Consider the following 133,198-nt stretch of genomic DNA (forward strand, 5'->3'; position numbering starts at 1 on the left):
GGAAGGAAGGGAGGAAGGAAGGAAGGAAGGAAGGAAGGAAGGAAGGAAGGAAGGAACAAGACTTTGTTTTTTTACATAATAAAAATTTAGATGCCACCTGTGTGAAAGTTCTGAGCTGCTGCCCCTCTGTGTCCCACCATTTTGGCCATAGCGGTTCCTGCATTTGTCCTAATGGACTTCCCTAGTTAGTCTCCCCCTAAATATACAACCTCCTCCTCCAGAAGTTGCCTTCCTTGTGTTTTCCCAACCCACCCACACTTCCTTGTACTTCCTACAGACACTGGAATATGCTGTAGACACTGTAAATTATTATGAAAGTGCATGTCCACTTACTTGTAGCTGCATATCCATCTACCTAGGCCAGAGATGGTAAAGTTTTTGTTGTAGAAATACATAATATACTTGAAAATTATTAAAAACTCCAAAAACGTTGTGTTTGTGTGGGCTATTCTTATCGACAGTTACAGTTTTGAAGTTTAAGTAGGTATTATATGGGAAGGGCATGCAGTTCGGAAATAAGACATTTAATGCTGACCATGCCTAAGGTCTTGGGTTTGCTTTTGGGGACCACAATAAGGTACAATATAAAATAAAATGCACACATTTTAATAACATGCACTAATTTAAAATAGCAACGATAACATTTTAACATCAATAACATTGTGCGATAATTAACTACGCCCTAAAAACACTAGTACAAAGATTAGCAAATGTCTTTAATATTTAGCTTAATAAGCACAGTTGAATTTAATAGTGCTGTTATGATGTTTTGAGTTTTGATTGAATTACATGAAGAAAAGTTTGTCTCATTAAAAATATGTGAACCCCTGCACAGATGTAGCCCATGGCAGTTTAGTGTCCAAGTGGGTTACATAGTAATGGGAAGAGAGAGGGACTGCCTCTGACATAATCTGATTGGCCTGATCTTTGATCACCTCCCCCTGAGCGGGGAGCAGCCTTACCAGGCCACAGAAGATGACAATGCAGCCACTCCTGATGAAATCTGATAGACTAAGTTCAGAAGGAAGGAGAGGAGGACCTACCCTATCAGTGGACTTGGGGAAGGGCATTCGTGAAGAAGGGGGAGGGAAGGTGGAATCGGGAAGGGAGAAGGGAGGGGCTTATGGGGGGATACAAAGTGAATAAAGTGTAATTAATAAAATAAAAATGAATAAATAAATAAATAAATATAAATATGTAGCACAGAAAAGATAATTTTTAAAACCTCATCAGATAATTGTATGTATCTTCCTACAGCTTCGGGGTAGACTGCTTTTACACAGTAGTTTAAGGCTCTGAGAATGTGTGTCCTAGAAAATAAGCTACTCTTGCTATGAAGGATCATTGCATCAACAGACAAGACTGTTAAATTTGTGGGATTAATAATTGTTTCTATTGTAAAAGTTAAACTGTGTATAGTTTTAGCTTGAACAGAAAGGGAAACATTGTAGAGGAATGTTAATTCAGAGCATGGCTGCCCTGACAAGAGATAACATCCAAAGACCTTCTAGATCCATGTGATCCTGATGGAATGCAGACAGGCTTGGGTAGTTGTTGGCATAATGTTCTTGTGGAATGTACACAATTTACCCTTGTTCATTCACCGGCTGATCTCTCCACCCCACTATCTGGGTTCGATCCAGACACTGCTATGTGATGCGTATTCTAAGCATCACCTTTCTCAAGTTTCTATAAATATGTTTCTATAAATATTTGTTCTCAGCAGTGGAGAGAATAGGGGGAGAATCCTGGTCTGGATGGGAGGAGAAAGAAGTGAGTGGGAGGAGGGTCAAAGAAGAGAGATCTGAGAGGAGAGGACCTGGAAACACCAGGAGAGATGAACTGGACTTAAGATATGACTAAAAGCAAGTATAATGTGGGAAATATGAATGGGAGGTAGCTATGTAGGCTTGGAGGTTTAGGATGGAGTAATTATTGCCCAGCATTATGCTCTAGGTTAAATAAATAAACCCTAGTCTCTGTGTGGTGATTTGAGTATACAGCTGGTTTAGGAATAACTGATGTTTAATTAAAAGATAAATCAATAATAAATATTAATAATCAGGAACAGGTAGGGGTGGCACAAACCTTTAATCCCAGGAGACAGAGGCATGCAGATCTCTGAGTTCAAGGCCAGTCTGGTATAGAGCAAGATCAAGGTAAAGAAAAGTTTAGGTCAAGGTGTGCTGGTACATGCCTTTAATCCCAAACGATGAAGGTTAAGTTAGTTTGTAGAAAGAAGTGCCCATGTTTGAAAGTGATGTCTAATTGAGTGGCAGAAAAAGTGTTTTATCAGAGAAAGATTTAACAGAATAGGATATGCCCAACTCTCAAGAGAAGAGAGAAGAAAAGGAAACTACTTAAGAGAGCAGTACAGAGAATGAGAAAAGAGGCTGTTTTACTGGGAGAGTAAAGAGACAGATTAAAGAGAAACCAAGTTAGACACAGTGAAGACAGAATGAGCCAGGGAATGAGAATCAGCCAGAAGACTAGAACAGATTGCTAGAGTTAGTTTGAGGCCAAGCAGAGCAATTCAGTCAGAGAGGCCAGACTGAGTCAGTCAGCTTGGAGAGGATTTTGAACAGGAATATGTGAGCTGAACCAGCCAGCAAGAGAAAGGGTGAGAGTCAACACGAAGTCTCAGAGGCTGAACACATTCTAGGCCTAGATTAAACTGTATGGAGGAGAGAAGCTTCCAGGACTAGGGTTTGGTTTGCATATGAAGGCAGCAAGCTCAGAGATGACAACTATTCAAGCAAATAAAACTTATTTTTACAAGCTATAGATAGCAGTGCTTTTCATGTCTCCAAATCACAAGCCATACAGTGTCACTCTTTTTTTTTTTTTTTTTAAACATAATCAAAGTTCACATGTGATGTGTTTTTGTAGTGTTGAGTCTGGACATAGATGAGTGATATCTGTAAGAACTGTATATATGATACCTATGTAAACATGTGCTTAAGTTAACATATCATTTAATCAGCTGTATGCCCCATCAACTGAGGACTGAATTTATCATTGGCTTTCCACTCTGAAGAGATTTGAATTCCAGCCTTCTTCTTTTCTTGTAAGCCAATTAACTTATTCATGACACAGTCTCTGGGCTAGATTTGTTTGTCTCTCTAGTGTAGGCAACTTGTCATTGAATTTTTGCTGTTGTTTTTGTTAAGTTATTTACCAATTTAAAAATAAATTCCCAGATCAGAAAACTACAAAGTTTCTGATTACTTATATCTATCAATCAAGACTTCACCCTATAAACCCTGCCTACTCTCTTCCAACAATCACCATTCCCAGTGCAGCTTCAACAGTGAAAAAAACAAAAACAAACAAACACAGAAAAACAAACAAACAAACAAAAATGCCTCTTTGACTAACACTATTAATCCTTTCCCGAAACTACTGGGATGGCCTTAGGTTGGTTTTCTTTTGAAAGAAATGCCTAACCACCGTTAACAGGCTTCTACTTCCCCACCCAGCAGCTTTGTCTATCAGAAACTGATTGTTCTGAAAGAAGGAGATAAAAGCTAATGAGTATCTCCCTCAGTTCCTGTCCCTACCCCAAAGAGAACTGACCCTACCCCAAAGACATTTACTGGATTCTTAACTTCAAGCTCCTACAGCAAGGCAGTGTGGGAGAAGAAAGTAATACAAAAGAATTCTTAGTAGATTTGAGTCCTAGTTGAGTCCTGGAACAAAACTCCAGCCAGAAACCATTTCTAGCTGAAAGACTGACAAGAATTTAAGAGCAGAGAATGAGACTAAGGACAGAATGCTGTTCACTTTTCAACAGAGTCATTTTTCTTATGGTCAATGAATATTTCTGGGTAGCCAGCCAAGCACTGATCTGTCTAGAATTCTAATGATGCCATCTTGTCCATCCACTTTGAACGTCTTTTGATAGTCTCTTCATAGAAACCCTCATACCATTTTGACAGTGGGGACATTTATCCAGGATAAATGATTTTTGTTTAGTCATTGCTTCCTGCAAGTCACACTGTATGAACAGAGAAGCTACAGTATAAACATTGCAGGCAAACTTTTCAGAGCTTGGGGTGTTTCTTTAAAAAAAATATTGACTCTATATTTATGTGATTGTGTGCCTGAGCGTATACATACATACATATATACAGATGTACATACATGCATACATACAGATGAGTCTGTGAAGGTGCCCTCAGAGGCCAGAAGAGGACACTGGAAACTCTGGAACTGGAGTTATAGGTAGTTATGAACTTCCTGATGTGGGTTCTGGGAATCGAAACTGGTCCTCAGCAAGAACAAGTGCTTTTCACCCCTGAGCCCTCTCTCTATCCCCTTCAGAACTTGTTACAAACAAGTAAGTAAGTTATATTTCTGATGATGTTGTGTTCTGAGAACAAGAAAAAAAATGACTTTGGAGATATTTTTTAACTAATATTTTAATTTGGGAGTTATAAAGTGTTAAGTTTATACTTATACAATATGTGATGGTCAGGTCAGGATAATTAGCATTTCCTCTTCCATAGACACTTTAGAATTTTGGTTAACAAATAATCATAATTATTTATGAAGTAGAGTGTGATATTCCAACAAACACTCGAGATGTGCACTGGTGAGATCAGGGTAATCAATATCTCCGCCTCCTTATCATTACGCTGTATTTGGAGACACTGAACCCTTCTCCTCATTAAACACCCCCAGTTCCGCAGCTGCGCTGTAGAATACTATACCTCCTTCAACTGTCTTGCAGCACCAGGTAAGCAACCTCTCACTGTTTTTCCTCCACGGCTGGGTCACCACTTTTAGCATATCCCTGCCCCATTTTCACTTACGGGTGTACGTTGAAAGAAAATAGTACTACCATTCAAAGAAACATTTTTACGTCTGAGCTTATTGCTACATAATTCACCGTGACCAAGATATGAAGTTAAGGTAACTACTTTTCAACGGATGTATGGAGGAAGAAAATGTGGTTTTCACACATATCAGAGTATTATCTTGCCACAAACATGCTGACATTTTAAGCAAAATGATATAGTTAGGAACATGGTGTAAGTGCAATTAGCCTCAGAAAGACACACTACAGTTCTTTCTCCTGTGGAGAGAAATGTTTTCAATGGAGCGGGGAGACACGCTTTTGGGGGTGGATTACCTTGGAAGAAAAGAAGAAAGCTGCCTTGAGATAAGAAAAGTATAATGTAGGCTTGTTTTATCTCTCACACAGGTTAAGTGGAAAGCCAGAGAATTTTCAGAAGATTTAACTCAGTTTGCTAAGTCCCTGACGGTGGGCTTGCCATAAATGCATAGATAGGGTAAAAGATTCGAGGCAGTCAGAGATCTTGGATCAAGCCGGGTTTTGTAGTTTGAGGAGTGGTGATTCATTTCTAAAAGATGGTTTCCCAGCTAACACAGAAACAAAAAAAAAAAAGAGAGAGAGAGAGAGAGAGAATTTAGAACAATCCTCTAGCCAGTCTTATTATAAGTAATTCCTTACCAAGAATAAATATTTAGCTTAAAATAGATACATACGCATATGCAGATGGTTACATTTGTAAAAACTCTAGTACCTAGACAGATAATACGGCTCTTCGTATTTTTTCCCCAATGGCTGAGTGTGTGGTGGTTTGTTTAGTTTATGAAGACTGTAAAAATATTTTTGAGTTTGGAATGATCATATATCACTTAGGAGGACCCTGCGCTCTGAAAGCAAAAACAGACGCTAATGCGAAAGGAGAGCTTTGAAGGAGCTTGGCCGAGACTTCAGGGAACACAGCTCCCAACACAGTCTTTCCAATTTCCCTTACTTCGCCTCTCAGACTTGAAGGGTTTTCCCGTAAGTTTGTCTGTGACTCAGCAGTAGGTTCCAATGACTTCATGCTTCCATTTACACAGGTTGGTTAACAGGACTGTTTACTCAGTCCATGAGCCACATTTGGGATGACAACAGTGTCAGAGCAGCTAAGCATGTGGCTTGGAGTTCATCATCCCCCGCCCCACTTCAGAAAATCACTACTTAGAGTGACCCTGTTTACCAGATTAATATGGTATTTCTGGTATAATCTGGTATAATCTATTTACGAGATTAATCAGATATTTCTGAGTCAGTGTGTTTTGAGACTGTACAAAAGCCTGGCTAACCTACCTGGCATACAGCAAAGCAACCTTGTATCTACGTTTTTACATCACTGCTACATCAAGGTCTAAAAATTCCAGTCTCATCCATCATCAAATTCTCACAATTACGCTGTCATCAAATCAAGGCAACCAGGTCACGGTGGAGTTAATTCTCTCGATGGAGCAATGGAGAGTACAGAACTTCCTGCCTTGTGTGAAGGTAGGTTAGCCAGGGTGGCTGCAGGTTGCCGGCCACACAAAGTCTAATGAACACCTGCAGTGGCTCCAGGTGACTCCAGAAAACCCCCAGAACAGGAGAGGCATATGTATTACACTCACAGTTGAATATCATTCAGCTGCAGTATAAGCATTTGTTTTTATTTTTAATCATTTACCAGTTTGTATGTTTGCTGATTGATTAATGGAATGTTCTGGAAAGCAGAGTTTGTACATTGGCAGTGATAACAGCCTTTCTTTCAGAAGTAGATTGGAAAAAGGATATTGAAATCAACATCCAGGACACATATTTACCTGAACCACCTGTGCCCTAAAGTTCATTTCCACATGAATAATAAGTAGCCATACAGTAATAATAAGGACTTGAGTTTTCTACAAATACACACACAACTAGCCCACCTGTACCATCTTAATTTAGAACCATTTGCATGTTTAGAAAAAAACAAGATTAGCAAAACCTAAAGTAAGTTTAATTGGTTAAGAGGAGAAAGGGTTCAGGCTGGAGAGATAGCTCAGAGGTTAAGAGCACTGACTGCAGTCCTGAAGATACCTGACAAGCTAGGGTCAGATGGAAGGGGAGATGGTTCCTCCCCCATCAGTGGACTTGGAAAGGGGCAGGAGAAGATGAGGGAGGGAGGGTAGGACTAGGAGGGAAAGAGGGAGAGGGCTACGGCTGGGACACAAAGTAAATAACCTGTGATTAATATAAAAAATAAAAATTATAAATAAAATTAAAAAAAAAGAGCACTAGCTGCTCTTCCGGAAGTCCTGAGTTTAATTCCCAGCACCCACATGGTGGCTCCCAAACATCTATAGTGAGATCTGGCGCCCTCTTCTGGCATGCAGGAGCACATGCAGGCAGAACACTATATAATAATAAATAAATCTTAAAAAATAAGAGGACGGCTTGAAGTTGGAGTGGAAGGGATATGAGTGGGGTTTGAGAGTCATTTGCCTATTACTTGAGTTCAGTGAAAGAATCAGAAAAATACAATCTTGTTTTAATGTTCAGGGTTGCAGAGAAGGAAACAGAATGTAGATTTCTTTCAGTGGACATTAGCTAAGAGATTCTTCTCTGTTTTCTCCTCAAACTCCATTCCTTTTCTCTTTCTTTGCAGATACCATTGTCCTTCAGTGGTTTTTATACTAATGTTGAGTTTGTAGCGTTGCAAGATTTCTCAGATAAAATGTTAAGGAAATAACAACTGGATTCTCTCCAAATTAGACTGGATTTTCATCAGGGATATTCAGAAAAGCAATGACTATTTTATTGTGAGTGTAACTAAGTCTCACACATCTTCTGGAACATGACTGCATTAAAAATTCATGTCTGGGGCATGGAAAGATGGCTGAGTTTAAAGCATGAGTTACTCGTTCAAAGGACCCTGTTTGCTTCCCAGGTCTTGTTTAGGAAGCTCCTAACTGTAACGCTCACTCTGGGGTCCTGTGCATTCTGACTCCGAAGACACTTCTTCCCCTGTTCATATACCTTCCCCCACATACGCATAAATGAAAATAATAGGAACTTTAAAATATTGATGTCTGAACTCTGCAGTGTCTCATTAAGTAGCTCAGGTTGGCCTTGAAATCAGGTTCTTCCTGCCTTACCTTTCACAGGGCTGGGATTACAGGCATGGGCTACCATCCTTGGTTTCAAATTTGCATTTAACTAGACATCTTGGAGTCTACATAGCAAACTCCCTAAAATGCATGAAAGCAAGACAGTATATTTTATTGGCTTATATGTAAATTGGGTGAAGTTTCTTGGAGGTTTGGTGGCAGAGCAGATATTCTCAAATTTGGCAACAGGACAGATTTTCCTGGGGGACCCTGGTGCCCCTTTGGTTGCTATGGCATTTGGTCAGGATATAGGATTTCCCACAGCTTCTAGGTGACTTCTAGGTATAATCACGGGGAACCAGAAATGGATGCTCAATGGCTCTTAATCCGCCCAATACAAGGCCAGGGCACTGTTTAAAATACTGTCTGAAGTCTAGCTTCAGAAGTCAATATTGAAGGACAGGATTCTTATTCATGTTCCATGGAAGTTTCTAGTAGACTTTGTTGACCCACTCGGATTATGACTGTCTGTCCTTCTGGCTTCAGGGAACCCCACATGCTCTCCTGACCTGTACAGCAGCGGTTCTCAACCTTCCTTATGCTTTAACCTTTTAATACAGTTCCTCATGCTGTGGTGGCCCCAACCATGGAATTATTTTCATTGCTGCCGCACAACTGTAATCTTGCTACTGCTATGAATCATAATGTAAATATCTGACCTGCAGGGTATCTGATATGTGACCCCTGTGAAAAGGTCTTTTGGCCTCTCCCAAAGGAGTCACGACCCACAGGTTGAGGACCCCTGCTTCAGCAGCGGTAGACGCAAGCACACACACATCATAAGATACCCAAACTTGTTTTTAGAAAAACGTTTGTATTAAGGGGTCAATCTTTTGTTGCTGTGCTTAAATGGGGGAGTCGTCTATTTCAAACAAAATCATATACTTCAATTTTTATTTGCAAGTTTGCCACAGGATTGTTTGACAGCTTCGGGGTAGTATTACTTTATCTAAGAAGCTTTGGGTACAAGTCCACATTTCTGTTATCTTTTTTTACAATATTCTGTTATTGCAGGATTCAGTTTCATCTCCTGAATTCTGTTCACAGTGTAAGAAGCTCTCTGGGACAACCATACACGGGTACCGGAGTCTACAGGAGAGAAGACAGAATAGATGGTTGATCTTATATTTACCTGTCCGATACTCACCTTTAAACAGCTAAAGAACATGGCTAAGGATGTAGGAATAATATTTATGTATTTGCATGAAATACATTCATAGATTTTTTTTTTTTTTTTTTTTTTTTGCTTTGAAATTGCCTTTAAAAACACACAAACCTTGTGGAGCTCCTGTCCTCTCCAGGTCCTACTATCTCCCCCTTCTTTCATAAGATTCCCTGCACTCTGCCCAAAGTTTGGTTATGAGTCTCAGTATTTGCTCTGATACCCTGCTGAGTAGAGTCTTTCAGAGGCCCTCTGTGGTAGGCTCCTGTCCTGTTTCCAGTTTTCTCCTTCTTCGAATGTCCATCCCATTTGTCTTTCTGAGTGAGGATTGATCATTCTACCCCGGGTCCTCTTTCTTGTTTATCTTCTTTAGTGTACAGATTTTAGCACACCTATATATGTTTATCTTATATTATAGGTCTAGTATCCACTTTTAAGTGAGTATATACCATGTGTGTCTTTCTGCTTCTGAGAAACCTCACTCAGGATGATATTTTCCAGATCCCACCATTTACATGTTTTTAATTGCTGAGTAGTATTCCATTGTGTAAATGTACCACAATTTCAGTATCCATTCCTCCGATGAGGGACATCTGAGTTGTTTCCAGTTTCTGGATATTATGAATAAAGCTGCTTCGAACATGGTTGAACAACAGAACCAAAATACCTGGGCACAGGGATCTTTTTTGAGACTAATATTCCAACCAAGGACCATTCATGGATATAACCTAGACCCCTGCTCAGATTTAGCCCGTGGCAGCTCAGTATCCAAGTGGCTTCCCTAGTAAGGGGAACAGGGAATGTCTCTGACATGAACTCAGTGGCTGGCTCTTTAACCACCCCCCCCCCCAGGGGAGAGCAGCCTTGCCAGGGCACAGAGGAGGACAATACAGCCAGTCCTGAAGAGACCTGATAAGCTAGGGTCAGATGGAAGGGAAGGAGGACATCCTCTATTAGTGGACTTGGAGAGGGGAATGGAAGGAGACAAGGGAGGAAGGGTGGGGTCAGGAGGGAATGAGGTAGGGGGCTACAGCTGGGATACAAAATGAATAAACTGTAATTAATATAAAAAATAAAAATTTAATTAAAAAAAGAAAAACTAAGTTAATAAATAAATAGCAAAAAAGCACACACACATACACACACAAATGAAACATACCCTTTCTGTAATTTTGTAATATCTCTTTATTTATTAATTTGTTTTGCTTTTATGAGACAGGGTTTCTCCATGTAACAAACCCTGGCTCTCCTGGACTACCTCTGAAAACCAGGCTGGCCTCAAACTCACGAAGATCTGCCTGCCTCTGCCTTTCACGTGCTAGAATTAAAGGTGTATGTTACCACACCCAGTTCCCTTTAAATATTTTTTTAATTTTGTATTTTTATGAAGAAAAGTTACCATTTGCCCAATAGTCAACTTCATTGTTAAAAATCATTACAGGGGTTGGAGAGAGAGCTCAACACCCACGTTGGCCCACAGCCAGCTATAATCCCAGTTCCAACGGATCTGATGCCCTCTTTTGACCTCTATGCATAGATGAGGGCACTCCTATGTAGACACAAAATGAGTAAAATCGTTTAAAAAAATCATCACAAAGTATAAACATGTTTGCTTCCTTCTACAAAACCATGATTAGCTTCTCTTCATACAGCCCATCTGTCTGCATAGCCTTGCGTAGTCAGTGTTACCCACAGATCAACCAATATTACAGGGGCTCGTTACAGCGAGGGCGGTGCGAGCCCGAAGGAAAGCCAAAACCAATGGTGGCTTCCTTCTCGGAAGGAACAAAGTGTTCTTTGGAACGTCTTAGGATCCACATTTCAGGATCAGTCTATTGCACTGGAAAAACAAAACAAAAACAAAAACAAAAACAAAAACCATAACGTGTGATTTTCTACCAAATGACTGAGATGGACAACTTTGATGTCTGGCTTTTTTTCTCTGCCCTGTGATAAACCGACCTCCAAAGTGACACGAAGGAAGAACATAACGGTTGCTGAGGTCTGCGCTCTGTGTCCGACACAGGTTGGACCCCCACAGCAGAAAGAGTACATTTCTACAGGGGCTACGCCATTTTTGTAGACTTGGGAGCATGAGTACTGAAAAAAAGAAATGAAAATTAAGAATAATTTAAAATACCAGTGCTGTAAAACATGCTGCATTAAATGTTGCAAAACTCTGTAGAAGTCTTGGTTTTACGGCAAGGAAATAAAAAAAAAAAAAAAAAAAAAAAAAAGACAAAACCCAGAGATCTGTGCTTTCACTCTAGGCTCTACTTTGAGTTTCCGGGGTACTTTCAATGTCTGGCGTGGATCTCTTTCAATTCCTGCATTTGTAGATTAGAATGCAGAGCAAGGGGTCCTGTTAGGTTCAAGTCTTTAGATCTCATAGATTAAAACGGATGGATTCTTGGCTGAGAAAGTAATTGCGGGTTACTCATGAAATCCACAAGCCTGTACTGCCCCCTGTAGGCCGTGTGGGCCACCATCATATTCAGTTTTCCGACAGCAATGATGGGGAAGGCTGCAAAACCAGATACTACTGGGTTTCTGCATGGCTTTTCCCTTATGCCCTCCGTTTGTGTGTTTCTACAAAACCAACCATATGAAAGACAGTAAGATTTTAACTCTGTTGTTCTATGTTATAATGCAAGAATGCAAGAATCGAAACAACTCTAATTGTTCCTAATGATTGTTCGTGAAGAGAATTTTGACAAACTTGTTTGAAAGTTGTTCAGTGAAAAACATCTTTTTTTTTATAAGTTTAATTTACTTACTAGGTCAACAAACACATTAAATATTAATTAAAATTAACTTTTTAATATATCATTTTTTAAATCATCTTTTTTGGTTTTTCTTTTTTTTTTTCAATTACACTTTATTCATTCTGCATCCCCCCATAAGCCCCTCCCTCCTCCCCTCCCAATCCCACCCTCCCTCCTCCCTATGCTTGCATGCCACTCCCCAAGTCCACTGATAGGGGAGGTTCTCCTCTCCTTTCTGATCTTAGTCTGTCAGTTCACATCAAAAGTGGCTGCATTGTCCTCTACTATGGCCTGGTAAGGCTGCTCCCCCCCAGAGGGAGGTGATCAAAGAGCAGGCCAATCAGATATGCTGAGCCTGATGGGCAACTGTTGGGCAGAGTGAATGGAATTTTAGGTAAGAACTGGGAAAAACATCTTATAATGTGACAACTGAACTTTGCTTGAGCCTGGGTTATTTAGGAGCTGGAAAATTAATGAAATTTAAACTGCTAGATGGGAAACAAGAGTTCCTAGACATTGTACCCTCAAATCGAACCTTCTGCAAGGCTACCGTTGTGGAGAAGGAAGAATGCAGGTCTAGAGCTCAATCACAATTTACCCTGGGGTAGCTTTATCCACATAAACAGCTATATCTTGCTCCCTTCTGTGTCAGTCCTAATGTTTTGTGATCAATAAAAGCCTTTGAAACATATTAATGTAGAACACGAGCTTTCACCAATTCCCAAAGTACGAGTGTCAACAGAGAGCACCTGAGGGCACCTGAGGGCCCTGGCTGAGGTTCTCTGCTTTGCTGTAGCCTTCCTCTCTGATGTCCCCACCACTGTACCTGAAAGGGTCATGATTCATGACTTCATTTCTTCTGTTACTAGGAAAGCTTCATGAAACTGCTTCAGCTCTGAACGTGAAATTCAGGGTTACTAACTTTGCATGGATGGTCAAACATATTTGGCTCCAGAACAAACTCTTTCTCACCTTTGAGGTGAGAATTGTGTTTCAGTATCAACTTTCCCCTAACAACAAAATTAGAAATATTGAGCATTAAAAGACAATCTGAACTGTAATAATGTGATACTTGAGAATATGATGTCATGTCAAATAGAAAACAGGACTAACATACTGTAATAATCCACAAACCTAATGTAACTGCTTTATGCTTATGGTAGAGAACTCTCCCTACATTTTTCCCCCGAACCTCATGCTGGTTATTAAGTACTTTCCTTCTATTGCTTCTACATTTGAAAATTAAATAATCTTTCTGCAGGAAGCCTAGAAAGTCTGGCTAAAGTATAAACCAAACATATTGATGGCAAAGCACAGCTTGCTTCTGGAAGAGTAAGAATTTAATAGGGGTTAAAAATAAAAAGCAATCTGAATGGCTGGCTATGAAGAGAGCTGCATGGGTGTCCATGGTCTCATTAACAAATGGCTTTGTCTGAGAAAAAGGTATCGGACGGGTCTGATGCTCTTTGGGTGGATGACACCTAAACGAACATCGGTACAAAGTCCCAATTTATTTCTAATATCAGAGATCAGACCTCTACTCTTGCCTGATGTGTCTAAAACAAAAAGGGGGAACTGTAGAGAGCTGCGGAATGCTATGCCTTAAAGATGGAGCTGGTTTCCGCCTTCCACCTTCCCGATGGTGAGTGCGCTCTGTCACGAACAATTCCCATTTGGCTAAGGCTGAGGATCTGGCTTGCTTCCATGTATATGGACCTATCTGCATTGCCCACGTGGCATGCCTGGGTTGGCTACCCAGAGGCTATTTAAGCTGTGGGCTGGCTTTCCCCAGGGTCCGAGGATTGTTCAAGGTTTCTGAATAAACTGCATTGAAAAAAAAAAAAAAGAAAAGAAAATAGATATTTTGGTAAAGAATAAAAAAAAAAATGGCTTTGATTCAGCATCCAGGATGAGGCTGGTGATGATCCCTGAGATTAGCAACATGTGGTTTTAGAACAGAGAATCCCTACCAGAATGAAAAGCTCTAGAAGTATGCACTGGTGTGAAGGGAAACTAGAAAAATTCACCCACTGCTAAGTGGCCACGGAGAGAATTATGTATGCTATATATATTATGTTACATTATATTATACCATAGTATGTTGTTATGGTTTAAATTATGTTGTATTTGACTATAATACAATGTTTTGTTTTAATTAGGTATAATTAATAATATATTATTATTACTTGTGCTAGAGAAAAGTAAAATTAAATGATTTCTGGAGAATTTTAAAAACTGAATATTGTCCTCATTGTTTAGAATTTCATAGTTAAAGATACACGCTATCTCAGGAAGTATGTTTGCGTGGTATCACTGGGGCATGAGCAGAAATGGAATTGAAATCCGAAGAGAGCACACCTCACATAAGGCCTCCCTCATGCCTTAAGCACTTTCCAGCTGTATTTCAGCATTTCAAACCACAAGGAAACATGTTGCCACTCTGTCCTGTTTCCTATATGCCACTAACATGCAAACTAACCAAACACGACCTGGAAGAGGAACACAGCTTAGTGGTTAAGGCGTAACCTCTGGGCCTTGTGTGGACAGTAACGTGTGAACATTTGCAGAATTCCCGCTCGGTATGAAAGTCTCATAGTGCCTATCAGACAGGCCTGCTGTAAGAAAGACAGGAGTCACAGCTGTAGAGCAGTAGCCTCCTAACAAACCATGTTAGGCTGGACCATGTCTGGGCTTCCTGCATTATTAAAGCAAACAGCCAGTCTTTAATTTCCTTTATGAAAATTTCCAGATTGACTTTTTAAGTTATATTCCCAATGGAATCTGCTTGCAAACATAGCTGAAGAATTTACCATATCTCTAGACTTGGAGGTACTTTCTCTCACATGACGCGATCAGTCTTGACAGTGTGATCGTGTCCGCAGAATATAACATGGCAGGAGCTGCTTGTGAGTACCAGTACCCCAGTCAAGGTTTGCTGCAGTCATCAGAGATATGTATTCTAAAGATCTGCCTTGGTCAGAGGCCCTTCCATGCAGTAGTTATGTACTTCTTTTTGATTTTGTGGAAAGACTGACCCAAGCTTACTGGTTACTATAAGAAGATTTTCAAACTTACCATATGGTTTATCTTTCTGCAAACACTGGGGGAATGTCTACCATAAGCTTCTCTTCCTCAAGTTTTGTGTAGCCAGGTAGCATATTACTCATTCTGACTCTGACTGCATGAACGCATCATTCTGCTGCTGTCTTTTATGAGATTAACATTGAAGACATGCCTGGAGGCACATGGGAAATGCATTGAGAGTCATGGGAAAAGATTCAAGACAGAATAAGTGTCAGTGGAGTGCTCAGTCACAAATGGGGCATCCCTTTCCCATGGCTTAGGGACCATCACAAAAGAGGGTGCAGAAAGAGTATAAGAGTAGGAGATTTGGGACTACAGAGTCAAACAATGTCTTACGGATAAGACAGGACTACTGCACTGATGAACTCACAACATGAGTGATTGACTGTCCAAGACCCCCACAAAATCAATCCAGTTAACCGTCTAGCCTGGAGAATAAAGAGGTTCATGAGTCCTCAACCCCCAAAAGAACATCTGGGAAGAGTTAAGGTGCAAATGATTAAAAAAACACATTGTATGAAATTATCAAATAATTGACGAAAGCATTAAAACAGAATGTTAGTTATTACTATACAATACATCAGTAATTAATTTATTAGTAAATATATTCAAGAATGCAAAGAGCTTGTCTAGTAATTAATAAAAAATTACTTAAAAATCTCTCTGAAAAGCATTCAGACTCAGTCACAACTCAGAAAATACCACCTTACTCTTAGTTCTCTTACGTATTTATTTAAAAATCTAAGAAACATGAATGGACAAGAAACCTGAGGGGACAAGAAAACACTCAACTTTAAAAATAAAAAGGGTCTGTTAATTTGGTCGAATTGAAGCGATGAAATTCCACTATGACATACAGAAACTGCATGAATTATATTAAAATGACACCTGATAATGCGTAAAGATTTTGCTATTAGAGAAGTATTGGTATTGCCAGCACTAAAATATGAAACACGAAATGTAAAGTGTCCCGACCTTTACCATTACAGTAATGCAAGGATTGGTATGGGGTGTGGACAGGGAAAAACAATAGGTTCATACAGAAGCTGTCTGAATGCTCTCTATTTGGTCTATATGCAAAATTGAAGATACCATACTGAAAACTCGTATGTCTAGCTAAAATTAGAGTTGCATTTTAAAATATAATGTCATTAGTTTTTTGAAGAGAAATGAAGCACCTGGTTTTGTTTTGTTTTGTTTTTGTTTTTTTTTTTATATTTCAAAAAGAACTGCAGGCTAAGTCTCTTCTCTCAGGATACCTCAACCCAAGAGAACTTATTTCAAAAACTCTAAAAGAATGTCTCCATGAAAGAACACAGTCTATATGGAGGTAAGAAGCCAATGAGAGAGACTCATTAATCAGCTTAGTCATACATATGCCATCCTTAGTACAAGTAAGCACTCTGTTGGTCTCCCATAGGCCTCACTGACAATCTGGAGAAAATGAGGAAGCAACATACATTCTGTGTTTTCCTACGGTTTGTGTAGAACATGTAAAACAGTCAAGTGGTGTTAAATAATGGTAGGATTTATACATACAGGTTTTATAAAGTGTTTGTCATTAGGACATCCTGATCATTAGACTAGTTGTGAAAAATATGTCAAATGAAATACAAAGATACAATAGGTAATCCCAGACATCAGGATAAACATTCTGATACAAGGCATGTGTGGACAAGAGGGGTCTTGCTAAATGGGGTGAGTAAGTAAATATACGTAAGTTTTTGCTTACGTACCAAAGCCTTAAGATGCGAAGATCTTACTTGGCTGTGGCCTTGGTCAACTTTCTCTGGTAGCCTCATCCTGCCTTCAGAAATAGGTAGTTTCAATTTGTCCAGCTGAGGGCATGAAAAACTATGCATGGGAAATATAAGAGAATACATCTTATTTTGTAATAAAATAAATTTCCCCTTGAGAGCTTTCTGAGCTTTCCTGCACATTGCAGAATGATAATCTCATACTTGCACACAGGAGAACATTCTCCTGGCACATTATTTCTGTGTGCCTTTTCAGTCCGAAAGAGGAAGAGAAGCAGACATCTCACCTGGGAAGAAGTTTGCCCTCTAGACAGAGAAGGAAGGAGCAGATGTAGAAGATGTGTTATGGCCTGTTGAGAACTAAGGACTTCATGTTCATGTACCTGTAGTTTTAATGGTTGTATTGTTTACATGGCTAATGGAGGCAGATATTTCAGAATAAACGAGTGTCCCAGGAAACGAAATACTCAACTGAGACACGTGTCAGGCCAAGATATATGCTTGCAAATAACTGAAGGTTGGATGTGAGGCCAATGAAAATTTCTGTAATTTTGTCTTCAATCGATGCTTCTCTTGATCCCTCTATAGTGATGAACGTCGAGGAGGAGTGCTTTCAAAGTACATGAAGTCCTGAAATGGGAGGAAAAAAAACCTATGTCTTAGATTGAGAGATAGATGGCAGATAGATAGAACTAATTACATTAATGTATGCAATAGCCTTTGTAATTTATCACGGGAACATTCTATTCCAGTAGAAGTAAACAAATCTAATGAAATATTTATGAAAACAGCTAATGTATGAAAACTCAGACAGATAATAAGCTTTTCATATTCATCACCAATTGAAATTTTTATCATTAACTGAAGGGAAAACTCAGTAAAGCTAAGGATGATGTAACACTGGTAATCTTGACTGCAGTTGACATGCAAGAGGAAGAGGGCTCTGTACTTATTTAATTATATTAATTTTCACAGAACAGCTGTTCTGAACTAGCAAGAAAGATAACTAATAGGATCATGACTGCACCCACTGTCTGACGCCTTCCAGGTGTGTCCCGCAGACTTTGGTCAGCTAAGATCCATCACCCTGGAGATGTCAGTATTTTTCTCCCTCCTACAAATGAGTACAGCCAGCCAGCCAGTGCCAAACATGTGGCTAGAGGTGGTAAAGACAGAAGCTGGCCAAGTTGCAAAGCAAATTTTCTGCTATAGAATAATTTTCTGCTTCCCATCATAAGGAATAATTCTCTCAATGCCACAGCAAAAGGCTTACAATGAGGAAGCAAGAGCCAAAAATCATTGCTTTCATCTTCACATCCAGGTCCATGGGGAAATGGATCTCAAAGTGGTCAGCATTTCCCATTGTTGATAGAAAGCCATTCCACTTCCTGATAATACTGCCAATGTCAGATCCTCCATCCAGAGAGTTGACCTGCAACAGCAAGAAGAGGAGTTTATAACGATTGAAAGCATCAAGGGATGCATGCGTCTCTCTCCTTTTCCTAGAAGTGCTTTGTGCACTGATAATATATAATGCAGAAACAAGCCCCAGTGATATAATTTCAAAGGAGAAATTTTAGATTGTCTTGAAATAGTTTAATAACTGAGCTGAGACGTATCTTAATATCTTCAACGTAGTGACTTTTCCTCACCCTTAAATACAGCTTTTGGACATTTTTAACGGAAGGTATAGCTTGAGTTGATAATTAAACTGTTTTCTGTAGCAGAAGACGAGAATTTCAGGATGGGAAGTCACTTTGAACCAACAGAACCTCTAAGCAAAACTAAAAGGTCTTTACTATAAACTGCACACCACTCAGTTCTCTGTGGACCAAACCTCACTCTGTCTTAGCAGGCCATGGTATACGAATAGGCTTCAGCTTCTACAAGAGGAACCACGGTGCTTAACATAGTAGAAACACCTCAAACATAGTTGCTAACATCACTCAGCAATGGAATGATCACACACAACCTATGCCGGAAATCTGGTTTGTTGATAGTTTCTACAACACCCTTAACAAGTGAGCAATGTTTCGTTACATAGAGATATAAAATAAAAACTAAAGAACGCCTTCAGTGTCAAAGAAAGTGGGAGAAATAGGAGACTGAATAGGTTTAGTGTATGTCGAGTCTCATCCTGTTAAAAGGGTTTGAGAAATCCCCCCAAACCTCGGGGCTTGTTTTCTAACAATGTCTTTGGTAGCCCTCGGGATAAATGCAAAACAAGAAAGCTTCATTAAGAAAATGTTATAACGTAACCCTGTCGTTTGCTATACCCATGCCCTGATAAATGCTCTGAGTGCTGCATTTGCTAGACTTTTGCATTTAAAATCTGTATTTGCACCCTAGAAATAACTAAAAAGAAAAAAGCTAGTAGATACCAAGAAAAGAAAATTGATATAATCAGGCTGTTTACTCCCAATTTTCATCTTAAATGGGAAGAATGTTTTTTGAAAGGCAATGCCACTCACATTTTGAAAAATGTCAAGTGTCAAGAAACCTCACAAGAAACCGTGTGAAAAGGGTTTGATACCAGCTCATAATAAACTCTTTCTTCATCTGACTTTTCTCATTCACATAAAAAAGAAATGGTTAGGAACAACTTGGGGTCTGAATGTAAAATTTAGAAGCAATATGTTTTTACATATGTTTACCTCAAAAACAGAATCTGAACCACAGCCGTAGGTTGTGCATGGACCACGCACTCTCATCACGTTCTCTTTCTTCTGATTCTGGATGCTGTAAGTGGCTCTGCATAGGTTCCAGTGCTCTGCAACAAAGCCAATGGTGACACCAGGAGGACATTGCACTTCCAGCTGCATACGAAACCGTGACAGAGGTTAGGGTGCTGTATGTGCACAATGCACACCCGTGTCACACACACACACACACGCACGCACGCACGCACACCTGCATATGTTCTTAGTCATGCAAGGGCAAGGGGAATTAATGTTGGGAGGGAAGGACTCATGTTTCCCCAGGACCATCTGCAGGGTTGTATTTCAGAAGGCACTCCAAAGAGGTGAGGTCATGTTTGACTGTGGGACAAAGAACAAGCTTAATTACTGCTGAACTGTTTGATATAAGATTTCAGTTATCTAAGCTCAGTGTTCCTAACAGGACACACAGCATTGTCTGGGCAGATACACAGCCGCTCCCAGTCAACCCTGAAGGACCTGGCACAAGAATGACCTTATATGAATGGACAGTGCTCATGTTCCCGTGGCATAATAATGGCCTTCGTTTCTGCTATGAAGCTCATGCTTTCTGACTACATCTATTAAATGTGTCCAGTTAACTTAATAAATCTTAACCAGTAATACTAAATGCCCTACATGACAACTACAACAAGAAACAAAAGAGAAAGAAACGCTGTGAAAGTTTTATGAACGTGTCCCTCCCTTTGATGAGAATGTGCTCCAAGACATTAGTGGATGCCTCAGGTACCAACAGTTCTTGAACCTAATACACACCACACTTTACAATAAACACATGCTATACCGAAGTTTAATTCATCAGTTATTCACGGTATAGTACTAATAACAGAGTGGTTAAAATATTCTGTCCTATAATGGAAATTACATGAATGTAGTCTTTCAGCTGCCACTGTGTGTGTGACACTCTGAGCAAAAGAGTAATTCCTGTTATAGAACTCAGCATACTACTCAGCTGATGAATTGTTTATTTCTGGAAATTGCTGTTAGTATTTCAGACTACATTTGTCTATAGTAACTAAAACCATAGAAAGTAAAATTGTTGGGATGTGTGTGTGTGTGTGTATGTGTGTGTGTGTTGTAACAGTTAAAAGCCTACATGTAGAGGAAGACAACAACATTTTATTAAAGATTTAAAAAATGTGGTCCAGTATCCTGTTTTATCTAATTAGATTTATCTTTAAAATGTATAAAAGACGTCATTCTTTTTTAATAACAAGAGTTACAAAGATTAAACTGTTTCTTAGAAGCCCAAAGTGAACATGTCGTTGCTTTCCTGATTTCTTAAGCACTTTCAGAAGAATGTTGGGAGTAGAATTTACACATTATAAGACAAGACCACAAAGCTTTGCATAGCTTCGCATTGTACCTATTCAAAACATTAAACTCGACAGTTCCCTAGAACCAAAAATGTCACAAAAGTTTAAGCCTGAGATCATAAAACTCAGAACTGTGTAAAAATAAATTACTCTTTAAAAGTAACTTAGTTTTACTTTAAACAATGCTTAAAAGCATGGAAGGTTGCACATAGGTAAATATTATGTTATGCCTGCCTCAGTGACTAATGTATGCTTCACTTTTCATAACGTCCTTGAGTAAAAGATTGCAGAGATGCAGAACAAATTAGTGGTTGCCAAATACTAATACTGAAAACGAAGGAGAAAAGACAGTAAGTTAATGAAGACTGTTTTTGCAGTTAAGAAATTGTTAGGACTTTGTTCTGTGGTGATAGATAAAGTAGTTTGTATACGTGATAAGGCTGAGTAAGAAAAACACCCAAAATGAATATTAAAAAGGGAAAATATTTTAATTATATTGTTGGACAAAGACTTAAGTAATTTATAATTGTGCAGTTCTGCTTTGCTTTAGTCTGTTTCTGACCTTTACAGGAATTTAAAAGCTGTGATCTGAAATCAAAATGCAGTATTTGAATGAAAATGGGTGTTCTATTGGAAAAACAGAGATTAGAGAGATTCACCTCAAAGATAAAGCTCCAATTACAAATATAATATCCACAAAGGAATATGGAGAAAAACAGAATATTCTGATGCATTGGCACAATGTTAGCAGGAATTGAGTTTAGAGACTGGTGTGTTCTAACAACCTTCAGTGCGATCATTCTACCAGGTAAGAACTATTAACAATAAACTCAATTTTACGGGTAAATTGGTAAATAGAGAGTATGGCAAACAGATTAATACTTAGCAAAGAATGACACATGACACACAATTTTAAAATCCTAGATATTCTAATTCAGGGTCCAAACATGTAAGTTATCAAAGTGGTGAAATGGAGGACAAATTATAAAACCTAGAGGAGAAAAAAAAATTCAGCAAAGAATATGACAGTCTCAAAAACAATGAAAGAAAAATAATGGAAGTGAAAAAAGTAATCAATCATGCAAATAAAATATACAATAGAGAGCATCATGACTGACAAGAGAAAGCAAAAACATGAGCTTAAAAGACTCAGGACAAGGCCAAGGCAAGGCCACAGTACATTCATATAAATACATACACATATACATACATACATACATGTATGTGTATATACATATATAAACACATATTATATATGCAAATTAGCACATATGACCAAAGCTTCCAAGGTTTCTGGGATATATTCAAAAAAATGTATCTAAAAAGCCATGGAGTGGAAGAAAGGAGTATGATGAAGTCTAAATTCTAGAAATTATGACAAATCTAGAGAAAGTCATAGCAACCAAACATAGAGGCATTTAGCACCACAAACAGAAATGAGAAGAAAAGAACCTCTCCATGACATGTTCCGATGAAGATGTAAAACATTTCACAAAGCGAAGAAACAGTACTGAAGCTGTAAGGGGGAACTGCCAAGTTACATACAAAGGAAAAGATACATAATAGCATCAGATTTCTTGTCATCAATGCCAAAAACAGTTAATCACGGAATGAAAATAAACAACTGCAAACAAGACTGTAACACCCAGCCGAGTTATGGTTTAAAGCTGATGGAGAAATAAGACATTTGATATGTTTTAAATTTGATGGAGAAATAAAACGTTTGAAGAAGAGCACAGACTAAGGCATTGCATGGCAACCAAGAAAGCACTCCAAAAATTACTTAAAAGAAAATGCTAACGGTTATGAGTTGCCCAGCATGGGTGCTGGGAGCCAAACTTGGGTTTTCTGGAATAATTTAAGTACAATTTCCTCAACTGAGATTCACTTTTCTCAAATTACTCTAGCTTGTGTGAAGTTAACAAAAATCTAACCAGCACAAACACAAGATAACTGTAAGTATTTTGGCAGTTATTGAGTCTCCCAATTTCATAAAGCAAACACTTACAGGCAGTGAAAGGTCAGCTACCTCCTGATACAATAATAATGGGAAACCTCAATACCCTATTATCATCTTCAAGATTTCTTCCAAACTAAAACCTACAACAAAAACTATGGAACTTCACAGGTAAATTATGCCATATATCATTCTTGCAGTAGCTCATAGAACCTGTTTTATAAAAATTGGTGACCCTGTAGCCCACAAAGGAAACCTTAATAAATACAACAAAATTTGAAATAATCCCTTATAGTCTGTCAGATTACAACAGAATAAAACTAGAAACAACATCAAGGAAAACTATAGACATCACTCAAATACTTGCACACTTTCAATAAACAGTAGATCACTGAAAAAAGGGGGAGGTACTGAAATAATAACAGATTCAAACTGAACTAATAACAAACCAACCGCCAGAACACAGGCAGAGCAATCCTAAGGGAAGGATTACAGATAGGAGAGTGCGCATTAAATGTTGGGTCTCAGAAAATCTAATGATCTACTCAAAGGTTCTGGGAAATTAACACAAGCCAAATCCAAATTACGTAGATGTTAATTATGAAGATTAGGGCAGAATTTGATGAAATAGAGACTAAAGGGATTCACAAAATTAACAAAATACGTTATTTTTTGAAAGATAACAAGATTTAAAAGTCCCTAAGCACATGAACGATAACTTTATTATGCCTCTTTTTAAGAGGGCACAAATGAGATCAGAGACAAGGAAGATGAAGTTAAACAAAGTAAGATGTAATTCCAAAGTACCTTCAGGCAATGCTATGAAAACTTTCCAAACAGCCTAACACATCAAGTCTGCCAAAATTACATCAAGAAGATATAAATAACTTAATCAGACCATCAACAAGCAACAAAATTAAAACAGTTATTACTGTATCTCCTAACTGAAAAACAACCTTGGACTACATGGTTCCAGAGCTAAATTCTATGAAACTTTTCATAGAATTTAGACTGAGTTAGTGACAATATTGGAAACTGAATTCAAGAACACAGTAAAAGAAAACATACTTCAAGGCCAATGATCAGTGCTTCATGATCCATTCCAGGAATCCAGTGGCCAAGAACCTGAGACTAGATAGGTCACGGGTATATAAAAAAATCTACTATTATTGATCTTTTCTAGTTCTCAACATTTGTCTGCAAATTTCATGATTTCTTTGTTTCTAATAACTGAGTAGCATTCCATTGTGTAAATGTACCACAATTTCTGTATCCATTCCTCCACTGAGGGACATCTAGGTTGTTTCCAGATTCTGGCTATTACAAACAGAGGTGCTACCAACATGGTTGAGCAAATGTCCTATTGTATACTTGAGCATATTTTGGCTATATGCCTAGGAGTGATATAGCTGGATCTTGAGGTAGCATTGTTCCTAATTTTCTGAGAAAGTGCCATATTGATTTCCAAAGTGTTTGTACAAGAGTGAGGTATCCCAGAAGCAGAAAGACACACATTATATATACTCACTCATAAGTGGTTATTAGATATATAATATAGGATAAGCATACTAAAATCTATAGTCCTAAAGAAGATAAACAACAAGGAAGATCCTAGGAAAGATGCTCAATCCTCATTCAGACAGGCAAACGTGATAGACATCGAAAGCAGAAGAAGACAGGGAACAATACAGGAGCTTACCACAGGCCGCCTCTGAAAGAGTCTATTGATCAAGGTATATCAAGTCTTAGCAAAGGCTAAGACTCATAGCCAAACTTTGGGCAGAATGCATGGAATTTTATGAAAGAAGGTGGAGATAGAAAGACCTGGAGGGGACAGGAGCTCCAAAAGGAAAACAACAGAGCAAAACAAAAACAAAAAAAAATGGGCCCTGAGTTGCCTGCAGAAACTGATACTCCAACAAAGGACCATGTAGGGAGAGGACCTAAAATACCTGCTCAGATGTAGCCCATAGACTCAGTTTCCAAGTGGGGTCCTAGTAAAGGGAGCAGGAGCTGTCTCTGGCACAAAGTCAGTATCAGGCTCTCTGATCACCTCCCCCTGGATGGTGCCAGCTTACCAGGTCAGAGAAGAAGACAATGCAGCCAGTCATGATGAGACTTGATAGGCTAGGGTCAGATAGAAGGGGAGGAGGTCCTCCCCTATCAGTGGACTATTGGAGGGGCATAGTAGAAGAGGAAGGGAGAGTAGGATGGGACTGGGAGGAGATGGTGGAGCCACATCTGGGATACAAAGTGAATAAATTATAATTAATAACAATAATAATAATAAAGAAAAGCTTTGTGAAGCAGATGGGAAATAATACAGAGAACCACAACTGGCCAATGTGCAGAGAGTAAGAGCGTAGGAACACTCAGCCCTAAATGGAATGTCTCTGTCAGCATCCCCAACCTCAAGCCTTAGGATCTATTCAGAAGAGGAGGTGGAAAAATTCTAAGAACCTGAAGTGATGGATGACTCTAAGAAAACAGCATCTTTCAGGCACAGCAGGATGAATTCACATGAACTCACAGACTGGGACACAGTAGAGGAAGGTCCAAACCGCAACACAGAGCATTTTTCTACTGCAGGTCCAACGCTGCCATATGCAGGGCTTCTATCTGGCATTTCATGTAGGCTGTGATGGGTACTGCAACCAAAAGCCCTTCCCAGTTTGTCATCCAGTGATTATGTTGGTACCATTACAGCACTTGTGATTACTGTCCATCCCTAGAAGTTCTTATACCCTAGAAAGTGACTCCTGCCAAAACAGCCTCAAGTCGTACTTGTATATCATGTGAGGAGATAAAGGAGAGCTCCGAGTTTTTGACCCATGATATAACTCAGTTTCCTCCCTCCCCAGTATTCAGTGTCACTGAACGGTAGGCTAGCCATCTCCCTCCCTTCTAGTTTATGAAGAAGACCGACCACAGGGTAAAGGGCAGACCAGGAAGTGAGGGTCAGGTCACTGCTGTTCTCTGACCTCTTGCCTTGCGCAGGGGCAGCAGAAGCAGCAGCAGGTGCACCGGAAGGGCCTCTGCATGGTCATGATCTCTCGCCCCAGGCAGTCAGTGACCCGGAGCACGAAGGGCCGTAGGTTCCGATAGGCATTCCTGGTAAAGTCATCTGTGTCTTCAGTTACAATGTAGACCATCTGGTCTGCGTTGTTCTTGATGTCATATCTATTATTAGTTTCATAACCTGTCATCCCTAAAAGTTAGAATGAGGAAACAATCTTAAGTTAAAACCAGTCAAGATAAGGTTGAGGCAGCTTTTGTTGAAGTAGAAGGAGGAGGAGATGGAGGAGGAGAAGGAAGAGAAGGAGGAGGAGGACTGGGGCTGAAAGCCAGATAGTTTTTAAACTTTTTCAGGTAAAAATACAGCCATGCGACCATGAAGGTTAGGTATTTTAAAATTTTTAAATGTTTTCTAAGTTTAATATGAAATTCTCTTAACAGTTTTCCCACATAAAAGTAATGGTTAATACAGTGTTCCTGGAATATCAGAGCTCAGAAGATGTTAATGATAAGACCATTTTAATGGAATCACAATCAGACCATGAATTAATCAACTCACGAAACTGATAAAATTACACAAGACATGCTACTTGTAAAAATGAAAATAAATTCAGAAAAAAGAATCAAAGCTTCTGTGTGCTGCTCAGAGGGGCATGTCCAACTCTATGCTGAGCATCAGAAAGACGGCAGGGAACTGAGAACAGAGCCACCTGACTGGCTTCATTTCCTCCAGACTTCCACAGCAATAGCCACAGACTAGAATTCAGCTGTCTCAGAGTCTGTCTCCTCTTTGCCATCCCCTGTAGTGGACGGTGGGGCTCTGGCTAGCTCAGCCTAGCCCTCCCTTCTTATGCTCATCGAAAGGTGAATGCAGAAGAAAAATCGGCAAGTTACACAGGAGAGCTAACCAGAATAGATGTAAGTCCTTTCTGAATCTAAGAAACCATCAGTGTGTGGAGTATTGATCCATAGAACTTATATAGAATAATTCACTTCATTGCTTTTGTGAAGATAAGGTAACAGAATAGCCTTCTCTCTTTGAATCAATAAAAGCCCTTCAGCGTAAAATAAGGAACTAGGTAGGAAGTGATACAAATTTCCATCTGATTACAATATGCTAATCAAAACACAATTTGAACCAAAACAAAATTATACATACATTCCAGAGGCTCAAAGTGCTGAAGAACGTGTATGTTGTCCAACTGCGGGGACAGAACAAAAGCAATTAGAAGACAGGAAAGCAGACTTGATTTTTATGAGCAAGAGAAAAGAATTTGATGACAAAGTAATAAACTGTATCAATCAGGGGCTGGAGAGTTGGCTCAGCCTGAAGAGTACTGGCTGTCTTTCAGAGGAAGCAAATTTTGTTCCCAGAATGCACATGGCTGCTCACAACCATCTGTAACTCCAGTTCCAGGAGATCAGACACCCTCTTTTTCTCCTCTCTGGGTACCAGGCATGCAAGTGGCGCACAGATACACATGCCGGCAAAATACTCATATGCACGAAATAAAATAAAAAAATATTTAAAATGTTTCCGTTGATGCCAAATATCTCTTTGGAAATCGAATGGAATCTAAAAATTTAATCAGTTGAGGTCTTCTCATCTGCATCCAATTGGGTGGATATTAGCAGTGGCTTCTAAATAAGAAAAACACAGAGCTGACTAACATCAGGAAAACATCTGCTTGCTACAGTGACAGCACATTGAGGAAGCCACATACATGCATAGAAGCCTAGGTTGTTTCTCCATCAGCTTCTCTGAGATGTTCGTATAACAGCAAGTCAGGATGACTTAACTACGCACACAGAGTGTGATTCTCTTGTGGTTTGGGGAAGGTGAACAAGCCAAGGTAAGCCTTGAATAGGAATTTCCATTTCACATTGTTTCCTGAGTACCTCTGCAAGAGGTTAAGCACATAGATTCTAATGCCAGGTTCTCGTCCAAGTTAACACTGTAGTATTGATGCGGTGAGGGGAGCACCATGTGAATACAATTTGAGAAAGGGGAGGAGGCATTCTAGCAGTCCATGAAAAAGGTTAGGAACACGGCAAGAGAAACTTCTCCTTGAACCTGTTCAAGGAAGTACTTTGAGGTTTGATGATTCTATTATCAGTTACACCTCAGAACATCCCAGCAGAAGAAAAAGAGTCTGCTGTAGGACAAAGGGATCATTATCAACGTAACCGTAAATCACTTCGATCATTAGAGCATTCATAATTGCTAAGCTCAGAACGCTGCCTCGAGAGTTGCATAACATTGCTTAAAATGTTGCACTTCATCAAAATTCATTAAATAGTGGAGGCTACATGAGTGCAAAGACAACACGAAAAACAACTGGTCATGGGTGACCTTTGGTGTGATCAGTTCCAAGAGGATATAGGAGGATGTGATGCATGTATAATGCAAAACTTTCATACGTTAATAATAAAACATTGAGGTGTCATTTTAAGATATCAAAATGGTCACTACAATTTGTTTGCAGTTCCTCTTGTCAAATATTAAGAAACTAAAATATAGAAAAATAAAAATATTTGCTATGTAGCAAAAGTGTATACTGCAGGCCAAAAAGTTCTGATTACTGCTGACGCAAATGTTTCCCAATGAGGTGCTGTGCCTCATGAGCAAGGAATGGACAAACAGGTGGAGGTCACTGGCAAAGACCAGTTTCTGGAAATATTCTAAAGCTTCAATGGATGAATAAGGGATCTTTTAGTCAGTATCATGTGATCTGTAGGTGAGATTTCAAACCTTCTCACAGAAAAATGACAGAAGAGTGTGTAACTAATAGTTTCTGCAGCCAGCATTGGTAGGACACACCCCTGTGTGCCAAAAACAGGACCGCCGTTACCAGTTTATCCACTAAAACTTCTCACAATACTATAGGCTGCCATTCACAGATACTAAACCATTACACAGATACTAAAGGTGGAAGACTACAAGGTTAGAACTAATAGAAGGTAGAGAGAATAAACACCGGCATTGTCTGGCTCCAAACCCCTTTTGTTTTCATTTATTTTAAGTTCAATAATTCCTGAAAGGGAATGCAGAATTCATAAAAATATGCTGATTTGCTCCCAGAGTAAAAGCAGAAATTGAGATACCCTTCTCAAAAGATTTCAGATTTCAAAATCCTTTGAAACTTCATTGGGTACAGAAATGGGGCTTTCTAAATGTGAGCCCACGACAGTCACTTCTGAAAACAGTTTGGAGTAATGAATGCATCTACTACATTTGCTCAAGCACCTTTAGTAAGACATGTCATTCACATAAAATCCAAAAGTTTCCAACCTAACCCTGTTGACTTCCATATCTGCAATGCAACAGTGTACAATTTGCTTTATCCTATTTTCACCAAGTTTTCTCTTCCTGGTTTTAAATATCATGTACAAAAACTGCTTATCACACTAGCTTTTGTTCTAGCTTCACAATTTACATGTGCACAGAAATTGGGGGGGGGTTTACTGTGCTGAATGAAAGGGACATGGATTTTTTAGTCTGCAGCAACATCTTATACTTACTTAAATGTATGTGTTTGGGAGTCCAGGGGTGCTAAAGAGAGGCTGAGATGTTGGAGAGAAGCCATGTGGTGAACATTCTGTGATGCCTCCCCATCTCCCCTTGTCTAGTGTTAAATGGCATAGCATTAGGTTAATGACTCTCATTCTTATTTTTCTAATTTCCTTGAGAAAGCCATATTGAATAATTTGAAAGCTTATTTTGTTGTTTCTGGAAGAACTTATGTGTCCTATGAATGTATCTTTGTACTCACTATCTACCTGCCAATCCACCATCACAGCTTTCAGCCAGCCAGCCTTGATCATCAATGACTTAACTCCTAATTTGTTCTAGCCAGCATCTTATTCCCTCTCCTTATACCCCATGGCCATACTACATAGAAAAGTGCTTTGGATTTATTGGAGTACCTGAGCTAAGTATTCCAGACCAGGAGGGCAGTTGGGTATAGGAGCTGGCCCTGGCATCCACATCACAGGAGCATGCTGAGTCACAGGGTATTTGCCAGGCTGGTACTGGATAGCATGGGTGCCCCCGGTGGGTTGGTACAAAGGGGTGGTACCAGGCTGCTGGGGAACGTAGTATCCAACTGACAAGCCAGCAGAGGGAGTGACAGCTGGTCCAGCAGAGCCTGTGTTCTCAAATAGATGAAAATATTATGCGTTATCACTTTATTGGGAGTTATGTGATTTTTACATGAGAAAGTAACCATGCAACATGTTCTTAAAGAAAACAAGTCCTCCTGTTCTCTGAGTGTGTACCCATAGTTCTGCTGATCTTAAAACTTGTGCTATATTATGCTTATTTTGCAGGTAGAGAAATGAAGTTTGGCACTCTGAGAAAAAGGTAGACTCTCACTGCTTCTCCTTTAGGGACCAAAAGCTCACTTCATTGGCTTTAATCGAATTATCACATGTAATTATCATTGTCATTTTTTACAACTTCCCACAAAGGGGTCCTTACCATCTATGCTGGGTTGCCTTTATCCAATCATTTCTTTTTATCCTTTTGTCTAGACCTCAGGCTGCTTATCAACACTGACATATCTCAGAGTCAATTTCCCAAGCTTGTTTCTTCATCAGACTACTGCAGCTGGAGCCATTTCAACAACACACATTCCCTTTCCTGCCTGTAAGCTGGGAACCCCAAGATCAACTGCAAACCTACCCTGTGTTCACCCTCTTCCTGTCCTGCAGTAGGCAGCCTTCAGGAAGACCCAAGCCATCAACCTCATGTCACTTCTCAGAAGAGCACAAAGTTCACCCTTTTGGCTTCACTCTCACGACCTCTGCAAATCTCAGAGAGAAGCCACCTCCCCAACCCTTCTTATAGGGCCCCAGCAGGTAAACTTGGGGTAGGGGGTGTATACAGTGTTCAGTCCAAAGTACTTATACATATTCATGGCCAATTCTCCATACCTCATCACAGTCCAAAACCTGAAGAACTCTGTCTCTGTTATTTTAAATCATTCAGGCCCCAGGAACAGCATTTCCCAATGGTTTCAGAGGGGTATTCAAAATAGTAAAATGTCACACAGTGACTAATACATTAAGACCTCATCTTCTGCCTGCATAGGTCGTGTTTGCTACAGAGAAAGGGAGTATGGAAAGAAACAAAACCAACAGATCTAAATCCCCAAAGCTGGTTGTTTAAATTTACTTACTTACAAATACATAGGAAAATAATTTCAGGACTGTTTCTTTCATTGTGGCACAATGCACCAAGTGCTTCAAAAGTCGCCTGGAGTTCTCAGTGAGAGATTCATGGCCCAGTGCCATGTATCAAACACAATTTCCAAGTCAAAATAACGAAGAAAGTCAGCTCGATTTCTTTTGTCCTCAAAATGGATAATTCAGTGGGCTTTGCTCTTGCTGTTTTTGTTTTGTTTTGTTTTGTTTTGTTTTCTTTCTTTCTTTCTTTTCTTTTTTCTTTTTTTTTTTTTTTTTTTTTTTTTTTGGGCTGGCAAATTTGAGCAAGCATACCCACCGCCTAAGTCCAGACGACATATCATACAATATCAGCCACTCCGATTTTTTCCTCTCTCGTCTCTGGAAACCATTCTCTGTGGTTTGCCTAGGGTTGGCATGCCATGTAGATGAAAGTGTACAGTATGTAACCTGCATGGCAGGTTACTCTCAATCTGTATGTTTTCAAGATTTATCCATGTTATAGCACATCCACTGCTCTTTTCAGTACTTCATTCCTTTTTTTCCCCCTATGGTTGAGAAGCATTCTACGATGAGGAATAAATTGCATTATTTTTGTTCTTTAATTCAAGGCCACTCGGGTCGCCTTCACTTTGGTGATTATAACAACACTGATGTCATCATGTACACATTTGGTATAAACATAATTTTTTTTTAATGACAGCCTCACTTTGTAATCCTGGTTGGCCTGGAACTCTCTCTGTAGACAAGGCTGGCTTCACACTTTTGGAGATCAACCTGTCTCTGCCTCCCAAGTGTGGGGATTAAATGCACAGGTACTGGTAGCTCTTCTTGGGCTGAGGACCGAATAACTCGCTGAAGGACACAAGCTAGTCTGTGGACAAGGGGGAACTCAAACACTCTGGCTACTAAGGTAGTCCTTTCAAACCGTTTTTAAATTTAGGGTACAAATTGCTTTCGTTGGGACATTTTCACACATATGCCATTTTATTTTGTTCCTAGCCATCTTTTCTCTTTTCTGTGCTCCCCACCCCCAATCCCTTTTTCTTTCCTTGACGGTCCTCCTCCTCTACAAATCATCTTGCTTTCTGTTTCCGTGCCTTATGTACTGTATTATACTACATTATTTCTCCTCGTCATTCATCTGTTGATGGGTATCTAGGCTGGATCCAATGTTGGCATCTAGGCAAATATTTCTATGGCATTCTGACGTAGAGTTCTCAGGTACATGGCCAGGAATGCTGGCTCATATGGACGTTCTGTCTACCTTCCTGACAAAGCTCCACAATGATTTCTCTTGTGGCAGCCTGAATTTACATGTGCAGACCATTAGCATCAGATAAAGACTCCTCTTTCTCTACAAATTCCCTTCAGCATTTGCTATCTTTTTGTTTTTTGTTTTGTTTTTAATAATGGCCATTCTGACTGGGGTAAGACAGAATACTGATAAAGTTTTATTCTCATATCCCTGCTCCTAAAGGTATTGGTCAATTTTCAAATATATTTTTTTAGGGGCTAGCAAAAGCCTAAGTGGGTAAAACCATTCACAGTACAAGTCTGATGACCTGAGTTCAGTCCTCAGAACCCACAGTGAAACGAGAGAACCAGCTTCCACAGTTGCCTCTGACTTCCGCATGTTCACTGTGACCGTCTGTGTGTGTGCGTTTCCCCAACCTTTAATAAAATTTTAACAGTATTTTTGGATGCTTGTGTTTTCTCTTCTGAACTGCCCACTCAGTTCCTTAGCCCATTTATAGATAGAGTTCTGGGTCATTTTTTTATAGTTTTTAATTATTGTAGATATTAATGTTCTATCTGATGTGCAGCTGGCAATGTTGTTTGCACTCTAGAGGCTCTTATACTCTGCTGCTTTTGGTCTTTGCTGTGCAGAAGCCTTTTAGTTTTACGCAGCCCCATCTGTCCATTCTTGGGAGTGTTTCCTGTGTTATTAACGTTTTTCTCTGAATGTCTTACCCATGCCTTTATGTTGAAGTGTTTTTCTCCAGCAGTTTCAGAATTTTAGGTCTTATATTGAAGCCTATGGTCCATTTCTGTGTGTGTGAGAGAGAAGGGTGAGAGATACAGATCTAATTTCTTTCTTTTATGTATGACTGTCCATCTTTTTTAGCACCATTTGCTGAAAAGAGCTGTCTCCACCCCAGCGTATGACTCTGCCAACTTTGTTGAAGATTTGTTAACTATCTCTCTGTGGATTTATTTGTCTCTGACTCTTATGTTCTACAGGCTTATGTAATGGCCAATCTTGGTTATCAAGTTGACACCCGTAGGAAGAGAAATCCACCATTGAAGAATTGTTTCCATCAGGACTGGCCTGTGGGCATCTCTTTAGGCCGTTTTCTTGGTCGGTAATTGATGTTGATGTAGAATGGCTCAGCCCACTGTGAGCAGTGACATCCTTGGGACTGTGGACCTGGGTCCTCCGAGGCTTTGTACAAGGAAGGTAGCTTTGCAAGCCAGATGAAACCTGCAGTATTCCTCCAATGTCTCTGCTTCAGCTCCTGCCTTGAGCTCCTGCCCTAGCTTCCTCCAATGATGGGATGGACTGTGACCTGTAAACTGACGTAAACCCTTTCCCTGTCTAAGTTAGTTTTGTTCAGTGTTTGATGGTAGCAACAAAGAGCAAATTAGAACAGTCTACATGTCTGTTTTTGTGCCAGTATCATTCAATTTTTTTATGACTACAACTCTTTAATACATTTTGGTATTTTCAGCACTGTTTTGTTGTTGTTTTCCTGCTTAGGATACTTTATACTATACTAACATTTTTTGCTTCTGTGTGCATTCTAGTTTCATGAAGAACACAGCTGAGGTTTCTTGGGGATTGTGTTCAATTTGAAGATCGTTTTCAATAATACAACCATCTTTACAACAGCAGCTGCCAATTGGTCAAGAGAAGTCCTGTGTCTTCTTGCACTTCTTTCCTTAGTATTGCAACTCTTTAAAAAACTTTTCATGTTGGAAGTTTTTCATGTTGAAGCTACTGTGAATGGAGATTTTCTTCACAAGCTCTAATTGGTCTATAGCAAGGCAACTGTTCTTTTATGCTGTTTTTGCATCCTGCCACTTTGCTGGAAGTGTTTATTAGGTATGAGTGCTTCCTGATGGAGTTCTTAGAGTCTTTTAAGTATAGACCCATGCTACCTGCAAATAAGAGTACTTAGATTTTGTCCCTTCTTTACAGCCTGCACTTCTTTTTCTTGTTTTACTGCTCTATCTAAGAGTTCAAGCACTGCTGACTAAGAATGGAGAGACTAGGTACTTTCTCATTGTTTCAGATGAGAAAATGCTCTCATTTTCCTTATTTAGTATAATGTGCTTTATAGATGGGACCTATATAGCCATTATTATATTGGGATATGTTTCTTCTATTTTTAGTTTCTTCAGGGTTTTTTTTTTCATGAAGGGATGAATTTTCTGCATCTATATTTCTGCATTATGTAACACTTACTGAATTCTTAGCGACATTGCATCAATATCCTTGCTGCATTGTAAGCAAGGAATAGGAACACTCACTAGGGGATTCTGTGGAGGGCTGTAGATCTAGCAACTTTGGTGCTAATAGCTATTTCAATCCTTATGCTACACAGACACATTCCCAGTCATAGAAATAAAATGGCCTAGGGTTAGCCAACACTGAAAAAAAAATCAATCAGTGCAAAAAAGACACAATCTCAAAAGCTGAAAAAGTTTCTTTGAATAAAAACTAGAGAAAAGAAGCATTTTATGCAGGGTGTCAAAATCCTGTGATGCAGATATTAAAGAAGAATACTTTTTGAAGCTGATAATATATAACATTCCAATCTATAATAAAAAGCATATTAATAAAGTCATGAATTACAAAATCAATTCTCTAATACTATCTCAAAACGAAGCTAGAAATAAACCTTACTTTATCTAGGAAACAATCTAATCAGCTTCAGGGTCCAGCTGCTATGACTGAGGCAAGAAACAGAATTACACACTCATTACTGTCTTCAGTATTTTGGAGCATATGATACTCTTGTAAGAGAAGTAAATGGTTATTATAAAGCAAGTAACTGCTGCAAGCCCAAAGAGATGTACAGGGTACGAGGGATGTCAGGAGTGGTTCTTAACAATACGGACTCTGTTATAAATGCTAACTCATTCAACCTGGCCCTCCATGAGGAAGAACGGTTTTATAAGAGCACAGGCCAGAGCAAGAACGGTACAAAGCAGGCCCAGCTCTGTAGAAGCAAGGGCTGTTTGTGGAGTGTTTGCAGGCCAAACTAGAAAGAAAGTTTGTGTTTACAGCTTGCACTTTGTGCCACCAGGATGAAGAGGAGATGTTTCACATCTGCAATCCTTACCATGCAGTGTTACATTAAGCAGAAGGTGCTTTCTCGCATCCAGATGTAAGGCAAGGAAGTTTAATTGTGACAAAGAATAAAAAGAAGAAATCATTATAACTGGCAATTTAAAAGAACTGCTTTGACTTGTTGGTGGGCTTGTGCTCCTCCATGCTTCCAACCTGTAGAAAACAGAGTATAAGTTTGGGAATAAGATGTCAAAGTTGGTTCAATGATTATGTTTGAGAACCTGTAGCTAAGCAGGGAATGTGGTCTACAGAGAGTTGCAACTGTAAATCTAAAGTGTAGTGTGCTGAAATGGGTCAGAATAGGATTTATAAGTACCTAAAAGTACACAAAGCTAGCTGGATTGTCAAGATCACCTTATGAGAGAAAATAAAAGGAAAAGTGGATAGAAGAGATGGGGAGCCAGGCAGGACGCAAGAGAATGCCAAAGAACTCTGAGAAAAAAACAGCTTTTGAGGATAGGGATATCCTTGAAAAAGACAGATAGTAAGTGTAATTAAATGATAGATAATGCTAATTAAAATGCTGTTAACCCAGAACTAAACGAGAATAAAGGTGAGTATCTATAGAAGAATGAGGGGCATTTCGAGTTTAAGTTTATCACGAAGAATGTATGTTAATTCCTGAAGGAATTATTGTAGGAGTACTTGCCTGAACTAGAAGTCAGTGATCCTCTTTCCCCAGGTTCTCAAACCCTCATTTACAGAATACTAATCATCATATTATGTAAATGAGCTAATTACCACATCTTGTACTTTTAACGTAAAATCACTTGAAATAATAACAGTTGATGATCAATAGCCAGAAGAAAAGTAGAATTTATGTTAAGGACTTATTCAATATGATAATTAGATTCTGATACTTATATGCCAATTTATATAAATCAGTGATTTTTTATTATAAAGATGTATTATAAAAATGAAGAATAAAAAAGTGGGCAAATTATGTGTAAGAAACTGGCATATTACGCTTCCCTCTGAGTTGGAAACTGCCCTTAGGTGTTATGATTGTTTCTGTAAAAAAAAAAAACTGAAACAAAACAATACAGGTTTAACTTTTTGTATCCGTAGTAACTCACATTAATTTATAGAGAACTCCAGTAGGAAGCTGCCTGCCAAAGCCAGTGTAAGAAACTGCCTATGGGATTTTCATTCCTAATTACTTTTAGTATTATTATTGTTTTTTTATTTCAAAAAATCATGACATTTTTTCTTCTCAAATAGTTTCCACATAACAATAGTTTATTTGTTAACTATTCTTTTAATAAACAATAGTGGATATGATTCTTGGTTGGAAAATGCATTTAGAACTGTGATGGAAATTACAATCATATTTGAATTTAAATAATTTCATTAAACAAAATTTTTGCAATTATATTATTCTGGTTTTTATTAACTAGAAGAACACAATGCATGTCATAAGAACTGACACTTCCTGAGTTATGGAGGTACCGGAGGCTCCCAAAACAAGATAGGTTATTGCCATTACTCTTGGTCCCAAAACTGAACTTAGCTCTACAATCTTATTGCTCAAGACACAAAGCATAGGCTTTGGATAGAGACGGAGACAGAGGAATCAAGCTGGAGCTATAGTAGAATCTTCTTCCTTGATGGCTGGTTTTCACAGCGCCTGAAGGTGTAACGGAAGCTTTGGTTTCTTTGTATGTTATGCAAATATGCTTTTGTTTTAATCCCAAGTGTGGGATTTTAGTTGGGCTATAGTTTGTCCACACCTGTTAATTGTCATGTGTGGAGTATGGATTTTGTCAACTGGTAACAGCCTTCCCCATGCCACAGGGAGAGGAGTGTGGTCTAGGACTCTGAGAATATAAATATGAGGCAGAGAAAGAAACAGTGTGGTGTTCTATGTGGCTTTCGGTTTGGGTATGTGGCATCTGGCATGTGGCACGTGGCTTGTAGCAGTTTGTAGAGACCAAAGAGCAGAGAGAGTGTGGCAGTTTGGAGCAGACAGACAGAGAGAAACGCTTCAGGGCACAGAGGTGTGGAGAAGCCTGCTAGCTGCATCTGCAGTTGACAGAGATTGGTATAGAGCCCTAAATAGCACGGAATAATAAAGGGATCTGGACCCCTATACCCAATAACCATTGTTTCTCTCTTACATAAGGATGAGGGGTTGGTGGAGGGGAGGTAGAGGCTTAAACACCCCAAGCAAAGGAGAAGTTTAAAGAAGACCCCTACAGGTTCACTTTCCACTACATGAAGGTACTATACAGGCTGATGCGATGGGAGAACCATCAATCAGTGCACCCCATGAGCTACAGTATTGGCTTTTCAGGCAAAACATGCCCACTGGTACAACAGAGGCATGATTATGATGAGTGATTACTAGACATGGTGCAAAAAGACATCCTTGGACCCAGCACAGCTGATTCACTCCTGAACCCTCTGCTGCTGTTGCTCCATGCTCATGAGAATTCACATCTTCTTGAAGAACTATGATTAGAAGATAATGGCTGCTGGGAAAGAGGGTAGCTTGTTCTTGTTGCCTGTGTTCCTATAAGTAACCTTCCTCCTACCTTCCTGCAAGCAATGCTAATCAAATTCTGTAGGACATATGCACACACTCACACATACACACACCAAGAGAGAGAGATAGAGAGAGGGGGGAAAGACAGAGCTAGACACAGATAGACAGAGAGACAATCAGAGGCAGAAGACAGAGAGAGACAGAAAGACACATAGAGATAGAGACAGAGAGACAGAAAAAGACAGAGACAGGGAGAGCGAGAGAGGGAGACAGAGACAGACACACACACACACACACAGAGAGAGAGAGAGAGAGAGAGAGAGAGAGAGAGAGAGAGAGAGAAAAGGGAGAGAGACAGAGACAAGGAAATAGAGAAAGAGAGACATACAGACAGACAGAGAGAGAAAGAGGGAGAGAGAGAAATTGAAGTGGAGGGGGCTTCCTGGGACGAACTGTCAACCATTTTTAAAGGATATGGTCTAGCCACTATGCAGTGATCACAGTGGCTTTTCACTGTTAGTGACAATTCATTAGCAGTGTGTTTGCATTGAACACATTTTCAGTTTAACATGTCTAATCTGAAGGATGTCTCTGGGACTGAACACAGGGCCTTCATTTGCTGGAAAAAGTCTCTACGACTGAGCTAAATCCCCAACTCTCCTAATTTTTGATAAGGAGTAAAAAAAAAAAAAAAAAAAACTTTGGATAGTGGACAGAACCTGATTTTAACAGTGCTTACTTCTTCGAAATAGTGTTAGTTATTTCCTAAAATAACTGTAATCTCCCAAATTTACTCTAGAACTACATGAGAACACCTCCTCCCGAGTCTCCACCAAGTCTCTTTGTTTGGCACTCACAGCTATACCCTTCCACTCCTCTGTCTCTCATGCCATTTACCCCCGCATGCCTCGTGCCAGAACTTCATAAACACTGTGTAAGACATAGCATATTTTTCCTTTCTCTATATTTCGTGTCTAAGAATAAGATTCTTTTACATCAATGCCTGCTTTATTTTTAAAATTTATTTATTTAGCTATTGATGTTTCGTCCCCATCATGGCCCCCTCCTTGTTCTCTTCCTTGTAACACCCTCTCTCCCTCTTCCCCCTATCCCTGCTCCTCTGCCAGGCCACCAAGGAATAGCCTGCTTTATTCAACACAGCCCTCCTCTAATCCCTGGAAGGCAAGAGAGCACCATGCCCACAATGTTCCCTTCATCTGTCCACTGAGAGCATAGAGAATGTTATCCCAGCTTTTATAACATCCTTGCTCAGTGCTTTCCACATCACAGCCTGAGATTACAGGAATGTTAAGATGGGCGTTCTATCAACGTTCAGTATTTATTTGTTGAATCAATTGAAAAATTAACCTTAATCATTGCTATAATGTTCTGGAGGAGGATTATTCTTGAAAACTTACCTTACCTGGTACAAAATGAGAGTTGTAGTCAGGAGGGGCGGCAGGCGCTGCAGTTGGCGATTTTATCTGATTCTCCATTGCTTCTGCAGGCTGCTCAGGGACTGTGGGAACCACACCTTGAGAGAGAGAGGATCGTGACCCACAAAGTAAGTGATAGCATGATTGTAAAATGTACTCTTTTTTTTTCCACTTGTAAGCACCAGAAAATACACCCACGTCTCTTATGAAAACGCCTATTAAAGAATTTTAGACTGAAGACAGTGTGAAGAGGAAACTAACCCATCACACTGTGCTTATGGCTGCAGCTTAACCTTTCATGGTCATGGTTCAGCCAACTGCCAGCTGACGCCCAACTTCATAGTTAATCCCTTGCAGACAACTGAGATTCTTTCTCCTATTATCCGAGAAACACTGGATATATAAAGCTGATTCTTCATAGTCTTTTGGAAATGTGGTACCTGAATTGAAAACATTAAATAAACTCTCAATAAAGACCTAATATAGGCACAAACACAGCAGTCAGAGTCGGTTCACCCCACATCTAGAGTATTATATATTATATTATATAATATATATTATAATAATATATATTATATTCTTCCTAAAAGCCACTTGGTCAAAGTGTTACAGTGGTTGCTTCGAGTGTAGTACAGAAGCTGCTTTGTGGTGTTAGAGCTTGTGCTCTTGTGGAGGTTAATTGAAAGCCTTACCTGACTCACTCTAAGAAAGGGTCTCAGTTTTGTTGGTGTGCTGTTTTTGTGCACTGTGTAAAGGTTGCCTTTGTATATTCAAATGCTGATTTCTGCACTAGCAGAGAGCTGAGTACAGACTAGACTTTGCTATTGCTAAGCACCAGCTGCCTCAGTGTTTTGTAAATGTTGCTCTCCATCACCTTATGATTGGTTGAATAAAAAGCTTAATGGCCTATAGCAAAAGCAGGAGAGGATAGACAGGACTTCTGGAGAGATGGAAACTCTGGGAAGGAAAGAGGCACTAAAAGATTCCCTATGAGACAGGGAGGAAGTAGGACATACAAAACTGAGGAGAGGCAAAAAAAAAAAAAACACGTGGCAGACATAGACTAAACAAGAGTTAGTTGGGAACAATGGTAAGCTAAGGCCTAAAGCTATTACAAATAAACATAAGTCTCGTGTCATGATTCAGAACTTGGGCGGACATACAAAGTCTATACAGTTTTACAAAGTCATGAATAAATGATTGAATTTTATATTGGAAGAAACAAAAGACCATAACTGTGATGTTTCTCTTCTTATATCATTTACTGAAAAAGAAAAAAGATCAACGCTTGACTCTTCTGCATCTAGGCTGAAGGCCACCGCAGCCCCTACATTGCCCTTTCTGCCTGGATTTGCTTCACCATCTTTCTTCCGCTTCCGCTTCACTCGAGCCCTTCTAAAAACTTAGGGACATTTAAGGCCTCCATGCAAATAAAAGCTGTTCTTACTCTTTTCTTACAGAGAGTTAAGATGTAGAATTGAACTTCTACACACATATATCTAAATGCGAACTGACCAAATAATTGAGAATAAAATATACTCCTTCATAGAAAACAATCATATAATTTGCATATGAAAGCAAAACATTTTTCAACGAATGGTAAAAAGAATGGGGGGGGCTGTCATGAGGGCCCAGCAGTTAGGAGTGCTTATTGCTTTTGCAGAGGACCCAGGTTCAGATCCCAACACTCACACTAGGCAGCTCTCAACTGCCTGTAGCTCCAGCTTGATAAGGATCAGTCACGTATGGCTTCCATGAGCACCAGAACTCACATGTGCAAATAAACACACACACACACACACACACACACACACACACACTTAAATTAAAATAGCAAAATAAAGTTCAGGAAATTAATAAAATTGTACCTGACATTTTGATGAATTCTAATTATACCTGTAAAAGAAAATATGTTAATAACTTTATGTGTACATGTGTGTATACAACAACAGAAATACTACAAAGTTCATAAATTACAGAAATTGAAGAACTCACGACTGAATGAAAAGTGGATCAAGATAGGAATCAAGAAGGGAATTACAAACTTTTTAGAAGTCAATGAAAATACAAAATCCCCAAAAGTATGGAACACCATGAAGGCAGGTATAAAAAGTAAGTTTATAGTGCTTACATTAAAAAAAAACCTTGATAGATATAATAATAACCAAGTTACATAGGAATAGCTCTAGAGAAAAACAAGAAGAAACAATACCCCGGAAGATGCCTTTAATCCCAGCACTCAGGAGGCAGAGGCAGGTGGATCTCTGTGAATGTGAGGCCAGACTGGTCTATAGAGCTAGTTCTAGGATGGCTGGGACCACACAGAGAAACACTGTCTAGAAAAAAAAAGATTATAAAGGAAGAAAAAATCAGATCTAGTGCTGAAATTGATGAAATAGAAATACAGAAATAAACAAAGAAAAAATACAAGGAATCAATGAAATGAAGATTTGGGTTTTTGGGAAAATCAACAAGATTCACAAATCCTTAGGCAAATTAATTAAAAGATGGAGAGAGAAGATTTAAATTAATAAAATTAGAAATAAAAAGCGGACTACATCATACATTGAGGAAATTCTTTTTAATTTATTTTAATTTATTTTTTATGTGCATTGGTGTTTTCCTGCATGTATATTTCTGTGAGGGTGTCAAGTTCCCTTGGACAGGAGTTACAGACAGTTGTGAGCTGCTATGTGGGTGCTTGAAATTGAACCCAGGTCCTCTGGAAAAGCAGCCTGTGCTCTTATCACTGAGCCATAGCATCATAAAGGCACATTTTAAAGCTCTGTATTCCACCAAAGTAGGAAACCCAAGTGAAATGAGTAAATTTCTTGATATATACAACCTACCAAAGTTAAGTCAAGATGAAATAAACAACTTAAACAGATCCATAACCTCTAGGGAAATAGAAGCAGTAATTAAAATTCTCCCAGCCAAACCCAAAACCAACAAACAAAAACTCAGAGCCAGCTTGAGTCAGTGCAGAATTGTGCCCGGCCCTCAAAGAAGAACACATTACTCCAAAATATATAAGCTGAAGGAACACTTCCTAATTATTTTAATGAAGCTTTTACTATCTTGATGCTAAAACTCCCAAAGACCTGAACAAAAGAAAGAAAATTATAGACTGATATTGTATATAAACACAGATATGAAAATTCTCAATAAAATATTTGCAAACAGAATCCAAGAAGACACCAGAAAGATTATCTACAATCAAGCTGGCTTTATCCCAGAGATTAAGGTTCAACATAGGTAAATCAATAAATGTAATTCACCTTATAAACAGATTAAACTTTAAAAATACACATGATCATCTCATTAGATGCAGAAATGGCCATTGATAAAATTCAATGTCCCTTCATGACAAAAGTTCTGAAGATACAAGGGATTCAGGGGACTTTCTTCAACATAAAAACAGTGATTTACAACAACCCCACTGCAGCAGTATCCCAAAGAGAGAAAAACAAAGCATTTCCACCAAAATCAGGAACAAGAGAAGGATGTCCACTCTATTTGTGCCTATTCAATAGAGTGCCTGACGTCTTAGCTAGAGCAATACAACACAATACTCCCCAAGCTTGAACACACAATCTTCAACTTCATATGGAAAACACAGAACAACCAGGATAGCTAAAGACAATGCTGAATGAAAGCAGAACTGCCAAAGTTCTTACCATCCCAATTTCAGCTTCTATTACAGAGCCATAGTCACAAAAACAGCATGGCATTGGCATAAAAACAGACACAGTGATCAATGGAATCTAATTCAAGACCCAGACATAATTCCATACACCAAGATTTGTCAGTCCTTTATACATGCTGAACAGGTGCTGCGAACGAAGATGTAGTGAATCCTACATTCGTCAAGTCCTTGCAGTTGGAACTAATTACTGCAACTACTTCAGGAATGCAGCATTGCTTTTGCTTTAGTATTTCCCCAGCCTAGGTGCTAACTTCAGTCTGACCTTTTGCAGCTGTTTGTTTTAGCCTTCCTTCCTTCCTTCCTTCCTTCCTTCCTTCCTTCCTTCCTTCCTTCCTTCCTTCCTTCCTTCCTTCCTTTCCTTCCTCCTTCTTTCCTTCTTTCTTTCTTCTTTCCTCCTTTCTTCTGCCTCCCTCTTCTCTCTGTCTCTGTGTGTCTCTGTCTCCTCCCTCCCTCCCTTTCTCTTTCTCCTTCCATCTCTGTCTCTCTCTGTGTGTCTCTGTCTCTGTCTCTTGCTTTCTCTCTCTCTCAAGTTAGAGAATGTTTATTGTCCTTATACTGGCAATGTAGTCTAGACTGTCTTCAAGCTCACAGCCATCCACCTGCTACAGACTACAAGCGTGAGATTTAAGGCATGCACTATTATACCTGCTAGCCTTTAATCACTTCCCTCACAGATCAAGGAGTCTATATCTTTTTTCTGCTAGTTACTAAACATGTCTATTCCTGCATTGTGGAACTAGGGGAATCCCAGGGAGTAGGTTTGTGTACTCACAAATTCACCAAAAGAAATTATACATGCTGAACAGGTGCTGCGAACGATTCAATTATAACCCATCAGTGTTTGGTTGCCATAAAACCCTATTCTGATTGGTTGGATTCCATAAGCCCACACTCTCTGATTGGTTGGTTTCCATACACCCCCTACTCTTGCATAGTTGGCCATTAGTAATGTTGATGGCCACCTAGAATAGCATCAATTCAGAGCCAGTATACAGAAGTTTTGGAATAGTATGGTTTTTTTCCTTTCCTTTAGTGCATAGCTATCCTGAAATAAAAGTCACTTTAAAAAGGTCCTTTAAAGAAAGGGGGAAGAAAAATTATCAATAATAATTTCAGTATTATTCTAATAGGCTCCTTCTTCAAGAAGAATTGACTTTGTCTTTCATCAAGGAATTCTGTGTCTATAAGCTGACTGTAAATGGGTAGTTTTATATAAAATCGATCCAAGCTAGAATCATGTGAGAAGAAGGAAACTCAACTGAGAAAACAGCCTCCCCCAGATTGGCTTATGGTGCATCCTGATTGATGACTGATGTGGGAGGGCTCAGATCACTGTAGGTGGTACTAAACCAAGGCAAGAAGAAAACAGGCTGAGCCAGCCATGTCGGGAAGCCAGTAAGGAGCACTCCCTCACGGTCCCTGCATCTGTTCCTGCCTCCAGGTTCCTGCCTCCAGGTTCTGTCCCTGTCTGCTCTCAGCCATGGACTGTGGAACTACAAGCTAAAATAAGCCCTTCCCCACCCCCAAAAAATCCATAAAACTTTAGAAATAAACTAATACTAATGAAATAAAGCAGACTGGGCATACAGATCACCTCAAAGTTGTAGGTTCAAGCTTCTTTTCACCTCCCTTTTAGCTACTAGGGCCTTTCTTCATCAACCTAGATATTCTCTTTCTTTTCTTATGAAGTTTTTACAATACAATTTTAGCCAAAATATTATGTAAGCAGAATAATTTCCAGTTGGTACAAGCAAGAATTCTGTTGTATTAATCCATTCTTAATCACCAGTAAATTGTTCCAGATGTTTTCAGTCAGCAACAGCAAAGCACTTCCTACAATGAGACTGATTTCTACCTTCATCATGTCTGGAAACTAGTCTAGGAAAAGGAGCTACCTCTCCACAGGTTATTATACCAAGGTCCACAAAGTCCTGCTGAAGCCTCGGCATTTGGTGGCCTATGATTCACACAGAGTATCCACAGATGAGCAGACAGGGGTCATAACACAGACTCCTGGTGGGGGAAGGATTTGCTCCCTTGAAGGCCATGTCTACTTCAAATGACATCTGGTAGGTAAAGAGCACATATTAAATATCACATGCTCTCATCTACCTATGTTCTTGCTCTTATACATAGTTTTTGCCAAACTATTATATAAACAGGATAATTTCCAGTTGGCACAAGCAATAATTCTGTCTTAATCCTGAAATCGTCAGTGAACTGAGAAGGATGTTCTTGCCATTTGACATGTATGGACAGTTCCTCCTGCTTCTCAGTAGTGCAGGAAAATAATAGCTAATTCAGCAAAGACCTATACCAAGTACCCAAGTCGCATGTCTGTTCAGTGAATCTGCTGTGTAATTTCAAAGCCACAATATCCTTTTTATGTCTTTCTTCATTAATGAATTCATTTATCCACTTTACAGCCTGATCAAAGTCTTGCCCCTCCTCCCAGCCCCACCTTCCTACCCTCTCCTCTATTTCCCCTTCTCCTCAGAGAAGGAGAAGGCCTCTCATGGGTACCAACCAACCCAGGCACATCAAGTCTCAGCAGGATTGAGTGCCTCCTCTCCCACTGAGACCAGACAAAGCAGCCCAGCAATAGGAACAGGATCCAAAGGCAGATAACAGTCAGAGCCAGACCCTGCTCTAACTGTTAGGGGACCTCCTCACTCAAAGACACCTGGAGGTGAAAAGAAGACTGGGCAGCCACCTAGTAGTCTATGCCAGCACATGACTAACATCACTGACAAGGTCTGTCTATGACTGAGGTGATCGGGATGACTACCCTCTTTTTTTGGGTTGCTCTGTTTATCACAGAAAGAATTACAGTGGGATCAGCAGCCTCAAAGAACTGCTGTAAAATGGAGAATTCCATGAAGACAGTGTCAAGGCCAGAGAAAATCCTCCATAAGTCTGTGCCACTATTGACTCACTAGTAAATTGCACACGGTGGCAACACTCTTTAAAGTGCTCTGCCACTCAGTTGCTCAGCATGTACTGCCAGAGTAAGCCTGGTTCTGGGCAGAGATTTCCCTCTCCCAGAGAGTGAAGTTCTAGCAGATAGAATTTTAAGCATACAAAGGAACGTGCTCCCCAGTTGCAGCCAAACAAGTAACAAATATTGGCTAACAGAATTTAGCAAGCAGGCTATTTTACAAAGCACAAAAGGTTAGCTACATTAAGGATCTCTCTCTCTTTTTGGAGAGATAAGTTCTCACTCTGTTGTCTAGGCTAGCCTCAAACTCACAGTGTAGCTCAGGCTGTCCTTGAACTCACAGAGAACCTCTTGCCTTGGTTTCCCAAGTGCTGGAATTACAGTCCTGAGCCACCATATCAAGGTCACTGTATTTTCAGCATCAATGTTCTTATAGTAGAGAATCCACGAAGTGCCTTAGCATAGTCCTCACAGTTGAAAACCTACGTGTGTTGTAGGAGTCTGAGTGATGCTGTATTTGTGTGGGAGTCATAGTAAATTTGGTGAATGTGGAAAGCTTAAATAAAATATTGTAGTTCGAAGCAGAAAGACACACAGGGTGTATATTCACTCATAAGTGGATATTAGACATATAATATAGGATAAACATCCTAAAATCTGTTCACCTAAGGAAACTAATCAGGAAGGAGGACTCTGGCTAAGATGTTCAATCCCCATTCAGAAAGGCAAAGAAGATGGACATCGGAGGATGGAGAAAACAGGGAACAGAACAGGAGCCGACCACAGAGGGCCTCTGAAAGGCTCTACCCTGCAGGACATCGAGAGAGAGGCTGAGACTCATATCCAAACTTTGGGCAGAGTGCAGGGAATCTTATGAAAGAGGTGGGAGATAGTAAGACCTGGAGAAGACAGGAGCTCCACAAGGAGAGTAACATATGCAAAAAGTCTGGGCACAAGGGTCTTTTCTGAAACGGATACTCCAGCCAAGAACCACTCATGAAGATGGCCTGGAACCCCTGCACAGATGTAGCACATGGCAGTTCAGTGTCCAACTGGCCTCCATAGTAATGGGGACAGGGACTGTCTCTGACATGAACTAATTGGCCTGCTCTTTGATCACCTCCCCCTGAGGGGAGAGCAGCCTTACCAGGCCACAGAGGAAGACAATGCAGCCATTCCTGATGAGACCTGACAGGCTAGGATCAGAGGGAAGGGGAGGAGGACCTCCCTTATCAGTGGACTGGGAGAGGGACACAGGTAGGGAAGAGGGTGGGTGGAATAAGGAGATGAGGAGGGAGGGAGGTACAGGGGGGATACAAAGTGAATAAACTGTAATTAATAAAAATAATTTTAAAATATTGTGGTTCTTTTCAGATGCTCACATTTAGCTTCATATATCACAAGGATCCAAGATGGGCAAATATCTTATTGTTTTAATAGTTCTCAGGAAATGTTTAATGAAGGGATGTATACTAGGCCTTTTAAAAAAAGGGGGTATTTACTAGGCCTTTAAAAAAAAGCCATACAAACTAGGAAGAAATGTCTGATAGGTCTTGATACCACCTGACACATTTCTTCCACCTCCACTGAAAGTGATAGTTACTAAACTTCGCTTTTGTGCTAGATAACAAGAAACCAGTGTGGCTGGTCTTGTCCAGGGTTCTAAACCCTCGGAGTGTCTCAGTGCCAGGATTATTCCTGCCATACACAGGATCACACCTGAGGTTATGCAGAGGGCAAGACTCAAGATGTAGACAGGACATGCCAGAAAAGCCTACCACATGTTTAGGGGGCTAGAGTTTTCCTATCTGCTTGCCCTCTAGGGAGGTGGCAGACAAGAGGCTTTGTCCAGCCACATGGCCAAGGGTTTTAGCATTCATGCCTCTGTACAGAAACCCCAATCCAAACAAGCCAGCTTCCCAGCAAGTAAACACCGAACGTCAATGATTGCTGAATCGTGGCAACCCGCGGGATGAATTATGGGTGCTTTGTGTTTAGGTCAACAATCCAGGCTTTACACAAAAGCCATGTGTGTTGGCGATGGCCACACAGGAGGCATGGCGATGTGTGGAGGCCAGAGAACAACCTTCCAAAGTCAGTCGCTTCTTCCGTAGTGTGTGTTCTGGGTATTGAACTCAGGTTGTCCGGTTCAGCAGGAAGCATCCTAACTCACTACCCCTCCCGTGTGTGATTTTAATTGGCTACTTTTTATTTTTTATTTAGTATTATAAACCTTTATTCAAATGTACCGTCCTATCCTGAGTCCCATGAGTTATTACACAAAATGATCACACCTGAAGGGGTGATAGGACTCATTAGATTGTCAGAATGCAAGCAATCTGGAAACCTCAATTTTATGTTAAATGCCAGGGGTGAGAGAATTCTTGTCAGGTACTATGAAACTGCTGAGTCTGTATTGACTCTGGGTACTTAATGTTAGAAGTAAATGGAAACATTTACTCATGTAACTGAAACATTACTAAGCCACTTTGATTACAGAACCAGAAAGATGAGGCAAGGAGCTTTCAGTTTGTTTACTGGCCTCTCATACTGTGTCAGAGCCGCCTGGAACAAAAGGGGGGGAGGCACTTAATGGCTTCAGTACATGTATGCCTTTTTGTTCTGGCTCGGCAGGCAAGGGTGACTCTAAAGAATTCCCGATAATGTTTCCCAGAACCTAACAAAGACCTGGAGAACTAAGCAAGAGTATGTGCCCAAGTATGAGACTGAGTGCTGGGTTGTGTCCACTCAAGAGCTAGATGAATGTCACAGAAAAATAAAGCTGGCATTGAAGTACACACTCAGAAGCTGGCCAGGAATGGAGGCCTCAAAGCAAGTGCATGAACTGCCTGGCAAAACAGTGAGACTGTCAACTTTCTCCAGGGAGTTTAGCAAGACTAAACAATACTCAAAATGTACAGGAAACAACACAAAATTATGGCACATAAAGGACCAGAAAAAGATCAACTCCTAAAAAATAATTGTAAAGAAAAGAAATGTTAATGCTAAGGATGGCATCAATGTTGACTTACTTGATAAATAAGGTAAATAATTTAAAAAATTCTGCAGGGCCAAGGGATTGCTTAGTGGGTAAATGAGCTTGCCGCATAAACATGATGATCTGACTTTGATCTATAGAACCCACACAAGGTGGAAGAAGAAACTGACTCCACAAGGTTGTCCTTGGACCTTCACATGTGTGCCCTGGTAACAAACACTCCACACACACACACACACACACACAAACACACACACACACACACACACACACGCAATCATATACACAAATACTAAAACAAAATAAAAAATTTAAAAAGGTTCCAAGAACACTGAAAGTCTTAGCAAAGATACAAAGGAGAAGTTATAAATTTTGGAACAGAGAAAATACAGTAACGGAAATAAATCTAAACATCACTGGGTGTTAGCCAACAGACAAATGGAGACTGTGGAAAAAGCTATTAACTTCTAAGAAAATCAATAAAAAATTATTCAAACACATAGGGAAACTACAAAAAGAGAGCGATACCAGTTATAGAAAAACAAAAAGAACATGGCCAACACTGCAACTCAATAGTAGAATGAATTCTCAACAAGGATGAGTTGAGCCCCACTGTGTATCATGTCAGTTTGTTTCTTTTTTTATTTATTTTTTTAGGCTCATATTATAATATACTTACTATAGAACACACACACAGAAGAGACAGAGAGAGACAGTTTAGAACAATTAAATGAAGTAGACATTCCTAAAACGACACACCAATAATTGTAACTTGGTAAGAAACAAAACAGAAAACCTGAAACCTGAACAGAATTGTATCAAGACAATGTCAGTACTGAAGAATCTACCCACACAGAGAAACTAAGAACATAGGACTTCTCTGATAAACCATAAAATTCTTTTTAAAGGATGAATGCCAAGCTTTCACAAATCCCCAGAAGAGTGACTGTATCCTAATGAACTTTGTAGAATCAGAGTGCCCTTGTTATAACCCGACTCAGGGAGCTATGTTAACATTGCCTAAGAACTTGACACCAAAAGCCAATGAAATGCTGCAGAACAAACTCAAGACATAGCACTATATGAACACTATAATCAAGCGGGATTTAATCCCAATAAAAATGTAGTTTTTATTTACTTGAACATAGTTCTTTTTACATTTTCTTTAAAATTTTTATCAGCATATATTCTTTTTACAGCTGTGTTGGGAGCTGCTGGTCTACCAGCCTGCTTTTAGATATTTAGATCTCAGCGGAAAGATTGCTTTCACCATGGCCTTCACTGGAGTCACTGATAAGTTTCCAAATCTGTCGCCTCTTGTTTGAGACAGCAGGTGGGATGTCTTGTCAAAAAGTGTCAAAGTCACACTTTTTGCTTGACTTCCTTGTGAATTTACTCCTTGTGCTGAGGTGATTTGCTCTGGCTTAAAAGGAGTCTGAAATAAAGCAAGGCCTCTAGCTTCCATTACAGCTTCTCCGAAAGGCCCCACGTGTTGTGTGTTGGTTTATTAATTTTAACCCTCACTCCCAACTCAAGAACCATTTGACTCTGCTGGCGGGCTCTGGCACAGCTGATAATATAATTTAATATAAAAAATAACCAGTGGCTCATACACTAAAATACAAAGCAAAACTTCAGTTAATCTCAATAGATTCCAGAAAAACACCTAAGGAATTCATTTTTTTTTTTTCTGTAACAGAATACAGACTAGAAGTAAGAAGCAGAAGCTGTACACCTCATAATTTAGTAGCATGCTAGCTAGGAGAGCCCTTCACAATGAAATATCATACACTAATAATCCGTGGGAATATAGACATAAATGGTCTTCAAGAACCATGAAATGTTTACTGCACAATAAGTAATATTGGAATATAGTTTGTTAAAACACAAAAAAGATTTTTTTTTCAAAACTTAAACACTATTTCTTTACATTTTCTATAACAGGTATATTAAAATATGAACTTTAAAAAAATATCAAATGGGAACAAAGCTGGCAATGTACTCCTTCATCATGTATCCATAATGAAACAGCCTTTTATGTTTGCCAGACATAAAAGTCGAATGCATACCCACTCATATAACTCTCTTCATAGAGCCTAAGTCAGCTTCTTGTCATCTGTGATGTGACTGCATTGATTCGTTTTATGGGTTTCTTCATGACGAAGGAACGGGCAGTGGAGGGGCTGATATAAAGGGACACTAAAGGACCGAGCCAGCCGTATTGCACAGTGCTGCAATGGAAGAGGTGCTGGTGTGCAGGCTGGAGTTAAGAAAGTGCCCAATGCAGATAGTGTAGATAGGGATTTTTATTGTCAAAATTGACATGTCAGTGTAATATGTCATGCAGATAAACCCATCAGAACTATATGCAAGACACATTGATAAAACTTCACTGCGTAAACTCAACCCGATAAGAAACCGGACAAGCTGCTTCTCAATAAACAAATGAGCACACTGAAAAAAAAGAATATATATATATATATATATATATATATATATATATATATTGTTATTGCATTTATAACCTAAAACAGTCCTTATTTTACTCACACTTAAATTATTCCAAAGAAAAATTGTACCGTTAACTATTTCCTTAGGGTCTTGTGGGATGCATGTGGGACCACATTCCAAAGTAAAGGGTGGATTAAAATGGAAGCACGGTGAGCAGCAAATCCACAGACAATTATTAACTTTATACCTGCACAAACTATTTAAAAAATGATAATTTGTTATTTACATTTTAGCTTTCAGAAAGAAAGTGCTTTTTATTCTACAGCATACAAAAATATTCTCACTACATTTATAAAGATCAAGTCTAGTGCACTATCAGGAATGTTGCCAAGTCAAGACTCCGCCCTCATCTGGCTAGATAAACAGAATAGCATGTGGCTTACTTTCGATCACATTGAAAAGATATGCTTGTTAAAGAAACTTCTTAAAGCACACATTATCTGAAAGCAAATAGCTACTCAAGTAGTTAGTAGTTAGAGTAAAAAGAATTTCCCATCCCCCTTTCTCATATAAATGACTTTATATATACATATATAAATACATATATTGGACTTTTTGTGTGCCAACTATATATACTTCTGTGTGGCTTTTGTGTGTGTAATATATATTGTATGTTCATCTTTTAGTACAGAGGGGAATCTTCCATATCTTGTCTTATTAAAATCCTTATTCTCATTTAATAATTGAAGAATATATTTGACTGACTGGCTGCTTAACAGTGAATTTTTAAATTATTCCATAATTTATGCTATCACAATTTGAAAAAAAATGTACAGCTATTTCTGTATATCAACATGTTAAATTTCTGAAGTAAGGCCAGCAGGTACAATATTTGTGCATTTTAAACACTGTTAAATTGCTACCCAAAGAATTTAAATCAATTCACACATGGGACAAAAAATGGACATAGTAGGTTTCACAGTGTTTGTTATTGTCCATCTGGCAGAAAAAGGAAACTTGGCTTGATTTCCCAAATATCTTGTAATGGAGGAGGGTAAGTAGCTCTAATTTCATCTGAAAGACATTTACATCTCTGTTAGGAGTTTGAAACAAAACCTGCTTCTGGGTTGCCTAGCAACTTATGATGTCATCATGTGTCGCTGGCCAGGTGGCCACACCTGGAAGGCATGGTTACCTTGCCCCTTAAAGGGACCATGTGGTCGCTCTCTTGGTCCTTTCTCTATAGGGTGCTCCCTCTCTCTTCCCCCTTCTCTCTCTTTCCCTCTCTCTCTCTTTCCCCATATCATGTCCTGCTCTCCCTGCTCTCCCTTCTCTCTCTCCATATCCACCTAATAAACCTCTTTTATATATACACCTAATCGTCTTTATTTAATTAATTTTGTCCCATAACCTTACAATCTCCACTGCAGGAAATGTCACAGTTGTCATTTTATGTTTATTAGTTTTCTTTTCTTTATCATTTATATGAAGGTCATTAAAATTTCATTTTATGTTAAGATTTTTCCCAAAATTCCACTTTTCTCAGTCAGTGATTTAATTTTTTTCCCAAATAGATGTTTTCTTTCTTAAAGAATAACATATCTATTTATTAAATCCAGAAGCAAATTTATTCTTAAGGTGAGTTTTAGCAAAATGCTAGTGAAATATATAAGGAATATGAACTAGCCTATATTTTCTTCTTTTAAAAAAGTTAAGGTTATGAAAGTGTGCAAAATTTTATACTTTTGTGTCTATAATAAACATTATAATTATCAATATACAGGAATGAGAAAATGTAGTTTTCCAAGACAGTATCTTAAAAGGATCTTTAAAAATGAAAGTGAAAATAAGATGAAAATCTTCAGGAAAGATAACTTTTTTTCTATAGTAAACGATAGCCACTCTATCTGGAAAGGAAATACATACATGAATAACAAATCACAGATACTCTCTGTAACTTTATTATTTTTCTTATTATAACATTGATTTTCTTTATAAACATGCATACAGAAGTGTGTAAGAGAATATGACCTTCCAATGTAACAATAATTCATTCTGTACTCCAAATGTTCTTAAAGGCTACAGCATGGATACAAGCGGTAACTGTGTGTATACATTGTTGTATATCCTTGTTCATGTTTGTAACTAGAACTTTGCCATACTTTCAGGTTAGAACACTTAGGCCTTCCCAAAGTCTAGTGCTTTGGACAATGTATCATCTATCTTCTGCTGCACCATGAATTAAACAGCCAGGTCCTAAAAGATGATTTCCAAACAGTTTCAAAGCTTGCTGCATTACAGAGAATGCTATCATGAACATCTATGAGACAGACTTTAACAGGGATTTTTATTTTCTCCTTGACATGTACTGTTATAGGACAAATTACAAACAATAAACAAAGAATGAAAACATTTACAGCTATCTTTTTATGATACACCCTTATTTTTGCTAATTCACATTTTCATTGGAAGTTTATAAGTATACATTTCTCTTACTGTGTCAGCAACATTACAATGATTAGATTTTTCAAAATTAGGCTAGTAAAAGTCGGTGTTGTACTTTGTGTTTTTATTTGATCATCAGTGTGTCTGCAAATCTTGCTTATAATTTGCTTGAGTTCCTGTTCAACTGCGGAACTGTGGAAGTTGTGGTTAAATTATCTTTCTTTTTCTGGTAAGTGTCCCTTGTTCATATCGGGGTTTTGTATACTTATGCTCATAAGCATGTTCTTAATGGGCCCAGGTTTTACAGATTCCCATTTGCCATGTGCATAAACCTTCAGGTTTCATGTAATTAGATTCAAATCAGAAAGCCATCCAGAGTGCATTTTATATTAACACAAGTGAAGCTTCCAGTTTTCTTATTAGTTTACCCAAATAAATGCTAATTGGTCCAAGCATGATCAATTTAAGTATTATCCCCTGGCCTTCTTCCCCTGGTTTCAAATGTATATTTATTTATTTATTAAGTACTTGTTCTTATTTTATCTTTAAAGCTCTTTCTTCATTTTCACTGTAATGTCTGGTAGCATTCAACTGTCTGTTAATTCTTTTGAATACCTTTTTTTTTAAATAATAAAGAACTGCCATGTATTTTTATATGGCACTGTTGCCATTCTTTCAAATAAGCTAGCTAAACAGCCAGTTTAAAACAATGTATCAGTTAGGATTCTGTTTAATATGTATTGTTTTAGGGGCACGAAATTTTCACCAAAGAAAATATATTTTATTGGATTCTTCTGCGTGGCATCATTTTAATTCCTAGAGTTTCATATCTTTTAAATTTTATTTTTCATTATTTGTTATTTTATACTAAATTAAAGTTTGTTTTTAGTGTACTTCCCAGTTTGCCTATAGTTGAACCTCAAGAGACTTACAAGTGTAATTGAGCTGGAAAGGTTTCTTGTCTCTACAAGCATCTTAGTTGCTTCTTGTGGACATTTAAACTATGTCCACTGTCCTGGGGAAGTCAGTGGTTCACACTGTCACAGTGTATTAATTTAATGGTAATGCTTGCTTTCCCTATTTTCCGGTGACAAGGGGCAGGAAACTTATGTTTTTACTTCTGCAGTAGTAGCTGTATCCTGGAAGTTTCTCGGAAACCAACCTTATTGCATTATGTCTTCATCTGTACGTCTGTTTCTGGCTCCACTAAAAATCCTCCATACAAAATAAAACTACAAGCACGCTGCGGATCTCAAGCGTACATACATTCATCTAAATCCTAAAAGGCGAATATTGGATCCTGTAAAATAACTAGAGAAACGGGCTGTGTCTTATCACACGGCCCCTGCCCAGTAAACCTTGCAAAGTTTTCTGAAAAGACGTCTATACTTGCCAGAGGACGGAGGAGAGACCCTCGGAGCGGCAAGGAGGGGACTGGCTTCCACTGGTGCAAAAGGAAAACGCTTGGAGAGGGTCTCCCAAGAAAGGCCTGCATCCTCAGGAGTCCATGTCACCAGAGCCCAATGACTCTTCCTATAGAGCCTTCACCCGCTGTCCTACTGCCCTGTCAAGACCCCAAGATACCGAGCAGACGCGAAGACAAGGAAACCCCGCTCCGCACCTCGGCTCCAAAGTTGCGCAACCACCTGCGGCTGAGCTCCAGCCTCCGGCGCTGCCCCGCCTCCTCCACTGTCACCGATCCCGCGCCCTCCCGCGCCCTGCACAGTTCCCGAGTCCCCGCTCACCGCCCGCTGCTGCAGGCGCCGCCGACCGCGCTCTGCTGTCCTGCCCGGAGAAGGCGGGAGGCTCCGAGGGGCCGGGCCGATCCACGCGGGGCAGCGGGGGAGGCTCCCCGGGAGAACTTCCTGCAGGGTGGGGCGCTGGCGGCCTGAACCCCAGCCAAGCGATGGGAAAACAAGTTGTGGCTGCGCTCAGAACCGCTCGTCCGTCCGCTGGCGGCGGGGAGCAGCTGCTCTGGTCGCCCAGCCTTATTGCTCAGCTTTAATATCCAGCCTTGGAGGAAGCAGTTTTTGATCTGGGGAAGAGAGGGACTGGGATTGGCGTGAGGGTGGGGGCAAGAGCAGGCCTACTCACCGTTTCTGACTCTAGAAAGAGGACACTGGTTACTCTGTTAATTGCTGCTCTCAAACACAAATACTCTATCAAACTAAAGTGGTTCAGCCCTGCAAAGGAATCTGAAGGAGGTGGGCAAACCCAAATGTTCTTTGACCTCGAACCACAACTGGGCACAGACAGACCTGATGAAGCTGATGAGAACTTGGCCTGGCTGTGGCCTGGGAGGAGTTTATATGGGGCAGGCAATCGGGAGTGGAGTTCTGGAATTTTCCATTTTCCTTCGCACGGGATTTGACAGAATATATTAAACGATTAATAATGTTCCGGCTGGTGATAACTGCCAAGGACACTTTTTCAAATGAAGAAATAGTGTTTTATTGCAAGCATAATGTCAAGGAACTGACATCAGAGTCTTAGCAAAATGTAATGTTTAGAGGGACCAAGAAATTGAACTTGTGAATATAAATATCTATAGTGGTCACATAAGAGTATCAAAAAATAAGTAAATTCAGGATCACAGCATGTCTGTGAAGCATTGCTTGGCAGACAAAATAGAGGAGAGCAACCACATAGGCGCTCAGAAGCTGAGCTGCAGCAGAAAGAGCAGGATTCAAGGGGTTCTGTATTTCCAGACCAGGTGACTGCAGCCAGAACCCTTGGTGCTGTCTTTAGGTGATGGGGGTTGGGGAGGATGATGCAGAGCTTTCTGTCAGAATACCTACTGCTCCTTGCCTCTATCTCTTTGGAATTCCTTTTGTTGGACTGGTTTGTGTTGTGTTTTCAGCAGTCTTAATGTTACCATTGGAGCGGTTCAGTAAGAGTTTTCTAACGGTAGTTTGGTAGTTTGCATTTCCTCAGTCCTGTCCTTCTGCTGTAATGGTTACATGCACACGTTATAAACTATATGAAATACGAGGTGTAGGTCAGCAATCAACCACTTGTCTTTTGCCAAAACTTGGAGAAAAAAAAATAAGTTAGCATTTATAACTTCCCATGTATGTGATTTCTCATACTTTATTGGTTCTTTTTTTTTTTTTTTCTTAGCTTGCTTGCTTATATCTGTATTTTCAGTTCTCTTGAGCCTGTAAAGAGGATTTGCTTGTAGGGCACAACCGTCGAGCAATTCCACAGCTTTTTTAAAATCTTAAAATGTTTTATTCTGTATGTTTTGTAGACTTTAAAAAATTATACTTAAGTACACAAAATAATGGACTGCATTATGGCATTTTCTCACATATATGTTAATATACTCTCTTAGTTGTACTTCTCTCCAGCACTCTCCCTTGTTCTTGTTTCCCTTCTCCTTTCTTATTGGTCCCCTTCCTCCTCAAGTGCCACCCCCTTTCTGGTTTCATGTTACATACATTCCATTAACTTCTGTTTCCATTAGTTTCTTTTCCAGTTACTATGATAAAGTACTCTAGCAAAAGCTACATAAGGGAGAAAGGATTTATTCTGGTTCACAGGGCTGCAGTTCATTATGAATGAAGTCAAGACAGCAAGAGCCTTTCGGGTCAAACCACCCCCACAATCAGAGAGCAGAGAATAAACAGTTCCTGGTGATACTCAGATAGCTTTCCCTTTTTAGCGCAACCCAACATAGGGAAAAGTGTCACCCTCAGGGGAAGACCTTCTCACCTCAGTTAACCTGATCAAGATGATTTCCCACAGGCATATCCAGAGGTTAACCTACCCTAACCAAAACCAAAAAGCAAACAATAGAAATCTCCACAGATGTCCCCAGAAGATTTTCTCCTGTGAAATTCTAAATTCTAATAAATAAGTGGCGCTAACCATAACATTCACACCTTACTTTTCCTATGATCCACTGTGTGTGGGGAGGAGAGGAAGAAAAGAGAGATAGAGCTGCATCTAAACTGAAGATGACATATAGTTTGACCTATGCTTGCTTGTCTGTGAATGTAGGGATAAATATTTATGATGTGGGTAGGAATTTTCCCACCATAGTAAAGTGGTAGTTGTCGGTTCACTTCCAAGATTCCTGACTTCACTAGCTGCAGATTACCAATACCAGGCATGATTTCCCTATTGTTGAGTGTATCTTACATCCAACTAGAGAGCTGTTGTTTGATGACAAAGCATGTGTACCATTACCGTACCCTTAGTGTTATCTTAGTGTTATACTGGTCATTGTTGTGGTTCATAGGAATAATAGCTGGGTAGGACCATTGGTTGTTTCTCTCCCTTGGGAGAGTCCATGGCATCTTCTGATACTATGTAAGATAGTCCTCAGGGAGGAGGCTTTTGGGTTAGAACTAGCTCAGCTCTTCCTGGTCCTGTGTCTAATGTACATGGTGTCTTCCCCAGCAGGTACTCCGTGTGATATTTGTCTTTTGAAATCTGGCTAATTTCATTAAATATAATGATATCCAGTTTAATCCTTTTTTTCCTGTAAATATCCTAATTTATTTTTATGGTTGAATAACGTTTTTTTTGGTGTGCATGTATTACATTTTCTTTGTCAGTTCGTCTCTTGGTGATGTTAGGCCCAGCAAGAGCCTAAATATAAGAATGTATGAAGAGAACTCAGGAAACTAATCATCCATCGATGCAAAAACGCAAGAGGTTCCTCTTGACCATTGTGCAATGGGGTCACCCCTGCTGGTCAGCAAGGAGTGGCACCTGGAGACAAAGACCTTAGGTTTTTAAAAGACACAACGCAGGAATCTCCTGGGGTTGCTAACTTGGCAATTCAGGATTGGATGAGGTGTTTACCTTTTAAAATAATTGGTTAGTTCTGGTCACCCTTAGGTCCAGTCAGCCCTGTCATAAATATCTGATCTTCAAGTCAGTTTGGAATTTCCTGCCATTCACAGTTAAAGATGGGAGAGTGATTAACTCATCCCATGTCTGTTCTGAGGAGTGGGGGTTACAGGCTTTGGATCAAAGGTCAGGAGAAGGATTGGGGCCATTTGGCCCAGTTTCCAAACAAAGCCCATTGCCAGCCGGTGATTTTCTCTCCATTTAGTAGAGATCTCTGCTTGTTCTCTTCCTTATCTCTGCCCTCACAGATGGCTAATGTCAGGAACTTTTACATTCCTCGGCTCTCTGGAGAAGCACTAAGAGGCTTTAATTAACATGGGCCTAAAACTTGAAAATATAAATTATAAGGCAATTAAAAGAATCATAGGTTACAAAGCTAGTCTGATTCTTTCAGTGAACATCTAAATTGTTTCTATTTTCTATTTATTGTAGACTGTGAAGCAGTCCTGCGGATGTGCAAGTAACTCTGTAGTTAACAGGGAGAATCTCATGGTTATACAACCAGGAGTGGTTTAGTTGGGTCTCATGGTATTCCAGTTTTTTAGGAAGCTACCATAATGATTTTCATAGTGGTGACACTAGTTTACAGTTCTAGATATGGGTCTTACTTCATCTCATCTTTACCAGCATCGATTTGTTGGTGTTAGGCGTTCTGACTGGGACAAGTAGGAATTTTAAAGCAATTTTAACTTGCATTTCCCTGACGGCTAAAGATGTTGAACATATCTTCAAATATTTACTGGCCATTTACCTTTCTTCCATTCTTTAGTCCATTCACTGATAAGAATCATTTTTTGTTCAGCAGTTACTTATATATTCTAAATACTAACCATTGGTCTGATATATAGTTGGTAAATGCTTTTGCTCACTCTGTAGGCTGTCATGCAGGATTGTTCTTTGGCTGTGCAGAAGCTTTCAGAATCATATAATCCCTTTAGTCAAATCTGGGGATTGTTTCCTGTGATACTTTCTTTCCACAAAGTCCTTGTCTGAATCTGTATCTTGAAGTTGCCATTTACCTATGTGTTAATCTATCCATTTTAAGGTTAGTTCTCACACTAAGGTCATTTTTAATTGATTATTGTACAGGTTAGGTATATGGATCTAGCCACCCAAGCAACATTTCCTAAAGAGCCCACGCCATAAACCCCAGTGTAAGTTTTTGGCAATTTTGTAAAAACAAAAAATTAAGTGACAATAGATTTGGGTGGGATTGTTTCTGGGTCCTCTCTTCTATGCTAAGTCTAGTTGGTGGCAGTTCAATGGCATTTTTATTTCTGTAGTTCTTGTATAATTTGAGAGCAGATACTGTGATATTCCAGCCTTGATCTTTCTGCTCAGGATTGCTTTGGCCACCTGAGTCTTTTGTGCTTCCAATATAAATTTGCAATAATATTTGGTCCTTTGAAAAGTTTATTGAAATATTGGTGGTGATTATGTTGAATCTGCACTTTTATTTTTGTATCATAGCCATTTTCACAGTATTAATTTTGCCAATCTAAGCCCATGGCAGATCACTCCATTTTCTGGTGTATTCTTCAATTTCATTCTTTGTGTTTTAAACTTTTACTAACAAGGATTGTACCCTCTTTATTTCTTATATCTAAAAAATATTTTTAAGCCACTGTGAATGATATTTTCCCCTTATTTTTACATAGAGAACATGTTCTCTGACTTATTCTATGTGATCTTTTCATATCCATTTCTCTCATTTCTGTCCCGATCTTTATTTCTTGACACATACTATTTAGGGTTTCCTCGTTATGGTTTACCTAAGACTCTGAATTACACTATTAGACCATTTATTTTCCATCCTTCTTATGCTTTTTACTTTTTTTGTGCTTATTGTGTGTGTAGAGGGAGGGCCTCTGAGTGCCATGCCTTGTGTGTAAAGTCTAGGAATGATTAATGTAGGGGCAGCCAACAGCTGTATAATTGGATCTAAGGTCCATTCAATATGAGGCAATTCATGCCTGGTCCTATACACCTAGCTAACTATCCATGGCTGGTGTGATCATAGTCCCTAGAGGAGCACCTACAGCTGCCACTTTCCTAAACAACCATAATTTCTGACTGCGTGCTACATACAAAGAAGGTCCTTCTTGTAGCAGATGGAAGCAACTATTGAAAGGACAGCTTATCAAAAAGTAGAGAGCAGCTGATCAACTGTGAGGTGCCCCATCCCCAGTTGTTGGGAAGCATATGGTAAATATTGGATTTATACAGCCTCTATATTCGATTCCTTCTTGAAACTTTCATGTCTCTTGATGAAATTTCATAACCAGCAATTAACTGGAACCATCATTTTCTTTGAAATCTTAATCATCGTTTTGGCATTTGTTTTATGCTGCATCCCAATATTGTTTCCTCTGTTTCTGTGGGCTGACACTGATTTTTGGCAACAAGACATAAGTTCCTCTCTCTCAAAATGCAGTGCAATTTTTGTGGTTTTTTTTCAAAACAGGGCTTCGTTGTGTAGACTTAGCTGTCCTGGGCTTACTTTGTAGACCAGGCTGGCTTCAAACTCACAAAGATCTGCCTGCCTCTATCTCCCTTAGTGCTGGATTACAGGCATGCATCATCTCACCTGGCTTGCATTACAATTTTTTTTGTGTGTGTGTTTGTACAGGATATTGTGAGCAATGAAGATTTTGACTCCTGTCTTACGCCTCTGAAAAGAGTTAGTCATTCAGGTAGTCATAGTCTAATAATTAGCTTCTTGAGTCCTTGGTATATACGTTAGTAAGACAGGTCTATTATGTGCCTGAAGGTGAGAGTAAACTTCTCTGTCTTTATCATTTCCCAAATCCCAAACTCTGTTTTCTTGCGATGGATAGGACTTGAAACTTCAGTCTAGTCTTTTCACCTGCTGCTTTCTATTTCCCGCTGGTATCATAGGAGATTCTCCAAAGTGTGCTGCTAACCTTTGTCTGTCAAAACCCCACCATGCAAGAGCCTAAGGGAAAAATGCTTGGTCCCTAGCCCTGGTGCTATTGGGAGGTAGTAGTGAGGACTAATGGAGAAAGACAGTTTCAGCGTTGTATGCCCTTGACTGTGATACTAGGAGGTAACTCTTCCTTTTCTCTGTTTTGTTCATGGGACATCTCAGAAGAATAGGTGAAAAGAATGTAAGAGGTGGTAGACAGAGATGAGATCTGTGAACCACTGACTTCTGGAGAGTACATGGCTGCTGTACATATAACTCACAGCAACTATGGTTACCCACACCAGACCTGTGCGATCTTACGGCAGTCAGAACTCGAACTCCAACATGAATTATAAAGGTCTTGGTAGAGTAACTACTTAACAGTGGGTGGTTGTTGAGGAAGTAACAATGGCTTTGTTCTGGGACATGGACGGTGGTGGGTTGTGCATTTCCTTGTGAATGGACCCACACCCATGAACATAATGCAGCATTAATAGGAGTTGGCCTGTTCATAACAAAAGATAAAGGACAGGAAGTTAGGAGGAAGATAGGGTAGGGGTCATCAAGAGGAGTTTCTTAGATTTCTGTGCCTCCAGAGAAAAGAGTCATAAATTGTTGCTGTTCTTAGTACATTGAGACTAAGATTCTTTTCATAAGTACCAGACATGAACAACAGATACAGGGCTTGTGAAAATGGCTCACTGGTTAAAAAATGCTTTCAGTGCAAGTTGAATGACAAGTTCAATCCCCACACGGCCCTGAGCCTGTGGTGGAAGGAGAGAATTGATGCTGGCAAGTTGTTTTTGACCTCCACATGTGCATTGTGGTACATGGCACACGTGTGTCAGTACTTATACACTCACGTGGTAATAATAAACAAAACATTATAACAGATGTATTCAGTGTGTGTATATATATATATATAATAGTTGTACTTATATGAATGTTAAAACTTTTTTCTTTTTTAAATTTATTTTTATTTTTATTAATTACAATTTATTCACGTTGAACCCCCTGTAGCTCCCTCCCTCCTCTTCTCCCAATCCTACCCTTCCTCCCTCTTCCCCGCCCATACCCCTCCCCCAGTCCACTGATAGGAGAGGTCCTCCTCCCTTTCCCTCTGATCCTAGTCTGTCAGGTCTCAGCAGGAATGGCTGCGCTGTTTTCTTCTGTGGCCTGGTAAGGCTGCTCCCCTCTCAGGGGGAGGTGATCAAAGATCAGGCCAATCTGTTCATGACAGAAACAGTCCCTGTTCCCACTACTATGGAATCCACTTGGACTCCATAGCCCATTGCCATGGGCTACCTCTGTGCAGGGGTTCCAGGCCGTCTCCATGAGTGGTCCTTGGCTGGATTATCAGTCTCAGAAAATACCCCTGTGCCCAGACTTTTTGGATCTGTGGTTCTCCATGTGGAGCTCCAGTCCTCTCCAGGTCTACCATCTCCCACTTCTTTCATAAGATTACCTGCAAAAAGTAGTGTATTTCACATTGATACAATATTCGTATGTAATCCGTGATCTAAATTCAAATGTTGTCAATTGTTCTAATAACAGTTGTTGTAGCTGTATGTCTTTATTAGAAAAATCCTTTTACATTTCTTTTTCTATACCCAGATGTTCAAAGCAGTTGTAGTTGTAATATCCAAAACTGAAATAATCAAAACATCCTCTCACAGAAAACTACTTGACCCATGGACACTCCACTATGTGAAGTACTTTTAAGAAGTGAGAAGAAATGATTTCCTGATTCATGTAACAACCAGGATGGAGCGTTAAAACTTTAAGCATAAATGATTGTTATAAATGTAGGCTATGTCCTACAACACAGTTCTCTGATCTAAGCAGCCACATCTTCAGTGGATCAGCTGTGCCTGGCTGTAGAATGTCATCATCAGGGGACTTGTCGACGGTTGGCCTCTTCTCACTAGAAGCAGGAGTTGGAGAGGATCACTGGACTCTCCCGAGATTTCAGTTACTCCTAAAAACCTAAAAAGCAAGCTTGGTGAAGGTATTTAATATTCAATAAAATAGATTTCAAACAAAAACTAATCAAAATAGATAAGGAAGGACACTACATACCCGTTAAAGAAAAAAATCCACCAAGATGACATTTTGATTGTTAAAATCTATGCCTAAAACAAAAACACCTAAAACATCCAAGTTTGTAAAAGAAACACTACTATACTTAAATCACATATTGCTCCTTACACACTGATAGTGGAAGATGTTAATACCTTACTCTTACCAATGGACAGGTCATGCATAAGACCTGAACAGATTCAATATAGTATTTTAAGTCTTAGAGTACTCTAGGGAAGATGCTTAATTCTCATTCAAAAGGGCAAATAGAATAGACACTGGAAGCAGTAGAAGAGAGGGAACAGGATGGGAGCCTACCATAGATGTCCTCTGAAAGACTCCACCCAGCAGGGGATTGAAGCAGATGCAGAGATTCACAGCCAAGCTTTGGACAGAGCACAGGGAACCTTATGGAAGAAGGGGGAGATAGAAGGACCCAGAGGAGACAGGAGCCCCACAAAGCCAAAAAAAAAAACCTGGGCCCAGGGGTACTGCAGAGACTGATGCAACAACCAAAGACCTTGCATAGAGTACCCAGAACCCCTACTCAGATGTAGTCCATAAGCAGTTCAGTCTCTATGTGTGTCCTCTAGTAAGGAAAAAAAAGACAGTCTCTGACTTGAACTCGGTTGCCTGCTCCTTGATCACTTCTCTCTGGTAGAGCAAACTAGCCAGCCCACAGAGGAAGAGGATCCAGGCAGCCTGATGGGACCTGATAGTCTAGGGTCAGATAGTAGGGGAGGAGGACTTTCCCTATCAGTGGATTAGGGGAGAGGGATAAGGAAGGAAGAGGGAGGAAGTGTGGGACTGGGAGGAGATGAGGAAGGTGGCTACAACCTGGATACAAAGTGAATAAATTGTTATTATTATTATTATTATTATTATAAAGTAAAAATAAAGAAATAACTAGTATACATTTTGGAATGGAAGAAGTCAAAGTATACTTATTTGCAGATGATATTATATTATGCATAAGTGAACCTAAAATTTTTAACAAGGAAACTCCTACAGCTGATAAAACCCTTAGGCAAAGTAATTGAATACAAAATTAACTCATAAAAATTAATAGCACTCCTATATACAAATGACAAAAGGAGTGAGAAAAAAATAGGGAAACAACACATTTCACAATAGCTCCAAATAATACAAAATATGAATGTGGCTATTAGCCATTAAATAAATGATAATCAACCTATAAATCTGAAGACCTAGAGAGGTTATGTATAGAGAAATGTAGGAGAACATATGGATCTCTCTGGGAACGAGAATGGAAGGATAAACTAGGGACTGGAGGTTGAGGGAAAGCAGGGAAGGCAGCTGGAATTGAAAGGCACTTGACAATGATATGAAAACCTGGTGCAGAGGAAACTTCCTAAAATACATGAACGTGATCCCAATGAGATCTAGCAAAGGGGGAGACAGAGTCTCAACTTTCCTCTCTTGTCACCAGATGAAGCTTCTTGTAGCAGGACTCGGTTGCATCCAATTGAGTTGTTGGCTAAGAGAGTATCTTGGAAACCCCCAAACAACCCAAGAGGTTGATAAGACAATGGGTTGTTCTCCACAAACTGACCCATTCCTGAGGACAACACCCATACAACTCATTGAACATGGAGAGGTCAGACTACGGCCTATTTGGTATGGGAAGATATTTTTCAGGCTACCAAAAAAGAAACATAAATACCTGCCCAGCCACAATTTGTCTTCTTTGCAAGATACACTAAAACAACAGAGGCACAGATGGGAGCAGCTCTATGTCTAATTTGACTCCACAAGTTGGAGTCCATATTTGACCCTTCTTGGGTGACCAAGAACCAAAGACTAGATAGCCCATGTTTGACCGAGGGTAAAACCAAATAGTAATGATCTTAACAGAAGAGAGAAAAAAGTGATAAGATGACTTATAATGATATTCTGCCATACTCATAGATCAGTGTCTTTTCCAGTCATTATTAGAGAAATTCCTCCTGCAGCAGAAGGAAAAAGATGCAGAGACTTATGGAGGGAAGAACGAGAGAAAGAGAGAAAAAAGAGAGAAAGAGTGAGCCCTAGGAACATACAACCTTAAATGGGATGTCTCCATCAAATCCCTCACCTCAGAGCTCAGGGAATCCTGTGGAAAAGGGAGCAAAAATGTTTGTGTTTGCATATAGAAATACCAGAAATACATTTGCTTTCATTGTTGACTCTCTCTTTTTTGTTTATTTGTTTGGATTTTGTTTTTTGAGACAGGGATTTTCTGTGTAGCCTGACTGTCCTGGAACTCTCTTTGTAGGAACTCTCATAGATCCACCTGCCTCTGCCTCCCAAGTACTGGGACTAAAGATGTACACTCCCATGCACAGAAATTATTAAGCTTCCTACTTATTAATTTATTTGGAATGTGAGAATGTGTAAATTAAGAAAACTATTGATCCAGGCAGACTGGTGTCATTTGTAGTCCCAGCAGTGGGGAATCTGACATAGAAGGAGATACTGTCTGAAAACTAAAAAAGGAAAGTAGACGCAGAAGAAGAAGCAGAAGCAAAAAGAGGAGAAGGAGGAAGAAGGAGGAGGAGCAGAAGGAAGAGGAGGAGGAGCAGAAGGAGGAGGAGGAGGAGCAGAAGGAGGAGGAGAAGATCAGTGGAACTAGACAATGATAACCACAAGCAGTGCAGATTCCTATGCAGGAGATTCTGAAAGAGCAGAAAATGATCACCTGGTCCCATCACCTGTTTTGATGGGCCTGTCCCTCCCTAGTCACTGGGTGTCACTGTGTCAGTGAGGCACTTTGCTCCATGGTTTTATGGGAAGGGCAACTGGGACGGAACTGTGGTCTATTAGACTTTGGAGGCTTTGGAGACAAGCATGAGGTAAAGACAAGAAGAAGCTCGAGCAGAGAAAGACCTTCCTTTTCTACGCACAGCTAAACACTTGAGTTTTGGGGTGGGCTGTTAAGAGGTTTCATTCAGATAACTCAGAATAAAAAGGTTGACTTGCTTGCTTTTGCTCCACCTGCTCTCTTGAAGGAGGAACCACAATACTCAGTGTGACCTATATAACCTAGCAGCTTTCACCTCCTCCCTGATTTCCGTGTGCTTGGCTCTCTCCAGCCATCTTGGCAAATTTCTGGCCCTTGACCATTCAGGTCACACACTATCCCCAGGATTTCTTCAATGCTGCACACTCTGTCTTCCTCAAACCATCTTAATTTTCTTACATAAAATTAGTATATATATATATATATTAATTTTCATCTAAGAAATATGATTTCTTTGAGTTCTAATAAAAGGGAAAAAACAAATACACATGCAATAGAATAAATTTAGACCTTTATGAAAAATATAACAAAAATGGATTGAGACTTCACTAAATGAACTTAAATTTTTAATAGTATAAATTAACATGTTAAAATTCACGGTAACTGAGTCACTGAATCTTATTTTGCAATGACTCTATTAAAATCTACTTACCAGCTATGTCCACAAACATAGAGCAATTAGCAAGTATTTTGCTTTTTTTTTTTTTTACTTCCCACCCTCCTTGTCCAATCCGCATAATATACCTTTTCTCTAGCGTGGTTATATTGTTATGAAGTTTGATTTTTCTTGCTTTTTTGAGACACTGAATTCCTAAGTATTACGAACTGGCTTGGGATTAGTCTAGTCTGAGTTTGAATTTGCTGCAACCTTTCTGCCTCAGCCTTCTCAGTGCTGCGATAATAGGTGTGAGTCATCGTGTTCAGTTTGTAACCAGATTTAATTTTTTAAATTGCTCTTTTGTTTGTTTGTTTATGAGACAGGTTTCTCTGTGTATCCCTGCATGTCCTAGAACTTGCTTTATAAACCAGACTGGCCTTGAACTCGCCCAGATCTGCCTGCCTCTGCCTCATGAGTGCTGAGATGTAAAGAAAGAAATACTTGAAATGGGTTTTCCTACTAGTCCCTAAGTTTTGATGTAAGTTTAAAGGGATATTTTAAAATAGGTGCTGTTTGGGATTATGCTTACTTTGTTTGCTTTCAGTGTTTATATGTATCTTCAGTTCTCGTATATGTTGCTTTCTGGGCTGTGTAAGTGCTTAAAGAGTTGATGTCATAAACTATTCATTTCCACTCAATGAATTAAGTTAGGCTTTTCTCAACTCACTTTGTTCACTGATCTTGTTATGGTCATAATGAAAGCTTAGTGTTTCCCCAGCTTGTGAAAATAATTCATAAAAATTCATGTTCCGAAGATTCAAACAGTGCTAAAAGGCTGGGACTTGTTTACCAGGGGAAGACAAACGACCATGAATGCGGGACTCTATAGAGGTGAATTCATTCTTCATGCCAAGGCCATGCTTGTTAATTACAAAACCAACTGGTTTCCCTGTGTGGTGGTACTTGTAACTTCAGCGCTTTGTAGGCTGAGGCAGGAGGATTACAAGTTGGAAGCCAGCCTGAGCTATGTAGGGAACAGTATGGCCTAGTTTACTCCTTCTCCTTTAACCAAGCTTCTCCAAAATATTGTCCCGGCTGCCTTTGTGGAGCGAGTATCACCTGCCTCCTTTTTTCCATCTTTACATCTGCCCTGACATCTCTCTGTCCTTTCCATGCCCTCTTCTGTAAAAGTCCATTTCTTGCATCTTAAACTCCTTTCTTTTTCTGTTTTCTTTAGCCAACATTCAGCGTTACCTTTTGGCCCTACTTGATTTCTGTTGTTGTGATAAAATGGATTTACTTGGTTTGCACTTACAAATCACAACCCATTGTTGAGAAAAGTCAGAGAAGGAGCTCCAGGCAGGCAGGATGCTGTAACTGTGGAGGAACAGTGCTTACCAGGTAGGTCACTTACTGTCTCATGCTGAGCAACCTTTCATACACAGCTCAGGTTTACCCACTGAGGACAGTGCCACTCACAATGGGCTGGGCCCTTCAGCAGCGATTATTAATCAAGAGAATCTTTCACAGTCGTGGCCAGAGGCTAATCTGATGGAGGCAATTCTTCAATTGAGGTTTCTCTTCCCTCTTGACTCTGTTATTGCAAGTTGACAATAAGTTAAACAGGGCATCATTCCCATCTAAAATAATCTGCCATGTCTGTGTCTGCTTTTTTCCACATTTACCAACTTGTCTCCTTTTCCTTATTCTCAAGAAGAAATCACTCCTTCTAGCTTCCATCCATTTTTCAACAGTTTGCAATTTGTCTTCTGTAACTTTCTAAGGATACAGTTTATCAACATACTTTGCATTTCTAAATTTGGTGAGATTTAGTGTTGATCATTTTTTTACTTCATGGTGTTGTGCTTTTCCTGGGAAGGCATGCACGGTTAGTTTAGAAAACTAATGGATTTAATTGGGCTACTGAGTGGAGCACAGAGACCTTACAGATGGCTAAACCTCAGGAGAAAAATGCCTTCCCACCTATCATTAACTACTTGTGTTTCTATAAAAAGAGGGGCTTGTGTACCTGGTTAGCCCTCTGCCCCCTCTGCCCCCTCTGCCCCCTCTGCCCTACAAACTATCAAAGCAGATGCTGAGCCTGATGGTCAACTGTTGGGCAGAGTGAATGGAATTTTATGTAAGAAGTGGGAAATAGTAAGAGCTGGAGAGGACAGGGTCTCCACAAGGAGAGCAACAGAACAAGAAAATTTGAACACAGGGAACTTCCCAGAGACTCATACTCCAACCAAGCACTATTCATGGAGATAACCTAGAACCCCTGCACAGATGTAGCCCATGGCAGTTCAGAGTCCAATTGGGTTACATAGTAATGGGAAGAGGGACTGCCTCTGACATAATCTGATTGGCCTGCTCTTTGATCACCTCCCCCTGAGGGGGAAGCAGCCTTACCAGGCCACAGTAGAGGACAGTGCAGCCACTTTTGATGTGAACTGATAGACTAAGATCAGAAAGGAGAGGAGAACCTCCCCTATCAGTGGACTTGGGGAGTGGCATGCATGCAGAAAGGGGAGGGAGGGTGGGACTGGGAGGGGAGGAGGGAGGAGCTTATGGGGGGATACAAAATGAATAAAGTGTAATTAATAAAATTAAAAAAAAAAGAAAAAAAAAAGAAAAGGGGTCCCCTTGTTAGTGGACCTCTTGTGGGTAAAAATACCTTTTGTGATTCTGAAACAGCAATGGCTATATCATGGCCAAGGGAACAGTGTTCCCAGAAACTGTGCCTTTCTTTCCTTCACATCGCATCCCTTTGGTACTCATACATTTTATTTTTTGACCCTTTCCTGAACTATCCTTTCCATACACTCCACAATCTCCATTTCTTCCTATCTTGCATTTTCGCTCACTTTCGGTGAAAAACAGCTTTTAAAATGTTATCTGTTGGGGTGAACTTTTCTTACAGTGTTTGAAGGAGAATCCCTGTATTTTCAATTGTTCTTTCTGTACTGGCAAAGAGTTAAGTGCTAGCAGGATTTGCTATTGTAATTTTTGTAGTCCATCACTGGTTTTCTATATATAAATGCTTGACCTTCCACACCTGCCCAAAAGATGAAGGTCAGGTGACCCTCACTGCCTAAGGGCAACCCAGAGAGATGGATCGGGCCTCGTTTTGAAGCTGAATGGTTCATAATAAAAAGCTGATGTCAGGACCTGGGGCAGGAAGTATGGGGTTGAAACTTACAGGCAGAAAGAAAGAGAGACAGAGACAGAGACAGAGAGACAGAGAGAAATCACAAGAGATTCAAGGAAAAGACATACCAGAACATAGACAGGAGGAGGGGATCAAAAGAAGGAAGAGAAAAGAGCTGTAAGAAGGTAGTAAGAACCTTGTGGGGAGATGGGATGGCAGAAATGTTAGGACAGGTCCAAATTAGGGAGTTGAGAAACTTCTCCAGCTTAAGGCCAACAGCTTTAAACTATATAGAAGTCTCCGTGTCTTATTTAAACCACAAGCAGGTCTGCGAAAGCCCTGTAATACTTATCAATGTTTATTGGCATGTTCAAATTCCTAAATTAATTTCTACACAGGCCCATATCCTTAGCTATAGGCATCAGTTCCAGCAGGCTACTGGACATTCTTATCTGAGTGCTACATGGTATCTTAAATTCAAGAAGTTTAAAAAAAAATTGAATTTACCTCAGACATACTCTTATATATTCTGTCTCCACGGGCAGTACCACAATCTGCTTACATAAATATCATGTTCAAAATTCTTTTATACTTCACCTATCTATGTGTCAATAATTTCTTTCTGTAAGTATACTTTGTCTTTCAAGTGTTTCCAAAATAGTTTTCTCCTTTAACTTCTCAGTTAAACTAGCCACACAGTCTTAATCCCATACAGAGTCATAACAATGTAACCAGAAGCAATTTGGACTGTATTAGGCTCCTGCTTAAATCCTCCATTGTCTCACTGACATTTACACGGGGTGGTGTAAATGCCCTTCTGTCAGATTTTCCCCATCACTTTCTAAGACTGTGTTCATTAGAACCTGACCAAAGGCAAAGTTCCGTGCACAGTGATGTTCGGCATAGGTCTCCTTTCGCTCATGCTTCTTCTGCATTCTCAAGACCATATCGTCTGCAGAACCCATTTCTTCTCTTCCCCTGGGTGGCTCCTACTTGACATTATTCAAGAAGCCTTGCCAGCTGTTTCTCACTGTTGCCTCCCTTCTCCACAGACAGTTAGAAAACATGCTGTGTTTTCACAAGTTCCCTGTCAACATTCTCACTTAACACATCATCATTAGCTTTGCAGACTAATGTGTCAGGACCAAATAGAAGGATGATACACACAGCAGATTTTATATGAAAGAGGTTTACTGGGTGGAGATGAAAAGAGAGGAGAGAGCGAGACCTAATAGGGGAAATGGAGGGTGCATCCAGACAGAGAAAGGGGAGAGGGCAAGAGGTGAGAGACAAAGTGGCGGGTTGATCCTTTTATGGAGCAACCGAACCGTGCCTGCCAGGTGTGGCTACCTGGCCGGTGACACATGATGACACCATAGATTGCTAGGGAACGCAGAACCAGGCTGCCTAAATACTAATAATTAGTTTTTCCAGTTGATTTTTGGCTGAACTGGAGCAAAAATTATTAATTCTGACACCTGTATGACCTCAACTGTTAACATGGTGGTTGACAGTGGATGTTTTCAACATGGAAATCCTAAGTGGACGTATGCGTCTTATTGCTTCTTTAGGACTCTTAGCCACTGTGTTCTAAGTACAAAGTACCAGATGTACCGTAGCTCGGGACATATTGTTTGTTCCATATTTCTGATTTTCACCTTGTTTTAATTATATTGAAATCAAGGAACATTTAAAAACACATCCTGAAAACTAACAACACATGGAACACATATTTGTTAAATTAAGAGTTCCAATGTCAACTTCTATTCCAACTAATTTTTCCATTACTCTATTACAGGGTTAAAACTAATTTTTAAAAATTTAATTGTGTTTACACATCCCTATTGAGTTACCCTGAAAAGGTTTTAATAACATTATAATGCTCTTGCACATAGGAAAAATATAACAAATATTATCACATCTGTTGGGAAATTAGCCATGAGCTAGACATGGTTTAAGACAGCAATTACACTCTTATTTTTCACTTAGTATTTGTTTGTGTTCTCCTAAGTTCCACCAAGCTTTAAAGAATTAGTTTAAGTTGGGGGCTGGCTTGGTGCTTTGTATTCTAATGTTAATTCCTGGCCTTGTCCCCTCTCAGAGGAGCACATTCTCTGTCCTTTTTGTATAAACCTTGTATACCTGTCCTTGTGTAAACCTTGTTCTACCTAACTAAAAGATGATTGATCAATTTTTTAAAAATGCTGAACCTTTGGATTTCATAGAAGAAAAGGAGGTAGAGTTTGGGGTTCACAGGCTTGGGTCGAGGGACCAAGAAGAGAAGAGGAAAAAAAGGAAAAGAGGACTGTAGAAGAAAAATGGACCAGCACCATTGGTTAGCATGGAAAAGGAGCACATGGCCGGATCAGCCTGGATGGAGGAGATGAAGAACATTAGTAGGTATTTTGGGACCATGGATGGGAGGTAGCTTGAGATTGGGGCTGGGAAGTAAAGTTAGTTTAAAAGGTTAATATTACAATGCCCTAGGTAAAAGGTATTTTATAAAACACAACAAGTGTCTGTGTCTTTATTTGATTCATAGAGGGTTACATCATAACATCTCCATAACAATTATAGCCTACTATTAACATTTTATTAGGCCATATCATTTAAAATTACTATAATAAGTTTAAATAATTGACTTCAATAAATAAAGATGTGCTAAGGTTTGTACTAGTGATGAATAAAAGGGGAAAGGTACTTGTTATTTCATTACAACACATACTTATCTAAAATATAAAAATATCTTTAAATATTTGTTTTAACAATTTTTGTCTGGATATTCCCATTAAATTAATGAAGTGTAATTACAGAATATGGTTTTGATATTCCTGGTAGTTTTGAACATCTTGAAATAGAAAGTGAGCTTTCTTTCTTGTGTTAATCTACGCTTAAATCATGCTATACTGATTAAGAAAGGTGATATGACCTTTACCCTACTTTTCTAGGTCTACGTATCTAAATATGAGACTGAGTTTTTCTTTTGTTTTTGAGATTATAATAAAAATATATAATTTTTTCTTCCCTCCAAACTCTCCCATATAACCTTCCTTACTCTCATTAAAATTCTTGACCTTTTTTTCCCCTCAATTTTTATTGCATGCTTACACTCAGTGTGTCCTTTCCTAGGGGACACTTTTTCTCCAGCTCTCAGCATCATGAGACTTCGACTATGTTATAGGTGTGACTGGTAGAAAATCTTTTAGTTTCAGCTTTTTTTATCCTCAAAAATTTTTGTGTGAATGTCTGAGAACCTTGGAAACCTTTGATTGTCACTTTCTTGTCATATTTATATTCTGGACCTTTTACCAGCTATTCTAACTAATGTATTTTTTAACTATGTATTTAGAAGATAACAACTTTACTGACATAAAATTAGGATGCTTCGAAATCACATTTTCAAAGTAGTGAGGTTTTGAGTGTTCAGACCACTTTATAATTGTTACCAGTGAGCATCAAACAAGCCCTGGGCTCACAATAGCCTGACTGTCTGGAAACTCCTCTGGTGTTCCTGGACTGCCTCCTTTTAGATTCCATTTCCATCTGTTTCCTGACTTTTTGTGCCTTTTCTCATTAAGCACTTGTTTTTGCTCTGGAAACTTGGCTCTGATTTCTTATATTTACCTTTTGATGGTCTCCTCAGCATGGTGTCTTAGGGTTTCTCAACAGCTTTCTTCTTTTGGAGGCTCAATCTTGCCTTGTTTTGTCTTTGACATCTATTCATGAGCCTAGTACACCCTAACCATCTTGGAAGAAGAGCATTTCAAAAATTTGCTTGCATTTTTTATTTCTTCTGACTCAGTTTTAATAAAACTATTGCAACCAGGATGAGTTCAGAATCTTTCTTGAGAGTGAGGGAGAATTTAAGGTCTATTCGCAAGAAAATGACAATTCCTATGTTCCTATAATTTCTCTTCCTTCCTTCCTTGCTTCCTTGCATCCATCCTTCCTTCCTTCCTTCCTTCCTTCCTTCCTTCCTTCCTTTCTTTCTTTCTTTCCCTTTCTTTCTTCCTTCCTTCCTTCCGTCCTTCTTTCCTTCCTTCCTTCCTTCCTTCCTTCCTTCCTTTCTTTCTTTCTTTCTTTCTTTCTTTCTTTCTTTCTTTCTTTCCCTTTCTTTCTTCCTTCCTTCCTTCCTTCCTTCCTTCCTTCCTTCCTTCCTTTCTTTCTTTCCCTTCCTTCCTTCCTTCCTTTTTTTCTTTCTTTCCTTCCTTCCTTCCTTCCTTCCTTCCTTCCTTTCTTTCTTTCTTTCTTTCTTTCTTTCCCTTCCTTCCTTCCTTCCTTCCTTCCTTCCTTCCTTCCTTCCTTCCTTCTTTTTTGTTAAGCCTGCATATGAAGATGTTAGGTCATGCCAGTGAGGAGGTAGAGCTCACTGAGGTATACCATCTCATGATGTACCTCACAAACTCCTCACAAACTTACCCCCAATGACCAAAGCAGCAAGTCTGCACAAAAGACCCTGATGGGTTACTCCTCAAATATCTAGCAGAAGGTCCCAGCAGAACTGCCTGATGCAGTCACTCTTCAAAGATTCAGACTGTGAGTCTCAGCAAGGAAACCCGAACACTCATATTAGGAGTGGTGTGGTTGTTATTCTGATTGGTGTAGCCTAATTAAATTCATAAGGGCAGCTACAGAGATCCTGGTTCACCTGCAGTGTACAGGGAAGACCTGTCCAGGATGTTCAGGTGTTCTTCATGACCCCTGTCATTCACAGAACTCTAAATGCCCAAGATAAACATGTAGAAAACATATGTCATTAGTGTCGATGGGCTGAGGCTCATTGTTTATACCATTACCCCTCTGTCATGCTGCTACTTTTGACCTTCTGGTCTAACCAAAGCTTTAGAAAATTTGGCCTGTGGGCCATGTCTTACATACACACACACACACACACACACACACACACACACACACACACACACGATAGAATCCTCAAGGCTTAGGCTCTCTTAGCTGGGAGTAAGCTATCTATTTGGATGGTCTGAAAATGGTCATGTTTCATTAGCTACTCTAACTCAAGAGAAGCCTTCCTGAGCCAGAACTTGAGTTTCAAAACAGCTTAACAAATGAGGAAAAAGGACTCTAAATCTTGCTCCTAGATTTTGCCTCTAGCTTTTCAGCTTACTGGCAGAAAGATGGGTAAGGAGTTACACAATGGCATGGGGCCTCCACTTAAGGGAATGTCTGGCCTTGCAGTTCTAAAGTTTTTTAAAATAAGGAGTGCTGAGTTTTAGCTTTCTCTGAGTTCATCAAGTTATGTAGCCACTTCTGTTTCCAGAAAAGATTTAAAAAGTTCTTTAAAAGTTAGTGACAAGTATGAAAAAAAACTAAACTAATCACTGACCTTAGTGTGCTTTCATTTCTTTAAACAATTTCACCTCTCCACATCACTTTTCTTTTGCCCAAGAGGAATAGTTCTAATGTTCTCCCTTGATGGTACAGCACTCTCTACCAATGGTACTGCCTCCAGGAGCTTTGAGGAGGACCTGGCTTCTTCTGTACCTGTCTAGAAGGCTGTAAATTTGCTCCAAGTAAACTTCAGAACTAAGTGTCTTCTTCTGATTTACTAAAGGCAAACTTTTTCCCTTCTTGGAATGCATCTCCAAAAGGAAAGGCTTAGAGGAAAAGAAGAGGAAAAGAAGAAGGGAGAGAGAGTGAAGCATAAGAAACCGAGAGAAGGAGAAGGGAAAAAGGAAGAGGAGGGGAGTGGAAAGAAAGGGATACTCAGCACTGTTTATAAGTGTTGTCCTTTGCCCAGAAAGAAGGCATTTCTTAAAACCGTATGGAGTCCTGATGTCCAGCCCAGCTCTATGTGATGACATGGAGACATCTTTATTCATAACAGCTTTAGGCCTCAGCTTACTCTTGATTCCAACTACTTCTGATAACCTACATTAACCCATTTATGCTCATCTATGTCCTGCCATGCGGTTCGTTACCTTTCCTCAGTTCTTTCATCTTACTTCCCCTTGTCTTGTAGGTGAATGTTCCTATGCCTCTTTCTTTCCCAGAGTTCCTGTCTCTGCAGAAGTCCTGCCTACTCTTTCCTCTCTTTGCTATAGGCCATTGAGCCCTTTGTTCAATCAATAGATGATGGAAAACAATTTTTATGAAATACTGAGGCAGGTGATGCTTAACAATACCAACTCTCTGGGCACAAAGATCAGCATCTGAAAAAGGACAATCTTTATACAGTGAAAAAAAAGATCATCCCAACAATTTCTCCTCCATCCTGTTTTTTTTATTTAATTAAATTTTTATATTAATTACAGTTTATTCACTTTGTATCTCAGCAGTAGCCTCCTCCCTCATTCCTTCCCAATTCCACCCTTCCTCCCTCATCTCTGCCCATGCTCTTCTCCAAGTCCACTGATTGGGGAGTCCTCCTCCCCTTCCATCTGACACTAGGTTGTCAGGTTTCATCAGGACTGTCATTATCCTCCTTAGTGGCCTGGCAAGACTGCTCCAACATTAGGGGGAAGCGGTCAAATAGCTAACCACTGAATTCATGTCAGAGACAGTCTCTGTACCCCTTAATAGGGAACCCACTTGGAGACTGAGCTTCCATGGGCTACATCTGAGCAAGGGTTCTAGGTTATATCCATGAATGGTCTTGGTTGGAGTATCAGTCCCAGAAAAGACCCCTGGGCCCAGATATTTTGATTCTGTTGCTCTCCTTGTGGAGCTCCTATCCTCTCCAGGTCTTACTAGCTCCCCCTTCTTTCATAAGATTCCCTGCACTCTGCCCAAAGTTTGGTTATGAGTCTCAGCTTAGCTCTGATACACTGCTGGGTAGAATCTTTCAGAGGCCCTCTGTGGTAGGCTTCTTTCCTGTTCCCTGTTTTTTTCCTTCTTTCAGTGTTCATCCCTTTTGTTTTTCTTAGTGAGGATTGAGCATCTTACCCAGGGTCCTCCTTCTTGATTAGCTTCCTAGGTATACAGATTTGTGTAGGTTTATCCTATATGTCTAGTATCCACTTATAAGTGAGTCTATACTATGTGTGTCTTTCTGTTTCTGGGATACCTCACTTAGGATGATCTTCTCTAGTTCCCATCATTTGCCTGCAAATTTGAGGATTTTCTTGTTTTTAATTGCTGAGTAGTATTCCATTGTGTAAATGTACCACAATTTCTGTATCCATTCCTTCATTGAGTGACATCTGGGTTCTTTCCAGTTTCTGTCTATTACAAAAAAGCTGCTACAAACATGGTTGAACAAATGCCCTTGTTGTGTACTTGAGCATATTTTGGATATATGCCTAGGAGTGGTATAACTGGATCTTGAGGAAGCACTATTCCTAATTGTCTGAGAATGTGCCAAATTGATTTCCAAAGTGGTTGTACAAGTTTACATTCTCACCAGCAATGGAGTAGGGTTCCCCTTTCTCCACATCTTCTCCAGCATTTATTATCACTTGGGTTTTTGGAGACAACTTCCTGAATACCAACAACACAGGCTCTAAGAGCAACAATCAATAAATGGGACTTCATGAAACTGAAAAGCTTCTGTAAAGCAAAGGACACTGTTGTCAGAACAAAACGACAGCCTATAGACTGGGAAAGGATCTTCACCAACCCTATATCTGACAGAGGGCTAATATCCAGTATATATAAAGAACTAAAGAAGTTTAAAAGCAACAAATGAAATAATCCAATTAAAAATGGGGTACAGAGCTAAACAGAAATTTCTCTCTAGAGGAATATCGAATGGCAGAGAAATACTTAAAGAAATGCTCAACGTCCTTAGCCATCAGGAAAATGCAAATTAAAACAACCCTGAGATTTCACCTTACACCCATCAGAATGGCTAAGACCATTCTGTTTTGTTTTGTTTTGTTTTGTTTTGTTTTGTTTTGTTTTTTAAGGACCTCACATAAACCTCTTCCACTGCCCACCTGGTGAAGATTCAAATCTGCTAGGTTTTTTTGTTGTTGTTGCTGGGTTAAGTAGTAGATTATAGACTCATCACTGTTTATACCTGGTTTACAACATCTTAAAAAAATTTTGATGAGGTATTTGGTAAAATTACATGCAGTGGAATGACAATGTTTTCCACAATTAATGGTATTAACATTTATTCACATTTCCAGGTGAATATATTAAAACTTTCTCTAACTAAAACTAAAGGAAACTCCAAAATGGCATGTAAATGTTTCATTACTTAAAAACAGAACTTACAATTAGCTTCCCCCTTTGAGTTTTATCTTCCTAGCATAATCTAGCTAATGTTTAAACTATTATGATCTTCAGCCTGTTATATGAGGTGTACTGAAACCAGCTTCCTCTTGTTAGCCATTCATCAACCTCATTACCCATACTCAACTCTGAATTACCCATGATATAGCAGAATAAAAAGAATCATAATTTTTGACAAGTGCTGTGTACATATCCTGGTGAAATAACATCAAAGTTAGAAAAATTTGGGGGAAAAATTAAAAAAAGGAAAGATGAGAAAACATATTAAAAATGAAATGTAGTAATATGTACTCTTTGGTTAATTTACTTTGAAGATTTTTTTTTCAGCTTGGTTAATGTGAAGCAGATGTACAAAGATAAATGATGAGACAAATAGAATCTTGCTCAATGTTGTATTATAGCAATTCCCAAATGTAGAAATGGAATACGTTCCAGTGAATACTCATATACTGTCTACATAGAGCTAAGTATTACATTAAAAAAAAAAAACCCAGGGGGTTCCAACAGTTGCTAATTCTTAGATCACTGCATTATTCTATCTCTTTTTTAGATTCTGGTGGAAATTTTACCCTGAGAGTTTGCTAAACAGTTTCTGATTCAGTAGATTTGGGGCAAGATCCTTGATTTTGCTTCCTAGAAACCATATGTGCTAGTGCCGATGACTCAAAAGAGAGAGAATATGAAAGCAGGGCTAAGGGCTGCTGGGGACTGTCTTGCAAGGTGATTTGAAAGCCTTGGCCAGCCAGTGTTGCCCCTGCTTTTGTCTGCCATTCTCTGGGGCACAGACCTGAACTTCTTTCTTTGAGACAAGGAAAGAAGGTAAAGCATGATTCAAGCTTGATGAGGTTGTTGGTAGACGAAGAAATCTCAGGAATGGTGGTTTCAAAGATTTTAGGCCAGTCCCACAATCCACAAAGATCACACACATTCTCTATGTGTATAATCATGAGGCAAAACTGAATCACAGACCACCTTGCTACAACATGGCTGCGTATGAAGTAAGCACATTAGCTCAAGGAATGTCCGTAGCTGTGATGCCACTGATTTCAGCATTACTTTTCTCACACAAGAACAAGAAAGCAATGTGTGTTTCTAGTGTTCCCAACATCCACACAAGAAGAAAGACAAGTGTGCTTAGAAGAGGAAATTATCCTTGGGAGACATGAGATCCAAACTGAACTATCCTAATCTAACTGAAAACAAAATACTCTTCTAATCACCCAGATTTCTGAATACAACCAACTTCCCAGAGTTTTCCTGCAGGCTTGCATGGGACGTAGATGCAAAGTAGCCTGACTTGCTGTTGGTTGATCTGTGGTTGTTGATTGACAACACAGAACCTTAAAAGCAAGTTTTCTTTGCATGGCTGTGAATACGAGACAGTTGCTTTACCCATTGTCCTACTGATGGAAAAACTACTTCCAGGATTTAAATATCATGAGTAAAGTGCCAAAATCATTCCTGTGTGAGCGTTCCTCTCCATCAGTCATTCTCAACTTTTTTTTAAAGATGTGACCCTTTAATACAGGTTTTCATGTTGTGGTGACCCCTAACCATTAATTTATTTAATTCCTACGTATAACTGTAATTTTGCTACTGTTGTGAATCATAACATAAATATCTGATATGTAGGATATCTGATACCCGAACCTCAAAGCAATCTTGACACACAGGTTGAGAACCAGAAAACCACCACTACAGGTAGACACATTCATTTTTATTGGATAAACATTTAAGAGCTGAATTACTGTGTCAAAAAGTTAGAAGAGTTTTAAGCTTACAGTTTATAAAAAATTACCAGTCTTTTTCCAATGTCCTCCTATTGCTTTATACATCCTTAGGCAACATATGGAAGTTAAGACTATCTTTACATTCTCTTCATGATTGACTGAGGCCATGTCATGTTAAAAGTCATGTTAGCCATTCTGGAGACATGGAGGGATATTTCCTTTTGACATGATGAGGTGTTTTTCAGATGCAAAATACCACTGAGAAAATTTTCTTGTACAAATTGGTTACTTATATCTCTTCCTTGTTAAATGCCCATTGGAACATTTGAGTCTTTTTAAATTAATTAATTAATTAACTTGTCTTTCAGTTGTTTAGTTTTAAATAGGTTGTGGTATATATGTTCAAATATTCCGTTCTAATATTTGTGTCACTGAGTCATTTTTTAACCCGTTAATTTTATAAATGTTTAGTTATCATGAGGTATGACTGATCTGATCCCTGACATGTCTATAAATCTTATTGCTTACAACCTTTCAAACTCACAGTGTATCTTTCTTATTAAAATTATTTTTGGCCTTAGAGTCATGTTTCTGTGATAAAATAATCTGGCAAAGCTGTTTAAAGGAGAAAAGTTTATTTTATCTCAGCGTTTAAAGTACAGAAGAGCTAAGGCAGAAAGATTGTGAAGCAGGTGGTCTCATCACATCCACAACTGAGAACGAGTGACGGGTAGATTCATGTATGTCTGCATTCATCCAGCTTTTTCTTCTCCACTTCATGCAGCCCAGGAAGTCAGGTCCAGGGTCTCTCCCTGGTTGTGATTAAGCTGAGTCTCCCATATCATTTAGCATGTTATCCACAGGCATGTTCAGAATCCTATGCCCCAGATGATACTGTACCCTCTGAAGTGGATAGTTAACACCAACCGTCACATCATTAGATCTCTGTGATCTCTACTTCCCATTCACAAGTTATACATGACAATATTCTACACACACTCTTGACATACCCCAATGATGATGGCACTTCCAAACCCTGACCATCCTCTTCTGACCCTCTGCTTCCCCAAAGCCGGAAAATACTTCTCATGATTGTTTTCAGATAGTGGACAATTTACTTAACTTTCTTTCTGACTTGCACCACAACCTCTGTACAGCTAACACAGGGTCCACAAGTGAGCTCATTGTATACCAAACATCATTCTAACTCTAGAATCTTTTGGATTCATTTTGACAATAAACTAGCACCACATGGCCAAGGGGGAAAAAACTATGAGTAAGACTGCCCCCATTTACAGACTTGTTTAATTCAGATCTATGATGAAGCAGGGTGGGAAGGTTATAGTCAGCTATTACTTACAGTGATAGTTTATTAAGTAACAGTTTATCTTCCTAATTGATCACCTGTCGGCTCTTGTATAAGCAATATTGCCTCATTTGTTTCTTTTCTAAATCTAGTTTGCTTAGATCTGGACCCTAACAAAAGCAGAAGAAATGAAGATCAATGGTTTTTAACTAAGACAGCTATAAAAACAGGCTTTTGAAACTTCCATGAAAATAATGGTTTATATAATTATCTCAAGATAAATTTTCTGTGCCTAGATATAAAATAGTGATAATTACATAATGGTTTATTGCACAATACAACAGTCAAGAAAGCAAAGTTTCCAAAGGAACTACGTTCCATGGCACAATGGCAGAAGCATCATGCATGTCATCCCAGATAGAAAACAAAGGAGAGCCTTTTAAATTATTGCCAGTAATAATAATTCCAAAGTGGAAAATCCTTTCACATTTCATGATAATAGCGTAGTATTTCTGCTTATATTCTTCACACAAAAATATCTGTTCGCTGTTATAAAAATCAATCATACTGATTCAATTTTGGACAATGTTACAAGGAAGACAAAACAAAAGAAAACTAGAAGAGCTGAGTTAAGTATAATTAAAGTCGTTCTACATGCAAAGAAAGACTCTAGAGGAATCTCTGAAAGGAAAAAATGTAAATAGTGATTTATAAAGGCTGAATTATATAAGAAATAATTTTTTTTGTAGCTTCTTCAGAGGCAAGAGTCACTAATGTTCCTAAGTGAGGAGATTTAATTTTCCCAGTCCTGGACTGGCACAATGGAACAAAAAGCCTTGGGGATATTGTAATAAACATTTTCTTTAAAGAAGAATCCTTAAGCAGACACACCCTAGTATAAAAGATGAACTTGAAAACACTCCTTCCAAAAGAGAAGCAAAATAACAGTTGACTGTTTGGGCCTGAACTGGAGGGAAGGAAAAAAGAAAAAAAGTTGCGGAGAATTCACAAACTAAAATTTGGGGGGGCTTATTGAGGAAGACAATGCAGCCAGTCTCCTGATGAGACCTGATAGGCAAGGGTAAGATGGAAGTGGACTGAGGGAGGAGCGTGGGGGAGAAGAGGGAGGGAGAGGCCGGGACGAGGGAGGAGGCTACAGCTGCAATACAAAGTGGATAAATTGTAATAAATAAAAATAAATTAAAGATAAAATAAAATAGGAAAAACAAAACAAACAAACAAAAAAAAAAAACATCCACAAGACATGGGAGAGAGCAAGCTGGAGGCATAGCACTGGGGCATTAGCAGAAACAAGAGTAAAGCTCTTGGAAACTCCATCTCATCCTGAATTTCAGAACTCAAGAGCCAAGATGATACCACTCACTCCCTTGTTTCTGTCTCTGGCTTTCTGTGTTAGCATGCAGAGTGACCACAGCCAAACTTTGGGCAGAGCGCAGGAAGCCTTATGGAAGAAGGGGAGGAGAGTGTTAATAGAAGGACCTGGAGGGGACAGGAGCTCCACAAGGAGACCAACAAAGCCAAAAAATCTGGATCCAGGGGGGCCTGCAGTGACTGATGCACCAACCAAGGAGCATGAACGGAGAGGACCTAGAAGCTCTGCTCTGGTGTAGCCCATGGCAGCTCAGCCTCCATGTGAGTTTCCTGAGTAAGGGGAGCAGGGGCTGTCTCTATGAGTTCGGTTGCCTGCTCCTTGATCACTTCCCCCTGGTGATGTGGCTTTTCAGGCCACAGAGGAAAAGGATGCAGACAGTCCTGATGAGACTTGATAGGCTAGGCTCAGATGGCAGGGGAGGAGAACTCTTCCTTTCAGTGGACTAGAGGAAGGGGATAGAGGAGGGAAGGTGGGATTGGGAGAAAACGAGGGAGGGGCTACAATCGGAATATAAAATGCGTAAATTTTAAAACACACCATACAGAGTGGCAAAACATGACACAGAGATGAAAGATCACATCACACTGTGATATAGGATGTTGCCTACAGGGCCGGTGATATATGATGAAGTTGTGGATTGACAGCAAGCTGAGTGGCTTGGGTAAAATACCTAACTTCAGTTTTCTCATCTCTAAAATGAAAATTATATATCTACCTTACCTGGTAGCTTTGAACAGTTAAATGTGTTATTGTATGGAAACTTCTAACAAACACGGCCATGCTTGGAACACAGAGGACTCTAAGAAAAAGCAGAAGATTGACATCTTCATCATCGTTAGCATTACATGCATCACTCATGGCATTATGCCTATTTTACAGTGAGGTTTCCGGTACTACAAACATGCTTGGACACTTTTATCTGGTTTGTAATAAGATCCCAAGGCAAACCTGGAAATGATGTGTCTTCCTACTATGTAACAATCTATGTGACTGGGTTATTTGTTGAGAAGCAGCAGAATTAAGAGCCCTGCAGAAATAAAGCTAATTAAAATACACCTCTCTAGAAGTTGCTGTTTACATTTTATTTTATGCTGTTAATAATTTTGGTGTATGTCATTTGCTTTACAACTGTAGTTGATATTGTTGTGTATATATATATCCCAGAATTCAGAAAATGCTGCATAATGAGAGATATAGATAAATATATATATGTACATGTATGTTTGAGAGAATGTGTGTTCATGAATGTATATTCTAGAATCTCTATGTATTCTAAAATATACATATATCCGAGTAAAGTGACTTTTATAACAAACAGGATTTAAGAAGGTCATTACAACTGTGCTGGCTAGTTTTCTGTCAACCTGACACAAGCTAGAGGGTAGAGGGTAAAGGGACACAAATGAGGGTAGAGGGACCCTCTACCCTCTACCCTCATTTAGGGAGAGGGACTCTTAATTGAGAAAAATGCCTCCAAAGATTCGGAGCACATTTTCCTGATTAATGATGGGTGTGTTGATAATTGTGGTGAATCTCAGCTCTCTTCGGGTGGTTGCATGTTTGGCCTGTTGGTCCTAACTACTGTAAAAACTAAGGTGAGCAAGCCATGAGGAGCAGGACGGTAAGCAGCACCTCTCTGTAGCCTTTGTATCAGTTTCTGTTTCAAGGCTCCAGGCTTGAATTCCTGCCCTGAGTTCACTGGATGATGAATCACAAGCTGTAAGCTGAAAAAAACAAGCAAGCAAGCAAGCAAGCAAACCAAAAACCCTTTCTTCTCCTCATTGCTTTTGGTCATGGTGTTTTGCTACAGCAGTAGAAACCCTGTGACACCAGCCCCATCACTTCCGACTTCTACCTCTGCATTACACACAAGGGAATACCAACGACCAATCCATGCCCAGCAGTTCGGAAAGCAAGGTTAGGATAAAAAGATGCCTGATGAGGTTTCTTTCAGAATCTCAGGACTCACCAGCTGTGTAAAGCATCAAACTCTTTAACTTGCTCCTGTTCTGAATTATTTCTTCCAGGATTTTTCATGTTTTTTTTTTTTTTTTTTTTTTTGCTTTCTGGTCAACTCCTTTCACTAGGATGTCAGCCAGGTAGGAAGGAACGAAGGAAGGAAGAAAGGAAGGTGGGACTTCCTTCATGTCTGATAAACTCCAAATGAATTGCATCTTTGTCCTTGAACAACGAAGTTGGTACCAATCCTCTGATGTATTTGTGACAACCGTGAGACACGCATTGGCAAAGCTATTAGCTGGTATTTGTATTGTAGCAGTAATTCTTTCTTCCTTCCTTAACTGTATTTATTTGCTTTACAGTTCTTTAAGAGCGGAGTGCTACCCGAGTGCGGTGTCTTGCAAGTATTGGGAATATAGCTCATTCAAGTATTCAGTCATTCAGCAAACATTTGTTGAGGGTCTTGGATGTATACCTACTATTCTTGGCTTAGGTATATATTAATAAGTGATCAAAAATTTTTACTTGACCTTTTCAGTTGAACCCAGTCACTGGCATATAAGAGCCAGGTAGAGCTCCAGATAGTTAGTTTATTCCTTCTCCAGTATACTGTATGGTTCTTAGGAAGAAAACCGCATTCTCAGTGAAACTCGAAAGTGACAGGCTCAAGATGAAGACGCCAACTCCAAAGGTCATGGCTTTCACCATCCCTTCAGTTCTAGCGGGAAGTGAATGTCAAGGTGGTCAGTACCTGCCACTGCTGATAACAGGCCCCCTCCCTTCTTGTGACTCTGACAGTATAGGGCACACTATAGAATCTAACCTAGAAAGGCAAGAATGTGACTTTGTAATGGTCCAAAAAGTGTTAAGATACATGTTTTGTTTTTCTCATCCCAAGCCCCTCATATCGAGATAGCATAAATATGTTTCAGGAAGAGAATAATTACATAAGTGAGGAAATCTCTGCCAAGAAGAGCTAAGTGTCTTGGAATTCATGTATTTCTCAGCTTGGATGCATGATTCTCAAAGTAGTACTTTTCTAAATTTTAAGTCAGGCATTCCATGAAGCTTGTTGCAAAAGTCAATTCCTAATTTTTTTTGTGTGGTTTGAGAGTCTCACGGGAAAGCAGAGAGGGAAGGAACTTTACAGAGCATAAGCACTTGGGTTGGTGAGTACTGAATGGATCCAGTTCTCTCAGGGACACCAGAGGGCTTCTGTTTCTAAAATAGTTACCTGGGTATGGAGGTACTTGGTCATGGGAGTAATTTATCCCTGTCATGAGCTACCCCACCTACATTCCAAACATCCTACCAACAGTGGACTCTTCATTTATAATCAACATTGTGCACTTGTGTAGTAAGATGAGAAATAAGTACAATGGGTCTGTGGCATGTAGACATGTAGACGCTGAACTTCAAGCAAGCCCTTCCAACAGAAAATTTAAGAAATGTAAGAAATATTTATGAGAATTTATTTTATTTTATTCATAAAGAAATAATTATCTGAAGTAAATGACTTTCCCCCCTGAGGGAAAAAACCCTGTAATTTGATCATAAGTTTTGCTGCTGTTGTTGTTGTTGTTGTGTGTACATGTGTGTTTGTGTATGTTTCTTCCTTATGGACATGAACAAAGACTTACGTTCTACAAATAAGAAATGTTAATGACCTCAAAAGTACCGTGTATCTGGTATAAGGTACTGGTGTTTTAATTCCTTGGGCATTATATTATCTTCTACAGTTCATGACTTCACAAGCTGAATACTTTTGATGTCAGCTTTTATCCCCCTGAACGTAAATCAGAGTGGAAGGCTTTGTGCCTGGAGGAATGCAGAGGTAATAGAGCCAAAAAGGGAGTGATCTCTTACTAGGGTCTTTTGAGTAGCTAGAGGGACCTAAGGTGAAGAGTATGCCTAGGCAATTTGAGACAAGTTCCAAGAAGGTGGGAATGAGGAAGATGGATCTAAGCTAAGAAAGCCAGGACTTTCATCTGATGCCTGGAGTAGATTCACTGAGCAATATAGGCAAGCCTTAAAAAAAAATAACAAAAATAAAAACAAAAACCTTCTATTATTTACCTGGCGCATAAGGCTACACAGATTAGGCACTTGGACTGGGTTTCTGAATTGTGCGTTTTTATAGGTCATATCCAAACTATAACTGTCCACAGAAATTTATTGAAAAAAATCATTTTTTTTTTCTGACAAAAGTTTTGTTAGTGTTTAGAGCAAAACTGGTAATTCCATGCCACTAGGGACCCACCCACAGTAAGATCATTGGAATGAATTATTATTTAATCCCTCTCTATACGTCTATCAATTTTCTGATAATCTGAGGGTATATTTAGCATTCTTTTATACCACTGAGAAATTTAGATAAAAACATATATGTGAAATTTTTGAAAAGTTGAGCTAATTTTCAAAAGTTTACGCTAAAAGGACAAATTTCTGTAAAATGTACAAGCATCTAAATAGCCTTTTCAGAGACAAGTGGTGGAAATTTTAATTTTGACAAAGGACTCAGCCAATCCTTATGATAAGAATGTTCTAGAAAAGTATTATATATATGTATATATATAATACATATATATGTAGATATACATATATATACAGCTCTCATTAGCTCACAGTTCTCAGTTGTATCAGAAACCACAATTAAAATCCTATTCAAATCTCTCAATATGAAAAGCCACAACTTTGAAAATAAACTAATTTATAAATATTTTAAAGAGCAGCTGGTGTCAGATAATACAATTATGACTTTAGAAGTTACAGTCTCTCCGAGTTTATTCCCATCATCCTTGCCACACTTCTTATTTTCCTCTCTGTGATAACTAATTTCCGATTGTCATCCTAACCATATTGGGAATGAACTAAAACTCAAAGAGCTGAGCACACCTGTGAGGGATTTTCTTGATGGGATCATTTGAGTGGGAAGACCAACTCTAAATCTGGATTAGTTGAGGTCAGAAGACAACTGCCTCTGCCTCTCAGCAAGAATAGGAGATAGAAGTAATGTCACAAAAGTTCTGTACCGGATGTTACAGTCTCTCTTCTTTCTCCATGTGGTTAGTAAGCAGTTGTTAATGCATGCTATCTTTTGTAATGAAGATGAATGTAATGTGTGACCCCTCCCACCTGCAAGGGGTGGGGTGATATTCTTCTAAGAGGGAAAAGGGAACAGAAACAATGAACTGGGGGTTGGGATGGCCTGTGATCATGAACAGAAATAACAGACTTCCAGGACCAGCTTCAATGATGCAGTTTAATTTTATTTGGGGTCAACAAGGGTTATATGGAACTTTGGGCAAGGGGGCAGAGATATCCAAGGTGAATATAGACCATTGGCTCAGGGCTGGAATGCTTCATTAGCATAGAGAGGCATTCCAGGAAGCCCAGGTGCTTGCTGAACAGGTTCTTATTGGGAGAAAGGGAGATGAACCTGTAATTTTCCTAAGGGAAACCTGACATTCCTTAGGTAGAGGGTGTAGAGATCTGGGCACCATTTTGTGCAGAGCTCAGGGCTTTCTGGTCATGGTGGACTGCAACCTTAGTATCAGGGTTTTCCAACAGTACTGGGTAGATTTATTATCATCATCATTATTGTTGTTGTTAATCAAACTGGTACAAACTACAGTAACTAGGGAAAAGAGAACCTGAAGTGAGAAAATATCTCCATCAGATTTGTCTGTGGAGCATTTTCTTTATTGATGTAGGAGGTCCCAGTCCATTTATGGGTGATACCAACCCTGCCTAGGCAAGAAAGCCAGGTATGAGAAAGTTAGCTGAGTCTCTGACATGAACTCAGTGGCTGGCTCTTTGATCACCTCCCCCTGAGGGGGATGGACAGCCTTGCCAGCCCACGGAGGAAGACAATGCAGACAGTCCTGATGAGACCTGATAGGCTAGGGTCAGATGGAAGGGGAGGAGAACCTCCCCTATTTGTGAATTGGAGAAGGAGCATGAGAGGAGAAAAGGGAGGGAGGGCGGGATTGGGAGGAGATGAGGGAGGGGGCTACAGCTGGGGTACAAAGTGAATAAATTGTAATAAATTAAAAAAAAAATTAAAAAATAAAAATATATAATATCCAAGCCCAAAGAAAGAGAGACAGAGAGAGAGAAAGAAAGAAAGAAAGAAAGAAAGAAAGAAAGAAAGAAAGAAAGAAAGAAAAGGATCAAGCAAGTGAATAACATTGCTCTCCATGATCTCTGCTTCAGTGTCTGCCTCTACGACTCTGGATTGTGTTCCTGCCTTGGTTTTCCTCAGTAATGGACTGTCAGCTGTAAGATGAAATGACCCCTTCTCTTTTCAAGTTGTTTTTGTTCTTGGTATTTGTCACAGCAACAGGAAACAAAGTAAAACAAAAATCGATTCCTGGATTGTGGAACATTGCTGTGACAGAGTTGACCATGTTACTTTTTGGAAAAGTTTTGGAAGTGCTTGAACCTGTAAGCTGTAAAAGCCATTGAGTGTACAAAGACTAATGAGATATTCTATGAGATATTGGAAGACAGGAGTCTTGAGAGAAATAAAGATGATGGAGGCCTGGCTTGTGAAGTTTCAGAGGCAAGCAAAGACCTTATTAAGAGTGGTTATTTGATATTTTAAATTAAGAATATGTTATTTCTAGTCCTATAGGGTTGAAGAATCAGCTGTGATTAACAAGAGACGAAGTTCACTAAAGTAAATGTACGATTGCTTTACTGGGACAAGAAAGGCTGGTTTGTTGGGGCTGAAAATAGCTTTAATAAAGAGAGACCAGCATAACTGAGTGAAACCTTCTGGGAAGCGTTTACTCAGGATCTCCACACAGAAGCCATGGTCCAGAGGGAGTGAGGCTATACAACAAGGTGGCAGTGGAACTTGGCAAATAATGTGTTAAAGCCTTTCAAACGGAACTGGGTCTGAAGGCAAGGGATCACGGAGAGGAACTGAGAGTTGGCATTGTATGGCAGGGTTGAACTCACCCCGAAGAGAGGCCAACAGAGGCTATTAATGAATGTATGGCCTTAGTTACAGTGGTAACATCAAGGTTAATGGATGGGACTATGAATACAAGAGGAAGTCTGGCACCACGTGGCAGGGTTATGGAAGCTCTGAAGAAGCTACTGGTGAAAGTTCATCCTCAGCTGTAAAGAAGATGACATAATATTGAAGAAGTCAAGACTGTGGGATGACCAGCAGGGACAGTGGCATATGTGGAGTGGAGCTGTGTTGACTCTCTAAAACATACTCTGTGTTCTAGAGAGGTAGAGTTAGCTAGAGACCTAGAGAGCTAGAGAGGTAGAGCTCAAGCCTTTGAGGATTAGAGCATAATGAATGAGTTCCAGACACTGGACACTGAACTGTTCATAATGTTAGATATCAGTGTTGCTTTGATTTTATTGTAACTGTGTCCTGATTCTTCCCTCTTAGGATAAGAAGTATGTAGTTTATTTTTAATTTCACACAGTTGAGACATGTTTGACTTTTAAAGAAGTTAGATTTTCAAAAAGAACTTGAAGTTTTGAAATATGAAAATTTCAGACTGTGGTGCTTTTAAAGTTATACTATACTTGATATTATTGTGTTAACACGAGATCTTGGGGACAAATCAAACAAGGAATGTTATGGTTTAATAGCTACATATTTGTGCATCAATTGTCTTGGTTAGTTGTTTGTCAGTTTGCCCCAACCTAGGATCATTGGGAAAGAGGGATCCTCAAGGAAGAACGTGACTCCGTAAGATTCGTTTGTAGAAAGGTTTGTGAGGGAAATTTCTTGATTAATATTTGATGGGAGAGGGCTCAGCCTACTGTGGGTAATACTACCCCTGGAGCACTAGCCCTGGAATGGGTAAGGAAGGCAGTTGAATATGAGACCAGCAAGAAAGCCAGTATGTAGCATTCCTCCTTCTGGTTTCTGCTTCAGTTCCTGGATCCAGATTTCTGCTTCTTTTGAGTTCCTACATTGGCTTCCTTCAGTGATGGAATGGTATAAGATAAAGCTAACCGTTTCCTCCCCAAGCTGATGTGATCATGATATTTATTATAGAACCGGGAAGCAGCTAGGACAGCGAGATACCCGGAGGAGCAGAGACTTGGTAGCTTGTAAACAGCGTGTGCCTCCCATTTCACAGAGTAACTATACTTGTCTGCAGCGTGGGTACAAATCTCAGAGCTATCCTTAACATGGGAGTGACTGTGGTCAACCCAATATTTTTCAATGGGTCAAATATATGAACAGTTGAAGAAAAAAAAAAGCACATATTGACATTTAAATGTAGTGCTTTGAAAAGTTGTTCGCTGTTCGGGATAAAGCATTTATTAATTAGCTTTCTTATGTAGGACTACATCCCGTTCTTGTCTGCTGTCTGTAGGACTGACAGGTAAGATTTCATGTGTATTGTTTATACTAAGCCTAAAAACTAGAAAGAAAATGAAGACATTGCTGAAAGTGTACTTGTTCTTTTCTAGCTAAATGGAAGACAAATGAGTGGTAGTCACACATCTGCTTTCACTCACGATGGTGTCAGCATGTAGTATTGTTCAGATGAATGGGTTTCCCTGGCAACAGACTTTCTTTTAAGAAAAACAACCTAATGAAGCAGTTATTAAAACTGTCTTTGGGAAACTAGGAGAGCAATATTTATTAATCCATGAAGTCTTTGATGTATAAAATACTAAGGGTGTTTTGTTTATTCTGTAAAGCTTGTGCAGAACTTACTGGAAAAAAAAAGACTTCACCTTGTTGATGTCATTTTGAGAGGTGAATTAACTGTGTGCACTTGGGTAAACAAGCACCCTTCTGGTTCTCAGAAGCAGCCATCACAAGACAATTTACTGTCGCCTGGAAATAACCAACGCACTGTCTTCTACCAGCAGCCCCCATCCACCAACACCAAATCAGAGCTAGTGACTTAAGATTTGACCATCCCCGTTCTCAATGTAAAGATATCTTGGGCTGGCTCTTGGTTGTATGATAAATTAAAATTCCCACTGAAAAAATCAAATGCTTCCTTTGCTTATATGATAGCCTGGCTCTTTTGTGGTTGACACCTGAAATACGGAAAGTTGATTATTTTTATTTTGTATTGTTGTGGTAGTTAATACAATAAAAGCAATATGCTTATTTTTGGTAAACTTTTATTAAGCTTTTAGTAAATATAAATACTGACACTCTGGAAAGGATCAGATTTTATAAGCAACCCTCTTATTTCACGGCAAGAATCCATATTGTGTCCTTTCAAATTCATATGCCGTTCAGGAAGAAAACAGAAACATTAAGACTGATTCAGGGCATTTAAAAGGGAGGTCTCTACCTACCCATTACAGAGTCTGCCTATGAACTGGATGCCAACATACTGACCTTCAGTTAACCTTTAATGACCTTTCTTTGCTGTGAATGAGACAGGCATGGATCCTTTCCACAAGACAGCTTCAGCTTATGCTACATTTTTGACAACATCAGTCACCATTCCTGAATAACAAACTGTGATGACTGGCCTTCCTTTCAGTTTAAGTCCTAAACACAGTCTCCGTTTTCCCTGAGCATGGGAACACACTTGACTGTGTGTCGCCAGGGTAGCAGATCTAATTAGCCTCAAAGAAATGTGATTTTCCTTGTTCTCAGCCAGGCTGATTTTATTCTTTGTTGACAATGCTAATAGTCCTAATTAAGAAAATATGCTGCATCCAAAAATGAAACTTCTGCCTTTGTAATAAAGGCTAATATGTTATTCTTTCCATACTACAACCAATAATGTCTATTCTGTAATATTTGCAAATGAATAAAAATGTTGACGAAATTAGATTTTACATTAACATATACATAGTCATCTTACTTATCAAAACAATACATTCTGTCTATAAATAATGAAAAACTCAGAGAAATATAAATAACAACTGAATTACACTCACGATCCTATTTTTTCTAAAGAATCAGGTTTAATATAATGTATATAACAGCTTGTGTATACAAAATGTTACTATCATATAATCATCTCTGTTGTCATTGGATTTGTGAGGCCAAGGTAAGGAGTAAAGTGTCTCTATCTCTGTGTGTATTTCTCTCTTTCTCTCTCTGTTTGTGTGTGTGTGTGTGCACATGTTAGCATGTTTATATGAGTGCATGACAGGGCCATACCACACATGCTTGTGGAGGTCAGAAAACAACCCTGTATAACATAAATTCTTGACTTCTTCCTTGTTTGAGACAGAGTTTCTTATTTTTTTTTTTTCCTTAAGTATTCTGAGGCTAGCTTGCTCAGGGACTTTAGGAATTGTCTTGTCTGTCTCTCATCTACCCACAGGGGTTAGCACATCTGGCTTTTGCATGGGTTTTATGGATCTGAAGCCCTTTACCCATTATTCCATCTTCCCAGCTTCATATAAAAGTTTCAATAAGGAAGACACCCAGGAGACAGAAAGAAAAGCACAGTTCTTAGAAAGAATGCCATTCCTACAATTAATGGGATATGTTTGGTCAGTTAAGAAAAGTCGTTGCCTGGCTGTGTCCCCAGGGCCATTTGTGTGAGGTTTTATTTCAATGGCTAAGTGAGCAGCTCACTATTTTGTTATATGGTAAACTTTACAACATCTTTTTCTCTTCATGAGACAGGCTAGTTGGAGACTCTTGGCCCTAAAGGCTCTGCAGTCCTTCCATCTACCAGATCTGCAGCTTCTCATCTTCAACTCTTCCTAGACCTGGTCATCTAGTTTCTAGTCACTTCTGTCCTGCTGGTCTCTATAGCTCTTAGGTGGCCCTTATATCACTGTTGCTGCCCTTGCACTGCCTCATCATGAGGCCACACTTCTACCACTACTGTTTCAACCGTTCTTTCTTGTGCTACCATCTCAGAACACTAATGATGAAACTCAAAATTAATCAAGAAATGTCCACTCAAAAGAAACCTTTCCTTGTACAGAACGTTACAACTCCAAGGAGCAGCATAAGGATGTCTCATGGCTTTCAAACCAAGGACAGACAGTTACAAAGCCACAAAGGAGGTTGGGGTACATGTTTACTTCCATCACAGCAGACTTTCATTTTAATGAAGGGCTGTTTCTATCAGTCATGGCACAGGTCTTCATTCCAATGAGAAACTCTTCTTGTGTTGATTTTGGCTGTCCCTCCTTCAAAGGAAGAGTTATATTTACACTAACAGTTGGTGAACTGTCTCCTGGGTGACTAAAGGAGATGTCTCCTTTGAGACTGGGTAGAAATGACTTCAAAATCATATACAGTTCACATTTAAAGGGATCTAGTTCCTCCTTTTATAAAACACACTTTACTTTTAATTTGGAAGTACATGACATTTTGTTTACTCATTTCTTCAAATGAAGCAAAGGTCATCAAGGCTTGTGACAACAAAACATCTGGTATAAGGTGTTTTTCACAGTAGTAGCTGAGTCAGTATCTTCAGAAGTCAGCGTTGTGCTACAGCAACAAGAAGCTTTCATATAGCTTCCCCCCAGGCATTCCTGGACTCTTTATCATGGCTGGCATGATGATAGTCCAGCAGGATGCTTGCTTTATGATTCTTTGCTCAAGGTAGATGGGACACTAGGGAAGGTCTTATAGCTGTCCAGCATTGGGTCAGACAACCTTAGCCTCCACCCAACATCTTTGCTTATTCAAAGAAAGGAGACTGCTTAATGAAGACTTGTTCTTAACATTAACTATTATTTAATAGTGTTTAACAGTACTTCAATAGTGCTGTACGAGTTGGCTTCAAACTATCTCCATGACACACACTAGACATCTGAAAAAAGGAATCTCAGTTGAGGGATTTCCCTGATTAGATCAACCTTTGGTGCATCTGTAGGAGATTGTTAATTATGTTAACTACTTTTATGTCAGTTTGATACAATCTATGGTCATTTTGGAAAATTTAACCTCAGCTTGGAAAACAACCCCAGCAGACTTGCCTGTGAGCAAACCTGTGTTGTACTTGCTTTTTGATGGATTACTGATGTGGGAGGGCCCAGCTCATTGTGGTTGGTGATGCCCTTGGGCTTGTGGACCTGGTTCCTGTGATAAAGTAAAGTGGGCAAGCCACGGGGAGCAATGCAGTAAGCAGCACTCTTCCATGCCCTCGGCATCAGTTTCTGCCTTCATGTTTTTGCCTTAAGTTCCTGCCCTGACTTCCCTGGATGATGGACTGCAAAGAGTGAGATGAAATAAACTTTTCCCTCTCTAAGCTGTCTCTTATCGTGCTGTTGTTGTTATTCTTCACAGCAATAAAAATCCTGACTAATATATTAACTGATGTGGAAGGGCCCAGGCCACTGTTGGCGGTACCATTCTCTGAGTAGGTGGTCCTGGTCACTACAAGAAAGCTAACTATGTATGAGCCCATGAGTGAGCCATCAATCGGCATTCCTCCCTGCTCTCTGCTTCAGGTTGTGTGTGAATTCTGAGATTTGCTGTGCTTGATCTCACACAGTGCTTTTTTAGATGCTGTCACAGTTGCTGTGAGTTCCTATTTGTAAATGCCCTATTATGTCCAGAGGAAAAGACTCCCTTGTATTCACCTACCAACCCTGGGTCTTACATTCTTTCTGAACCCCCTTTTGCAATTATCCCTGATTTGTAGAGGAGGATTTATGATATACATGTCCCATTTAGGCCTGAGCATTCTGCAACCTCTTGTTTTCTGCACCCTTAGACAATTACGGGTCTGTGTACCAAACACCATAATCTGTGAAGAAAGGTTTCTCTTAGTAGAACTGAGAGATGGATTAATCTAGTGATGTAACGGTAAGTCATTAAGAGTCAGGTTAATACTGTGTCAATTTATCAGCATAATAGTGGTTCTTCTTAGATACAAAGACCTGTCAAGGCATAGGTTTATATCCAACAATGATGTCAGGTATGTATTTAAACTTATAGATTAGGCCTTAAACCGGGAAGTGCTCGGTTATGCCAACGACGTTTGTATGCTACTATAGTACGGGTGGGCATGACCAGACAGACAAGGGCACACTGAGCTGGTAGGGTTAATAGCTGGGCAAGACTGAAGAATACCTCTGTCATCTGATGGTGTACATAGCACATTCTAGCCCTATGCTGGACAGTAGGCAATGAGGCTTCTAGGTCAGTACAGCCTGATATTTCTATGATCCATGGCTCAAGTATGCGGTGCACTCAGAAATGGGGTCTTTCTGTCAAGTTCCATAAGGTAACCCAAAGCGTTGACATTAGCTTGTACGTTTGGGGGTCTCAGGAACCTCACTGGCCAACAACTGCAAAAGAGGTAGCCCCTCTCTCACATTGGGATTTTATTTCTTGGCCTGTGGCATCCACTATGGGCACTGGCATTGCATTGCTGTTATAGGGTAACTACATTCAACTCATTATATATCTGAGTTACTTAACTATCTGAGTTGTGTAATATATATTTATTCCTTCTCATATCCCTTCTTATTATTCCTTCTAATAATCCCCTTTAAAGCTTTATACCACTGCTTTCTATCACCTTTCCTTCAAATTGTCTCCACCCATTGCTACTTGCTAGTTCTCTGACCCCTATGAGTATTCCTAACAAAACATCTGAAGCATCAGCAGCAATATCCACACATTCCTTTGGATGAGAGAAAACATGTAACATTTGTCTTTGGGGGCCTGCGTCACCTTACTGGGAACATTTACCATCCTAGTAAATGGTAAATGCATATATTTACCAGAATCTTTCACTTCAGTTTATCTTTTTTTATTCTTCTGTCATATATTACATCCTGATCACGGTTACTCCTTCCTCCATGCATCTCTCTCGCCCCACCACCTGCCATATCCATTCCTCCATTCCCCCCTCCCACAAATAAAGAGTAGGCTTCCCAAGGAAGCCTGAACATGGCATAAAAAAATTACATTAAGAATAGGCACAAACCCTCACATCAAGGCTGACAAAACAACTCGGTGGAACAGCAAGCAACACCACCATAACATGTGTGCAGAGGATGTTGCTCAGACTCATACAGGGTCTGTGATTGCTGCTTCAGTCTCTTCCCTATGAGCCCTGCTTAGCTGTATCTCCAGCTGCTCTTCTTCTTATAATCATCCCTTTCCTTCTATTGCAGGGTTCCCTAGGTCCACCTAGTGTTTGGCTGTGGACTTCTGCATCTGTTCCCATCAGTTGCTGGATGGTGGACACCTCTCTAATGACAATTAGGGTAGGCACCGATCTATGAGTTTAGCAGAATATCATTAGAAAAAAATATTTTTGCCAGTTTGTTTGGTTCTATCCTGTGTCTCTGGACAAAGCAGCAGCCTACAGAGTGAGAAAAGATTTTCATCAGCTCTGCATCCGACAAAGGGATAATGTCTATAATATAAAAAACTCAAGAAACTAGACATCAATAAACCAAACAATCCAATTAAAAAATGGCGTACAGATCTAAATAGAGAATTCTCAACAGGGGAATCTTAAATGGCTGAGAAACACTTAAAGAAATCTTTTATATCCTTAGTCATCAGGAGAATGCAAATCAAAGTGACACTGAGATTCCATGTTACACCTGTCAGAATGGCGAAGATCAAAAATACAAGTGACAGCTTGTGCTGGCAAGGATACAGAGTAAGAAGTCCATTCCTCCATTGCTGGTGGGAGTACAAACTTGGATAGCCTCTATGGAAATATATATGGCAGTTGAAAACTGCCCCTGAAAACAGGGAATGGATCTAACTCAAGACCCATCTAAATCACTCTGGGGCATATGCTCAAAAGGCACTTGCTCAACTATGTTCAAAGCAATTTTATTCGTAATAGCCAGAAAATTGAAACAAATAAAGAAGATGTGGTACACTTATACAATGGAGTATTTATTCAGCTGTTAAAAACAATGACATCATGAAGTTTGTAGCCAAATGGATGGAACAAAAAAAGAAAGAAAGAAAGAAAGAAAGAAAGAAAGAAAGAAAGAAAGAAAGAAAGAAGAGTCATCCTGAGTGAGGTAACTCAGGCCCAGAAAGAAAAACATGGTGTGTACTCAGTTATAAGCACATTTTGATTTTTAAAATAGCAGAATAGTTTTCATTATGTAAATATACCACATTCATTTTTCATTCATCAACTTATGTACACATCCATTCTGTTTTTATTTCTTGGCTACCATGATGAAAGCAGCAATGAATAATAATCAGCAAGTACCTCTATAGTAAAATAAAGTGTTCTTTGAGTATATGCCCAAGAATGGCATAGCTGGATCCTGTGGTCGATCTATTTTCAGGCTTTGGAGTACCTGTATTTCTAATTTCCATAAGGAATCTTCCCAGAGTGAATAAGTTCCCCTCTCCTCATACCGCCATTCACACCAGCTCATTCACACACAGCAGTATTTTATCTTAGCCATTCTTAACTGTGGTAAGATGGAAACCCAAAGGGTTTCTGATATTGTGTGTGTGTGTGTGTATGTGTGTGTGTGTGTGTGTGTGTGTTGACAAGGCAAAACTTTATTCTTCATCAAGAAGTGCTTCAAAACAAGACATGCACTTCTTTCCCCCTAACATAGGTGGTTACTGTGCCTTTTCCTCGTTGGCTGGTGACTGACTTAACATTCTTTTAAGACTGGCTAGTTTTAAAAGAGTCAGTGTGAAGACTATCGATGGTGCACAGGACAGTCACTGCTGTCTGTGAAGAGATGAACATGAATGCCATCCTGAATGAATGTGTATTATTGACATGGTCATGGCTATGTCAAGAACCCAATGCCTCAGGCTCATGGGAAATTGTCACAGACTTCCATATGTGGGCCAGGTTCAGAATTGGCCAAGTATTTATGGTTGAAAGGTCAAGGTGGGCAAATACTACAACTGCAGCTTCAGCTTCCTGGAAGTTTATAGCCTGAGATTGCTCTCCTACATAGACCACCTACTGAGGACTCGCTAATTCCTGCCTGCGCTGTACATAATAGAAAAGCTTACATTCTGAGTTGCCGTGGTAGTTGGTGACTCCTCAGAGTCACATCCCACCTGACCTTTTCTGTATATGTGTCTGTGTAGACACACAGTCCTTTCTTCATTTGCTCAACACCAGAGTCACGGTTTTAGAGCCAAGCTCTGCAAGTCACACCACAATACTACAAAGGGAAAAGTGTCACTACTCCAGGCCATCAAACTCCTAGAAAATAGCAGAGGGTTTTTATGTAAACAAAGTTTTACAGTATACCCTTTTAAGTTTTTTTTTTAATCTAAAAAAAAAAAAAAAACATTTTAAAGTCCAGTGTATTTAGTGCAAAAGCAATTTAATGAGAACAGTGCATGGTAGAGCACTGCACAGATCCATAGAGAGATACTGACATCTATCCAGAGATAACTAATGAGATAAACAGAAGCAAGACACCGGCGGCAGATGAAGCTTGAGAAGGATTTTCAAAATCCAAACCTGCTAAGGCTTTTCCAGGCAGAGGAGGATGGAAGCCAAGTCCTTGTTATCTATGCATGAGATCTCTGGCCAGTGGGATTACCCAGTCCAGTGAGTATGGGTAACGGGACCACAAGGAGCCACAGCATGTCACCTGTGGACCTAACACGTGAGGAAGACGTTGTCAGGGACTTGTAGACAAGACAAAGATGCTTAGGAAGGTTTCATATGGAGCAGCTGTGCAGTTGCCACACTTGCAAAGTTCCCAGTTACAGTTCTAGTTATTTCTTTGTGGAAGTCTTGATGTTTGTTATAGTTTGTCTCTGAAACTTACTTCAAAACTTGTTGAAGGCCTGGACTCCAATGCAGCCATGTAGAGAGCTGGGGGGCCTGAAGAGTGATTGGGTTATGTATACTCTAACCTCATCAATAAGTTACTTAATCAGTTCATAGATTAGGGCCCATTTGGCGGTGGGGACAGGTTGGAGAAAATAGGCTTTAAGTTGATTTTCTCTGTTATTTTTTTTTCACAGCTAGCTCCCATAGAGTTGGAAACAGTTTCTTCCATACTCCTGCTAATACCAATTATTTTGATATCCCCACAAACCACAATTGCTTCCAATGGCTTCCAGAACAGTGAATCATTTCCAAAAGGTTTAAACCTACTACTAAACCAGCTGAAGCCTAACAAAAAGTGTTCCTTAAATCACTCAGTGTGAAAGTCATAATTACTCCTTGGTGCATAGACTGCAAAGAGTAAATTGTATAAGAAAGCATGAAAAGCAGGGCGTGGTGGCACATGCCATAATCCCAGCATTCGGGGAGAGAGAGACAGGTGAAGCTCTGTGGGTTCAAGGCTAGACTGAACTACAAAGTGAGTCCAGGGCAGCCAGTGCAACACAGAGAAACTCTCTCTAAAAAAAAAGAAAAAGAAAGGAACATAAAAAGAAAGAAAGCATGAAAAAAACATTAACCTTATGATATATCCCTATATCCCCATCCGTGCTCTTCAGTGACAAAGAGAATTGTCAGTTGGTGGTGACATTTTCAATGAAGTCTTTCTTGAAAGACTTTACTATTTGCTGTAAACAGATGACCTCTCATCCAAGCTTTGTTGTTTCATTTAGGCAGCATAGGCACATTAGACTTATGACTTTTGAAGTCTTGAGGTTTGTAGTGGTTTGTCTCTGAAACTTACTTTCAAACTTGTGTTGCAAATGTGAACCCCAGCATAGCAGTGTACAGGATGGAGCCCTGAATGTTAATCGGGTCTGAGGGTTCTATCTTTATTAATGGGTTATTGACTGTTCAGTTCCTAGCTTAAGGACTATTAGGAGGTGGGGACTTTGAATGAGTTTGGGTTATGTTGGTCATCAGTAGGATAAGCACTGCGATACTAAAAAGGAGTATTGGTTTGTGGTTCAGTTAGAGATGGATTTTGCCATATTATTTAGTCTTTGTGTTTCTGCGACAAAATGCCGGGCAGAAGCTTTAAGGGGGTAAGGTAGTTCCAGCTAAAGTTAGAATAAAACAAAAAGTGGGTAAAGAAGCGGATTCAGGCTTCTTACAGCAACCCAGTGCATAGAAAACCAAGGCAGGGGGACTCTGGGTCAAGGCCGAGCTGTGTGCTCCAGGAGATCCTATCTCAAAAGAGAGGAGGAGGGAGAACAGGGTCAGACAAAACTGACCCACAAAATTAAGGTTAGCCATTAACAGTGGAAGTTTAAAAGTGAAGGAAAGAGGGCAAGGCAGGAGGGTAGAGTCCGTCTCTGTACTGTTACTCCCCTGAGATCAAGTTCCAAGTATATTCCTGTGCCCTTACATATATGTCACAGGCTCATATTCTGTCCACTCAAGAGGTACACACTCCATCTTTGTGCCATCATTGTTTGAGTAAAGGTGCAATCTGTCTATACTGTCCCACTTTCCCTTCTCTGGCCACCTGAGTTCTATTGAGGACCAAACCTTCGTAGAATTCACTTTCTGTTTAGCTCTTTGCAGGTTGTGCCCCACAACCAGATGATGTTTGGGGGCTGGCTAGTTTTACTACTCCAGATGTCTTTCGGTCTCTAGATACTGGACAGAGTACCTAGAGTACCTCTCTCTTATTCAATACCTCTCTCAAAAGTGCCTTTTCATGTTTTAAATAGCTGAGTAGTATTCCACTGTGTAAATGTACCACAATTTCTGTATCCATTCCTCCATGGAGGAACATCTAGGTTGTTTCCAGGTTCTGGTTATTATGAATAAAGCTGCTGCAAACATGGTTGAGCAAATGTCCTTGTTGTGTCCTGGAGAATAGGATATATGCCTAGGAGTGGTATAGCTCGATTTTGAGGTAGCACTATTCCTCATTGTCTGAGGAAGCCTCGAGATTCATTTCCAAAGTGGTTGTACAAGTTTACATTCCCACCAGCCATGGAGGAGGGTTCCCCTTTCTCCATATCCTCTCCAACATGTGTTGTCAAATGGTGGGAACTAGAAAAGATCATCTTGAGTGAGGTAACCCAGAAGCAGAGAGACACACATGGTATATACTCAGTCATAAGTGGTTATTAGACATATAATATTGGATAAACATACTAAAATCTATGTTCCTAAAGAAGCTAAACAACAAGGAAGACCCTAGGGAAAGTGCTCAATCCTCATTCATTAGGACAAACATGATAGACATTGGAAGCAGGAGAAGACAGGGAACAGGACAGGAGCCTACCACTGAGGGCTCCTGAAAGATTCTAGTGATAGGGTATCGAAGCAGAGGCTGAGACACATAGCCAAACTTTGGGCAGAGTGCAGGGAATCTTTTGAAAAGAGAAGGAGACAGAAAGACCTGGAGGAGGCAGGAGCTCCACAAGGAGACCAACAGAGCCAAAAACAAACAAACAAAAAACAAAACAACAATGACAAAAACAAAAAACAAAACTGGGTCCTGGAGACCCTGCAGAGACTGATAACCCAACCAAGGACCATGCTTGGAGAGGACCTAAAATCCCTGCATAGATGTAGCCCTTAACTCAGTCTGCAAGTGGGGTCCCTAGTAAGGGGAACAGGGACTGTCTCTGGCATGAACTCAGTGGTAGGTTCTCTGATCACCTCCCCCTAGGGGGTGCAGCCTTACCAGGCCACAGAGAAAGACAATGCAGCCAGTCCTGATGAGATCTGATAGGCTAGGGTCAGATAGAAGGGGAGGAGGTCCTCCCCTATCAGTGGACTAGGGGAGGGGCATAGGAGGAGAAGAGGAAGGGAGGGAGGGGTTGGGAGAAGAGGGAGGGGACCAGAGCCAGGATACAAAGTGAATGAATTGTAATAAATAATAAAAATTTAGGGGGAAAAAAAGAATTGTTATGACCTGCTATGTGACCATCATCACAGAAAATTTTGGATAATCAGTTTAAAAACTCAAGCTCTATCATTTAGTGGCTTCTATCTGAAGGGAAGATGATTATGGGAAAACATAACAAAAATATACAAATCGACATTCTTAGATTAAAAAAGTGCCCTTCCTTCCCTCCTTCCTTTCTCCCTTCTTTCCTTCCTTCCCTCTTTTTTCCTTTCTTCCTTTATTGTTTTTGTGCCTTTGTAGAAGTCAATGTGTCTGTAAGACATTTTATGTAAGTGACACATTTAAAAAAAATCAGATGAAAAGGCACAGAAAAACCCTCACAAAGCTACTGTCCAACAACTGTATTTGTAGTCAGCTGGGTAATTATAAGTGGTTATTGTCAAACGCTATCGAAGAGATTTATGCTAATAGCTATTCACTTTATCTCACAGTAGGACATTAATTTACCAAGTTACTTACTCTCTTTTTAGCTAGAACATTAACTAAATCACACTGGGAATATAAAACCTAGAAGCAGAATCTAATTGGAAACATTGTTTAAGGTAAGGAAAGACTGCTGCATCTGTCCAGGGTTTCATTTTACTTCTTAGCTCAGGAAAGCTTCATGAAACCCACCTGAAGTCATGGCAGTTGCAACTAAAAGGCATACATACCAAAGGCAATCCTGGAATTCTACTCCTTTAATTTCAATAAATAAGGCAGAAAGATATATGCTAAATTTCAGGGATCCAAAAATATAAAAGGCAGCCAAGCCCTTATTCAAATACTAAAGAAACCTAGCAGGGGAAAAGAAACACAATTAAACCAATGGGGATGCTTCCAGAGAAATAAAGACTATTAAAGAAATTTGCATAAGAGGCTATGTAAGCGGGGGTGGGGGGGTAGGGCGGGGGGGGGGAGAGCACCTCATTCTTTCTAGATGAGGATGGAGTCTTCAGTATCATCTCAGCCCCCAGATGTGGTACTTTAAAGATGATTTTCACATGGTCCAAATCATCTATCAAATCATCTATTATATAAACTACAGGAAGTCACATCGATTTCTGAGACTTGCCCAAGCTGAAAGAGCAGCAGTCTACATAGCTACAAAGGGACCTGGAACTCCAGGAGGCAGCATCATTGGAAGGCAACATTTCAGCCTCAAATGAGCACACCAGAACTATTCTCCTGGGAGAGAAGATAGAGAAATTGGAGAGGGAAAGCGGCTTCACCAACAATGTAAACAAATGGATCAGTACAAAAACTGCTTATGAGCAACCTTGCTTATTGATTAAGATAGATTGTATTATAGGAAGACTTTTTAGAGAAATGTTGAGATATTTTCTAGGAGAAGAAATACTTAAATAGTCTTCCTGGCTCAGTGCAGACTAAAAATAGAGTATTTTCTGTTAAAATGTCGTTAGTTTTCAGCACGGTAACAGCAGCCCTAATCCAGCCACCAGGCCCTTTAAGCAACTGAAGGTTTGAGAAGTCAGTATTAACGACCCTTTGGTGACCTTGCCTTATGCATTGCAGCAGTTAAAATCTTTCTCATTTGGTCTAGAAGAGGAAACTACAAGCTTTAAAATATAGCAAGTACAGGTTTGGATCCCAGATCCATCAATTACATATTGCTGGGCAGGGGACAAATTCTAAAATTTTTCATTTTATCTTTGAAATGTGCCCATGCAAGTAAAAGTGTCCACCCAAGTTTCATTTTACATAGGATTCACCTATCGCTTTTCTTCTGATGAAGATGCAAATTAATAAAAATTACAATTAAAAAGTATATGAAATAAAATTGTAAAATGTTGACTCAGTCGAGGGTATACACATACACACAGGTACACAGACAGGTACACACAGGTACCAGGTATACACACTGGTACATAGACGCACAGACACATGCAGACAGACACATTCACATAAACATTTAATTTCTTGTCTTATTGATTTTTTTCTTCTATTCCAGTTATGAGTGTGACCAGTAACAAAGGGGATTCGCCATTAAATGAATTGTTTTAAAACTAGTTGTCTTAAATATTACAATAAAGTTTTCTGGGTTAGGATGGCTTTATACTTAGTATTGAGAATACAATGCCCATCATATATAGTCTCTGTTTAAAAATCTATACTTTTTGGTATTTCACCATCACTTTTTAATATGTATAAATAATAACTCACACTATATTTTTGTACTTTAAAATATATTTTATATTTTTTTTCTTTTAAAAAACTGGTTTATTTTTACTTAAATATTTTAGACAATATATTTTGATCATATTTCTCTCCCTCCCCCAATTCAACCCAGAATCTCACAGAAAATCAGTTTCTTTTAATGGAGTGTCACTGGGTACATCAACCACACTATAGGACAAGCCCCATACGCAGGATTCATTGGCCAACATAAGACAGACTCGATGTATTTTTGTTGTCCCTTCCCCCCCCCCCTTTCTTTTTTGGAGAACAACAGAAGTACTGGTCCTTGACTTGCTGCTTTTTGTCTGTGTGACCTGCGGACCTCATTCTCTGTCTCCACCTACTAAGAACTGGCTTTCTCCCACATCATGGGAAAATACTGTTCGGTTTTACAGTGTTTTCTTCTGAGCAGATCAATGTTTCCTAGTATGAGATTAAGACAGCAGTGTACTGTGAACAGTATTGAATGATGAATAGGTCATGGGAGAATTCAGAAGAAAAATATTATAATAATTAGTTGAATGCATGTGAAAACAAAATTTACTAGAGTGATGCAGTAACAGTGGTTGCCACAGGGAACAGGCATAGATATATAAGTGTATGCCTGCTTTAAAATATCAGAACGCTATCAAGTAATGGTTCCTTGATGTGCATCAAAATCTCAGGAAAGCAAGAATACATAAAAACATAAAACAATAGGAAGGAATAATAAAAATCACGAGAATAGTGACAAAGAGAATACATAAGAATAAAATAATAAGCTATTTCTTTGAAAATGTAAGCAAGATTGACAAACCCCTAGCCAAACTACAAAATATAAAAATGGGATTCAAACTAACACAACTCAAGATAAAAAGGAGATATTATAGCAGATTTTAGCAAAATCCAGAGGATTATCAAGGCATAATTTAACAACCTCTATTCTAATAAATTTTAAAAATCCACACACACACACACAAAAATGGATACATTTCTGGACACATAGGGCCTATCAAATTAAACCGAGGAGTTACAGACAGTTTTAAAAGATGTGTAGCATATAAAAAGATTGAAGCAGAAATAAAGTCTTTAAAGTAAAATTACAGGCCAGATGGAGTCTCTTCTGAATTCTACCAGATCTTTATAGAATTAATGCTACTGCTCCTGAGATGATTCTTTAAAATAGAAAGGAAACGATACTATCAACTCATCCCACAAAGGCAGCGTAATCCTGATACCAAGGCTGGATAAGGATGTAACACATAAGGTATTCATAAGTCAATCTCCCTAATTATCATTGATGCAAACATTCTCATATGTCCAGTAAAAAAAAAAAAAAGAGAGAGAGCATCCATCATGACGAATTTGGTTTCATTCCAGGGCTGCAAGGGCATTTAAATATATACAGATCCAGAAATGTAATATATCATATCAATAGGCTCAAAGTCAGAAAACAAAGAATCATCTCAAGAAATGCAGAGAAGGTAATTGACAAAGTCCAATATTATTCTTACATGATAAAAGCCCTGAACAAATGAGAACAGAAGAAATGCACCTCAACACAGGGCTATACAAAGCAAACCTATGGGTAATGTTATACTAATATGAAAAAAGTAAAAGTACTTATACTAAAATAAGGAACAAGACAAGGGTATCCACTTTCTCCACTCTTACTCAATATAGTGCTCAAATCTTATTAGCTAGAGCAACAAAGTAAAAGAAGAGGTGCAAATAGGAAAGGAAATTTTTATATAATCTCTATCTGAAGACAATATAGCCCTATCTATGAGAACCTAAATACTTGAAACTGATAAACACTTTCAGCAAAGTAGCAGAGTATAGTGATCATTATCACTGTCATCAACCACAGAGCAGTAACTTTCACAAAACAAACATGCTGGAAAATAAGTCAGGAAGACAATTTCATTCACAGTAGCATAAAAACACCTAGAAATAAACACAACCAAGGAAAGACAAGACCTCTACAGCGAAAATTTTAAAACACTGAAGAAAAATAAGAAGAGTGTAGAATATGGATATTCTGCTTACAGACTGGCAGAATTAATTGAGTGAAAACATCTGTATTAACCAAAGTGGTCTACAGATGCAGCACACTCTCCATAAAAATTTCATTGACATTCTTTCCTGAACTAGGCAAATCCTAATATAATATAGAAGCACAAAAACAAACAAACAAAAAAACCCAAAACAAAACAAAGAAACTAAGTTGTCTTTAGCAGAAAGAACAAGGTGGTATCACAATACTTAATCTCAAATTATACTACAGAGTGTTAGCATCAAAAGTTGCAAATTATTGGCAGGAAACTTTTATTATTTTTCTTACAGACAACACAAAAGAGGGCCTAGAAGTAAGGCCATAGCCATCTGACTTTTGACAAAGGTGTTAAAAATATATACATTGGAGAAAAGACAGTTTCTTTCACATAAAAGAATGAAGATAAATCTCTATTTCTCACCTTCCACAAATGTCAATAAAAATAGATCAAAGACTTTTATGTAAGCTGTGAAACTCTGGACATGTTAGAGAAAAAAGTAGGGGAAACATTCAAGCTATATGCACAGGCAAAGACTTTCTGAAAATGACACCAATAGTTCAATAAGTAAAACCGAATATTGACAAATAATTTTATGAGATTAAAAAGTTTCTACCCAGCAGAGGAAGAGACAACTTAGATAGGAGAAAATATTTGCTAGCTGTATATCTGGTAGAGAGCATTAATAGCTGGAATAGATAAAGAACTCAAAACCCTAAATAACAGAAAACCAACTATCCAATTCCCTTAATGTCGAGCAGAAATAAACAATGAGAAGATGAAAAATTGTTCAACATCCTTCACCACGGGGAGTGCAAATTAGAACTGCACCTGTGACTCCAGTTCACTTGCTATAATGGCCCGTCATTGAGAAAACAAATGGCAACAGATACCAGTAAGGGCATGGGGAATGGAAACTTTTATATATTACTGGTGGGAATGTAAACTGAATTTTCCCTGTGGAAATTAGGACAGAGGTTCCTTAAAAAACTTAAAATAGGTCTTACTCTGCCTTTGCAGCATGTGGCCCAACTGTACCACTTTTGGATATGTGTCTGAAGGGCTCCCAAGCTACGTATCACAGAGATGCTTGCACATTCATTTTTATTATAACATTCTTCAAATGAAACAAGTTATGGAATCTACCTCACTGTCTGAGGCAAATGTCGTCTTTATTTTTCAGATGATGGGATAAGATAGAGCCATACCCAAGATTTACTAATACATGGCTTGGACTGAGCCCAGAGAGTTTCTATTTAAATATTCTTGGGCCTAGTCCTGAAAGGATCTAGCCCCTTTACAAATCTAATCTACTGCAAGCCCAGACCATGAAAGCTTCAGCTTCCAGCCTCCACCTGCTCACTTAGGCCTAAAATGTTTTCAGCCTCTGAGAGTTACTGCTGAATAAACTCTCCCTTTCCAGTTCTTACTGAACTGTGGCTGGCTAATTCAACTCAGATGTTCTGTCTCAGAACTCCTAGCCAAGCTGACTGATTCAAACTGGATTCTCTCGGCTTCTCACTGAATTGCTCAGCTTGGAAAAATTGCCTCTGACCTCCACAAACTGAACTGTACCAAACTGCCTGCCCCAAACGCAACCAAACTGCACCTGACTGCACAAATGCTACTGTATTCTCATACTGAACTCTCTTCCACTGTGCTGTACTCTGGAACTCCACTGTACTGTCTCCACAAACTCTTCTGCTCTCTCTCTGAACTGCTCTTGAGTAGTTTCTCTTTCCTGTATGTTCTGGTGAGAGTTGGGAGTATCCTGTCTCTGACTCATTCTGTCAAATCTTTCTCTGATTCATTACTTTGTTCCTTAATTAGATGCCATTGTTTGGGGTTAAACGAGTGTACTGAAGGTGTGTCTGTGTTCCAGGCAGAGGGACTGAAGTTGTGTATTCCAGCCAGACCACACAGACTGAGGTCTTTGGATACGATTCCTTGCCAGAGCAGCCAAGGTACTGGATTGAAATTCCTCTGCAGTCTGATAAAGAAAATGTGGAATGTGCATGCCCTAGGTTTTAACCAGAAATGAGAAAGAATTAAATTAGGTTGTTTAAAAAAAAAAATGGAAGCATCTGTGGTCATCATACTATGTGCAATAATGCATGCACAGAATGACAAATATTAGATCTTTCTTTTCTCATTTGTAGATACTAGATTTCATTCAGGTTCATAAAATTATACACACACACACAGACATATATATATATATAAATACACATATGTATTTACAGGAGGCGCAGAAGTAGGACTGTGTGAAGAAAGGAAACTTGTGAGAAAAGCAAAGGGGGAAGGTGTGGGAGGTAAATATGATCAAGCCAAGTGAGGACTTGAATGAGAGTGTCTTCATGCACGGTGTCACTGTGGCAACAAACGCTCAACAGTTAATTCCCCAGAGAGAGTGAGAGCATGTCTCACTGAAGCCCAAAGCTGCTGAGCTCCAGTGGCTGCTAAGGATGGGGTTTGTTGGCAGTGTTTTATTTTTCATTTTGTTTCTTGCTCTTGTTTTGCTGAAGCCCCTGAATCCATGTATCCTCATTTATATTTGCAAAAGATGCATACTGTATAATAGCTGCCTTCATTGAGCCTGATGCCAAGATTCACATAGACTTTTGGGGATACCAGGAGAATAGGGGTAGAGTGAAAGCAATTGTGATCACAAGGTAGCCAGGGAGAGACAGGGGGAAAGGAAGGATAGAATCCTGTTCTGCAGGAACTAAAATCATGAGATTGAGGCCAGTTTCCAACTAGACATGCAGATTTTTTTCTTTTTTTTCTTTTTTTTTTTTGCTTAGAATGAACAAATAAATTTCTTCCTTGCTCCATCACGTCATAGTCATCATGTGTAAGAAACTTTGGCTAACCTTTTAGGTGTTGAAAGATCTGTGGCCTGTTGCCCCTTCTGTCCCAGCTAAGTGTGTGAACAAGCATTTGTGCGGAAGAAGCCTTCTGGGTAAGCTAGTTCCAGCCTCTCAGTTGACTGCTTACACAAGGAAGGAACCAGAAATGGGCAGCAGAATCTTTAGTTGAATATAATAATTACTTACTATATTTAATGTGGTTTGTTTTTAAGAAAACACCATACTAACAATTTTAGTAAAATAAAACTTTATTTAAATATATTTAGAGAAAGTACTGTAACTTCTTAATGAAGATAGATAAAACTTTATGCCAATTACCTTCATCATGCTACTTCTGGCTGATTCTTAGGGTCAGAGTTCAAGATACATAAAGTCCTAGAGTTAAATTAAAAAAAAAATCCAATTAGGTCATCTTAATAGAACACACAAACATGTGCATCAGAAAAAAAACTTTCAGGTTTATGTTGCAATTATTGTAATTATAAAACTCTAAAAACAGAACCCTGAAGATCATTTCTTCAAGACTTCAACCTCCAAGGGAATAAGAATGATTGCTTTACTACTATGAGAAACATCAAAGTAACAATAGTGAGTTTAATGGTCCTTAGAAAACAGCAGCAACTTACATATAGCCGTACTTTCCTGGAATATACTTATTTTAGAACATTGGGGGGAAAATAAAAGTTATATTATTCCTGTCTTTAAAAAAAGTCTAACACTAATATTTTGTTTCAAATCTTTCCTATCCACAATCACTTGATTTTATTACATGTTTATATTTTGTTATTTGTTACTGCAGAATAAAATAGCCCAAAGACTCAATCATGCTATGTAGACCTTGCTGGTCTGGTGCTCAGTATGTATCCTAGGCTGACCTCAGACTCGTGACAACCTTCATTCTTCACACTTCTGAGCACGGAAATGCCCAGTGCTTTGCCACTCCCGGATGGCAGCCATTTTCTTTATGGTCCTTTAAAAATGTGCTTTGGAAATGTGTTTTTATCTTTATCACTAATTTGAAGTATTTTTATATGATATGTACATTTATATCAGGAATTTGTTTATTCATATTCTCATGTAAAAATATTTGTTACAATAAAAATTATATTTCTTGGCCAGATTTGTAGCATGCTTTTAAATTCTGTTATTTGCTTTCTATATTTAATATTATGACTTGTTTGGAAGTAGAGACATTTAAAATATTGGAAGGTCAGAGTCTGCTGCTTTGTGAAGTGTTTGTTTTGAATGAACTTTACAAGCCATCTGCTCTGTCTTCACTTGCTCAGCAATCCAATATTTCCTTTTTATGTTTGTTTTGAGTTTATCCTTTTATTTACTTTCCATCTTTAGCTAATCAATAATGGCTTATTAATTTTCTAGTTTTCTTCATATATAGTTTCACCCTCCTTTTCTTTAGGTGTGCATCAATACTTTTTTAAAGATAATAATTGAATTATTATATATTTTGATGTATTTAATTTTTCCATAATGTCCTTTTAATTCCTGGGATATCTACGTTTTCATATGTAGAAAACATTTAAAACATTAAGTGTGTATTTAATTTTTCATTAAGTCTCTTTAATTCCTAGGATATTTTATATGTTTGCACATCTAGAAAACATTTAAAAACATTAATCTTTATTACTTTTTAATGCTGTCTGTGACAACTAATATTTGAGTGATACCAGTTCTCAAAAGTTTGTTGTGACATGCTTCTTGGCCCTTAATGAGATGTAATTTTTTTTCTTGTAAACGATTCATGTTGAAAAATAAGTAATTATCTCCTGCCATCTAGCTGTTTGGTATAAAGTTCTACATATTCTCCTTAAGTTTGGGTTGTTAATTTTACTATTCAAATTTAAATAATTTGATACTGGAGCTCTTTTATCATGATGAAACTTAAAGATGTCAGCAAATTTCTAACTATGTTCATGTTCACTCCAATTCTTAAACATATGTTCCCAGTGTGAGGTGATATTAGGGACATGCTCATTTAGAATTACTGTCAATTCTTCTTTAAATAGAATGTTTACCATAGCTAATGTGTTCGTCTCTGTGCCTAAGTGCTCTTGGTTAAAGTCTAATATCTATTCTTGGTACCAACAATTTTCTTGCCTATTATATTTTACTACCATTTTCTTTCTTTCAATTTTTAAATTATACTTTAGGCAGGGACAGTCTCTGGTATGAACTCAGTTGCCTGCTACTTGATCCCCTACCCCTGGCCGATGTGGCCTTAGTAGGCGAGAGAGAGAGAGAGAGAGAGAGAGAGAGAGAGAGAGAGAGAAGAGAGAGAGAGAGAGAGAGAGAGAGAGAGAGAGAGAGAGAGAGAGAGAGGATCCAGACGTCCTGATGAGATCTGATAGGCTAGGGTCAGATAGTAGGGGCAGAGGACCACCCCTATCAGCGGGCTAGGGGAGGGATATAGGGGGAAGAGGGAGGGAGGGTGGGATTGGGAGAGGAGAGAGGGGTACAATGTGGATAAATTGTAAAAAAAAAAAATGTTTTTAAAAACCTATGCATTCAGGAAAAAGAAATTCTGCTGGGTACAGAAAGCTGAAGAGATAGCTCAGAAACCAAGAACACTTGCTGCCCTTTCAGGGAACTAGGGTTCATTTCCCAGCATCAACCTGGTGACCCACACCATCTATAGCTCAGTTCCAGGGCATCGGGCACCCTCTTCTGACTTCCCTGGAACACACATTGTGCACATACGTACAGGCAGACAAAATATTCATAGACATAAAATAAAGCTAAATAAAAATATTTAAAAACCCGGCATAAAGACAAAGATCACAGCACAAATAGAAGAGTCCATGAAGTCCTGCTTCCAGCTGAGGAGTTATTTGCAATTGACAGTTTCCGGGAGAGGTAACGTCAGGCTTCTTCAAGGCTGTGGCCTTTTGAGGCTACGAATGGTCCAGCAGGTGGCTCCACAACCATGTACATACTGGCAGCACTAAGGTGACTCCGTGTTTTTGAAAAGAACACGACATTGGGAAGTAAGTGGTCGGGGGTATATGGAAAACACTGGGTGGAGGAGGAAAATGGGGAGGGGAGGAACTCATCAAAACACACTATAAGCATGGGTGAAATGTTCAAAAAGTACAAATCTGTCTAGAACAATTGCTGTCCACAGACAAAAGTAATTCCACAGGCGATGGTATTAGAGGTGTGCCTTTGGGAAGGTGGTTAGGATATGAGCCTCAACCTCATTCCTCCTCAAAAAGGAATGGAACAGGACTCTAAAAATCACATCCTCCCCCCCCCCCGGGGACTGATAGTTTATCCTCCCCACCCATTCTGCCACTGTGAAGACCTCTTTTTTCTCTCGAGAGGACATAGTTTTTATGATGCTGCTGGAGAAATCCATGTTGGCCGCCCACTGGACACTGCCCTCTCACCCTGATCTTGTACTTTAAGAGACAGACTCCTCATCGTCATCTGTGAACTGTTATGTGAGTGTCTGTTTAGGAGGACACAACATTTTCAATGTAAAGGAAAACAGAAAACAGATTCTAAAGAAGCATGAGCCTGTGGTTGTGGTAGGAAGGTATTATGAAGCTATAAAAAAATATATACCAAAGGGCATAGTGTGTTGGGGAGGGGAGAAGAGAGGAAGAAGGGGAGGATGAAGACACAACTGAATAAATTGTAATAAATAAATATATATATATAAATTAAATTAAATTAAATTAAAACAAACAAATAACAAAAACAAGCAAACAAACAAACAACAACAACAACAAAAAAAACATTGGTGTGGTGAAACTCAGCGGGTCTCTTCATAGTATCTGGGCATGCCGGGATGCCTTTCACCCACCTTACCACTGGTAAGAAATTTGCTTTCTGGTCTACTGATTGCTACAGTCCTACATTCAACACAGGCTTGATTGGTGAGTTCCCTGACCTTTTATCTAGGGGAGATCCTCTCCAGCATGTTTTTTTTTAAATTGTTTATTAATTACAGTTTATTCACTTTGTATCCCAGATATAGCCCTCTCCTAATCCCACCCTCCCTACCTCTTCTCCTATGTCCCTCACCCAGTCCACTGATAGGGGAGGTCCTTCTCCCCTTCCATCAGACCCTAGTCTATCAGGCCTCATCAGGATTGTCTGCATTGTCTTCCTCTGTGGCCTGGTAAAGCTGCTCCCCACTCAGTGATAAGTGATCAAAGAACCAGCCCCTGAGTTCAGATCAGAGACAGTCCCTGTTCCCCTTACTAGGGTACCCACTTGGACACTGAGCTGCCATGGGCTACATCTGTGCAGGGGTTCTAAGTTATTTCCATGCATGGTTCTTGTTTGGAGTATCTGTCTCAGAAAAGAGCCCTGGATCCAGAGTTTTGGTTCTATTGCTCTCCTTGTGGAGCTCTTGTCCCCTTTAGGTCTTTTTATCTCCCTTTCTTTTTTTTAAAGATTTATTTATTAAGCCCTATCTCCCCCTTCTTTCATAAGATTCCCTGCACTCTGCCCAAAGTTTGGCTATGAGTCTCAGCATCTGCTTTGACACCCTGCAGAGCCTAGTCTTTCAGAGGCCCTCTGCGGTAGGCTCCTGTCTCCTGTTTTCTCCATCTTCCGATGTCTATCCCATTTGCCTTTCTAAGTGAAGATTGAACATTTTACCCAGTGTCCTCCTTCTTTATTAGCTTCTTTAGGTGTACAGATTTTAGTATGATTATCCTATATTATACGCCTAATATTCACTTTAAGTGGGTATGTACCCATGTGTGTCTTTCTGTTTCTGGGATGCCTCACTCAGGATGATCATCTCTAGTTCCCACTATTTGCCTGCAAATTTGAGGATTTCCGTGTTCTTAATTGCTGAGTAGTATTCCATTGTGTAAATATACCACAATTTCTGTATCCATTCCTCTGTTGAGGGACATCTGGGTTGTTTCCAAGTTCTAGCTATTATGAATAAAGCTACTATGAACATGGTTGAACAAATGTCCTTGTTGTATACTTGAGCATATTTTGGATATATGCCCAGGAGTGGTATAGCTGGATCTTGGGGAAGCACTATTCCTAATTGTCTGAGAAAGCATGAAATTGATTTCCAAAGTGGTTGTACAAGTTTACATTCCCAGCAGCAATGGAGGAGGGTTCCCCTTTCTCCATAACCTCTCCAGCATGTGTTGTCATTTGAGTTTTTTATCTTAGCCATTCTGATGGGTATAAGGTTAAATCTCAGGGTCATTTTGATTTACATTTCCCTGATAGCTAAGGATGTTGAGCATTTCTTTAAGTGTTTCTCTGGCATTTGATATTACTCTGTCGAGAATTCTCTGTTTAGCTCTGTGCCCCATTTTTAAAATTGTATTGCTTGATTTGTTGCTTTTTAACTTCTTTAGTTCTTTATGTATTCTGGATATTAGCCCTCTGTCATATAAAGGGTTGGTGAAGATCCTTTTCCAATCAGTAGGCAGTGGTTTTGTTTTGTTTTGTTTTGTTTTGTTTCTGAAGACAGTGTCCTTTGTTTTACAGAAGCTTTTCAGTTTCATGAAGTCCCATTTATTGATTGTTGATCTTAGAGCCTGTGCTGTTGGTGTTCTGTTCAGGAAGTTGTCTCCATTATGCCAATGAGTTCAAGGCTCTTCTCCACTTTTTCTTCTAACAGGTTTAGTGTGACTGGTTTTATTTTGAGGTCTTTGATCCATTTGGACTTTAGTTTTGTGCAGGGTGATAAGCATGGATCTATTTGCATTTTTCTACATGTAGATATCCAGTTAGACCAGCACCATTTGTTGAAGATGCTATCTTTTTTCCATTGTATGGTTTTGGCATCTTTGTCAAAAATCAGGTGTCCATATAGTGTGTGGGTTTATTTCCGGATCTTCTGTTTTATTCCATTGATCCACCAGCCAGTTTTTATGCCAGTACCATGCAGATTTTATTACTATTGCTCTATAGTACAGCTTGAGATCAGGAATGGAGATACCTCCAGAAGATATTTTATTGTCGAGGATTGTTTTAGCTATTCTGGATTTCTTGTTATTACATATGAAGTGGAGAATTTTTCTTCCAAGGTCTGTAAAGAGTTGTGTTGGTAATCTGATGGGAATTGCATTGAATGTGTAGATTGCTTTTGGTAAGATGACTATTTTTACTATATTTATCCTGCCAAGCCATGAGCATGGGAGATCTTTCTATCTTCTGACTTTTTTTTAATTTCTTTCTTTACAGACATGAAGTTTTTTTCATATGGGTCTTTCACTTGCTTGATTAGAGTCACACCAAGTACTTTATATTATTTGTGGCTATTGTAAAGGGTGTTGTTTCCCTAATTTTTTTCTCAGCCCTTATGTCTTTTGTGTACAGGAGGACTTCTGATTTTTTTTTTTTTAGTTAATTTTTGTATCCAGCCACTTAGTTGAAGGTGTTTATCAGCTGTAGGAGTTCCCTGGTAGAATTTTTGGGGTCACTCAAATATACTATCATCTCATCTGCAAATAGTGATACTTTGACTTCTTCCTTTCTGAATTGAATCCCTTTGATCTCCTTTGTCTTATTGCTCTAGCAAGGACTTCCAGAACTATGTTGATGAGGTATGGAGAGATTGGGCAGCCTTGCCTTGTCCCTGATTTCAGTGGGATTTCTTCAAGTTTCTCTTTGTTCAGTTTGATGTTGGCTATAGGCTTGTATATTGCCTTTACTATGTTTAGGTAAATGTCTTCTGTCCCTAATCTCTCCAGGACTTTAAACATAAATGAATGTTGGATTTTATCAAATGCTTTTTAGGCCTCTAAGGAGATGATCATGTGTTGGTTTTTTTTTCTTTCAGTTTGCTTATATGATGATTACATTGATGGATTTCCATATATTGAACCATCCCTGCATACCTGAGTTGAAGCCTACTTGGTCATAGTGGATGATATCTTTGATGTATTCTTGGATTCAGTTTGCAAGTATTTTGTTGAGTATTTTTGCATCAATGTTCGTAAAGGAGATTGGCCTGAAATTCTCTTTCTTTATTGGGTCTTTGTGAGGTTTAGTTATCAAGGTGACTGTGGCTTCATAGAATGAATTTGGTAATTTTCCTTCTGTTTCTATTTTGTGGAATAATTTGAAAGAATATTGATGTTAGCTCTTCTTTGAAGGTCTGGTAGAACTCTGCACTGAAACCATCTGGCCCTGAGATTTTTTTTTCGGAAGGGAGATTTTTGATGACCGCATCTGTTTCCTTAGGGGATATAGGACTATTTACTTTATTTACCTGGTCTTGATTCTGCTTTTTTAAGTGAAATCAATTGAGAAAATTGTCCATATCATTTAGATTTTCAACTTTTGTGGCATATAGGCTTTTGAAGTAAGACCTAATGATTGTAGGATTTCCTCACTGTTATATCCCCCTTTTCATTTCTGATTTTGTTGATTAGGATAGTGTCTCTCTGTCTTTTAGTTAGTTTGGCTAAGAGTTTGTCTATCTTGCTGATTTTCTCAAAGAACCAGCTCTTGGTTTCATTGATTCTTTGAATTGTTTTATTTGTTTCTAATTGATTGATTTCAGCCCTGAGTTTGATTATTTCCAGCCATCTACTCCTCTCGGGTGTGTCTGCTTTTTTTTTTTTTTTTTTTTTTCTTCCTAGGGCTTTCAGGTGAGTCATTAAGTTGCTTGTATAAGATGTTTTAAATTTCTTCTTGAAGGTACTTAGTGCTGTGAATTTTCCTCTTAGCACTGCTTTCATTATGTCCCATAAGTTTGGGTATGTTGTGCCTTCATTTTCATTGAATTCTAGGAGTTCTTTAATTTCTTTCTTTATTTCTTCCCTGACCCAGCTGTCATTGAGTAGCAAGTTGCTCAGTTTCCATGTGTGTGTAGACCTTTTGCTATTTCTGTTGTTGAGGTCCAGCTTTAGTTCATGGTGGTCAGATAGGATACAAGGGATTACTTCCATCTTCTTGCCACCATGTTTTTGTCTGCTACTGTAAATCCTAGTTTAGGTAAACTGTGTCTGTCCAGGCTATGTCCTAGGTCTCTGACCAGTGACTGATGAGCCTCTGGAAGAGTTTACCAATTCCCTGAGACAAACCTCGTTCTTGGGATGTCTTTTAGATTAAGGAAACAACAAATCTTATTTTAAATTGGTGTACATTTTTATAGAAATTCAGTTATATTTTTAAATATACTGCATATATTATTCAACCCTGATCTAAAATATTTTTTATATGATGGTAAACTTTTAAGATTTTAAAGATCTATTCAGATTAACAAACTAATTTAAAATGCACAAGTAACTACTTAAACCCTTGCTAGTTCTTGGATGCATGAATGAACGAATTGTTTCTTCTGCCACTAGCTAGCTGTGCTCTGGGTTCACCTCTAAGCTTTCTGGACAAAAATGGATTTGATGTAACAAATTAAAATGTAATTTTAAGGTTGTTTTATACTGTTCTACTGTATTGCTGACTCTAGAAACAAGTTATTGTTCACCTTTTCTCAAACCCACTCATATTTTTTTAAAGTCCAAGGTCAATACAGGAAACTGTTACATTCTCTCTTTATGGACTATGTTTATGATTTTTTTAAGGCTCCAGCTTAACACCCCAAATGTTAAGACCATGGGCCTAAGAGTTTCAAATGCATGCCCCAGGAAAAAAACTTCTCTCCCTAAATTCCTTAACTTTACCTTCTGCCCCTAACATCTATACGTTCCAGCATCCTGTGCTTTGAGTTGTCTCACCATCTATTAACTGTTGGAGCACAAGATGGGGGAGATCCTGCAGACCCAAAGCTGCAAGATCTTCAGGACACAGGGCAACAACAGGATATCTGAGAGAAATCCCGGCGCACATTGATGGTGTAACAGAACCCAGAGGCCTCAGAACCAGACCAACAGCTCATCGCAATGAACGCTTGCAACTAAAGCTGATTGGCAAAAGGATATACCATGACACACCATAACTTTCCAAAGCAAGATATTTTTGTTGTTGTTTTCTTTTGGCTGGGATGGCGCAAGCGCAGAGGGCAGATAGGAAATGATGGAGAGATTCGTGGGATTAGGGTGCTTAATGGGAAGTTCACACAGAATCAATACAAAATAAAAAAAAAACAGACAAACAAACAAAAAATAAACCTGAAAAACATTATCTTTATGGACATTTTTCTGTGATGTTACTAAATAATTATGATTTTTGATTTTTGGAGAAGCTTCCTTCCACGTAGTATTATGTCATATAGTTCATTTAGCCACTTACTCACCAAGTAATTTAAATGGGATCCGGTTTTACTTGGTACTTATGAGTCCTTTTCCAAAATGCCTTGCATGTTTTCTTCCAGTGAACATCTAAAATTAAAATCGCTGAACTGATATTTATATTTTTTGGTTCATAACATCTTAACAGTTTTCTAAAGGACAACTCCATTTCAGTTCTCACTTTCAGTGCTAGTTTAGAGTCACTAAGAGGCTTTGTTTTGCTTAAGTGAGCAGACTGTTTTCAGAGACTTTTTTAGATTTACAGGGTAATGCAGCAGAAAGTACAAAGGCTTTAAGATGCCCTGTTCTGACTTTTGACCTCATCTGATCACCTTTGCTTTTAACATCTTGCCTTAGTAAAGTTTACCTGTTATTAGTGACTATTGATACATTGTTATCAAATAAAGTTTATCGTTTATCATCTGTATTAGTATTTTTTTAAATGGCCATGAATAGAACGTAGCCACAGGAAACGAGGGTGGTCAATTATGGGAACCATTTGCAGCACAATGTATTTGGAAGCCACCTAAGAATGGAACTCCTTAGAGGTCCGTCTGATGACTCTAGGTCCTCTGGATTACCACTCAGTCGCTTTAGGTTCCTATTAGGATGTGTCTCAGATGGTTGGCTTTACACAACCACATAATAAACATTCTACTCAGAACTTTAAAGGAAATTAGTTTCATAAATACTTGTGCATCAGTGTGAAAGCTGATGGCTATGGTGGCTTGGAGTGACAGCTGCCTCAAAAGGAGTGCAGAACCCAACAGGTGAAGCAGAATAAGAAATGAGGTCATGTTCTCATTGACATAATGATTGCTAAAAGCCTCACCCCTTTTTGTCGAACCATAAGTAAAAGTCATTTAAGTTGTTATGTTATCGCTTAAAAGATGTGTCATTGTTGCTTGGCTCCTTTTATGCCATTTATGTGAGTGGTTGTTATAGAAAAGTTATGTGGAAGAAAGAAAGTATGATATTGGTTACAACCTATTTGGTGGCTGATTTTGGACAAAAGAAAATGTGAAGACTTTCTTATCTGGACATGAGAAAAAAAACATTGGAAAAGAAAAGAAGCGACTTGAGCATATTCAGGACTAGGAAAAGGACCATAGTCTGAACTTGTACGTGAATCTGTGCTGGCCTCAGCTATAGACAGCTCAGGAGTCTCAAACATTAAATCGGGGCTTCAAGACATTAAATCAGTTCTTTCAGAACTTAAATTACAAGCTTGTAATAATTTTCCAGATACCAGTTTCCACATAACCCACAAATACAATGACCAGTTTGTGATTTGTACAGCAACGAGGACAGCTGCAAATGATGATGACTGGATGGTGTTTTATAAAATGGTCATTCCAAAGCAGAGTTCATTTGCCTGGCTTGGTGTTGGGAGGTATACCTCCTTGGGAACACAAGACACTTGACAGAATTTAGGTTTTTCTTCCAAAACTTGATTATATGAGGTCTACTTAATTTAATAGTCTGGATCAATAACTAATAGAGAGTGGTGAAAGTCCATACTTCCTTTTAAGGATGCAATCACCTCAGTGACTTCATCTACATCACCCACGGGGCAGGGTAATGTCTTTAAATATGCCTTTTCTTGATATGCTCATATTTTCCAAAATTAAAAACCAAAATGACAAAAAGCTGGCTACATGAACACCATGTAGGGTAAAACTGGAGCATCATTTCCCTGCATAGGCACCTACCTGTCAATTCTCCAGTCTACAGAAGGTCCAATAAATCTTTCTTTAAAAAAAAAAAAAATATTTATTATTCATAGTGTTCTGCCTGCATGTACACCTGCACACCAGAAGAGGGCACCAGATCTCATTGTAGATGTTTATGAACCACCTTGTGGTTGACTGGGAATGGAACTAAGGACCTTTGCTAGAACAACCAGTGCTCTTAACCTCTGAGCCATCTCTTCAGACCCCAATAATTCTTTCATTTGTTGTTTACAAAGTAACTTATAAAACTTTAGGTGAGAAAAACTCATTCACAGAACAAAACTATTAGTGTTCTGATTATCTTCCCTCTGTCTTAAATTATATGCTACTATTGTGCAAATGAATCTTATTAAAAACTCAATATGCCATGAGTTATATACCATGTAATTACAGTTTGTTAAGAAGAAAAGTTACCAAAAAGTCTCAGAAAATATCTTTGTATGAACCTAGAACAGTATGTGGGAGCAAGAGAAAGGATACATGAAAGCAAGAGAAAGGTTTCTGTTAGTGTGTGTGTGTGTGTGTGTGTGTGTGTGTGTGTGGTAATGGGTGTGACAGATGGAATTATTGTGGTATATGCACATATGGATGTCAGTGTACATGTGTATGAACATGTATGAGGGGAAACAGTCAGTCAACATATGGTGTCTTTCTTCAGTTACTATTTTTTGAAAGATGGCCTCTAACTGAAATTGAAGCTTATCAGTTCATCTAGGCCAGCTGGCCTATGAACACCAGGAATCAGGCCGTCTTCAAATGTCCCTGTGTATGTCTACTCCTCTAGAGTAACAGGTATGAGCAAGCACACCTGGTGATTTATGTGGGTCCTAGGGATCTGAACTTAGGTACTTAGTCTTGGAAAGCAGGCATTTACCTACTAAAAATCTTTTTTTTTTTTTTCATCTATTTAGTTATTTACGTGTGTGATTTTCCGGAGGAGAAGGGTGTGATAGAACAGAAATGAGGAATGAAGGCAGCTAGCCGAGAAGATTTCCCTCCCAGAATGATGATTTATCATGCATAGATACCATATGGATTAATTTAAAGCTTTGGAAACTAAAAATTTCAATACTTGCCAAGTAGATTATTTTAAAAATCATTTTATATCTCACTTGTAGAAGAGTGTTACATGAATGCATGTTGGATAAGCCTTATATTTACACAATAAATATTAATAACGTTGCATATGTGTCAAATTATATATGTGGATGTATACATATATGCACACATGACAAATGATAAAGCAAACAGGAATTGGTAGCTGTTGCTTGAGAATTTAGGTCTAGCATCATAGATGGAACATGAGTCCGTGAGCTCAGCTCACGCAAATCCCTTGGGAAGACCTGTTGTTGTGAGCTAATAATCTGTGTCACCCGAGACCCCTTTTTTTCTATTTATGAAACTCTCATGTGGCTGAAACTTCTGGCAAATAGAAAATGTAGCCTTCTGATTGAAAAAAAAAAAATCACAACTGCTCTTTATATAGCAAATACTCTTCCACTATAGACAGTCTGAGTTTCTCATTTGGGTTCTCATGCCAGGCATCGTGTTCTCATTTGCTGGTGAAAACACTCAGGAGGTAGGGAGTAAAATATCTGGACTTAAAGGATGTTCTCACTGCATAATTTAAGGCCAGTCTACACTACATGAGACCATCTCTGAAAGAAGGGGAGGAGTTTCTTTTATTTTTGTTTTTTACTCTAAATTGGCCTCTAAATCACCCAGACAGAAAACCACTCTTCAGGAAAATTATGCATTTTAGATCAGTTAGGAATAGCACAAAGCCTGTCTAAAATGTAAGTGGGCCCCGTCCATGCTCTCTGGCTGTTTTTCACTCTCATGGAATTTACAAAGGTCTCTTTGTTCATTGAAAATCTCATCCTCAACAGCGCCTTGTGTCACGGTGTAATAAATTCTGTCTGACCCTTATACTATGGTCTGTGTGTCTCATGTGAAGTCATTCAACCGAAATCCCAGAACGAGCAAGATTCTAGAATGCATTTATGAAATGTTGTGCCTGGGTGCATGATACAGTTCATTGGGTAAAAGTGTTTTTGTTCTGTGTGTCTGATCACCTAAGTTGGATCCCTCCAACACACCAGGAAAGAAAAGAATTGCTCTCTACATGTGCACCACAGAATGTGGCATCAACCCCTGCCTGTCCTGAAACATACTAGCATACACACACATACACAGACACATTAAAAAGAGAAAGTGTGCCTTTATATAAAAATGAAAAGATGGAGGAGCTGGATTTTGATCCTACATCAAAATATTGATGAATAAATAATTTATTCCAAGTAATGTATACATGTTTTAAAAGTGATTTTTAATTGACATTTAACTTAAGCAACTGTTAATTTCATATTCTCGTGTAAATGGACCTAGCTATTTTGAGAACCTATATTTTCAGTCTGCATCAATTCACCTTGCCAGTTTGAAAGATAGATTTCTGCCTTGATACACTGCAGGGAATCATATGAAAGAAGGGGGAGTTAGTATGACCTGGAGAAGACAGGAGCTCCACAAGGACCAAATATATCTGGACACAGGGGCCTTTCATGAGACTGTTTCTCCAACCAAGGACCATGCATGGATATAACCTAGAACCTCTGCTCGGATGTAGCCCATGGTAGCTCAGTAACGAAGTAGATTCCCCAGTAAGGGGAACAGGAACTATTTCTGACATGAACTCAAGACTGGCTTCTTTACCCCCCACCCCCAAAGGAGAAACAGTCTTGCTAGGCCACAGAGGAGGACATGGCAGCCAATCTTGGAGGTACCTGATAAACTAGGGTCAGATGGAAGGGAAGGAGGACCTCCCCTAGGAGTGGACTTGGAAAGGGGCAGGGAGGAGATAAGAGAGGGAGGATGGGATTGGGAGGGAATGATGGAGGGGGCTACGGCTGGGATGCAAAGTAAACAATCTGTGATTAACATAAAAATAAAATAAAAATTAAAAAAATAAAATAGCAACAACAACAACAAAGATAGATTTCAGTGTGTGTGCCACACATCCACCTTTGAGTAGTACAGGAAAGTTCAGTTCACTGTGCACTATTGCGCAAGTCACAGAGACATTCTTAGCTGAGGTGGACACACTGGTTCCTACCAAACTAACAAAAGTGCTGAGTCTGAAGTTAACTCTTTAGTGAACATTATTACTGGGCTTTCTGATACAGAATCTTCCAGAAAGGGAGTCCAGTCCATGAGTGAAACAGGGTGAAGGTAATGCTTAGGCCTTTGTGAGAGTGAAGCCTAAGAATGCTTGAGTGTTCACTTTGCTAAGCAGTGGGGAGTGAACGTGGATGCTTTTTGCATAGCAGGGTAGTTAAAGGCCTGTGGAATTGTTATGTGGGACTGGGAAATTCTTCAAAAAGAGCTCCCGTAGTCTTAACAACAGTCGAGAAAGAGGGTTGGAGATGTAGCTCAATTGTCAATTGATCCCATGCTTACCCACAAGCAAACAGCCCTGGAATCAATTTCTAACTCTGAATAAAGCTGGGCATGGTAGCACATGCCGTGGATCCTGGAAGCTGGATAGAGATGTAGGTGAATCCGAAGTTTAAGGTCATCTTTGACTATGTAGGGAGCTCAAAATCAGTCTGGGCTACAGGAAGCCACTCTGGAAAACAAGACCCTTGGGTCAATCCAGTTTTCTTCAGAGAACACGTAACTTCTTTGCAAATGTCTTGTTTTCTGTTTTTGAAGTGGGAGGCACATGGCCACCATGTTCTACTCCGTGCTCCACAAAATCCTGGATAGCTCTCTCTATATAGCCTGACCTTCATAATGTAGCCATCAGCGTGCTATGTCTATTCCAACACTCACCATTCTTATCTGCAATGATGGCCTTCAAACTACAGTGCAGACTCCTGATAGAGATTCTGCCTACCCGTTTCTTCTGTGTAGCAACTTATCTCAGTTTCACAGCTATTGCCTGGGCAGTGTAAATCCTGACTATTCACTGGTTGTTATGTGGATGTTTTCAGTAGGACTTGGTGCTGGTTTGAATGAGTATGGCCTTCATAAGTCCATATATTTGAATGTTTGTTTCACAGTTGGTGGACTATTTAGGAAGGATTGGGAGGTATAGATTTGTTAAGAGAAGGTAGCCTTGTTCGAAGAAGTATATCATCAGGTGAGGAAGACAGGCCCAGTCTTTCTCTGTCTCCTGCTCGTCAATCAGATGTAAGATCCCAATACTGCTCCAGCACTGTGGCTTCCTGCCGCCATGATCTTTGCCATGATGGTCATGGACTCATCCTCTAACTATAAGCAAGCCCCCAATTAAATGTTTTCCTTTTTAAGTTGCCTTGGTCATGGTTTCTCTTCATAGCAATAAAGCAATAACTGAGACAGACCTTGAATCCCATCCTTATATTTTCTGCACGTATGCCTGCACACATCTTGAATACAATGGTTTTCTCACTGTGTTAACAGAGCACACGCGGGATACACTGCCACTAACATGCAAGGGACTGGCCTCCAATTTATGAGATGTCACTGGAGAACCTTCTTACTATAGACACATGGAAGGTAGGTGACAAACTTAACTGTGGGGCAGAGGGTGGCCAGTCAGAACACTGGCTGGTTGCCTAAGGATCAGAATCTAGCCCCGCCTGCATCTCTTAACCCAAGCATCCTTTCCAAGCCTAGTGTGGTCTACTGACTTTCAGCCTGTTCTGGATTTTTCTCCTCCCCACCTCCAAGGCCTTCACAATCTCAGGTGCTGAGTGTAAGTGAGGAAGGTCAGCGTAGCCGCACAGGAAGCACTCTCATCCCTGAAAGGAGAATCAGTGTCTCTCCAGGATCCAGAGTGAATTGGATGCAAACGCAAAACCGCAGAATAGCAATCTCCTCCATCCAAGGTTTTCTGCATTGTCCTCAGCCATCTTTCTGTCTTGACATCACTGCTCTTCCCAATGAAGCCTTTTTCTCATTTTCTACTATGCTTGCCGTTTGGGAAATTGCTCGTGTTCCGGGGCATACATTAGATTCTCACAGTCCTTACAAAGACCTAAAATGTTGATGCTATTACTAACTGAAAATTTCACTACTGGCAATTAAGTAAACTGAGGCACAAGGATCACCGTAGAACTTGGAAGATACAGAGTCAGGTACAGGAGCACTCTGATGTGAAGTGTTTTTTTTTTTCATGGCAGGACTGGGATAGGAAAGTTTCAAATTCTTATGTTAATTTTCCTTGAAAAAGCAAATTTTTGCCATAATATATAAAAAGCATCTATAAGTTGTTGAGCTACGAAATAAACTAATAACTGGAAAAGCCAATCACACAACAATGAAGTTATGGAAATCCTAGTTTAATTCAAGGATAGATATATGTGATTTCAATGAAAGAAACCACTATGTTTCCTCTTAGTCTTACTCAACGGCCCAGCTTCACATTTTCTGAGAATGTTCATTGATTCATTAAAATAATTGTAGTTTTGGTTTCTTGCCTTGACCAGTTTCAAAAAACATAAAATCCTAGAGAAGAAAAAATAATAATAATAAAGTCAATTTTCAGTAATAAAACTAAGGCTATTCTTCAAATTAAGAAAACTCAGGGGACTCAAGAGTGGGAAGCAGTAAAGTTTTGGAATTGAAGCCACACTGATCTTCATAGTGAGACCCTTTCTCAAAGCAAAGGAAAGACAAACAAGACACCAAAGAATAACCAAAATATGAACCAAGCAAAGGAAAACGGAGTATGTATACTATAAATAAGATACTATACATTCCTAAGAATGAAAGTTTTTCGTAAACAACAAAATGAATTAAGCTGGAAGACACTATGTTATTTGAAATAAACCAGAGGGGAAAAAATACAGTACAGCACAATCTCACACATGGAGTGTAAAAATGTTAAACTCATCATTGGAATCAAAGGGAATAGAATTACAGCACCTGAGCCTGAGGGTGAAGGTTGGGTTGGGGGAAGAAGAGCTGTATAAAATGCTCTAAAGGTTTATGAATGAAGGATAATCCCTAGCAATTCACACACGGCGCAATAACTGTCAGTCTACCACTGCATCACATATTCCAAAAAATTGCCAAAAGAACACATTACAAAATAAAGACAACACTTGAGCTTTATATCTTTGCATTTCTTGGATTCCATGGAGTCTTTGAATAGAAACTATGTCTCCGTATGGATCCAAAGTATAAGAAGGACCTGCGAGAATCTCAGAGATTGAGCTAAGTGTCGCCTCCTTCATAAAGCCTGGGAAGTAAAAGTGTATTCTTTCCTTGTTTAGTTTTCTTTTTGTATTTTTTATTTGAGAGTTTCACACATGTATACAGTAAGTGTGACTGTGTTCACTCCTCATCTTGAGTGTACAGATTTCCAAGTTCTTTCCAGATCATTCTGGAGACTCCACCTGAGAGAAGAATCAGTTGGGGACAGACTTACGATGAGGAAGCAAGCTCCGAGCATCACGGCCTTTATCCTTACGTCCAGGTCTAAAGGGAACTGCACTCCAAAATTGTCCGCATCTGTCAGGAATTCCTTCAGAAATCCAGACCAGTGCTTGGAAATCCTGCCAACCGCTATGCTTTCATCAAGAGATTTGATCTGAATTGGAAAAAAAATATCAGTGAACCAGGGTAAGGGCTTACAAAGTTCCCGAAAACTAATAATAAAACTGCTTTCATGATTTGAATAACAGGAGACAAATACTCTATTCAAATTGTGCCCTCGTGTGACCAAACATTAGAAAGGTTGTTGTGTAAAATACGAACATTGGGCATCACACATGGAAACTTCACTGTGTTTTCCCAGTGTCTTCATTTGTTTCCTTTCACTTGTTAATTGTAGGTCAGCTTAAGTTCTGTTAATGTTTCTGAAAATAGAAATAGCTTTGCATACACCTAGATGACTTCTAATGTACTGGATTTATTTTTACACATACCAGTATATAAAGTCTTATAGCAGGTATTAAATATCCATATACTTACTCAGAATATTACACATACATGCTTTATAAGATCACTTGTGCCTGCATCACCTGTATTTTCTAGAAATGGCCATGTCTGTGACTAGATCTATAGGTTGATGGAGGTCAGGCTTTCTGTACATGTAACTGGATTACATGTACAGAATGAAGAGAGGAATGAAGAGCTGCATGGTTAGGAAGAGCAGCAAGCAATGTGACAGAGTGAGCCTGGAGATAAGAATTCGTGAGGATGGAGACAGAGTCCCAAAAGCTTCTCAGGAAGGGATAACCCTCATCAGCTTTAGAGTATTTTTGCCCCTTCTGTGGAAATATAAGCATAATTTTTAAATCAGATTTATGATCAGTGAGTTAAATAACAAACATTCCCTCAGCTTTAAAAAGAAGTTCTCCAAAAGTAAAACATAGAAACATGTTTCCCAATGAACTAATTCAATATAAGAATAACAAGGAGATTGCAGTGAAGCATGATGGGACAGTAGGCACTAGGCCTGTACTAACTTTTTTCTTAAAAAAAAAAAAAGATTCACTTATTTTTCTTTGTATACAGGTCTGTATAGGTCTGCGTATGTGTAGGTCTGTGTACCATGTGTGTGCACTGCCTGAGGAGCACTATACCTGAAACGAGGAGGCAAAACAAACCCCTTTTTTTCTTAAATCGCTTCTCATCTGGCATTGGTCAGAGCATGGTGAAGAGTACTCAATATAGAAGCTGTGAATGTTTAAAGATGACTGCACCTTTCTCTCCTTTAATAGTACATGCGCTGACCTTTCATTGGACCACACAGTATTTCTCTGACCATGCCATTTCCCTTTTGAAATATCGGTACAAAAATCTCCACTACGGGTGCATAGTTTCTTGCAAAATATGTTCTATTTATAAGAAAAGAAAATCCAATAACCACAATCACATCTGCTACCTCAAAATCAACGTTTCCTCCACAACTGCTCGGCATACATGGACCAATAATTTTTAGAACAGCCTGCTTCTTGTTATTTTGAACTACAAACTTTGGCTTACATGGATGCCAGGTCTGAATAACATAACCTATTGGCACACCAGGAGGAGCTTGGACTTCTATCTACAAATAAAAAAAAAAAAAACATCAGTAAATATGCTTATCATCATGTTATATATTTGTGGCTTTGTTTATAAGAATGACAGACAGTGTTCCAATCCACAACACCCCTTAATTAGATCAATGCTATTTCTTTTCTTAGTGTATGGAGGAGGTAATGCACCAAAAAAAAAAAAAAAACAAAAAACAGATTGAAACAGATTGCTCAGCTAATACAACAGAAGGGATCAATTGAACTCTTGACAGCATGCATGCTTTATTAATATCCCCACTGATATATATATATATATATATATATATATATATATATATACTGTCCAAATTACTTACAAACATTTTTCTTAAACTTGATTATAAACAGTATCTTATCTATGTGGAGAAAACTCTGACCATGGTGAATTTTCAACTATTAGTCCTGACATTGTATAAGAAAAGGACTTTGAGTGCTAGATTCATGACCCTGTTATTTATTTACTAGGGGGCTCATGTGGAGTTATTTCTGATGATCAAGCTTCATGACCATGTCCTTGATTGCAGCAATTTCCTCATCAAACACATTCTCCTCAGGTATTGCTATGCCTGTAAGATGATAGCTAGCCTGAAGGACATGGAAAAACAAAGTAATTCTTTATAAATTTACTCCTTCAAAGTACAGTTAAGTGTGGTATTAAACCTCAAATAACTGTTTTCCTGGTATCTCTGTTTGAGACACACTTTATGGACATTATTTACAGAATGACTGTGGTATGCAGGTAGACATGGTCCTAGGCTAATGAAATCAGGCAAAGGCCACCTTCCCAGGCAAGTCTCTAAGCCATGGTCTCTGCTCTGAAAGACACATTTGCAATGAATAGACCATGAAGTGATATGAAACAGGCAGCTGGACTTCAGCTGAGGAAATCTCCATCTGGGGAATGTTTACTGTGGACACAATTTACTGTGTTTATTGAAAAGAAAAAAGAAATTTAAAATTTGGGAGATTTTTGTTTGTTTGTTTGTTTGTCCCTTAGTAGTGTCCAAATCATCAGATAAATTATGAAATGAATATAAAATATATATAAATATCCTTCTCGTAATTTTTCTGTCAATGCATTTGTTTCTAGAAACAATATTCCAACACATCCTGCGACATATAGCTCCATTAGTTTAAGCTATACCCACCATGTTCATTTCTGACAAGAGAGTTGGCCAAAATGCCTTCCCTTGAATATGTGAAACTGTCATTTAAGTTCTTACTCAACCACAACGGAGAGATTAGCCAAGAGCATAGGCTTATATATGTTTCTTCCTATTAAGTTGAATGAGGACCAAAATATTGCTCACGGATCATTTTGTAAATATCAGTAACATGGCAAAAATTCTTGATAAACTATCTTGCAAAGTAGGCAGGTAAGTATTCACAGACCTTCTGGAGGCAGCAGGGGAAGAAACAAGAGTCACATCTGAGTGGTCGCTCCACAGATATGACTTCATGACCGGAGTTATCAACGATACTCATGGAGAAATACCTATAGTCCCCACAGCAAAAGCGTGTGAGGAAACTAGACTGTTCTACGGCATAGTAAATCTTCTCCCCAAATTTGTTCTTGATGTTGTATTTGTTAGCAGTTTCAAAACCTAAAAGGGCTAAAGGGGGGGGGGGAGACAATCATAATCAACAGTGCATTGAAATCTTCAACCTATCCTAAGATAATATGATATCTAGATAGGCCAGGTTTAGGTGATATTCCAAGAAGTACAAGGAGGGGGGATAAAAGAAGGTATATTTAGATAATCCAGTCTGAGGGAAGGAAATGCAAAAGAAAAGGAAGAGAGGCTAGCAAACTAAGAAACAGTGGTGGAAGATGCGTGGACAAACGTCCACTTCTGTATCATAGTTTCCCTGCATTATAGAGAGGCTAAAGAATGGGGGATGTTTTAAAAATTATGTGAATGACTATACAAAACCAGTTGGGTTGAGGTTTTGTTTTTTAAACCATGTTTTCTTTTGCGCTATATTTGAGCCACAGGGAGACTTACCCTTCATGCACACATGTAAAAAAATGCGAGAGACGAAAAATGGGAGGTGATGAACAACACTGTACTGAGCCCATGCACTCTTGAGGAGTGGAGGTGGGTTCTGGACAGGGAGCGAGTGTGAGAAAAGTGCATGGCAACTCAGATCAAATTTCGACTGTCCTATTGCAGTGCTACCTCAAGATATGCCAATGCCACAGGCATCCCAAGTGAACGCCTCCTCACGGGTGTTTCCTTTCTGATAAAAACAGAGAGGTGTCAAATGCAGATAATCAAATGTCATCTCACCATAAGCTGGTGATGGCAGTTTTCCCTTATTTAGAGATAGTCAATTAATAGTCAAATTTGCCAATAGAAAAAAAAAAATGTGCTATTACTGTGTCCTATTACTGTGGGCTCATTTTTGAGTCTTCAGTGAGACTTAAAGAAGCCTTAGAAGCAGTCTCTTAAAATTTGGCATGGCATCCATACGCACCAAAAATATTTTTGCACAGATTTTTAAAACTGCTTTGATACTTGAAAGTGTTTATTTAGAGAACATCTATAATTCAAATAGCAGTTCAATCATGTAGCTTAGTCTGTACTTGTTTACCTATAAAGTGAGATCAACCAGGCTTACACAGCCTCTAGTTTCCTTCCAGTTCTTTGGAAAATTAAAACTAACAAAATGAAAACATCTACGCCTAAAGTCTAAAGATATAGTTCAGTGGTAGCATAATTGCTTAGTGTGCACAAGATTTGAGTTCTAGACTTGCAAAAACAAACAAAAGCAAACTAACAAAACAATATCTAGTTCTATCTGTAGCATCTATTTATTTTCCAATAAGATGAAGGTAAAAATGCTGGTCATAGACTCAGCAATCTTCATCTTTTTATTATTTATAATATTAAAAATAATCACACTTAAGAAAATAAGGAAATTTCAAAGACATTATTTATTTTTAAATCAAGGAATGAAGAGCCAGCAGATGTGGATTAATATTTCACAGTGAGTGTATTTGCTGTACAAATAAGATGAAATTTACATATTGAAAAATTATAAATAAAAGGCTATATAATATACAAAATATGACTTTGGGACTTAAAATTCACAGTAATATATACTGTGGAATTGAATATTTATAAACATTAAAAATACAAAATATTAAAAAGAAAAAGGGTTTATTTCCAGGGAAAAAACTTATTTTAGAAAAACCTAATCCAAAGATATTACAATATTGAATAATGTACATGAGAAGCAATTTAGTGAAATAAGCAATACAAGGTATTTTAATAAAGTCCAGAAGTGTGCTGTACAATGCATCTTCTAATTTCTTCTGATGGAAAAGGATGTTCTAAACAGGTGACTATGAATTTAAAAGGTTTCAGGTAATTTTTTCATCATGCTCTGATAGAAACAAGATGTATAGTTCACACGTCTTTCCATTGTCTCCCTCCCCCAGCAGTTATCATGTCATCTTGCGTTTGTTTTAACACCCATGGACACGGGACCTGAGGAGACATTTGTAGGCACCTGGCCTATATTCTGCTCAGCACCTTCAATACAACAGGGCTCTGTGCTGAGCTAGGGAGTGCAGAGGAGCCCTATAAAATCTAAATTCCATGGTCAGGGCTCTAACAGTGATTTCACAGAGACTCTCCACACCAATTCCCAGGGACCTTTCACTGTGCAACCTGAATCACTGTCTGCATTTCTTTGCAAGTCTCACACTGGTCGCAACTTGGCAGAAAGCAGCTAAGAAATCCAATAAGGTGATAAGACACAAAGGTAAGTTCTGGGTGTTCTTTTTCAAACTAGTGTTTATTACGAAGGCAGCTGGCCATCATAATATTTATCAAAAGACAAATTTTCAAAAATGAAAGTACCCAGAGAAAACTACTTGTTTAAAGACTGCGAGGAAAGACATTGTAAGCAATCAAGTTTGCCATCCTGCGCCATCAAGAATGCTGTATGTGTGGTGTTCAGTATGCCTTTATTTTTGTCATCTTTCTACAAATATGATGAGTAGAATAAATACAAACCTTCCACAATCTCAAACTGCTGTTGAACCAGAACATGATCTATCTGTCACAGTGAAAAGAAAATTAAGAATTTCAGATGTTTCACGCAACCAAATTTGGATTTATATCTTTATTATTTAATATTATTTATAAGAAGTTGCCAACACTTATTATTAACAAACTCTCATGTTTGTTTATTAATGAATAACACCATATTCCCCAGCTTTTTCATTAAAAATGTCTCTACTGAATGAACTTACCAGTAATGTGGGTCAATTGGGCCTGACCTGAAATATCTACAAAAATTAGAACACAAATTTCTTTCTGGAAGATTTTTATAAAATAGAAAAACATTTCTATCCATTTAAAGAGGTTTTCTACATGTTTGCAAATTATTGTCGGTGTCATTTCTTGTAGTAACTGAGGGCTTCTATATATCTGAGGATTTCTTGGCTTTTGTGTGGCAGGTTTTTTGGGTTTTTTATTTTTGTTTTTGAGACAGGGCTTTCTTATATAGCCCATGAAAGTTTGCTCTTACCATCCACCTGACCTGGCCTCCTTAGTGCTGGGCACAGAGGATTGGGTGATCATGCCCTTTATGACCTTGATTCTTAAAAAATGTTTCAAGGTGTTTTTCAGAAATAAGAACAAGTACATGTTCAAGAGATAGTTCATTTGCTGAACTACAGATGCTCCTTTGGGAAAACACTGAACTGTAGACTCTTAGCA

General features: G+C 39.2%; 2 protein-coding genes across 10 annotated transcripts in view; both read right to left on the reverse strand.

Moving 5' to 3' along the window:
* Nucleotides 1–15,674: 15,674 nt before the first annotated feature.
* Nucleotides 15,675–55,871, reverse strand: Plscr4 (phospholipid scramblase 4). 9 transcript variants are annotated; one of them, XM_060385521.1, is made up of 9 exons: nucleotides 55,821–55,871; nucleotides 41,057–41,084; nucleotides 39,171–39,286; nucleotides 29,654–29,881; nucleotides 26,886–26,928; nucleotides 25,693–25,919; nucleotides 19,376–19,537; nucleotides 17,995–18,153; nucleotides 15,675–17,351 (listed from the first exon to the last, which is right to left on the reverse strand). In XM_060385521.1, exons 2-9 carry the CDS (start codon nucleotides 41,061–41,063, stop codon nucleotides 17,304–17,306), a joined length of 990 nt encoding a protein of 329 aa, XP_060241504.1. In that variant the 5' UTR covers nucleotides 41,064–41,084; nucleotides 55,821–55,871; the 3' UTR covers nucleotides 15,675–17,303. The 9 variants fall into 9 exon arrangements, with proteins under 9 accessions (XP_060241504.1, XP_060241503.1, XP_060241509.1 ...); XM_060385520.1 differs by lacking the exon at nucleotides 55,821–55,871 and adding an exon at nucleotides 55,472–55,582; XM_060385526.1 differs by lacking the exons at nucleotides 41,057–41,084; nucleotides 55,821–55,871 and adding an exon at nucleotides 55,472–55,688.
* A 69,923-nt stretch (nucleotides 55,872–125,794) lies between these two features.
* Nucleotides 125,795–133,198, reverse strand: part of LOC110559899 (phospholipid scramblase 1-like) — a 16,646-nt gene continuing 9,242 nt past the window's right edge. Inside the window, exons 3-7 of the mRNA XM_060385527.1 lie at nucleotides 132,491–132,533; nucleotides 129,858–130,078; nucleotides 128,294–128,455; nucleotides 126,833–126,994; nucleotides 125,795–125,907 (exon numbers count right to left, since the gene is read on the reverse strand). Coding sequence (XP_060241510.1) covers nucleotides 125,851–125,907; nucleotides 126,833–126,994; nucleotides 128,294–128,455; nucleotides 129,858–130,078; nucleotides 132,491–132,533 — 645 coding nt within the window. The 3' untranslated portion in view covers nucleotides 125,795–125,850. The remainder of the gene's footprint in view (nucleotides 125,908–126,832; nucleotides 126,995–128,293; nucleotides 128,456–129,857; nucleotides 130,079–132,490; nucleotides 132,534–133,198) is intronic.

Source organism: Meriones unguiculatus, chromosome 6, assembly GCF_030254825.1.
Source record: "Meriones unguiculatus strain TT.TT164.6M chromosome 6, Bangor_MerUng_6.1, whole genome shotgun sequence".
In the NCBI taxonomy this organism is placed as follows: Eukaryota; Metazoa; Chordata; class Mammalia; order Rodentia; family Muridae; genus Meriones; species Meriones unguiculatus.

Bases quoted from the DNA above. Each gene is read 5' to 3' on its own strand.
- Plscr4 (XM_060385521.1), bottom strand. The intron at 29,882-39,170 runs GTAAGTTTTCAA...CATCTATTTGAG, and splicing joins CTCATTTTGTACCAGGTAAG to AACACAGGCTCTGCTGGACC. The intron at 17,352-17,994 runs GTAAGCCTTTTG...CTCCCATTTCAG, and splicing joins TTGGCTCTTGCTTCCTCATT to GACTTCATGTACTTTGAAAG.